We start from the raw sequence: 129,101 nt of genomic DNA on the forward strand, positions 1-129,101 counted from the left end.
GTGGAGTCCTCCCAGCAGTGCCCTGAGACAGGAGGTGTGTGTGCAGAGTCCTCCCAGCAGTGCCCAGAGACAGGAGGGTGTGTGCAGAGTCCTCCCAGCAGTGCCCTGAGACAGGAGGGGTGGGTGTGGAGTCCTCCCAGCAGTGCCCTGAGACAGGAGGGGTGGGTGTGGAGTCCTCCCAGCAGTGCCCTGAGACAGGAGGGGTGGGTGCAGAGTCCTCCCAGCAGTGCCCTGAGACAGGAGGGGTGGGTGTGGAGTCCTCCCAGCAGTGTCCAGACCCAGGAGGGGTGTGTGCAGAGTCCTCCCAGCAGTGCCCTGAGACAGGAGGGGTGGGTGCAGAGTCCTCCCAGCAGTGTCCAGACCCAGGAGGGGTGTGTGCAGAGTCCCCCCAGCAGTGTCCAGACCCAGGAGGGGTGTGTGCAGAGTCCTCCCAGCAGTGCCCAGAGACAGGAGGTGTGTGTGCAGAGTCCTCCCAACAGTGCCCTGAGACAGGAGGGGTGGGTGTGGAGTCCTCCCAGCAGTGCCCTGAGACAGGAGGGGTGGGTGCAGAGTCCTCCCAGCAGTGTCCAGACCCAGGAGGGGTGTGTGCAGAGTCCTCCCAGCAGTGCCCAGAGACAGGAGGGTGTGTGCAGAGTCCTCCCAGCAGTGCCCTGAGACAGGAGGGGTGGGTGTCCATCACTCCCAGCAGTGCCCAGACCCAGGAGGGGTGTGTGCAGAGTCCTCCCAGCAGTGTCCAGACCCAGGAGGGATGTGTGCAGAGTCCTCCCAGCAGTGCCCAGAGACAGGAGGGTGTGTGCAGAGTCCTCCCAGCAGTGTCCAGACCCAGGAGGGGTGTGTGCAGAGTCCTCCCAGCAGTGTCCAGACCCAGGAGGGGTGTGTGCAGAGTCCTCCCAGCAGTGCCCAGAGACAGGAGGGTGTGTGCAGAGTCCTCCCAGCAGTGCCCAGACACAGGAGGGGTGTAACACATGTGTGTGATGCCAGAATTACCCACATCCATACTGCCTACAAGGGAACATGTCCCCATGAACTCATGTCAACTGACTCCACACACAAGTACAGTGATCACCAAGGATGCCACGATTGTTGCAGGTGGAGACATGCCCATGCATGCATGGCCAAAGTAGAAGGGCTCCGTCACACACACAGCTCATGTAGACACAGTTCTGCGCTAAACATTGTGAACACCCTGCAGGGAAGAAACTGGGTACACAGAGGAAGGAATACACCCTGGGACATTTGAACCATGCTGTAACTGCTGACATGACCTAAGGAAGTTAGCCAACACCTTGTGATGGCACACAGATCCCAGGGTCGCCCCAAAGAGCAGAACACTACTACAAATCCCACACACCCAAAGCGTTAAACACCACCCAAAACATTTTAGCAGACCCACCAACACCAATACCACCATAGCAGGAGTGTGAGAATGACAACAAAAATAAGCTTTATTCAGCATGAGCACAATGTCCGTGGATCGCAGGCAGTTCAAATTCAACAAAGGCCATAGGGCAGTCAATGATTCCCAGCTGGATGGGGGACACTGTGGGATGTGTGTCCCCTACCTTGCCTGCACAGTCAAATGCCATCGTCTTCCATACTGGTGAGGGCATCAGGGGGGGGGGAAGCAACAGGCACCGCAGGGACATCAGGGCAAAGGGGCGGCGTTGTGGGTGCAGGGATGGAGGACTCAACCACAGGGGGTGTGTCATGGCCAAAGGCGGAGGCCAGGATGGCACTACACACCTTAGCAAGGTCCTCCAGGGAGTCCCCTGCACCCGAAGTGACCTCAGGCCCCAAGGAGGGGGGGGTCAGAGGGATGGGTTGCAGCGCCACCGGGGGAGGGTGGAGACAGGGGGGGAGACTCAACCACCCTGACCGAGGACTTCCTTGACCGCTTGCGTGGTGGCGGAACTGTGGGGCTCAGGGACAGAGCGGCCATGAAGGAGTCCTTGGGGGAGATGTGGCCAGGAGAGCTGAGGGGAGGGGATTTGGAGGGAGTGGATTGTGTGGAATGCGGACTCCCACTCTGGCTGCGTGTCACACGTTTGCCCCCCGACCCAGTGGGTGTGCCTATCTCACCCTGTGTGTGCGTGTCAGGAGGAGTGAGGTGGACCTTCCCTGCTGGTGTGGTGCCTGTGTCTGTTGTGGTGGGTGCATGCCGACGTCTGGGTGTACGTGGGACAGGCATGGAAGTGGGAAGTGTGGATGGGGCAGGGGTAGGTGGGGGGAGGTCGCGCTGCAGGAGACCCACTGCTGCAGTCAGTGTGGAGTCTATGGACCTCAGCAAGTTGCGTTGGTCAGCCTGCGAAGAATGAATGCCCTCCAAGAATGCCTCGATGTTGGTGAGGGTTTTCCCGTGGGAATGGAGGACATTAAGGATCGCAGCCTGACCAACCTGCATTTGCCGCTGGATGTCCATAGACTCAGCATTGGCGGCAGCTGTGGAGACAGGGGCAGGGGGTGCGGTGCCTGGCAGGAAGGAGACATGCGGTGACCGGGCACGCTGGGAAGGGACACGAGCAAGTGGGAGGCGGCTGATGGGAACTGAGGGGGCGGTGCCAGGTGTTGTTCCACTGTCAGCTGCTGGTGCAGCCTCCGCCAACTCGGAGACATCCTCCTCGGACCTGTCAGCCTCGTATTCTGATGTGCCAGTCGACAGGTCCTCGGCCGCACTATCCTCCGCCTCTGTCCCACTCGATGTGCCAGCCCCGATGTCACGGCTGGCACTGGTGCTCGGTCCCTCCGCCTGGTCTGTGTCCATGTCTCCCTCTGTGTCCCCCGACGATGCTGTGGGCAGGGTGGAGAGACAGAAATTAATCAGACACCTGTACACATCTGTCACATGAGTCCAATCTACATAGTCAACATTGCATAGCCTGAAGAGGAAGATCGCTAACATCTGCTAAACAAGGTACCGATGTAGGGCATGAAACACACAGTTGGTTGAGCCACCATGCCACTGAAATACCATGGAGAGTATGAGACAATAGCTAAAGACAGGAAACGGAGTCTGACATAGCACCCAGGCCCTGGGGACAATCCTGCCCAGCATCTGCACCACACAGCGTTGGTGAAAATACCGATGACCAGGGACAATAACCATGAACTTGAGACACATGCTGCATAGGTAATGCTGCAAACATGCCCAACATTACTCGGTCACTGCACCTTGCGTGTGTGTCCAGTAACATCACACACTGGCCAGACCCAGCAAGTAGAAATCAGGATTTGACACATAGGCATTGCCCGCCCCAAACAACCCCCACACGATGCAAATTGTTGAGACACAGGTGGCACCAACATCTCATAGTCTGGGTGATAAACACAGGGGCAGGCAAAAAGCAAGATTGGACGCCAAACAGCCAAGGTGCGCCTGTACAAATAATGAGGCACCAGTGCCCATCCTCAGATGAGTATAACAAGACACACAGGCACTGGCAACTGTGAGTATGAAGAAGGACAATCAGGTCAGGCTGCACAGTGGACACCTGTACATAATAGCACGTCTATATACATGGTGACAGGGGACAATGGCACAGAGCACAACCTACGCTGTAGACAGTGAGAGTGTCCACGTTGATGATGACACATACAATACTGAGGATAAGGTGCCCCAGGGGACAGTAGTGGGCACGCAACTACATGCTACAGAATGGTCATGACTGCTACACACGTCACCATCCCTGCACTATGCGTATCGCACACTCATGCACATCATGTCACAGGCCACAACATAGGACATGCGCTATGAGGCATGACACATGAGAGACCAACTCCCATGTCTGGAGTCAGCATCAGTGCCAACTGACATGGAACCCACATGCAGTGCACTTGACAGTTCACAGGCAAGGTCCCACAACCTGTTACACACCACCACCACACATGATGCTACAGTCATTGTTCTCGTGGACAAAGCGCCAGCCTACATTACCTTGTGAAGGAGTGACTACACACAGACCAGGGAACACATTGCAAGGAGGGGAAGGGTGGCAGGGGCGCAGCGCTATACTGGGGCAAACAGGATCTGCACAGCACCTTTAAACCCTGCCAGTGAATTCATGCCACAGTGCCCTTACAAATGCCGGTGACACACAACAAACGCACATGTACCTACCCCCTTCCGCCTGCTGCATCGCCTGTAAGCGCCTCTCCAGGTCTGGAAAGACCACCGGCAGCACACGCCTGTGGAGGTGGCTCAGACGGCGGCGGCCGCGGTTCTTGTGGCTCTCAGGTGAGTCCCCCAGCAGGAGCCGTGCAATCCTCCGCGTCCAGCACCGGATATCCTGCCAGCGTTTCCTCACCTGGGACAGGCTCCGCCTCCGACCATCCACACGCCTCACGGCACTGACGGCGGTCAGCCAGATCTGCTCCTTGGCAGTGGCGCCTACCTGTGAGGAAGAACAAGTGACACCACATCAATACACCAGCCACATGTCACATAGAGACATATGAGAACAAATTGGCTGGTTACAACAAGGCATGTCATGCAGCCAACGCATTGCACCTCTGTCATAGGGACATCATCCTCTGGTGAGGGAAAAGGCAGTACGTGCCATAGTGGGTACACAGGTGGAATGATGGCAATGTCACAATCAATGATCAAGGCTCACACTGTGCATCACACCCACCCCTCCTGTCTCAGGGCACTGCTGGGAGCACTCTGTACCCACCCCTCCTGTCTCAGGGCACTGCTGGGAGCACTCTGTACCCACCCCTCCTGTCTCAGGGCACTGCTGGGAGCACTCTGTACCCACCCCTCCTGTCTCAGGGCACTGCTGGGAGGACTTCGCACCCACCCCCCCCTGGTACCCCCCCGACAGTACATGGCATGTGTGTCACACCAGGACACAATGCCGGAAGTCACAGTAAGAACACAGGGACAGTCTGTGGCAGTGGCCTATGCACTCACCTGATACCCTGGTCGCCCATACAGCATGGGGTACTGTGGGAGGATCACATCCAGCAGAGCCATGTTCTCCTCCAGGGTGAATGGCTGTGACCTCTCCACAGCCCTTGACATGGTTCCAGGGAATCAGTAGCAGCAGCTTGGTCGACAAATGCAAATATGTGCAGGCAAGTACTCCCTCATGGGACCTGGCTGCCTTATATGTGCCCTTCTGCCCAGTCTCATGCACAGGAGTACAGAGTGATTGGTCACTCACATTTGCATCCTATGTTTCCACCAATCCCTTCAAACCTAGCAGTCTGTGGGTTCCCTATCAGTTTCATTCTCCTGCATGATGTAACCCCCACAAACACATTGCAACAAAGTAGAACAATTCCAACTGACTTCTGCTGTGCACCTTCCAGAACAATTTCGAAATTTGAACTTTGTCTCCATGACAACCAGCATGCATGTAGGCCTTAATACTTGTCCCCTATGTAATTTGGAGAATCACACACAGGTACGGTGCGTTTCGGGGCCCTAGGGCACCCCAAATGCATGGCAACGGCCCGTACATGCATCCTACGTTCACTATCACTATGGGTCTGCACGCGTATGTGTACACGTAGTGGTACGGACCGTACACACCCATGTACGCTCACTATCACTACGGGTCTGCACGCGTATGCGTACACGTAGTGGTACGGACCGTACACACGCATGTACGCTCACTATCACTACGGGTCTGCACGCGTATGCGTACACGTAGTGGTACGGACCGTACACACGCATGTACGCTCACTATCACTACGGGTCTGCACGCGTATGCGTACACGTAGTGGTACGGACCGTACACACGCATGTACGCTCACTATCACTACGGGTCTGCACGCGTATGCGTACACGTAGTGGTACGGACCGTACACACGCATGTACGCTCACTATCACTACGGGTCTGCACGCGTATGCGTACACGTAGTGGTACGGACCGTACACATGCATGTACGCTCAATATCACTACGTGTACGCATACGCATGCAGACCCATAGTGATAGTGAGCGTACATGCGTGTGTACGGTCCGTACCACTACGAGTACGCATACGCGAGGAGACCCATAGTGATAGTGAGCGTACATGCGTGTGTACGGTCCGTACCACTACGAGTACGCATACGCGTGCAGACCCATAGTGATAGTGAGCGTACATGCGAGTGTACGGCCCTCTCACTATGGTTCAGCACGCGTATGCGTACTCGTAGTGGTACGGACCGTACAAATGCCTGTACGTTCGCCATCACGATGGGTACACATACGGCAGCACTCCCACAGTGATTTGGAAACATACACAGGCCCTCTTAGCAGCAGTACGGCGGTTTGTACACATCACTGTGGTGATAGGCAACACACAGGTAGGAATAGGGCGGACATACATGTCCATCGATGGACATACTTGTCCAGGAATGGACATCAATGCATCGCCTGTGCATTACTACATGTGTGGGGCACAGGTGTCACAGGCTGTGATGTGGAACATGCCTCCTGAGTGGAGGAGGCACCAGATGTATGATGAGATGTGTACAGGTGTACTGTGTGAGGGTGCAATGTGTGCCAGGCATGCCCTTGACTCCTATGACATGTGTGCATGTCGTACTGCGCACTTGGGGTGAGCGTCACTGGCATGGCACGGACACCAACACACGGAAGTGTCCCATGATGCCCGGTACAGGGGTCATGACACATGACTTGTCACTAGCCACAGTGCACAATGTGACCATGTCATTTATGTGTCCGGGATTTACATCAGGTTGATGTAGTAGCACCCTCAAAAGCTGCAGCCGTTGCAGCAACCAACATGTGTCTGTGTGTAGATTGTCATTGCACACTGTTCCGCACACCATGACACATGTGTTATCGGATGTGAGGTGCACATGTATGCATGGGACACGGAGTAGCGTGACAAGGCCATGTCAGCATCCTCACAAGGAATGTGTGGTGAGTCATGACATGTGCACCTTCATGGCAAGGTGTGTGGGCAGGCCTAGTGTAATGTCATGTGACCTGTGGCTCCGGTGTTCCGCTACCAGTCTCTGCAATCGGCATCCTACTTCTGCTGATGTGTGGGTGTATGTCACTCCTGTGTTGTGTCTGGCTGTTCACTTGCACTGGGACACAGCTATTCCCATGGCGTGGCATGGGGAGGTTCTCAATCTCCGTGTGTAGCTGGGTCTTGGAAGGAGTGTCACCTTGCATCCATACGTGTCCTGGGCATGTAGCACGTATCTGACTCCCTATGTGGCATGTGTGTATTGCCAGATTTACATGTGCTCAGTAGACATGAGTTGTTGTCGTAGTGCACTCACTCTTCCTTGTCACTTCCAAATTACTGCAGAGCGCCGCCTGTTGCCCGAATAATTCCAGACTTGGCTGCCATGCAGGAGAATGACAGGATCCGGCTCTACCGCTTCACCCAACCGTTGATTCTGGAGCTGACGGCGAGACTGGCACCACACCTGCAACCGCAGCACAGGTATCCTACGGCACTGACACCCCAGCTGAAGGTAATGGCTGCCCTACATTTTCTTGCCACGGGTACCTTCCAAAATACCATAGCTCATGTTGGTGGCATGTCCCAGAGCATGTTCAGCGGTGTGCTGCATGATTTCTTGGAGGCCATGTTGATTCACCTGGATGACTTCATCAAGTTCCCAACCCCTGAACAGATGACAGAGGTCAAGCGTGGTTTCTATGCCCTGGGAGGGATGCCCCATGTCATTGGGTCCATAGATGGGACACATGTAGGTTTGGTACCACCACACGCACGGGAGGTGGCGTACCGAAATCGAAAGCACTACCACTCCATCAATGCCCTTGTGGTGTGTCTGTCCAACATGGTGATTTCACATGTCTGTGCTCGTTTTCCAGGATCAGCACACGATGCCTACATCATGAGGCGTAGCGGGATGCCTGATATGATGATGCAGCTGCGCAACGAACGGGCATGTGTTGTTGGTGGGTACAGTCTGTCTGTCCTGTATTCTGTATAGCCGAGCAGCACGACCGCTTCGCCAGTTCTAACGATATCCATGTGCTTTCCATGTAGGGGACGCTGGCTATCCCAACATGCCTTGGCTGCTGACACCTCTCCGCAACCCCATCACGCCGGCCCAGCTGCGCTACAACACCGCCCATGGCCGGACAAGGCGTGTGATAGAGAGGACGTTTGGCATGCTGAAGAGCCGATTCCGGTGCCTCCACAAGACCGGCGGCGCACTCCCATATGCCCCGGCGAAGGTTTGCAAGATCTTCATGGTCTGCTGCATGCTGCACAACATGGCAGTTGAAAGAGCTGTGCCACTCATCCTGAATCAACATGACGAGGACCATCCACCCGTGGAGGACGAAGGCCTTGGCAATGGGGCTAGTGATGTGGAGGATGTGGAGCCGCAAGAGGACATCCGGACTCGGCTCATACGCGACTTCTTTGCTTAGTGGTGAGTACCAGTGTCTGAGTGTGCACGCCTTGGTCCCCGTGTGGCATGTGTTGTGATGTGTGTGTCCACCTGCATGTATGGCACGTGAGTCAGAGGTGTGTGTGGGTGTGTCACTGGAGTGATGGTGGCAGTGATGGTAGTATTTCCCCAGTCATAATTGTGACCTAGCATGTTGTCATCCATACATGTGTCGAGTCAATGCACATGCAAGTGGCTGTGCTTTTTGTGGCTGACTTCTTGTGTGTCTCTCTTCCCCAGGTACCTGCGCATGCCATCTGCTGGTTGCATTGTTGTGGCACTGCTATTCCTCATGGACATGGCATCGTGGGCTGACTCAGCGTTACAGGCACGGACACGTTTGGAAGTCTCCATGGGGTAAGGGATGCATCTGGGGTGTATTGGGTGTGGCAGTTGTTCACGATGTGTGCACACTGCCCAGGTCGGGGTTTGGTTCCTCTGCAGTCATGTGGCATCCCCATGGGACACGACATGCAGCTGGGTACACCAGAATAGATGGGCTGCCTGGTTGTCAGTCATCAGTGATGGGATGGTGGATTGTGATGATGGCATCAATGTGTGTGACACTGCCCTCGGACACATACGGTTGACATTGGCTTGACATGGCGTGGGACTTCCACATCAGCGGATCTATGGTGTATGGCAGGCTCTCCGTGTGCAGCTGTGGGTATTTAGCTGTTAGCCGACGCTTGTGTGCCAGTACCATGGCTATCACGCATTTGTGCTGCAGAAGGGGGGTGCCAGTGTTTGAGCCACATGTTACTCCACATGATGTGTTCATGTGTACTTCAAGTTGCCTCTGCAATCCCAAAAACATGACTATTAAAGGTGTCCCTATGCCTCCAAGGTGCCTCTGCTCAGTCAATGCTGGTGTGTTGGCACGGTGCATCCTGCATGTCTGGCATGGTATTCCCAGATTGTGGCTATGTGTCAATGTGTCGAGTGGCAAGATGCAAGCTGTGTGTGTGTGCTGAGACTGTGTATTGGGCATGATGTCCATGACTGTGTGGGTAGTTTGACATGTGCCATCCCCATGCATCCAACGTTGTCCAGGCCCCCATTCTCTGCATCCACCGGACTCAAGCTTGCAGGACATGGTTCTGCCACCTGTCTACACGTACCTGGGTGCCCCCCAGGACACGGGCCAGGTTCCCTGACCTCTGCGCATGACTGTTGCTGTACTCAATGTGTCTGTCAGCACGGTTGTTCGGCCACCCCCTCAGCTGGTTCTGACCATCACGGGTGTGTATGGTGCTCCATGTCTGTCTTGCCTAATAAACTGTGACCCATGTGTCCTGTGCCAGACTCAGGCCCCAGGGTGTGGATGGTTGAAGTGAACAGATGACTCAGGCATGTTTAGACTGTACAAGACACATGTTAGGTAATAATGCTACCAGCAGGCATCTACTCTTAATAGTGTGATTTATTAGGGGGGGGGGGGACAAAGTGGGGGGCTTTCCGGGATTAGGGAATCCAAAGTTCAGTAGGGGAGTTGGTGTCCTTGCCATTGGAAATCCTCAGAGTCCATGCCACAGTCTTTGTCAACATTGGTCAGCCAGTGACCAGCAGGGCCATGTGGCAGAGAATGTCTCTTGATGCTGTGATGCTGTTGCTCCAGTGGGCCAGGTGCCAGGCCAGGTGTCCTGGGAGATGGTGATGTAGCAGCCACCCTCACGGTCCTTTCCGTGGACGACCCGGCTTCCTGCGGGGAACCTCAGCAGCACGCCGTGACGACGTCTGGGATGCTCCGTCGGATGTTTCCTCCTCCTCCTCATGATCCCTCCCTGTGGGTGGTGATGTTCTCCGCCTTCTGGCACAGGGAGGGTCGGCCATGGTGTCGGCCATCCGACGGAGTTCAGCGTGAATCCCCTGGGACGCCGTCACTTGCTCAGCCTGTCTGTCCTCCATCCTCCGTTGGTGTAGCTGTAGACAGGCTATTAGCTCCGCATGTTGCTGGGCCTGCTGGACCTTGATCCCCTCGAGGACGGACACAACCTGGGCCATGCCCGTGGTGTCCTGCCGGTATGAGTCCAGGATGTTACGGACATGTGAAAATACCGGATCCCCAGCCAACTGGTCAGGCTCGCGCCTCCGCCGTCCTCCACTCCCACCACCCCTGCCCACTTGCGTCTGGCCTGCACTTGTGGGCACATCGGGTCTCCGGGACCCCTGAGGGGTGGCATTGGCGTTGTCGCCTGCCTCCTCCTGGGTGCCCGGGACTCCGTGTCCCTCCTGGCGAGCCTGGCTGCATTGTGGTGTTGGGGCAGGGATCCTGGGTGTCTCCTGGGATGTGGCAGGAGTGGGGGTGGTGGTTGGCACGGTTGTACCTGACGCAGGTGCTGCAGGTGGTTGGACACCAGAGGGGCCAGGTCGGTCGGGGTCGTCCGCAGAGTGGTGAGAGTGGTCGCTGCCGGTGGGATCGGTCTCCTGCAGATCCGGGTCCTGTGAGTGTTCCCCCCCAGTGTTGGGGGGTGCAGCACGACGTTGACCTGTGTGTGAGAGAGAAAATGTTAATTTTGATCCATGCAACATCCATGTTTCATCCGTTACAAAGTTGGCACATTTCCTCTTGGAATTAGGATCTGTCTTGCATTCCACTCACAGTGCACTTGTGCATGTGTGTGTCCCTTGGGCACCAATTTGGCCCCTTTAACTATGTGTGGCACAGTCTTACTTGCTGCGTCAAGTGTGACTGCAGTCAGCAGTGGAGTGTGCATGTGTGCCGAGCTATGCATTTGCGCCTTCCTTGTAGCACTGTACATGTGCACATGGAGTGGATCCACACACTCATATGATGCAGGTGGCTGTCCTTGTGCTCGTGTACAGGTTGTGACATGGCCCTGCGTTTTGCCATGATGAAGAGGGGGGGTTCTGGCACTGGCCACCCTTGTCTACATGCACGCAGTCCACCTGCGGACGAGCAGACATTCCCACACACCACAGGACTGATTTGCTCTCCCTGTGTCTCCCTCCTTCTCTGTCCCCCTCTCCCTCCCTCTCTGTCCCCCTCTCCCTCCCTCTGTGTCCCCCTCTCCCTCCCTCTGTGTCCCCCTCTCCCTCCCTTTCTGTCCCCCTCTCCCTCCCTCTGTGTGTCAGCCTCCTCCCTCTGTCCGTCTCCCTCCCTCTCAGTCCCCCTCTCCCTCCCTCTGTGTCCCCCTCTCCCTCCCTCTCTGTCCCCCTCTCCCTCCCTCTGTGTGTCAGCCTCCTCCCTCTGTCCGTCTCCCTCCCTCTCAGTCCCCCTCTCCCTCCCTCTGTGTCCCCCTCTCCCTCCCTCCGTGTGTCACCCTCTGTCACCTTGGCCCAGCTTCCTGGGCACACACTGTTAGCAGATCTTTGAGTGGCCCTTGGCCTGTTGATGTGAGTTTGTTTCTGATCTCCAGGCACCCATTTTGTCTGCTGTGTGTCTGTGCGCTGCTGCTGTGGTGGTGTGTGCTGCCACTCTTTCACACTGTTGGCTGTTCATTAGCTGCTGGCATGTGCAAAACAGTGCCTTCACCCCCATGTGTTGATGCAAGGCATCCGCCATTTGCTGGCAAGTCATTTCTGTGTTGGGACACAGTGTTTGTCTGGCTGTGACCTAGGCCATATGGGCAGAGGGCATTGTTGTCTGCTTTGGAGTCGCACTATGTGATTCTTGGTGCCCAGCCTCCCGCCATCCGGGTTACCGTGTCATGTGTTGTTGTCTTCTGTGGCCTGTGACTTGACATTGTCCAGCTGGGTGCATGGGGCATGGTGGCAGCAGTGGCATGTGCCTGCTCATGGAGTGTGGTTGAGTAATGCGATGGCTTGTGGTGGTTGCGTGCCTGTTATTAATTTTGGTTGTGGTTGCAGTTCCCCCCATGTGAGGTGCGTTGTTTGTGTACTCACCCGGGTCTCGGAGTCCTTCTACTCCTTCAACTGCCTCCACCGGCAGTATGGCCATCACCCTCTCCTCCCAGGGATGGTACTGTACGGGTCTGCGGGAGGGCCCTCCTCCGGTGGCGTTGGCCTGGTCGTGTTCCTCCTGTCTCTTGGCTCTGACCCTCCTCCGCAGATCGTACCACCTGTTCTGGCAATCCTGCTTGATCCTCCTGGTGTCCGCAACAGCATTCACAGCATCGACGATGGTCTGCCACATGGCTGTTTTGGCTGCCTGGCTGGTGCTTCTGACCAATGTTCCAAAGATCTGTGGCTCGACTCTGAGGATTTGATCAACAAGGACCTCCAACTCTCGGTGACTGAACTTTGGATTCTTGGTAGTGGGCATGGTGAGGGGTGTGGGTGGGGATGGTGTGGGTGTGGGGGGTGTGTGGATGTTGGGGGGGGTGTGGATGGTTGTGTGTGTGTGTGAATGTGATGAGAGGGTGTTTGTGAGGGTGGTCGTGTGAAGGTGTGCAAGTGTAAGATGTGGTGTCGCTTGTAGTCTGGTTCTGTGGTGTCTGGCAGCAGTGGGTCTGTTGCAAAGGCTCATGGTTTGTGTGTGTGGGCCCTTTTTATTGGTCCATGGGTGGGTGTGGCAGTGTTTGAATTTTGGGTGGGTGTGTTATAAGGAGTGGTGGTGTATTGGGCCTCTGTTTGTTTTTGACAGTTGCAGGTCAGTGATTGTGTTATTTTAGTGGTTGTTGGCCATGTTTAGTGGCTGTGTGCCTTTCGAATGGTGTATTGTTGGGTTGTTTTGTTTTGTCCTTGTTGTGTACGTGCGTTTTGAGCGTGTGTACGGTGTGTACATGGGCCATTTGGTTGTACGATTTGGTCCTTGTGTGTGGCTTTGTACGACTCGTACATGCGGTTGTGATGTTGGGGCATGGGGTGCGCTCCGTACTTAGGAGGTTGTGTTGGGGGTGCGCCAGGAACGTACTGGGGTGGGGGTACGACTGGAACGTACTGGGGTGTACATAGACGGTGGTACGACACGTACAGGGGTGGGGGGGTGTACATAGACGGTGGTACGACACGTACAGGGGTGGGGGGGTGTACATTGACGGTGGTACGACACGTACTGGGGTGGGGGGGTGTACATTGACGGTGGTACGACACGTACTGGGGTGGGGGGGTGTACATTGACGGTGGTACGACACGTACTGGGGTGGGGGTACGACTGGAACGTACTGGGGTGTAGGTAGACGGGGCTATGACACGTACTGGGGTGGGGGTGTGGCTCAAACGTACTGGGGTGTAGGTACACGGGGGGTACGACACGTACTGGGGTGGGGGTACGACTGGAACGTACTGGGGTGTAGGTAGACGGGGCCATGACACGTACTGGGGTGGGGGTGTGGCTCGAACGTACTGGGGTGTAGGTACACGGGGGGTACGACACGTACTGGGGTGGGGGTACGACTGGAACGTACTGGGGTGTAGGTAGACGGGGCTATGACACGTACTGGGGTGGGGGGGTGTACATTGACGGTGGTACGACACGTACTGGGGTGGGGGTACGACTGGAACGTACTGGGGTGTACATAGACGGTGGTACGACACGTACAGGGGTGGGGGGGTGTACATTGACGGTGGTACGACACGTACAGGGGTGGGGGGATGTACATTGACGGTGGTACGACACGTACAGGGGTGGGGGGGTGTACATTGACGGTGGTACGACACGTACTGGGGTGGGGGTACGACTGGAACGTACTGGGGTGTACATAGACGGTGGTACGACACGTACAGGGGTGGGGGGGTGTACATTGACGGTGGTACGACACGTACAGGGGTGGGGGGGTGTACATTGACGGTGGTACGACACGTACAGGGGTGGGGGGGTGTACATTGACGGTGGTACGACACGTACTGGGGTGGGGGTACGACTGGAACGTACTGGGGTGTACATAGACGGTGGTACGACACGTACAGGGGTGGGGGGGTGTACATTGACGGTGGTACGACACGTACAGGGGTGGGGGGGTGTACATTGACGGTGGTACGACACGTACTGGGGTGGGGGGGTGTACATTGACGGTGGTACGACACGTACTGGGGTGGGGGTACGACTGGAACGTACTGGGGTGTAGGTAGACGGGGCTATGACACGTACTGGGGTGGGGGTGTGGCTCGAACGTACTGGGGTGTAGGTACACGGGGGGTACGACACGTACTGGGGTGGGGGTACGACTGGAACGTACTGGGGTGTAGGTAGACGGGGCCATGACACGTACTGGGGTGGGGGTGTGGCTCGAACGTACTGGGGTGTAGGTACACGGGGGGTATGACACATACTGGGGTGGGGGTACGACTGGAACGTACTGGGGTGTAGGTAGACGGGGCCATGACACGTACTGGGGTGGGGGTGTGGCTCGAACGTACTGGGGTGTAGGTACACGGGGGGTACGACACGTACTGGGGTGGGGGTACGACTGGAACGTACTGGGGTGTAGGTAGACGGGGCCATGACACGTACTGGGGTGGGGGTGTGGCTCGAACGTACTGGGGTGTAGGTACACGGGGGTACGACACGTACTGGGGTGGGGGTACGACTGGAACGTACTGGGGTGTAGGTAGACGGGGCCATGACACGTACTGGGGTGGGGGTGTGGCTCGAACGTACTGGGTTGTAGGTACACGGGGGGTACGACACGTACTGGGGTGGGGGTACGACTGGAACGTACTGGGGTGTAGGTAGACGGGGCTATGACACGTACTGGGGTGGGGGTGTGGCTCGAACGTACTGGGGTGTAGGTACACGGGGGGTACGACACGTACTGGGGTGGGGGTGCGACTGGAACGTACTGGGGTGTACATAGACGGTGGTACGACACGTACAGGGGTGGGGGGGTGTACATTGACGGTGGTACGACACGTACTGGGGTGGGGGTACGACTGGAACGTACTGGGGTGTACATAGACGGGTGGGGGTATACATATACGGGGGGTACGTGTCGGACGTATGGGGGCTGGGGGGAGTGTTGGGCGCGTATGCGGGCACATGTCTCCATGGTTGCTATAGGTGTTCGGTGCGGACGGTGTTTTTTCCATACGGTTGTAGGCTCGGACGCACGGGATGGATCGTGATTCCTCGGTCGGACTTGGATTTTTACGTTTGTAAGGTAAATCGTCCGAGGACGTGTCGGACACATTTTCCGACCCGAGGACGTGTGGGGAATGATTCCCGGTGCGGTTCGTATGGACTTTTTACCATGCGAATCGTGATTGCCAGTTCGTACGGCACTTGTACGATTCGTACGGTAAAAAGACCCGATACGAGTCGCACGGGGGAATTTTTTACCGGATCGTGATCGGCACCTCAAACTCTTGTAAATCATTTGCAGTGAAAAATGCACATAGTACAACATTAATGAAAAACATTGTGCGTAAAAAACATAAAACCACATTAGATATTTCTAACAGTTTCTTTTGTCAAAACATAGCACCTGAAAGTAGGTATTTGACAGCTTTCTCAATAATGGGGACCCAGCGTCAATTCTGTCGTTTCCCTCAAGGATTCAAGAATAGTCCAGGGTTATTCTCAGCAAGGGTAACAGAGTTACAACAAATTTATGATGATGAGGCATTGTCATATGTCGATGATATCTATATGACAGAGGATGACCTGAACAGGCACTTGAACAGGGTGAATACCATTATACTGGGCTTCACCTCTGAAGGTTATAAATTCAATTTAAAAAAATCAGGAATTGCACATCTCAACGTCCTTTTCCTAGGATATGAACTATCAAGTGAAGGCAAAAGCCTGGCAGCCAACTTTTTAGAAAAGTGTGCGCTGCTCCAACCTCCAAAAACAATGGAAAACTTACAGTTGATTCTAGGTTTCCTAAATTTTGGAAGAACATACATTCTAAACTACGCAGAGAGAGTTAAACCTCTCTACGAATTGATCAGACCTGATTTTAAAATCACATATTGGACACAGGAACACACAGATATCCTGTGTTCACTTCAAGCTGACATGTGAGCAACAAAACACTTACAAACATGTGTAAATGTACGCAACTTAGTGATCCAAATCATTCCGGGACAATGCAGATTCACCTACTTAACTTTTAACGAAGGTGAAAAAGTACCAATTGCATACAGATCACATTTGTATACGCAAGCAGAAATTAAATTTACATCGACAGAAAAAATTCTGACAGCAGAAAGAAAGAGCCCTAGCACAGGGGAAACGCATTATGGTCGTAACCCCTGTAACAGCCTTAGAGGCAGTTACAAAAGAGAGTATTCTGAATGCAAAAGCTTTACATCCAAGATGGATACAATGGGTTAATTCCCTTGCTGCAACTGATGATGAATATGTTTTTGATCCTTATTTAAAAACACAAGCATTCCTGCAATACGAACACGAATTTCCTCTGCCTAACGAAATTCTCCCTCTTGAGCAGTACAAATTTATAATTTATACTGACGGATATGCACATCCCGCTACGGGGGGGTAAGCAAGCTTATAGTGCAGCATGCGCGATCGTTAAAGGTCGTATGCTCCATGGCAAATTTAGACCAATGGTATAAAAAACGCAACCTCTAGGAGATTGCACAGCGCAGCGAGCTGAACTGCAAGCAGTTAAATTGGCACTTGAAATTACGGATCGCGAATTCCCCACACTCATAGTGTGAGATTCCTTTTATTGTGTGTAATCATACAATGAATATTTACAGAATTGGCTTCAAAATGGTTTCAAAGATGCAAAAGGTGGCACAATCAAGCATAAAACGCTTTGAGAACAAGTAGTTCAGTTGCGAAACGGACTGCAAAACACTCACGTGATACACACGCTGAGTCATCAACGTGATGGCGTTCACGTTGAAGGGAATTCATTGGCTGATAAAGCTGTGAAAGGGGCTGTGCAAACGGCTTCCGTAGCTGCAATCACTCATTCAAAAACAAAAATAGACAGTGAAATAATACTGACTGTCAATGCTTCAAGCAAAGGCAGCGGTACAGCGTTACCTAAAAGGTTTCCACTCGAATACTCATATATAATTGATGCAAAACATTTTCTGTTTGCTCGAATCCCTGGAGTGGGGGATAGGGTAATACCAAACATGGAACATAGATTAGGACTAATCCTAGCAGCACATGAAGGGATCGCCTCTGCCCATGCAGGTGTTTCTGCCACAGTATCGTTATTAAAACAGAGAAACTGGTGGCCAGGCATTAGGAAACAGACCAGGAATTTTGTTTTGGACTGCGAAATATGCCAGAAGATGAAAGTCTCTACTGTGAAACGTCTCGAGCAGACGCCCCTGTTAATTTCAGATAAACCATTAGCATGTGTTTACCTGGACCACTGCAGTCCCTTACAAAGGGAGGGTAACTATATATATATCATGGTCGCAGTGGATTCGTGTTCAAGGTTCCTTTGGATGTGGCCTCAGCGCTCGGCTGACGCTCAAACTGTTATAAAAGATTTGCGAGTATTTATCAGCACATACGCAATTGGCAGACTACATTCTGACCAGGGTCCTGCGTTTAGCTCTCTAAGCCATGGCCAGTTTGGGCGTAGCATTGCGGTATTCTTCTCCATTCCATCCTGAGGGAAATTCTGCTGTGGAAAGAAAAAAACGTGACATGAAGCAGTCTATAACAGCTAGGGTATTAGGTTCGGGTGATGGGTGGGTCAAACATCTTTATGGGGTCCAACGCTCATTAAAGAATTTGCCAATAAGTTCTCTAGGGGGTGTCACTCCACATGAAGTCCTATTTGGAACTAGAATGTTGATTCCGGACCTTGACATGAAAGGCACAGTGGTGTAAAATAAAAAGTTTGATATCAAAGATCGTTTGGCTGTTTTACAGGACTTAAATGAACTAAGATCGAAACAAAGCAACGTGTTCCCGAAGCCAACCACCACTGGGGAAAAAACAACCATCCCAGCAAGGCCTGTCTGGATCCCAAAGCTTGGTGATCTTGTCAGAGAAAAGATTGCGGACAAGAGGGGATTTGGGCCTTCTTGCAGACAACCAGTGCCTGTCCTAGCAATCCACGGATCAAGAACAGAACTACTGCCGCCCCTTGCTGGTAAAAAGGAGAAAAGATTTGTGTCCTTCGACCTGATCAAATCACACTATGTGGCCAATACTAAGCAGTAGGCCAAGTGGACTCCGACAATGTAGTAGATATACTCCGCTAGCTACAATCCAAGAGGTTCAAACTGAGAGACTCATCACCTTTGAAGATTCTACAGTGAGAAATGAAGGACTAAGCAACAAAGCTATGGAACTCGTCCCTCTTGAGACCCAAATAACAGTTTGTCCTGATACACCTGTCTACAACGAAGTAACAAGGGATCAACTGGTTCCAGCGATTTCAACGAATCCTGATGCAATTCCAAACATTGACAGAACTGCCTCTGGCTATTTCATTAACTTTGATACATTTGCTGAGGATCCCAGCAAACCTGAAACAACGCCAGCACTAAGAACTTTCAAAGAGCAAGCAACAGACCTTTTTCATTTCCTGAAAAAGACTTATCTGGTTTTAACCATGGATTGAACTATGGACTGTTTTGGGAATATTCTTCTTTCTACTTTGGTTAGCTCTGGTAATAACTTTCGGCATGCTGATAAATGGAAGATATATTCAAATGGACACAGCAAGTAGAAAGTGAATTTACTTCTCCAGCCACACAAATCATCCCATTGTGAAGCAAGAGACTTGTCAGCAGTGAACATCACAGCCATTCCTATAGCAGATGGTATAGTTTGGGACAGAACTGAATATGACATTTTTGGCCCATCGGAACATTTGAAGATTCCACACTTATTTAAAATTGCATTAAGTGACTTTATTGCCTCTAGTACCTTTTCTGATGATTGGGACTTCAAGACTGTTAATAACATGATGTCTGATCTAGAAATGTCTGCAGTATTCACAAATCATGAATATTTAGAGGGTTCATCAGACTATGAACAAATGTATTGTTATAACCACTATGGTCATCATTTATTGCATAAAACTGCATCACTTAGAAATGTATTTATGTATAACCAATGGGAACATTGTCCTACACCTCCAAAGGGTAGCTCTAAAACTTTTGCAATTATATTTCCATATTTTTCAGGGTTCAACTTATCAAAGCCAGAATCGTTTTATTTTAAAAATATGAATAAGACAGGAACGAAAAATATGTTTACCAATATGAAACAGATTTATTCTGCAGCCTTTATTGCCCAACTGTCTAGACAGGGTTTCAACTTTTGAAAAGATAATAAATGAGTTGAAGTACCACGCACACCTGTTGTACCAGGATGTACTCAATTTCAAGGAAGATAATGGCGTGCTGAAGAGGAGCGACCTCTAAACCAAGGTGGAGAAATAATGATATAGTTGCACTGCTCAAGGCTGGGCAGTGTCCCTCTTTTAGCACAGCGGTGAGTGGGTGACAAAGTCACCAAGGATCCAAAAAATGTTTCACCAAAAGGTTCAAAAAATGTTTTATTTAAGCAAGAATATCCATTCTTCGTTTATAATTCAAATGTTGAACAAATCCCAAATTGTTCTTAGAAGAAACCAAAGGAAAGTCCCCCATGCATTTCGGGTATGACCCTTTATCAGGAGGAATTCTAAACAATAAAGGGTAGGAGTAAATATCGCAGCCCCCTAATAAACTGACTCTGTATAAGTGATATCTAAATGTGTGAAAGACTTGCATGTGTAACACAGTGATATAAAATGAACGAGTGGCGAAAAAAGAAGGAAAATGCTCCGATTTATAACCACCAAGCGCAACCCATGGTGAGAGATATAAAGTAACTAAATGCATGCAACGAGAGAAGATTATGAAAAAACAGAAGTTGCCAAGGTTGTGTGGTGAACAAAAACCGAAAAATAATGGTGAAAAATGTGCAAATTAAACGTGTGGAGTACGAACAAACAAACGGTCAAAAAATGAAAAATGAACAAAGTCCCAGCCCCGAGGGTGCATCGACAGAAGTTAACTGTGAAAACATAGTAGGAAAGTTACCTTGGTTGAAACGTAAACGACCATCAAACGAGTGCTCGCGAAGACGCGGTAGAAAGCTACTGCCACGTTAGTGGGTTATAAACAGTGAGAGCGGACAACTGATTGGTGGCCATCTTAAAGAGGGTAAATACGGGATTGGCCATGTATAAAGCCACTGAGAAATGCGGTAAAAGCTATTCAAATAGTAACAGTTGAAAGAGCCGGAAAGACGTCAGAAACGAAGATAATAATGAGAAAAAAATGGGAAATATTGATGAGGATAACACCACTGTAAAAAATGTGTTGTGGAAAATGATCAAAAACGAGGGTGATGTAAATGTAGTGCGCGCTAAATAAAGTTAAAAAAAAGTTAGGAAAAAAAGTTAAGAAAAACGTTGTCTAAACGGAAGATAATCAAAACAATATACTTTTGTTGACAACGTGTGAAAGAAAAAAAATGAGATGAGATGAAAATGCTAGGACTTGACAAAATGAACAGTTAAGAGAGACGTGTCTAAAAAAATATAGGAGAAAACAGATATGAAAAGGTAAAGAGACAGAAACAAAAGTGAATAAGGAAGATATAAAAAGATGTGACACGTGTAATGAATATTAAGTGTGCAAAAGTATATAACACATATATAAAACGTATAAAAGAACACTTATACATGGGAACAGGTAACAATGTACATAGTAATTTTAAATAAACCAACTGAGTTCAATGCGATCATTGAGTCCATGAGGTACCAGGGAGTTCATTCTGTAAATCCACGCTGTCTCGTGTTGGATCAAAAACTTGCGGTTGTCGCGGCCTTCTTTGAGTGGAACAATTTCACACACCAGGAACCGTAGTTGACTGACATTGTGTTTGTGTTCATTGAAGTGTGTTGCAACAGTAGATTTTAAATTGTTGTTCCGAATGTTGCTCTTGTGTTCATTCAAGCGTGTTTTTCTTTTTCTTTCAGTTTTGCCAATGTATGGTAGGCCGCATGGACATTTCAACATGTAAACTAGGTTCTTTGAATCACAAGTAGCTGAAACAAACAATTTAATGTTGTGACCCTTTGTAGGATGTTGAACGACGTTACCCTTGATGATACTATTACAGTTTCCACAGTTATGACAAGGTATTGTACCCTTGGGTATCGAGATAGACTGTGGTGAATTAATAGGTTTCAATAACTCCATGAAATTTTTGCTCCTTTCATAAGCAAATAGTGGTTTGTCTGAAAAGATTTGATTGAAGTCAGGCTCTAGTTGTAACAAAGGCCAATGTTTGAGAACAGCTGTTTTGATGTTATGACTTTCAGTGGAGTATTTGGTAACAATGACAGCTGTTGAGGAAGACTTAGTGACTATCCGTTGTTTGTCCAGTAGGTCTTTTCTCTGTGTTTTAGAAGATTTGTCGATCGCTTTGATGAGGATCTGTGGAGGATAACCTCTGTCAGAGAAGCGACGTTCCATGGTGGACATTTGTTGCGTGAATTGTTCAGGTTCAGAAATAATCCATTTGATCCTGAGTATTTGAGAATATGGAAGGTGGCGTTTAAGTGAAGGCTGGTGGAAACTGAGAAAATGTAACAAATTATTTCTGTCGATGTCCTTCCTGTATAGAGTAGTTTGAATATGTTGATTCTTGATGTAGATGAAGACATCAAGGAAATTTATATGAGACTCGCTGATATGAACATTTTTTGGATCCTTGGTGACTTCGTCACCCACTCACCGCTGTGCTAAAAGAGGGACACTGCCCAGCCTTGAGCAGTGCAACTGTATCAACTTTTGAAAAGACACAATTGAGACAAAATCTGTCTGGGGTACAAAAGATTGGCAAGTGCAGGGGGTAGAAGCTTTGTTCAGAGCCTGTATCATCCCTGAGCAAATTATGTTTTTGAATGACACTGTCCAACAAACATCTTGCCTTTGGTTAGCCAAGATCAAAGACATGAACACACCGACCACACCTATACCTGCAAGTAATAGCACTACATGGGGGAGGGCGACGTACATAATATTTTGCATCACAACTGATCAGATCCAGAATGGAAAAAATGGTTGCTCTGGCCCACAGACATGAACAACTGTCAAGATCGATTCCTGAACAAAACACAGGGTTTCACTATAGGCCAGACCCACGCTATGTTCAAAGATAGCATCCAGGGGTAGTAACAACATACAGTGTAGGGAAACTCTGCCTTGATTGGCTACAGAAAGCTACACTGCAGGATGTAAAACACTTATCTTTACTTAAAGAAGGTGCAGACCTTAGGGAATTCTTGCTAGGACCAAGAAAACCGCTTCAAAAAAGTTTCATATATGCTGGTATCTACGCTGCTTATAATGAAATATGGAAGATTACCCAAGCAGAGACTGCAGAACGAATACAAGAAATTGATCTCATTAATTTAGAGAAATCTCTCTCTGTAGTAGACAATGGGTTAACAACTCTGTCGTCTAGGATGTATTCATTGGACAGCATTGTGTCTTCTGCCATAGATATCATGGAACAAGACTTGGTCATGTTGCAACATGGTCAGTCTCAATTACGATCTATAATGCTATTAGGCTGGGCGCTCCAAAACTTGCGTTCAGGCTATGTGCCTTGGCGTTTAATCAACACTACGTCACTGTTTTCAGAATTCAATCTCACTGATAAACAGATCAAATTGGTACAAAGGGGATCAGACTATTCAGTGCTGAGCATTGAAAAACTGGAGAAATTACCATTCACAGTGGCAGAAAAACCGGCTACTTAGTGGATCATACATGGTAAAATTACTCTGCCTGTTACAACTTTCCATTTTCAGTATTGCCTAATACATATACCAGCAGGCAAATATGAAAGGTTGGGGAAAGAATACATCAAGACATCTTGGGATTTACCTTACACACATAGGGGCAGATTTACAAGCCCCTTGCGCCACTTTTGCATCACTTTTTCCATGTTAAAAATGACGCATAAGTGGCGCAAGGGCCTTGTAAATAAGCCCCATAGATGTTGGAGTGGGGGGTGTGAAGTGTTTCTTAGCGGTACAAACTGTGAAAACGCACTAAGCGGTTCTCTTCTTTGTCAGGGTTATTAATTTACACAGGGCCTGCGATGGTTCTACTACAAACGTATTCTGTCACCTGCAAGTCTCACCAGCTGCGGTGATTAATCCAGTTTTTGGACTACTTTCAAATAGAAGTTACCTCATGTTGAATGATCACAGCTGCTGTGGCATGTTGCCAGGTATCCCATATCTAGTAACGGTTACATCCAGGGTCACTTGCTGTATGCAAGTCTTGTTTCCACAAATACAGACACTCAGGGAGTTACCTCTATGGCCTTCACTGAACATCTCTTCTATACGAATTGATACTCTAAGCAGAATGAAAGCCATTCTTTTTGAACAAACTGCCACTGACCTCAGTCAAAGAAACCTATGACCTACAAGTCGCAAGGACTTCTGCCGAGATACATGCACTTTTGAATACAAACTGCCCTATACATTTCTCTGAATTGTTAGAACGTATCTTAAACATGTCTGATACGAGCGGTATTGTACATGTATTTAAGACCGTGTGTTCAGGACTGTTAGCACCTTTTCAAGCAGTCCTCGGAATAATTCCCAACTTCGACCACTCTGTGTTTGGCGGACTGCCACTACTTTTTGGACTTGTTGCAGGGATCCTATTTTTGCTCCTACTGCTTCGATATGGCAAGCCAAATCACCGACGTCACTCCAAGCACCATAGAGAGAGCACTATTGGAGATAAGGTGTCGTGAACGCATCGTCCACATTTTAGGTTTACCTTGTCTTCGAGAATTAAATACCACATGGTTTCTGTCATTTAGACCTATCTGGCAAGATTGCATCTTACCTGTTCTACGCTGCCTGCTTTGCGTTGAAGAATGCGTGCTAGATATCTGTCTAACACTCCCATCAGTCATGCCTACGGATATCGATACTCCACTGGACCCGATAACGGCCCATGTAGTGTGTTGTCCCCAGCGGCTACCAATCCTGATGACGGCATTCATTGAGATCTCACAGATGCAAATTGCTTCTGCTGAGGTACGAGAGGAAACAACAGGCGCGCAGGTAACATCCGATACGAACATTGCTGATGCGACCTATGCTGACGGCGATGCTTCTCATCTATGTGCGGTTAGTCTTCTAAACGAGGTAATCCAACTTTCACCTACAATGGTAGACAACGTCTTGTCTACAGGATTAGAAGATTTCATGTTTTCTCCATCCTCATACACAGACTTTTGATTCAGCACACAGAGTACCGGGAAGCCTCTGAATTTGGCCTTCATTTTTCAAAACACAGACTGAACTTGGAACTTTTTCCTATGATTAATTTTTTTTCCAAATTTGAATTTTTTCTTTTTATGACACAGTAATCTGCTTTTAGTAGAACTATTCATAGAGAACAGAATTCTTTGATACACTTTCAGAGACAATATGTCACCTTGTCAATAACAATTGATTTATGTAACTTGACATGAAATGGTTTCGGCCTTTTTTCTTCTGTATTTATGAGCCATTTCATAATGTGTGTATATATATGTATGCCATTCATTTAAGCATTCAAATGTGAATATATGCTTTTAATGAAACATTGCTTTAATATGTCCACACCAATGCATTTTTATGCTCGGCAACAGTTTTTTCTGCATTTTTAAATGTATTTTTAAACCTGTTCTTAGCCATCCATATGTAGCTATATTTTAGATATGTTTAGCATGTTTAGTATTTAGTAATGTCGTTCATACAAAAGTGGAGTGGGTGTTGTGTGTTGATTTAGATACCATATATAGGTTTCCCGATTGATGTCCTTATATAGGCACAATTGCCATTGCCCATATTTAGGCATAGAAATCCTACCCTTATTTAGGCATTATCCATGCTAACCAAATACAGGCATGGCCACGTACATCCGTTCATCTATGTCACAACGAGTTCTTAGAAAACGAGACTCTTAAGCCTTTAGGACTTCCCCTTGCTTGGATATTGATTTTTCCAAGAACACATTTATTATGCATGAACATCGATTCCTTAGGGGTTCATTCATGACGTTCTTCTGCCCGATTTTTACGTCAATACTGGCATTCCTAAACACCTTCAAGGTATAAATATACCTTCACTTTCCATAGAAAACCACGGTTCGGCTGCCTACTTGCACGCCGCGGCTCGCCACGGCAAGTTCGGAAGGAAGTCAATTCCCTGCCTGACACACTGACCAGACGCTGTCATCCTCCTCGCAGAGAATCCAGCTCCAGTGTTTCTGATTACCCTTGCGGGGTGTTAGAGATCGAGACTCAGAAAGAGATTCCAACCTCACTCATTCTAAGGTATGGAGCGGAATAGAACCAGGAAGGACTTTTGGCAAATCTTGCCAACTATAGCTAAACTAGAATATACACAAACAGCACTTACTTCTTACCTCGTACTACACTTAGGTTAGGTACACTGGGGTAGAACTAGCTAGAAGCATCAGATGAGTATTAACATTTTAGCCTGTGTTATTTATGTATGTATTTTATGAATATCTGTCATAACTATAAACCATGCTATTGCAGTATTATTTTATTTTAGTGCTAACGCTGTACGTATTATACTTCGCATTCTGTCTTACGATTGTAGCAGTTCATATCGCTTGCAAGAGAAATAAGACTGTTCAATAAACCCTTTTTATTGAAACACCTGTGTATCTATTTCTGTGTAACTCTGTAGAAATGGAGCATGCACGATTGACTGAGTGAAACTGTTATCTATTGTTTCCACGATTCTGAGATTGTTCCGATTCTAAGGGAAACAAAGTTGTCATGTTTATACGGTTGTCAGAAACTAATTCCTTCTTGTTTATTCGAGAAGTTTCTAGTGACCTCTGAGTTAGCTGGCACACACAAGTAATTAAGTTTAATGTACTTGATAGAGACATACTGACCTCAGTCCTATGTCAAAACTATAGTGTATATTATTCCAATGCACAGAGCCTATCAGGGATATAGGAATTACACTACAGCTCATGCTAAAGGGAGTGCACAGGTTATCTTTGGTGTGAAAAGGGTGGTGGCTTCTGTCTGGCTTAGGTGCATACCCTAGCCAACCAGAAACCCCATTTCTAACATGTACTGTTATGCTTTGCTGTGCTATTTGAGTGCTATGGAATGTGGGTAAAGCTTCACTTCAAAATTATCCAGATAGAGGATTTTTTTCATAGGAGGGGTAATGTTTATTGCAATATAAATAAGTCTCAATTAACTGATACCACTCATGACAAAAGTAATCTGCTAGATAAGCATAGTTTACGCTTTATGTTTTGCTTTTGTCCCTCTTTTATTAGTTTCTGTAGGGGTGCATTATAATTATGAGTAGCCCGCACTCAAGTGTATAAAGGATTTATGCTCAAGATTTCTAAGTTTTTTTCCGTTTTACAATATATACCATGTGTATTAGAAGTGTAACTGACTACTTCGCACAATATATTGACACCAAGTATAATCTATCATTAAATGTGTTTCTGAAATAGTCCAACATTATCATTATAATAATAATGTAGTAGACATTGGTTATTCATGAAAATTTTGAAATAACACGCTTCACTTGTCACAGGGAAGCTGTATTGTAAGCTGTGTGCTGTTAAGTTAGCTTAATGGTAGGCCTGAATACATTTTAATTTGCTTCTACTGTGGTTTTTCTTGTACTGTGAAACGTTGCATGTATTTGTGTTCCCACTGAAGACATTGTTAGTTTAGAGAAGGGTCCATTTTTCAGTTAATATGTTAGGCATGACAAGGAATGTGATAACGAAGAAGGAATTAATTTTTGTGAGTGATGGGGATGACACAAAAGATGTGAGGGAAGTTTACCGTGTGACGCAGGAGGTGGAGAAAGGGGTCGATGAAGGTTGCTGGAACAATGGAAAGTTACTCTACTGTTTTGGGAGGTGCCTGTATTGGATGGTTGCTTTTGTACTAATTATGTTAGGGACAGCTGACACCCTTCTTGCGGGTGCTTCGAGACCTCTCTTGGTGATTGTGGCATTAGGCTACTTAACCACAGTTAGATTTTCTCTTAGGCGGGCTCTGATGACTGACACTCTTTTATGCTTCCTTTGTGTCACGGTTAAGCCTAGATATTCCCTTTATGTAGTGTAGGGACAGTTAGGGAACTTAGAGAAGATTACTTTTAGATTGTTCGATGCAATCTAACACCACATGGAAAACCCTGAATCAGCGTTTTATAGGTTGATTACCTTGTCATTTTTCTTGCTTTCCCTTTTTCCTTTCTAGTCTCTTTGTTCTAGTCTGTTTTCTCTCTCTAACTTGGTCTGTTTCTTGTCTCTGTATGTGTTGGATGCCTCAATCATCACAGGAGCACAGTACTGATGCTGGGTTAGATTATTCAACACGTACTAAGCACTGGGTTGCACATTACATTTCAGTGTCTTTTTTTTTACCTAGTTTCTGAGCACTTGCCCTCAATGCTACCTCCTCCAAAGCTTTTGACTGCTCACTCTTGCTACCCGGAGATGGCGTGTACATGCAAAGGGAACACGAGGAGATTTCAAGTAGCCCAGTGGACCTTCTCAGGGCAAACATAGCAACGCAGTAAGCACGGGGATAAGTAGGTACGATTGCACCAGTTGTTTTTTAACCTTCCATTTTGTTAGAGAGTTAATATCAAATTCTGATATTTCCAGACAACTTTAAACACAATTTTAATTAGATCCTTAGAGTTTGATCTCAGTGAACTGCTCCAAAATAAATTTGGACATTTTCACAAGACACCATTTTGTGACCCTAACCAGTTTTGCCACACCGTTCCTGTCCTATAACCTCCTTGTGAGCCCACTGTGGACCCATACATGCCAGGCCAGGGTGAGGAGAGACCTGATGATGAAGCATGCCACATGCTATTCCTAGTTAAAGGAATTTCTTTAGGCACAATACCAAGAGTAAGGATCACATGGAGAATATCTGAAAATAAACTCAGCCTTACATGAGTATTTGAGTGTCTGGTTGAAATGTAAGGACTTACGAAACATTGTACATTATTTTTAGATAGAACACCTTCTGGAAGAATGTCCTTAGGAGCACAGACAGCACTTGGCTGGCACAATTCTCTTCAGTAGCAGGTAAGTGGGTCAAAAACCAGAGAAGACTGTAGGGACAGGGCCTGTAGGCAGTGCTAACTTTGAGCCAGTGGTTTCCCATTCTTAGGACCCACACTTGTCAACAACTGTACTTACCACAGACTGCCACATGGTGGCACTGTCTATCAAATTTAGAAATCAGCACAGCAACAGTTGTTTATTAATTCAGTATACATTAAAAATAACTAATCCCTGCCTCCCGGGCCATTCGTATAGTGTTGGGCTCCTGGAATAGTGTGAATTGCCACACTTGTAGGAATGTGATGGTAGTAGTTGTATTGGTGCTGTTATTGGCAGTGCTGAGAGCATCAATGGATGGTGCAAACTACGTGTCCTCCTGACGAAGGCCCTGGCACTTAATTATTTTGACAAATTAAGCACTGCCTGTAGGGGAACAGTATGTCCATGCAGTATAATCTTAAACTTGTGCAGAATAGACATGTCAGGTCCTGGAAGGAGAAAATAAAAAGGCCTTGGACCAGAAGAATAATGAGGCATGGGTACCTGCAGCAAGCAACAGCATATCAAATGTCCCTGCCAAAAACAAACAATGGTTTAAACAAAATCCTGTAAGTAGGGGCTACCATGTGCGTCAGTGAGTGCATGATCTGCGGGGTGTATGAACATGTGTGTGAATAAATAGAGTATATGTGTATGGGTTACTGAGAGCCTTTGTTGTATGAACTTGTGGCACAGGACATACCTTTGGCCACATGTGTCACTGTTACATGTACAGCACAAACATATAACCATTTATTTTTAATGGGAGCAATTTAAACTGCAGAAAAATGTTCTGCAAAAATGTTCATTAATAATTATTTCTGCACTTTAAATTTCTCTCATTTAAAAGGAAAATGGCTGTATTTGTCAGTTATAAATATGGCACTGTGTCTACCAACCACTGGGAGCAAGATGCCTACTGTTTGTAAATAAGACTCTCTGAAATGGGAGAAAATTCAAACTGACGAGTTACCTTTATGTTTATATGCATTACATAAAACCCATCATTTTAATTTTCTCCCATTACATGGTTTATTCACAAACAGCAGTCATATTACTCCCAGTGACTGTTAGACATTGTGCCACATTCATAACAGGAAATACCAGTCATCTGTTTAATGTTAGGAATTTAAAGTGAAAGAGCATGCTTCATAATACATTAAGACTAAATTGGCTTAATTTAAAGTAGAGAAAAACATTAAGGCAAGGTTTCTTCACTTTAGATTTCTCCCATTTGAAAGAAAATGGCTGTATTTTCAGTTATAAATAGGGCACCGTGTCTACCAGCCACTGGGATCAAGATGCCTGCTATTTGTAAATGTGACACCTTTAAAAGGGACAAAATTAAAATGAAGAGTCGACTGAACCATCAAGTAAAGTCTCCATTCTTATTTTCTCTCATTAAAAGCATTCAGAAATATCATTTTGTTCTCATGCTCCAAAACTGAGTGGAGAACAACTTTTATTTAAGAGTTAAATATATCAGTGCTTCATTTCTGAACCTCTGTGACCAACTTGAGTCAGAAATCTGAGTGGAGCACTGTTCATTATCAGGCGCTGCTATCTGCAGCCTAATGATAATAAAACATAAACATAACCTTTATTTAAGTTAGAAGGAAAACTCCAAACATTTATTTATTGCAGCTCTTAGTTAAAAATGAACTCAAGTATGGGAGCTACTCGGAATGTCACTGACAGCTACTAGTAGCTTCAGATCCACCAGCTGGAGACACGAGGGCTACTGGTTAATGCAGCTTTGGGAGAGTTCTGTGTTTTGTCCAATCACTGTTTTGACTCATAGAGAGTTACCATGCTTACTTCAAAGCACACTGTGTAACACACAGATTACAGAGCATTTTATGTAGAGAGGTAAGTGGGTGACTGCTTTTCTCACTCAGATAATTTTGCTTCTTTCGTTTGATCCTTCTAATATAGCACAGCGATCAAGGAGCTGCATGCAAAGTGTAAATAGGTCCTTGTTGCTTTCTTTCAATCTGTTGTTATTTTAAGATCAAAGAAGGGCTCCTCTGTCAATTAACAAATCCCAGATAGTATAAACAACCCCAATAACTGTTACATTTTATATCCTGACTTTTTGTTCCTTCAGATTGTTCACTCTCAAGATGCCATGTCTAAAAGTATGGACAATATGTGACTCATTCACCTCATTGACCTCATGGTCTCAAGGAACATTTCCTGTGTATTGAGTTATACCCTGGTATGATTAATTGTGTCTCTGCGGTTGTATGATGGAACAACTCAGGGAAATGCTTTCCACGTCTGCACTACATTTTTTAGCCCAAATTTCTGTAAGAACGCATATGTTTTACAACCCATGCCTTTACCATGCATTATATATATAGATATAGCAGCTCCACACTTCACCTGGATATATAATCTCCTTCATCTGAGGTGTTCGACGGTGAAATAGATGCGTCCTGACCCCGCACAAAGTTTATATAATGGCTCGCCTCTGGATGGGCTGTCCTGTTGGCACTGAGCATTCTGGGACTTGTGGTCGGATGCGAATGTTACTGTTAAAACAATGCAAGCCCTCTGATGGGCCTCAACGTGTCATCGCTGCTCTAAATCCAGCCCAGCCACTCCGCAATGTGTGCTTGCAGGGAATCCTCAAACACTGCAGCCACGTTCTTATCTACGAGGTGGTGCTCCTTCTGCGGCGGGGCAGCCGCCAACATGTTCTGCTCCAAGGTGCCCAAAGGGTGAAGAAGCACTCTGTAGCCAGGAATCCAAGATAGGTATTTAATGGTAAAAGCAGCTTCAGCACATCGATAGTCATGACAGCTCACACGTCACTATACCTGACGCGTTTTGGAATCTCCTTCATCTGAGGCATTCAACGGTGAAATCGATGCGTCCTGACCCCGCCCAAAATTTATTAATGGCTCGCCTCTGGATGGGCTGTCCTATTGACACTGAGCATTCTGGGACCTGTGGTCGGATCCGAATGTTACTGTTAAAACAATGCAAGCCCTCTGATGGGCCTCAACTTGCTGTCGCTGCTCTAAATCCAACCCAGCCACTCCGCAATGTGTGCTTGCAGGGAATCCGCAAACACTGCGGCCCCCTTCTTATCTGCAAGGTGGTACTCCTTTTGTGGCAGGGCAGCCGCCAACATGTTCTGCTCCAAGGTGCCCAAAGGGTGAAGTGAGCTGTCATGACTATCGATGTGCTGAAGATGCTTTTTCCAATAAATACCTACCTTGGATTCCTGGCTACAGAGTGCTTCTTCAACCAATCAATAATCCATATAGACACTCATGTAGCTACTGACCAACACATGCAGCAGCTTACACAACAACAGACACACTGATATACACATTCAGACAGTTTAGTCACTAACCCATGCATTCAGTAAGACACATTAAATCACTCACTTATGCAGTCAGTCACGCACATACTAAATCCTCCACCCAGACACTTTACACCCACTCATTCTTCAATACACCTTTGCATATATATAAAACATATTTAAACTTTAGAGTCACTGGATGATGTAATCAGTGATGTCATCAGTGATGTCATTTGAGATGTCATCAGTGATGTCATCAGTGATGTCACTGACCATGTCATGAATGATGTAATATGTGACATCATCAGCAGTGCATTGCGGCGGCACGAGTTATATTTAGCTGAACTAACTATAACGGGGCAATTTCTATGGTTTTGTACAAGTGAAATGTCCAACTAACTATAACGTCCCTGAAACCTATGGTTTTTTCAGTTAATTTCTAAGGTTTTTTAAATGCTAATTTCTAACTATAACGTGCCTGAAACCTATGATTTTTTCAGTGAATTTCAATGGTTTTTTAAATGCTAATTTCTAACTATAACGTGCCTGAAACCTATGGTTTTTTCAGTGAATTTCAATAGTTTTTTAATGCTAATTTCTAACTATGGCTACATAGTTCGGACATGTGAAGAAAGAGGAAGAAAAGCGCAGCAAGAAGCAAGACAAATGCAGAAAGAGGCAACAGAAGTCCAGAAAGATGAAGAAAAGTGCAGGAAGAAGTAAGAGATGTGCAGAAAGAATCAACAGAGGAGCAGGAAGTCCTCCTGTACCCCCAACTTTTTAGTGAAGGTTACTGGTGGTAACTGACTCTGACTAACCAGGACCGGAGCCAGTGCTATGCTAAAAAACACTTAGACTACAGTGAAAACACGTACATACACTAAGGAACACTATGCGTTGGGGTACCCCTGTAATTAGCATGACCCCCTCTGTATTTGCCATGAGTTAGTGCCTGGGTCATTGCATGAGTACATGGGTAGTGACTGGATGATTAGAGTGCTGCAAGGACAGTGCATGGTGAGTGTTGGAAATGGCCCTTTTTGCAGGGTTATCCCTAAACTTTTTGCTTTTTCCTCCTATTTTTTCCTGACCTGTGTGTGTTGGTTTTACGACTCTGGGCACTTCACCACTGCTGATCAGTGCTAAAGTGCAAATGCTCTCTGTGTAAACTGTGTTTTGATTGGTGTTTCCATGATTGGCCTATTTGATCTATGTGTCAGTCCCTAGTAAAGTGCACTGCGAATGCCAGGGCCTATAGATCAAATGCTGTTGGTGGGCTGCAGCACTGGATTGTGCCACCCACGCAAACAGCCCGTAAAGTGTATCTCTGGCCTGCCATTGCACAGCCTGTGCTCAGCCTGGGGCTGCCATGTCGACTTGGCAAGTGCACACACTTGCAAGTCCCTAAACCTTCCCTTTCCTACATGTTAGTCACCCCTAAGGCAGGCCCAAGGTACCCCTGTGGGCAGGGTGCATTTTATGTGAACGGTAGGAAATGCCCTGGTGTGTGTGGCATGTCCTAATAGTGAATTACAGCCATTTTCGTTTTTCGCTATTGCAAGGCTACCTGTTCTCCATAGGCCAGAATGGGCAGTTGGATTATTACATCCTATAATCCTAACTAACCCAGGGAACATGGTAGAAATTCGAGTTTAGTATGCCTGAACTCAGAATGATAAAATACATCTTTTAGTGAAGTTGGCTTTAACATTCTGAGTTTGAAAATACCACTTTTAGAAAGTAGGTATGTTCTTGCCTAACCATCCAAACCTGCCTCTGCTAGGTTGTGTATTCCCTGTCTGGAGTTTCAGTGACAGGGCTGGGGAATTCCAGGAGACAGGGTGAGTCCGCCCAGTGGTGAATAGAGAGATCTGCATCTAGATGGGAGGGAGGGGTTGCACCTGGGACCTGAATAGTGCTGGCTCCCCCCCTGTGGTGCGTCTGATGTCTCTGCCCTGCACTGTGAAAGGAGAGAAGGAATCATGTCAACAGAGTGCTCCAGGGCTGTGCCTTTCCTCCACAATGCTGGCTCCACCTCCTGTGGGGCGTCTGATGTCTCTGCCCTGCACTCTGAAAGGAAAGAAGGAGTCATGTAAACAAAGTGCTCTAGGACTGACCAGAACTGGTTTGGACTAGGCAAAGCCCCCTCTGCCCTCAGAGGACAAAGGATTTTGGGGTATAAGTAGTGGGACCCTGATCCCAAGAATTTAGATTACTTCTGAACTAAGGAACCTGCCAGAAAGAAGGACCGGGAAAGCTGGAGGAGGAGTACTGCCCCTATGCTGTGTGTTGTGGGGTTAGCCTGCAGTGGTTGCTTCTGTCTTTGATAGGGAAAGGACTGGACTGTACTTTCATCATCCTGCTGTTAGAATTTTCTCCAAGGGCTCGAAGTAGAGCTTGCCTCCATTTGGAAGTCTCAGGGATAGAAAAGACTTCACAGATCTTGCTGGAATCAAGGAACCTGCCAAGACGAAGAGCTGGAAGAGCTGCCAGGAGGAGTACTGCCCCTTTGCTGTGTTGTTGCTTTGTTGGGTTGGACTGCAACTGCTGCTTCTGCCTTGGGCAGTGAAAGGACTGGACTGAACTTTCTCTACTTGTGCTGAGTATCTCCAAGGGCCTGAACTGAGCTGGCCTCCTGTTAAGAAGTCTCAGGGACTTCAAAGACTTCACCAACCTCTGGGTACCGCTCCTGGAACCGCTGCTTCAGTTGCCACAGAGAAGAGGGAACCGCGAACAACTCCGTCACCGACTCCGTCGCTGGCCTTGTGTCCTGAAGGCACCGCTGGCTGCACCGACTCACAATGCACCGCAAGCCTTGGTCTCATCGACTCTCTCACCGAGCCGCTGCCTGCACCGCATCGAGAGACACCACAACCTGCATCGCCTCACTTCACTTCGCTGGCCTGGGCTCACCAACATGGTCGCTGCTGGCTTGACACCCGTGACCGACTCGTCACGCACAGCGGTCTGGCTCTGCTAGCGCCAATTCCCGCCAACCGGCTCTGTCGCTTGCATCGCAACTTGCCAGCACCGCATCGAGCACTGTCTCACCCTGCACCATAAGCCTTGGTCTCACCGACGCCGTCTACATGATCGTCACCAAGCCGCTGCTCGCACCGCATCGAGGGACACCGCACCTTGCACCACTTCCACCTTGCACCATGACCACAACGAACGCCACAACCGGCTCTGTCACCTGCACCGGAACCTGCCACCACTGCATCGAGCACCGACTCGCCCTGCACCGCAAGCCTTGGTCTCACCAACTCCATCTGCTTGATCGTCACCGAGCCGCTGCTAGCACCACATCGAGGGACACCGCACCGTGCACCGCTTCCTCTTTGCACAGCAACCGTGACGGACGCCAAGACTGACTCGCACCGCCGTGTGGATCACACTAAGAAAGGTACTTTGAATGAGTCTGTCCCACTGTTGCTGGCCCGTACCGACGCGGTCAGCGGGAACTGCGAGACTCTGTTGCTTTCAGCATTTTTTTAGGCTCGGACCGAGCTACCGACTCCGACGAACTGTGTTTTTTAACATATTTTGCAACTTAAAGACATTTTGAGAAGTAACTATTTCTGAAGTACTGTATGGTGGATATTTATCGTATTTGGTCTTGTTTATATAAAAATATTGGATATTTTTCTAAAACTGGTGTGGTGTCCGTTTGTAGTGCTTACATTGTATGACTGTTGGTTTTGTGCAAATGCTTTACACACTGCCTCTAAGATAAGCCTGACTGGTCGTGCCAAACTACCAAGGGGTGAGCAGGGGTTATTTTAGGAGTGTAACTCCCTTGTCCTAACTAGAGAGGTGGTTTCTGCCTGGCTTGGGTGCAACCCTTAGCCAACCAGAAACCCCCTTTCTAACAGTGATTTTATAACTGCTTGGGTTTTGGCGGAGTGATTAGATAAGTACATGGTGCTCACTGGGCGATTGGAGGAGTGCATGGGTAGTGACAGGGCAATGGCTGGACTGCATGGGTACTGCTAAGGGGATTGTAGCAGTGCATTGTTAGTGCATGTGTCAGTGCATGAGTGCATGGGTAGTGACTGGAAGATTGGAGTGCTACAAGGAGAATGCATGGTGAATTTATAAGTGTTTGGGTGTTGGTGGAGTGATTGCATAAGTACACACATGTCACATCAGGCCCCACCCCCTCCCTTCACCACTGTGCAAACGCTCCCCCCTGGCAGTTTTTAATTTGGGGGATTAATTCCTCTTGAATCCTGAGGGTCCCTGGGGGCCAACCAGCCCACCATGGACCTCCAGTAAGCGCCACAGAGCTGCGTTGCAGAGAAGTGGTCCGAGGCCACGCCCCATTTTACACCTCTCCGCAAGGCAACTCTGTGGTGCTTACTGGACGTATCTGGTGGGCTCGTTGGCCCCCAGGGACCCTCAGGAATCAAGGGTACTTAATTCCCTAACTTAAAATGTGCCACAGGGTGCGTTTGCACACTTGTCACATCAGGCCACGCCCCCTCCCTTAACCACTGTGCAAACCCACCCCCTGGTACGCTGTAAATTGGGGGATTAAGTCCCCTTGAGTCCTGAGGGTCCCACCAGATACCTCCAGTAAGCGCCACGGAGCTGCGTTGCAGAGTGGTGTAAAAAGAGGGCGTGGCCTTGGACCACCTCTCTGCAAGGCAGCTCCCTGGCACTTACTAGAGGTACCTGGTGGTCTAGTTGACCCCCAGGGACCCTCAGGATTCAAGGGGACTGAATCCCCCAACTTAAAACGACCCCATCCACCGGGGCATGGCCACGTTTTGATTTCTTTTAAAATTCTTTTTAAAGGAGGGGGGCTGCGTAGCCCCCCTCCTTCGGCCTCAAGTGGCCCCGGGGACCCCATCCCCTGGGGCTATTACTCTTTTTTTTATTATTATTGTTTTTTAATCATTGATGGAGGGGGGACGCGTGGCTCCCCTCCCAGGCCACTCATGACCTCGGGGACCCCATCCCCCAGGGCTGACCCTATCTGTTGGGGACCATGGGGTGACCCCAATTCCCCCATGGCCCCACTTTGGCCTAAGGAGGGGGGCCACGTGTCCCCCTCCCAAAAAAATAGTGAAAACAAGAAGGCTGGCCAGGCCTCGGAGGATGGGGTCCCCGGGGTCATAATTGGACTCTGGAGGGGGGCCTCACGGTCTCCATCTCCAATTTATTTTTAAAAAGAACAAGGCTGCCAGCCCCAGGGGTATGGGGTCCCCTGGGCCAAAAGGGCCCAGGGAAGGGGGGCCACATGGCCCCCCTCCCAGAAAATAACAGAAATAAAAAAAGAAACTGGCAACTCGCCGGAGGCCCTGCCCCCTTCCTGCAGCACTCTGTCGCGTTCTAAGTTAGGAAATTAAGTCCCCTTGAATACTGAGGGTCCCTGGGGGGTCAACTAGCCCTCCAGGTACATCTAGGATGTGCCACACAGCTGGATTGCAGGGAGGTGGTCTAAGGCCACACCCTTTTTTACACCTCTTGGAGCACCGCTGGTGGGGCAATGAGGTCCTCTTGTGTCCTGAGAACCTCTGGACACAAGTGGACTTCATCCCCCCACCAGCAGTAGGGCTTACTAGAGGTAAGAGATAGGCTAGTTGGCCCCTAAAGGACCCCTAGCAGCAAAGGGGACTTCAATCCCCATCCAAGAGCGCACCAGGGAGCGCGTTTGCAGAGTGGTGGGCAAAGGGGGCGTGGCCTGCTATAAGAATTTAGCAATCCTGCTGTGTGGGACTAACAGCAGGTAATAGGAGGGGTAGTTGGCCCCAAGGATTTCCTTGGGGGCCAACCACCCCTCTTGTTACCTCCAGTAAGTCCCACAGAGTGAGATTGCTAAGGTGTCTTTGGAGGCCATGCCCCCCTTTCTCCACCACTCTGCAAACACACCTCCTGGCAGACTACGGGATGGGGGATGAAGTCCAATTTACTCCTGCTGGACTTTGGGGGCCTAGAAGCCCTCCTGGTACCTCCTGTAAGTCCTGCGTAGTGGAATTCCTGAGCGCTGGCCGGAGGTCCAGCACCCTCTCTCCACCAGTCTGCAAACGTGACTTCCAGTTAAAGAAGTGATTGCAATGTAATATGTTTTGCATTTGTGAGAATTAGAGCTATTGGCGTTGTAAATGCAAAAGTTTTTTACTAAGGTTTTTTGGAGTGGATGTACATTGTGTGTAGTGGAATTATGTGGTATGTTGTGCAGTGAAATTAGGAGGATAGAAAGTATGTGGTAATTAGTGTATAGGAATTATGTAGAGTGAGATTATGTGTTATGGAGAGTAAATATGTTGTATGGTAGTCTGTGTTGTCACTGAAGAACACTTGTGGACCTAGTCAGAGGTATGAGCAGGACCACTGGAATTATCTGACTGTTTAGTGCACTGACTTTCGCACAATTCTACATTTTCTGCATTAGCAACATAATTCATCATCTTCTCCCTGATCTGCAGATTTGAACAAAAAAAGCCTTGTTTCTAAGTCAAACAGCTCAAATGTTGCCAAAAATACAGCGACAAGTGTTACAGCGTGGTGGAAGGCCCTTTGCAAACCTAGAATGGTCATCTGTTACTTATTGCTAAATGTGTTTTCTTTTTCTGCACTTGTCTTGCCTCTTTCTACAAATCTCTTGTACTTTCTGCACCTCTCTTCCCTCTTTCTGCATGTCTGTTGCCTCTTTCTGCACCTCATTTGCTTCTTTCTGTACCCCTCTTGCCTCTTTCTGCACCATTCTTTCCTGTTTCTACACCTCTCTTGCCTTTTTCGGTAACCCTCTTAAGTCTTTCTGCATCCTTTTTGCCTCTTTCTGCACCTCTGTTCCTTCTTTCTGCACTTCTTTTGTTTCTTTCTTCACCTTTCTTGCTTTTTTCTGCACCTCTCTTGCCTCTCTCTACACCCCTATTCCCTCTTTCTGCACTTCTGTTTCTTCTTTCTGCACTTATCTTGCTTCTTTCTGCAGCTCACTTGCCTCTTTCTGTACCTCAATTGCCTTTTTCTGCAGTTCTCTTGCCTCCATCTGCATTTCACTTGCCTCTTTCTGTAACTATCTTGCCTCTTTCTGCTCTTCTCTTGCCTCTTTCTGCACCCCTTTTGCCTGTTTCTGTACCCCTCTTCCCTCTTTCTGCAAGGCTCTTTCCTCTTTCTATACCTCTCTTCCCTCTTTCTGCACCACTCTTGCCTCTTTCTGTACCTCTGTTCCTTCTTTCTTCACCTGTCTTGTCTCTTTCTGCACCCTTTGTGCCTCTTTCAGAACCCCTGTTTCTTCTTTCTGCACTTCTATTACCTCTTTCTACACCTTTCCTGCCTGTTTCTGCACCTCTCCTGCCTCTTTCTCTACCTCTGTTGCCTCTTTCTGTACCTCTGTTCCTTCTTTCTTCACCTGTCTTGTCTCTTTCTGCACCCTTTGTGCTTCTTTCAGCACCTCTGTTCCTTCTGTCTGTACTTCTCTTTCTTCTTTCTGTACCCCATCTGCCTCTTTCTGTACCTCTCTTGCCTCTTTGTTCATCTCTCTTACCTTTTTCTGCACCCCTCTTGCCTCTTGTCAACCCTCTGTTAGATCTTTCTGCACTGCTCTTGCTTCTTTCTGTACCTTACTTGCCTCTTTATGCACTTCTAGTGCTTCTTTCTGTACCTATGTTGCTTCTTTCTGCACTCTTCTTGCTTCTTTATGCACCCTTTGTGCCTCTTTCAGCACTTCTGTTGCTTCTTTCTGCACCCTTTCTGCCTCTTTCATCACCTCTGTTGCTTCTTTCTGCACTTCTCTTCCTTCTTTCTGCACCCCTCGTGCCTCCTTCTGCACCTCTGTTGCTTCTTTCTGAACTTCTGTTGGTTCTTTCTGCACTGCTGTTGCCTCTTTCTGCATCCCTCTTGCCTCTTTCAGCACCTCTTTTGCTTCTTTTTGCACTTCTCTCTCCCCTTTTGCACCCCTCTTACCTCTTTCTGCACCTCTGTTGCTTCTTTCTGCACCTCTATTGCCTCTTTCTGGACCTCTCTTGCTTCTTTCTGCAGCTCACTTGCCTCTTTCTGTACCTCCATTGCCTTTTTCTGCAGTTCTCTTCCCACCATCTGCACTTTACTTGCCTCTTTCTGTATCTATCTTGCCTCTTTCTGCACCTCTCTTGCCTCATTCTGCACCCCTTTTGCCGGTTTCTGCACCCCTATTCCCTCTTTCTGCAACTCTCTTTCCTCTTTCTATACCTCACTTCCCTCTTTCTGCACCACTCTTGCCTCTTTCTGTACCTCTGTTCCTTCTTTCTTCACCCGTCTTGTCTCTTTCTGCACCCTTCGTGCCTCTTTCAGAACCCCTGTTTCTTCTTTCTGCACTTCTATTGCCTGTTTCTGTACAGCTCCTGACTCTTTCTCTACCTCTGTTGCCTCTTTCTGCACTTCTCTTGCTCTTTCTGCACCCTTTGCGCTTCTTTCAGCACCTCTGTTACTTCTGTCTGCACTTCTCTTTCTTCTTTTTGCACCCCATCTACCTCTTTCTGTACCTCTCTTGCCTCTTTGTTCATCCCTCTTACCTTTTTCTGCACCCCTCTTGCCTCTTTTCGAGCCTCTGTTAGTTCTTTCTACACTGCTCTTGCTTCTTTCTGGACCTTACTTGCCTCTTTCTGCACTTCTCTTGCTTCTTTCTGTACCTAGGTTGCTTCTTTCTGCACTTCTCTTGCCTCTTTATGCACCCTTTGTGCCTCTTTCAGCACTTCTGTTGCTTCTTTCTGCACTTCTCTTGCCTCTTTCTGCACCCTTTGTGCCTCTTTCAGTACCTCTATTGCTTCTTTCTGCACTTCTCTTCCTTCTTTCTGCACCCCTCGTGCCTCCTTCTGCACCTCTGTTGCTTCTTTCTGCACTTCTGTTGGTTCTTTCTGCACTGCTCTTGCCTCTTTCTGCATCCCTCTTGCCTCTTTCAGCACCTCTTTTGCTTCTTTTTGCACTTCTCTCTCCTCTTTTTGCACCCCTCTTACCTCTTTCTGCATCTCTGTTGCTTCTTTCTGCACATCTATTCCCTCTTTCTGAACCTCTCTTGCTTCTTTCTGAAGCTCACTTCGTTCTGTCTGTACCTCTATTGCCTTTTTCTGCAGTTCTCTTGCCTCCATCTGCACTTCACTTGCCTCTTTCTGTAACTATCTTGCCTCTTTCTGTACCTCTCTTGCCTCCTTCTGCACCCCTTTTGCCTGTTTCTGCATCCCTCTTCCCTCTTTCTGCAACTCTCTTTCCTCTTTCTATACCTCTCTTCCCTCTTTCTGCACCACTCTTGCCTCTTTCTGTACCCCTGTTTCTTCTTTCTGCACTTCTATTGCCTCTTTCTGCACCTTTCCTGCCTGTTTCTGCACCTCTCCTGCCTCTTTCTCTACCTCTGTTGCCTCTTTCTGCACTTCTCTTGCTCTTTCTGCACACCCTTTGCGCTTCTTTCAGCAACTCTGTGAATTCTGTCTGCACTTCTCTTTCTTCTTTCTGCACCCCATCTGCCTCTTTCTGTACCTCTCTTGCCTCTTTGTTCATCCCTCTTACCGTTTTCTGCACCCCTCTTGCCTCTTTTTGAACCTCTGTTTGTTCTTTCTGCACTGCTCTTGCTTCTTTCTGTACCTTACTTGCCTCTTTCTGCACTTCTCTTGCTTCTTTCAGCATTTCTGTTGCTTCTTTCTGCACTTCTCTTGCCTCTTTCTGCACCCTTTGGGCCTCTTTCAGCACCTCTGTTGCTTCTTTCTGCACTTCTCTTCCTTCTTTCTGCACCCCTTGTGCCTCCTTCTGCACCTCTGTTGCTTCTTTCTGCATCCCTTTTGCCTCTTTCAGCACATCTTTTGCTTCTTTTTGCACTTCTCTCTCCTCTTTTTGCACCCCTCTTACCTCTTTCTGCACCTCTGTTGCCTCTTTCTGAACCTCTCTTGCTTCTTTCAGTACCTTACTTGCCTCTTTCTGCACCCCTCTTTTCTCTTTCTGCACCTCTCTTTCCTCTTTCTATACCTCTGTTGCCTCTTTAAGCACTCCTATTTCTCTTTCTGCACCCTTCACGCTTCTTTCTGCACCTCTATTGCTTCTTTCTGCACCTCTATTGCCTCTTTCTGAACCTCTCTTGCTTCTTTCAGTACCTCACTTGCCTCTTTCTGTACCCCTCTCTCCACTTTATGCACCTCTTTTGCCTCATGTTTGCACGTCTCCTAGTCTTTCTGCACCCCTTTCAGCACCTCTGTTGGTTCTTTTTGCACCTTACTTGCCTCTTTCTGCACTTCTCTTGCTTCTTTCTACACTTCTATTCCTTCTTTCTGCATCCCTCCTGCCTCTTTCAGTATCTCTCTTGCCTCTTTGTGCCCCTCTCGTACCTCTTTCTGCACACCTCCTGCCTCTTTCTGTACCTCTCTTGCCTCTTTCTGCACCTCTCTTGCCTCTTTATGATCTTCAATTACTTCTTTCTGTACCTCTCGTGCCTCTTTCTTCACCTCTGTTGCTTCTTTCTGCACTTCTCTTGCCTCTTTCTGCACCTCTGAGTTAAAGGTAGTTTTAATCCCTTTGCCCTATTATCTAGTAGGGCCTTACAGGGAGGTCATGCCAGTCAAAGGGGTACCCCAACCCATAGTGTACCCTCCTGTATGTAGGTCTTTTCACTGTATTCTAAGTGTCTTTCAGCATAGCACTGGCTCTGGGCCTGGTTAGTTAGAGTCAGTTACCACCAGTACCAGTCAGCAAAAAGTTGGGGGCACAGGATGACTTTGCAACAAGGCCTCTTTCAGCACCTCTGTTGGTTCTTTCTGCATATCTCTTGCTTCTGTCTGCACCTTTCTTCCTCTTGCTGCACATGTCCTATCTCTGTAGGCATAATTAGAAATTAGCATTTAAAAAAATGTTGAAATTCACTGGAAAAACCATAGGTTTCATGGACGTTATAGTAAGAAATTAGCATTTAAAAACCTTTTGAAATTCACTGAAAAAAACACAGGTTTCAGGGACGTTATAGTTAGTTGGACATTTCACTCATACAAAACTGGAGAAATTCGGCCGTTATAATTAGTTGAGCTAACTATGACTCGCGCTCCTGCAATGCACTGCTGATGACATCATATATTACATCATTCATGACATGGTCAGTGATACTATATATATGGATATAGATATAGAAATAGATATACATATATATTTGTATATACATATAAACAATGTATTTATTTTTGGGGAGAGACTCCCACACCCCTGTACTTACCTTTAAAGTATGGTGAAGTCATGCATTGTAAAGGCATTTACATTGTCAAAACATACTTCGTAAAAAATGCATGGTGAAACCACAACGTGGTAAAAACTGTGTTGTAAACGCTGTTTCCTGTCTCTATGTGGTGTAAAGATCTCTACAACCTTCACTGAGATGAGTAGCTCTATTCAAGAACTAAATTCAGATTAAATTATTAGGTGCCATTTAAACCATTATTCGTGTAATTACTCATGCACCCTGATAAATCTTGTCTTATTAACGTTCATCCACATGTCATACATGGGGTGGAGTAGGACTGAATAAAGTCTAAAACCTGCCTCCAAGACATAGGGCCTGATTCACAAAGGTAAACTGAGATGAAAGTCTGATTACGAATTTTGGTATTCACAAAGAGCATTTACAAATAGTAAATTTTTTGTCTCAGTTTAACTTAAGTTTTGTTCTTACATTTAAATGAGAGTCTAAGGACTTTTGTTCTCAGTGAAAGTTAAGGTCAAAATTAATTTTAACTGAGACTAAAGTCAAACTTTGCTACTCGTAAATGCCCTTTGTGAATATCGAAAGTCATAAAGTTACCTTTGAGAATTGGGCCCATGGTTTTTGTAAAGTATGTGTGAAGTGAACTTCCATACCATTGGGATCTAGGTGTTAGGCTCTGTTGGCTCCCAGAAAGGATGATACTTGAACAAAAGCGGGGCTGATGGCTCTTTAATTCAAGCCTTTGTTGTGTCCTGATGGCTCCCGGACAGGATGATACTTGAACAAAAGCATGGCTAAATCAGGCCTTTGTTGCAGCCTGGCTGGAACTAAAAAAAAGAAAACTCCCTCATGCCTGCAGGTTGCTGCATCAAACGAATTTCAGACAGCATGCCGGCGCTGCGGAATTGTGTCCTGGTGTCAGAAAATGACAGCATGTTTCCCTGGGTCGGCAGGATCCCAGAGCTGAAACAGAAATAACTGCCAGAACCGGGATCCAGCGCAGTCCCTATACTTTCTCGCATTAGCTGAACTTCTCATAACATGTAATGCCACGTGTATTGGGATATCGATATCCTCACTTTTAATGCTGTTCTTGCGTCTAGCACTAGACCTCATCAGGGCAACACACGTTGCAACAAACCCTATTTCACACCTCCCTTTTCACTGGCATTAGATGATGTGATGTCCATCTGATGTGGCTTGGAGACAAGGGTGCAGTGAAGCACCAGCTATATTAGCTCAATAGAGTGCTGCAGGGACAGATGAAAGGGTTTTATCACCCTCTTTAATGTTGATCGGTCACTCGTGGGTCATCACAATACAGCAGAAACTAATGAATATTGCAAGAATAATTAACATGAAACAGCTGTGCGGTGGGGGGCCAAACGATGCCTAAATAGCCAAAAAAGGTGACAGCTGAATGCGGCTTCTGGGCAGCTCCTTCCTTCACCCTAAAGCTGTGAAGCCTCTCTCCCTCGCATGAAAGCTCCCCACCTTGTGCAGTTAATGTCGCCTCACTACGTTGTGGGCCCTCGCCTGTCACGGGTACTTGGGCCTCTCACACAAGTGAGGCACCATTTTTATCGGGAGACCTGGGGAGCGCTGGGTGGTGGGAAATTTGTGTGAGCCCGGTGATGCCACAACTTTCCCACACAAAAATGTGTGAAAAAAAGTGTTTTTTTCAGCTAAAATTGAGGTTTGAAGGGGATTCTGGGTAAGGAAACGTTGAGGGATCCACGCAAGCCATACCTCCCTGGAATCCCCCGGGTGTCTAGTTTTCAGAAATGTGTGGGTTTGGTAGGTTTTCCTAGATGGCCACCGAGCACGGGGCCAAAAACCCAGGTGACCCCCCTTGCAAAAGCAGGTGGTTTTGAGATAGGCAATTTTGATGTCGCCTCACTACGTTTTGGGCCCTTGCCTGTCGCGGGTACTTGGGCATCCAACACAAGTGAGGCACCATTTTTACCTGGAGACCTGTGGGAACGCTGGGTGATGGGAAATTTGTGTGAGTCCGGTGATGCCACAACTTTCCCACACGAAAATGTGTGAAAAAAGTGATTTTTTCAGCTAAAATTGAGGTTTGCAGACGATTCTGGGCAAGGAAACGTTGGGGGATCAACACAAGCCATACCTCCCTGGTAGCCCCCGGGTGTCTAGCTTTCAGAAATGTGTGGGTTTGGTAGGTTTCCCTAGGTGCCGGCAGAGCTAGGGTTCACAAACTACGGCTAGGCACATTGCCAAAAAAGGGTCATTTTTCACTGCGAAATTGAGGTGTGACCACGTTGTGTTTTGCGTTGTTTCCTGTTTGTAGAACACGGGGTCGGTAGAAATTTGTGGATCCACGCAGATTCCAGAACTTTCCACCACAGAAATGTGGGGAAAATATGTTTTTGGGGACAATTGTTTAGGTTTGCAAGGGATTCTGGGTAACAGAACTTGGTGGGAGGCAGCTAAGTCACCCCATCCTGGATTCCCCTGGGTGTCTAGTTTTCAAAAATGTATAGGTTTGCCTAGGCGCCGGCAGAGCTAGGGTTCAAAAACTACAGCTAGGCTCTTTGCCAAAAAAGCGTAATTTTTCACTGCGAAATTGAGGTGTGACCACGTTGCGTTTTGCGCCGTTTCCTGTCACGGACACTAGGCCGACCCACACAAGTGAGGTACCATTTTTCTCGTAAGACTTTGGGGAACGCGGGGTGGGTGGAAATTTGTGGATCCACTCAGATTCCAGAACTTTCCACCACAGAAATGTGGTGAAAATGTGTTTTTTGGACAATTTTTTAGGTTTGCAAGGGATTCTGGGTAACAGACACTGGTGGGAGGCAGTCAAGTCACCCCATCCTGGATTCCCCTTGGTTGTCTAGTTTTCAAAAATGTATAGGTGTGCTAGGTTCCCCAAGGTGCCCGCAGAGCTAGCGTTCAAAAACTACAGCTAGGCACATTGCCAAAAAAGGGTCATTTTTCACTGCGAAATTGAGGTGTGACCACGTTGCGTTTTGCGCCGTTTCCTGTTGCAGGCTCTAAGCCGACCCACACAAGTGAGGTACCATTTTTCTCGTAAGACTTTGGGGAACGCGGGGTGGGTGGAAATTTGTGGATCCAAGCAGATTCCAGAACTTTCCACCACAGAAATGTGGGGAAATTGTGTTTTTTTGGACAATTGTTTAGGTTTGCGAGGGATTCTGGGTAACAGACCCTGGTGGGAGGCAGTCAAGTCACCCCATCCTGGATTCCCTTGGGTGTCTAGTTTTCAAAAATGTATAGGTTTGCTAGGTTTCCCTAGGTGCCGGCAGAGCTAGGGTTAAAAAACTACAGCTAGGCACTTTGCCAGAAAGGGTCATTTTTCACTGCGAAATTGAGGTGTGACCACATTGCGTTTTGCGCCGTTTCCTGTCACGGACACTAGGCCGACCCACACAAGTGAGGTACCATTTTTCTCGTAAGACTTTGGGGAACGCGGGGTGGGTGGAAATTTGTGGATCCACGCAGAGTCCAGAACTTTCCACCACAGAAATGTGGGGAAAATGTGTTTTTTGACAAACATTTAGGTTTGCAAGGGATTCTGGGTAACAGAACCTGATGGGAGGCAGTCAAGTCACCTCTTCCTAGATTCCCCTGGGTGTCTTGTTTTCAAAAATGTATAGATTTGCTACGTTTCCCTAGGTGCCGGCAGAGCTAGTGTTAAAAAACTACAGATAGACACTTCGCAAAAAAAGGGTACATTTTCATTGTGAAAATGTGGTGTGTTCACGTTGGGTTTTGAGCCATTTCCTGTCGTGGGCACAATGCCTACCCACACAAGTGAGGTACCATTTTTATCGGGAGACTTAGGGTAATTCAGATTTGTAAAGCAATTGTTATTACCTATTGATTTTTGATGCATTTCTGCCTTCCAAATGAAACATATTGTGTAAAAAAGAAGTCATTTTGAAAAATGACCGATAATTCTCATGAAAATGTGCAAATATGTACTAAACTCTATAATTTGTTCCCATTTAAGAAATACATAGGTGTCTTTCATACCAATTTTTCCATGTATACATTTTCCCACAATAATTGCTATATACCCGGAACAAAAAACCATTTCAAATTGCTGCTCAGTTTTTGACTCTGGGTTCTTCAGGTTCTTGGTGAACCTACAAGTCCTATATATCCCCACAACCAGGAAGGTCCAGCGGATGTAACAGTATATTGATTTCAAAGAGCTGTCATAATTAGAAGAAGTTACAGGTGAAAACGTTGACACAAAAGGCTGTTTTTTTCAACTAATTTTCAATTTTTCCTATATTTAACTGTTAGTTTCTATAAAGAAACCTTGATGGAGCTACACAAATGACCCCTTGCTGAATTCAGAATGTTATCTACTTTTCTAAAGTGTATAGCTTTCCAGGATCCATTATTGCTTTCACACCCATTTCTAACATTAACTGGAAGGAGTTTGAAAGCACAAAATATAGCAAAAATAGGCTATGTCCCAGAAAAATGCCAAAACTGTGTAAAAAAAAATGGTTTGCTGACATAAGTCTGTTATTCCCTAAAAGCCAGGAAAATGGTGATTTCAGCCCCACAAACCCTTGTTTGATACCATTTGCAGAGAAAAACCCAGACGCTTTCATTTGCAGCCCGATTTTCCCCAAAGAAACAAAATGTTGCTGTATTTTGGCTAATTTCTGGAACCCCTCCAGGAGAATCCACAAACCCTGGGTACCTTTGGAATCCCCATGATGTTGGAAGAAAAGGACGCAAATTTGGCATGGATACCTTGTGTGGTCAAAAAGTTACAGGGGTCTAAGCGCGCACTATCCAAAATAGCCCAAAAAAGGCTTAGCACATGGGGGGGAAAATGCCTAGCAGCGAAGGGGTTAATGTAGTCAATACTGTTTTAGAGAATATTTTTGATTCTGATGTTTTTGTTATCGAGGTTAGTAAAAAAAAATGATGTTTTTAAAAGCGATATTTTGGTTTTCAATATTTGTTTTTTTTATTAGTTAATTATAGGATGGTGTTATTTTTGCAAAATATATTTATTTGCTGTCATTTTTGTTAATCAATATTGAGTGCATTACTATAATGTAATTGTTCCAAATTTGGCTGCGCCTGAAAAGTGCTGCCACAACAACAAGGCATTTAGTAAATACTCTTCGGGTTTCTCAGTCCAAATAGAAAACACTCTGAATGATAATGTGTACCATAAACCTCAGACACAGGTGATAAGCCTTGTGGAAGGGGATATGGAAGTAGGCATACTTGTGATAGAGAGTCATCATGCAGTCCCTTGCTTGTATAAGTGAAATGGTGTTCCGTAAATTCCTCATATTGAAGTAGTGGAAAATAATTTAACAATTGAGCACTCTGAGACCCAAGACTGGTCACATGGTTTTGGGGATGAAAAAGTACAATGAGTATACTCTGTTTTGATTAGCTGATACTAATTCTACTATGCTTTTTACTAAAAAGACCTGCAACTTCTCCAGCATGAATTTATCATGAAACTTTATGATATTGAATGAGGTTGGATGATGAGTTGAAGGGGTAACGTGGAATTCCAGGCAACCACCTTCGGCGATGGTGGCTAGCACCAATGTTCTTGTGCTCCTATTGATGAAGGTATAACCCCTACCTACCCGTACAGGTGTTGAGTGGATGGGGCAATGACATGATGGCCAACACTTGTTCTCTACCATTACTAGGAAAACTTTATCTTGAGTGCTGCCTGGATTCTTTGCTGCTGTCCCTCCTAAGGAGGCTGAAGATGGTACAGTTGTGCTGCAGTACTAGGGCCTGTCTTTGGAGGTGGTTGAATCTGTCTTCTAAGGACAGCTATCTTTTATTGCTGATATTTCAGGACTCCGATAGCCTTTACTGCGTCTCTGTCATACGTGGCACAAATATGTGTTGGCCATTGAAAGATAGACCAATAAGGTGTTGCTGAAACTCATGTCAAAACCCCAAAGCCAGTGTTGACTTATCTTGAGGTTATGTCTGCAACATATAAAGCACATCTATTGTTGGCATTGGAAATGATTGTTCCTTCATCAATTATTTCTGTTGCCCAATTCTAAGTCTCTTCAAAATGTTGTAGGAGCTATTCAAACTCTTCCCACTTATGTCTATTACAGTGAGAGGGAAAGGCCATAGAATTGGCAATGCGCCATTGTACAGATGCCCTCTCATTCATATACTTTCTAGTATTGCCAATTTTCCTACTTTCTTTATCCAATAGTGGGGTATCTCCAGTTATGTGCAGTGCATCAGTACTCTTCACAGTGCTGTGACAATTACTAGGAAGTTATGCACCACATGCCCTTGAATAAATATGGGATGCTATTGTCTGGAGTTTACTTTTTTCCACCATTGTTATATCAGCCCTGACCTTAACAGGGTCTTTACAACTGTTACCAGTTCATCTCAACATTGATTTTAACATGGGCAGAAAACATACTCTAATTTGTTTTTCTATAGTGTTTCTGTGAGGATATGTGAGGATATCATCCTTTTTCTTTCCCACATGCCACCGGATCCTAGGATGAGCTGGCTCACTTGCTATTACCCAGTAGAACGCCAACATGTCAGCAGGGACTGAAACTCTTACGGGGTTCAGCTCAGTAACGCAAACAGTCTGCTGTTCCCCATTAGAATCTGAATGAACAAAATGAAGTAGCAAGGTCTATGGTGGTAGGGTAGGTGAGTTGGAGCCAGGCCCCCCCCATTTTTGGGGGATTGGAAAAGCCTCAGTTTCTTCAGGAAGCACCTTTACAAGTTTCTTATAAAACAGCTGTGCAGATTGTGGGTTGGGGTTGTGGGGGGTTGAAAACACTCACATTATGACCTGTGTCAGGGTTAATGCACATCCTAGGATACTGTAGATGGCACTTCGAAATGAGTCTGGCAAGGTGGAATCTGGTGACTCACAGGCCTTGTGTGGTGGACTTTCTGGGCAGAAGGTTGAAGTGCTTTTCAGTGGCGGACTGAGGTGTGCTCTTTCAAGACTGGGAGTGGTGTGGCCAGTCCTTGCCGTGGGGCCCAAAAAAATAGGTTATACGTTTGTAATGGGTTTAGGTTTCTCTGGGGCTATTGGTGTTTTTTTTAATCTCTGGACTGATGAGGAGATAAAGAAATTGAAGTTAGGTCCTCACGGGCTACTGCTATACTGGATGATCCTCCCAAATATTCCTCACAGTTGAAGTCCTTTACATCCTCAGCCCCTGCTGTGGAATATGATTAGGTAGAGTCTGGGGCTCCACTCTTGCAGCAAAACAGAGTCAAAATTGTGACTTGTTCCAGTACAGAGCAGATAATGTACCTTCACGGCACTCACCCAGCCTCAAGCTCATCCCCAAGCAGGCAGTCACTCCCCTTCCACAACAATCCACGGTTCCCACCCCTCACAGTCCCCCTAAGGGTGCCATTAATCTAGCGATGTTCTACTTATGCCTGAAACTGCAATACTGCCACAAGCAATAGCCAATACAAGCATCCAGCTTCTGCTCCACCTTGTTGCAAAAGTCTAAGGTGTCGAGGAGCCTACCTTGCATGTCCATTCTAGTCACCCTGTATATGCCCAGAGCACCAACTGAACCTCACCACTGCACTGTCTCCTCAGCAAGCACCTCCAAATTCCTCACAGGTTAGCATACGTGTTTCTGCTGACAGGAGAGGGCAACTTCAAAAGAATGATGGCACGCTATCCAGCAGTGAATTTCGAACTGAATGATCCAGCAGGGCTAGTATGGATCTCTACTGGGCACCAGGAGATTTGGCAGACATCACCAGAATACTCATGTCTGTGGCTGTTCTAGGAGCGATGGGATCCACACAGACTTCTTTAGGCTAGTGCCTCTTTTCTCTGGCTGCACCACAGACCCTTACTCAAAGTCAGGCATGCTCCTCATGTCCTAGAGGCACTTTGTTGCAATGTGGGTCCTGTCACAAATATTGCTACAGTTCATTCAAGAGTTTATCTTTAAAGGCATTGTAATACGGTTTCCTAGAGTGACCTAGTGAATTGCAAAAGAACTTCCTCAACACCTTCTCACCTGGGTCACGATTACTTACAATCCATTTTCTACTTTCGCTAGCTGTTTCTGATCCCATCTCCAAAGCTCACACTCTTTCTGCGCTCTTTCAGAATTATGTGGTTTAACAAAGGAGTCTGTAGCTCGAATTTTTTTTTAACAAGCATTTAAAATGCAATAGGCCTTGCATTTTTGAGCTATTGGAAATAACAATGTCTTTTACCCATGTGTTTTTGTGTGGAGTGAAGTGGATGTAAGTGGTGTTGAGTGGAATTATGTGAGTTGTATTAGAACTGTTAGTTGTTGAATTCTGTGCGGTGGTATTGTGGTTATATTGTGGTGTGACATTATATGGCTTGGTGTGCAGTGGAAATATGTGGATAGTAATTATGTGATACTGAGTGTGCTGGAGGTATACGAAGAGGGATTGTGTGTGATAGAATGTAATTATGTGGAATGGTATTTTGAGTTGTGGCATGGTATGTAGGGACATTTAATTATGTGCTGTGTTTAATTTTGTGTCATTTGTTGCAAACTCTGACTATCAATAACATGCGTGTTGTCAGCATCACAAGGATGTATGTCAAGCCAGTCCAGTTGGATTGCAAATATGCCACTTAAACAATCTGGACAAATTGGTACCACAATTGCAATAATCTACTATGCCACCATATCTTGATGCTTGCAGCGTTGGGCTGATCGGATCGTTTAACAAAATGAGATGGGGCCTGCAATAGTTGAGCTATGGTGCATAATTTTAGCCTGTATGTGAGAGCACAAGACCATTAAGAGAGAGAGATTCTGCCCACTTCTATAAACAAGGGCGCAGAAACAGCGTGTCACTTGCTGAATATGTACCCACGACTGATACAAAACATATGCTCCTAATTTACAGAAGCTGAATAAAAGTGCAGCAGGCACTAATAAGAGGCAATTCAATCTTGTAATAAATAGTACAGTGCTTGGTGTGGCAGCACGTCTGGAAACTACATGTATAGAGGAGGATTATGCTGTTTTTACCATGTAGGAATGCGAGGTGGACAACTGGTTGTGACGTGTTTTTTGAAATATTTGCACATGCGCCTTAACCTTACTAAGGTAGGTTGGGCAGCGCAATGTAGTGGCTGGGGGCAAGCACACCATTCCTCAGTGCGTGCCTGCAAGAAGAGAACATGCGCATTACATAAATGTATCCCTGGAAGGTAGTGGGTGTACTGGAATGTGCACAAACTTGAATGACATGCCATGTATGTGATAACTAGAACGCTGACCTGCAATAAGCAGTGTGAAGCATGACGCATGGCATAAAGTGATCACGCAACAGTGTACATTCTACCAGCATCAGAAAAGAAAAACGAGTCCCCCAAAGAACAGGTAAAGAACCATAGCGTAATGAGACAGTGGGAGGAACGGAAGAGAAAAAGTAGGGACAAAGCTGTAGAACTGACCCCTAGCAAACAAGATTTTTAAAGGACACTGACATAGACAAATAAAAAGCAAAGGCAAGTAATGGGGGGGTTGGAACTCCACAAAGCATCTACAACAGGTCACTAAGTCATAGCGCAATCGCTGTCAAGGCACGACCTTAAAATGAGCTTTTTTTGCCCTGTTGCATAGAGTGCACAGGGACATTTGAGATGTCATAAGTGATCTCATCAATTATGTCATTTAACGTAGCATGACTGATGTAATATGAGTAGTCACAAACATTCTGTGGCAAGGCCATAGCTTGTAGTTAGCTCAGTAAATCATAACTGGTGAGTTTTGTTTTTCTTTATTTTTTTAACAAGAATGTTTATATTTTATAGACTTACGTTTTTTTGACAATATTCTGGCACGTGATGTTCTTTTTGATATTTTTGCAGTTTTCATACAAAGTATATAAACTCAATATATTTGTTGGTAATATTTTTGACACAATATTACGGTACATAAGTCCCCAATATTATGTCACATTATGCCAAAAGATGAAAGTCTTCTATGAGGCATGTGTGATGGTCAGTGCTCTGCACAGCTGTAAATGTTATTTTTAAGTTTGAGGGGCCAAATTATTCCACTTTGGAGGAGAAATGCTTAACATCTTTATTTTGTCCCATGATATTTGTGAGTTGACAGTATTTTTGACTAAATATTCCTGAGCCACAATATTGTTTCTGTGCTATTTTATCGGAATACAATCATGGGGCTCGGATCGGTTTTTATTTATGCAATGTGTGTAATTTCCTTCACAGAGGTGTTCTACTGAAGTCACTCTCTTTGTGAAGTCCAGGATAGGTGGTGGTTTACAAACCTATAACATCTGCCAGAAAACACAACGACCTGGTGCCCTAACTTCCCTTAACATCACCTTGTAGGTTTTTTCAAAAATCCAGTGTCAGCTGGGTTTATGGTGTCATATGTCTATTTATTGAGCACTGTTCACTTATATAGCTCCCCAAAAAGTAACCAGAAAGTACTCTCTGTTGGTGTTAAAGGGGAGGGAAGGAGAAGAGGTTCATGTAATAGATGAACCACACATTGGTATATCGAGAAACTGGACTTCAATCCCAGCTTCCTTACTTGACCACATTGTGTGATCCTAGTCAATTCCTGTACTTCCTGTGCCATGTTCTCCTATATGAACCAATTTTAGTATGTTCGCAAATACTTCTGGATATGCCTAATCCATCTCTCCGAAAAAACAGTCCTCCAGTCCCAAGTGAATAGCTGATGCTGCTACAGAGTATAAGAGCTTTTGTGTTGATTAAGAGGGTGCAGTTTTGGGCACTTTAGAACTTTCATTTGAGGGTTTCCTGCTAGTCTACACAGCACAAGCTTCGCAATGAAAACAATTCTTAGCTACAAAGGACCCGAGTTGGTTATAAATGATGGATTGCAATATGTATGAAAAATAATATTTTACAAAGGACTTCAATGTGAATCAAAGTGTAATGGTGTAAAGTGTAAAGGTTTTTAGGAACACAAGACAATAAAATCTATAATATTTTAATAATTTTATTTCGTATACATGACTTTAGTCATCCTCTCTCTTACAGGGTGAAAACTTACATAAGGAATAACACTACATAAGGTATAATACAGTCATAGGATAAAGACACAATGTACTAGATCAAGGATTTCCTAAAACAAATCACCTGTTCTCGATGGTAAAGAACAATAGTTTAGAATAACAATTAAATAGCTTTTGATAACATTTCAACACAAGTTAATGCTTGCATAAAATGAAGCAAATATCCTTGAGGTTTATCCTATATATTTTATACAGTGCGTCAATTGATAATATCTGATACTAAATGAAGCATTATCCGTTCAAGCTAGGAAGCAGTGCAATCAGTGAGTAAGGCAGTTTCTGCTATAATACCCCAAGGAGACATTTTTATAAACTAAGAATGTTAACTCTCTTGTTGCGGTGGTGAAGACATAGGATGCAAGGAACCACAATCACAATGGTGCTGGGAACAGAGGATGGGCTTCATTTAAGACTGGATTCACTACTTTGTGGGGGGATCTGGAAATAAACAAGAACACAGTGAGTGAGGCACAAATCAATATATGTGCACTTACAACACATACTGAAAATGCCAATGCAAAACTCAGAAGCTTTTTATAGATTAGTATCTACAGAATAATTGTGGCAGGTTTCTTGAAAGGAGGCACAATTATTATATATAATCAGAGACTTTTGAAAACAGCATTCAATAATTGATTATGTATGTAGCTTTACTTAGTTTGTCACAAACTCTTAACATAAGAAAAATAAAATACCAATATACATTAAGTCCCTGATGTAGAGATTGGTGGACAGGTACTCCACCATAAACATTAAGGATATCCCATCCTCTTTATTACAAGTGTCATTAGATATAAATAAGGATCCCAGTTTTACTTTTTTATTGAATATTACATAAAAATGCGGACAGAAACGTGTATTTTCTATCTCTATTTTTGAAGTGGAAAAATTAGAATTCTTTTGAGTGACCCTACATGCTGTCATTCATGAATTTCAGATGAACACCTTTACCGATTTGCAGCATTTCCTAAATTCATGAGATAGCTCTACATAAGTTTGTGCTATTATGCTAACAATTTCATGTGTGTATTTTGATTTACTATATTTGGCTGTATAAAGTGCTAAAACCAGGAAGGCATCATAAATGAATGTGGTAATACATGAGTTACGACTTTATTGTTCACAAAATACAAAATAAATATGGATAAATGGCAATAAGATGGCCAAAAAATAAATGGATAAATACATACAGAAAGGAAAAATAAATAAACACCATATAACGTGTAACCTTAGTTATGATGCACTGGTACTAAGGAGGACAGGATATCTGTCACGTTCATGCTGTAGTGGCCTATCCACCAACCTCTAAATCAGGCAATATGCCTTTTCTTAAATATAAAAAAAAGACAGGGCGAGGTACGAGGAAAACTTGTCAGAAAGGCCTGTCCTTCTGCTGATCAGGCTCCAACAAACAAAAGAAGGTCTGTTGGTTCTGATGTGAACTAACCCTTCGAGGTTGATGAGAAAAAAACCTTTTAGTTTCCTTAGATAACCCTCACCCACCAGGGTTGCCCCTTGGTGGCATGCTTCATCATCGGGTTCTTCCTGTTCTGCTGTAGAACAGGGCATGCTGCAACCTATGAGGCACGCAGGAGCACTGAATAGTACATGATGATGATAGAAGTAAATAGCAGTGGAAGGGGTTTTGTTAAGAAGGTTAAAAATACCAGCCTAGTAGGTTGGTGAATCCTTTAACCTATCGTCTAGGCAGTATGATAAAAAAAGGAGAAAAATGGGAAGTCTAGGTGGAAATGTACTTGCCTTCATACAGGTCTGCATGTTTTAAGCCAATTCCCATGGCTTTTTATCAGGACCAAGGAATTAGCCACGTTAACACCAAAGCGGCACCTCGACGTAATAACCTAGGCGAATCCCCCTCTACCCTGGAGGTGCTGAGGGAGCTAATTCTATGGTCTCACTTGTTTGTGATTTACCTTGACTCCTTTTAGGAGCTGCCAGAGACTTCATCATGTAATTCATCTCTGATAAAAAGAAGACTAAACTACGTAAAATCTGAAGTTCTACTCTTAAATACACTTTTTTTAAACACATATTAAACAACTTAGGATTTTCTTGGAGTCCTACTAAGATAACATATTTAGGGCTGTGGTTTATGAATTTTATTAGAGATATGATTACAATCAATTTCACTGCATCATTTAACAAACTAAGATAATTTAGGGCTTCATATAGCACACTTTTTGAAAAATTGCAATCGGCCATTTGTGACCATTAAAAAGCAGTTTGAAATGTACAAGAGCCACATTGCAATTTGGAAACTTGTTACCGAATCGCAATCACGTTTTGTGATTAGATATTTGTAAGGGGCATGTTTAGGGTATCTCTTCAAAATACCAAACCACAGTGTTATGTATTGATGTTTTGTGACTGAACTATTGTTGCAAAACAATTTTTTTTCACTGACTACTCAAAGGTAGTGGTAACAATTTGCGAAGGAAAAGGGTCCCCATGGAACCCCAGCCCCTTTGATAATGATAAACTAAATATTTTTTTAAGAAGAGACAGCGGTCCCACACACCACTTTCTTTTCTAAAAAAATTAAACGTAACTGTTTTTGTTGTTGTTTTTCAAACACATTCTGTTTTCTGTTTGAGGAATACGGGAATACGGGTGCTTTAGTCAAATGAAATCACAGAAATGTTGGCCTGCTGACCGCAGCACTCCACAACCCCTGTGATGGTTATTGATTACTAATGGGTAGAAACCTTATTAACGTTTATGAGGTAGGTTGATTTGTGACCCACTAGGGATTTCTAATTTGGTAATAATCACAATTTGGAAATAGCTATTCCTTTTTTTTTTTTTTTTTTTTTAACTTTTATTGAGATCAGGACAGGAGACCGGGACAACATATAATAATTAGAGTTACAGACAATAAAACAAATTAATCAAATCAAACAGACAAATCAAAGAAGGGCATGTAAATACAGATCAGCAATCCTATCAGCTTTGTCCAAATCAACTCAGTTACATAGAAATATGTGTACATCAGTCTTTACATAGAGTTGAGGCGCCCCAAATTCTGTTAGTTTTTTGAAGAAATTTGTGACCTCTGATCTTAGCTAGAGAGGTTTCCATAGTGTGGATTTCTTTGACAAGAAGCCACCACTCCATCACGTGTGGAGGGTTACATGAGATCCATGTCCTAGCAATAGTAAGTCTGGCACAACCGATCAAAATATTGAAAAGATCAGTTTGTAAGGCTAAAGATGAGTGATTCAGCAGGGGGATGCCGAGCAATACATTAGCCAAGCTTATTGTAATTGGTTGTGAATCTGCGTGATACCCTGGCTAACTTTAGACCAGAATTCAGTAAGTCAGGGACACGTGAACATCATGTGTTCGAGATTGGCGGCTAGCAGGTCGCATTTGGGACACCTTGTCCGTTCACTACTGGAATGATTACTGGACCATTTTGAGATTTTTTCCGGAGTATAATATAACTGAAATATCGTTTTATATTGTTGTAAGCGTAAGCTGGAAGACTGGACCGAGCGGTTAAAACTACTTAGCGAAGATGATATCTGATTAGCTGAAATATTCAAACCCAAGCGGGAACTCCATTTATCCGCAATATTCCCGCAGTCGTCCAGTTTAAGCGAGGTAAAAACGTTATAGCCAAAACTAATGAGTGATCTAACCTTAACAGGATAAAAGCAGTTCCATATATCTGAATCTTCAATTTTTAGTAACTTTATTTTACGTATTAAGTAGTCATGTATCTGAATATATTTAAACTGTGCGGCTGAGGGTAGTTTAAAGATTGTTCTTAGTGTCTCGAAGGCCAATAGTCCATCATTACCGTAAAGATCCCCAAGTGTTTCAATTCCGGCAACTTTCCACTTGTAAAATATACCATCATGAAATATCTCCGGAAGACCGGGGTTAGCCCATAAAGGCAATTGAGGATGGAACAAAGACGTATTTATTGCATTTGGCCATGATAAGTTGCCATATTTTGACAGTGTCTCTAATAGTCTTAAATTTTACCCATTTAAAATAGTTTGGGTCATTAGTTTTGGCTAAAAACATATTGGAGTCCTCGCCTAAGGCAAATTGATAACAATACAGCGCTTGCGTGTTGCGGATAAACAGGCCGCGAAGACGACTCAGGAAAGCGGAGAAATAGTATTCTCTAAAATCGGGGAAGGTCAAACCGCCTTGATTAAGAGGTAGTTTGAGAAGATTAATTGACCTGCGAGCCTTCTTATATCCCCAGATATAGCTGCTAAAGATCCCATCGAGCCGTTTAAAGTATGTGTTATTGACGAGAAGAGGTATGGACCTAAATAAATATAAGAATTTAGGTAGTATATTCATTTTGATTAGATTGATCCTACCAACCATACTTAAGGGAACCTTGTGCCACTTTTTTAGAATTGTAGCAGTTTCTTTAAGAAGAGTCTCATAATTAAGTTTAATTATCTCATTAGTATCAGAAGAAATTTTAATACCAAGGTAAGTGGCTGTTCTGCAAGTACCTGCTATTTTAGTCGATGGTTTGTAGTTCAAAATAACTTGTGTTTTATGTGAGTTGAGTTTATAACCGGAAACTGAACCTAATTTGTTAGCCTCCTCAATGATTCCCAGTATAGCTGACGGTATATTGGTTGAATAAACCGCGATATCATCGGCATACGCCGTTATTTTTAGCCGTTTCTGACCGTGTATGAAAGGAGTAATATTGGGATTAGCTTGTAGGGCGACAAGAAAAGGTTCGAGCGATAATGCAAATAGCAAGGGTGATAATGGACACCCTTGCCGGGTGCCGCGAGAAATTAAGAAGCTGGCAGAGGTTAGCCCATCATAACAAAGCCTAGCTGTAGGGTGATCATATGGAGCCTGGAGCCATTTGAGAAATTGACCGTGAAAACCCATGGTGATCATTGTTGACCAGAGAAATTCCCACCCCACTCGATCGAAAGCCTTTTCAGCGTCCAAGAGGATCATACCGAGTGGGGTGGGTCCAAGCCTGGCAACGTCGAATGCAGTAATAGCCATATTGATATGAGCGGTAGTATCTCTTCCCATAACAAAACCGTGTTGGTGAGGGGATACCAAATGAGGAATAAGTGGAGCTAGTCGAGTAGCAAGTACCTTGGCAAAGATTTTAGCATCTGTATTGATAAGTGAAATGGGTCGATAAGACCCACATTGATCCGCCGGTTTACCCTTTTTTAGAAAAAAGACCATCCTGGTAGTGTTCCAGGATTTAGGAGCCTCCCCATTTATCCCAACATTACTAATCACATCAGTAAGTAATGGCAAAATTTCCTCCGAGCATTTTTGGTAGATGTCTAATGGGATAGTATCTTCTCCAGCAGCTTTACCTAAGGGTAGTGAAGCAATTGCTTTTCTAATCTCTTGCTCAGTAATATTTTCAGAGAGCAAGTCCATATTTCCAATCTGTTTGCCTTTAGTTATATTAGTATCTAAATATTCTTGAATCTTATTCAAATCAGGCTGCTCCTCTGGAGTATATAATGTACTATAAAAAGCGACGAATTGCTGGAGAATCTGTTCGGGTTGAGTATAAACCAAATTGTTTGGGCCCTTAATTTCTTTTATAAATGTTTTAGATTTATCATCGGCGATTTTATATGCTAAAATTTTGCCAATCTTATCCCCAATCTCATATTGAGATAGGTGAAATTTTTGTAAACTATTCAAATTTTTCTCCATAAGTCTAGTTTTGATATTGAGCTTAGAGGAGGCTAGCTTTTGACATATGTCGGATAAGTTTGGTACGCCCTGTATCAGAGCCTGTGACAGCTGTTTTTCGAGCATAGTTATGGTGTTACTCAGAACAGCCCAGCCACGTCTATATAGGGAATTTTGATTGAGAACAAACTGTTGTGTGAACCCACGTATGCTGGCTTTAACCGTGTCCCAAACTATGCTTGGAGAAGCAGAGTTTATATTTATTGCAGTAAATTCGCGTAAGTGTGCTTTGAGTTGTGTTATATAATCTGTGTTAGATAGTAAGTGTCTGGGAAATGTAAATGTCCTAGGTTTCCGGTTAGTCTGTGGTAGACTAAATGATAATATAATTGGGTTGTGATCCGAAGCAACTCTTGGGCACAGCTCCATGGAGCTATTCTTTATAATATTATCTGATGCCCAAGCCATATCAATTCTTGAAATAGCTATTCCTAATTGTCGTACATGTGACCTTTAATTTCTAGTTAAAACCCTCTTTCTTTGGGGTCATCTGGAATCAATAAAGATGATGTTGGTTTAATTAACGTATGCACTTTTGCGATGATACCCCTAAACTTTCTAGTTTCGTTTATTAAGAAATATAAGTCTCTGCTTGAACAATTTTCATAGAATAATAACCAAAATCACTGTTTCGGTTTCCAGTGCAGAACAGTCTAAAGATGATGAAGGGGTTCATTTTCCTGATTTTGAATTATATCATCAAGCTTTTATTTTCAAAAAATCATCTTCTTGGCACTTAGAATCTGAAAACGCTCTTCTCCCATTATATATGAACATGGGCAAAGCCTTCAAGTCTCCATTCTCCCTTAATTAATTTTTACAATTTACAAGAAACCATCTCATTTTTCATTACCTATATTTAAACTTAGGTCTAGTTTGCTTGGACCCATGGTTTTACTCACAAACAAATAGTAGATTGCTTTTCTTAACTTACCTATGTGGTATAAAAAATGAATTAAAATCAAGCAAACATATATATACTGGCCTACTTGGGGACTCAAAGGGCTACAATTGGTTTACCAACTTACGCCAGACTACTGAAATAAAACTGAGAGAAGCCCTAAACACCATCAAACATATTGAACATATTAAAGGTACTTCCAAAAAACCATATACTTAAACATATTTTAAGCTAAATTCCAGTTTAAAAAATACTCTTCTGAAAATGCCTCCTCATTTCTTCTAAAAACCATGGTAAATATTATGGGGATAAAGCGAGACATGAAAACTACTAGCTTATTATATAAAAATTAAAAGCATCCATAGAGCCAATAATAATTAATTGTAATGATTTAGAAATCTCCCAAACATTTGGATATTAATATAAACTCTTGACACTTCAGAAAATCTCCTCTACTGCGTTTCAATGAAATTGCCGATTATTTCAATCCCCTCAATAACAAATTTAACACTGATTTTTATTTCAATCCATGGAAAAAGATATTTTCTTAAATGAGACTGCCAGAACCCTTTGTTTAATTTAAAAAGGTAAAGCTCCTGGACCAGATGGTTTTTCCATTGAATGTATACATTTTTCAAACTTTTATTTGCTAAACATTTTTGTATCTCTTTTCTTATTTCTCAAATTCTAACATTATCCAAGGAACTTTTCAAGATGCCCTCATTTGTTTAATCCCTAAAGATGATTGTTGTCACCAATTCTGCAATAATTATCGACCCATATCCATAATTCATAATTTGGCAGCATTATTGCCCTCCATCTGGGACTTCCTTTAGCAAAACAAATCTGTCATGAACAGTCTATACAAAGAATGCCTTTGGGTGCATCTTCCGATTTGGTCTGTGTCACGAGTCCGATAACGGACTGCGGACTTTGTTGCCCTTTGATTCTGACCCAGTTGTTTCACCCTTTGTGCAGGAAGGACAAGAGCCCTGTAAGGGAATCTCTCAGGTGGAATCCCCGGGGGCGTGGCCCACAACGTCATACCCAAGCAGCCTATCGGAGGAGCAGCGGGCGCAAACAAGAGGGCCGTCCTTCTTTCAGGAGACGGAAGCGGGTTTCCCCGGAGCAGGAGAGGTTGTGGCGTGGACACAGAGGAACAGTAGAGGTGGAATAGCAGCAAGAAGAAGCGGAGCCGAAGAAGAGACTGAAGCAAGTACTGCTGTGGCGTGCAAAGACGACAAGCCGGGAGGCCAACGGGACTACGTTTCGCCCAGCCACCCCCCTGGAGGAGGGTGGCTTACTAAGGTACGGGCGACGCTACAGGGGCTTACGGGACACGGGAGGGGGAAGGACGTTGTATAGAGGGAGGAGCGAGGTCACATCGGGGCTCACTCGGTGCCGGTCGAAGGTGACTTCTCCCCTCACTTCCCTTCCCTGAGAGAGAAACGCCAGTTTTTCCCTGCGACTCACTCCGGTCGATTTCTTTTGTTGTTTTATTCCCATCCACCCACGCCGTTTCCATCAACGTTGGGGAGGTGACGTATCGAATATCCAACCCCAAGTCTAGGGGAAGACCTGGAGAAGACGGAACCTTTTTCAACCAGGAGTTCGGACCCCTGAAAGACCATAGACTGTGACTTAATTTTTGTGCTCTTGACAAATTGAATTTTGGAATAAAACTAAAATTCCTGAACTTTATCCCTCTCTCTTACAAACTTTCATTGGTTTGGCCAGACTCCCTCTGGGAAAGATTCCGGATTGCGACAGTCTGTTAAGCTGTCATGTTTCCACTTGACAATACATACAGTATGGGGCAATGGTTCAGCTCACTCCATGGTATGCTTTTGAAGGCTTAAATAAAGAGTGCAGAGATATTTCTATATGGTAAAGCATCAGAGGTAGATTGCTTTTGACTTAGGCGTGTTGTATGTGGAAACACATAAAAACTGTTTTGTTGATTCTTCAGTTGACTCTTTGCTGCTCTCTCATGACTTTTACGGGCAGTTGCTACTTTATGAGGTGGTGTGGTGGCAGTTGTCCAGAGGAAGAGTGTTGGGGCTTAGTTTGATGATGATGCTTTTTCACAGGCCATTATGTCTCTGGTGGACAATCCCCCATTTATCCATTGAATAGAAGGCTGTCACTTGACCCGTGCATTCAGTTACGATAGCACGCCTGGTCCTAAGATGATAGTTCACCTCTTCTGACTGAGATTTATGGCTTTGTGCTACAGCCTGGATTGGGGCTGTCACTTTACTGCTGGACAGTGTGTCCATACTTGGTGTGTCCTGTGAACCGCTGTATGTTTTAGAGACAGGATCATTGTTGTAGCAATGGGGAAGAGTGTCACATGAAGGAATGTGTAGGAAATTACTATCTTTAGAAAACTGGGTTGTTGTGTAGGATGTGAGTCCAAGTAGTAAGTCCACAAGTTTCTCCGGGTAGTGAAGAAGAGCAGTCCAAGGCATACTCAGAAAAGTGGGGTGGTCTAGATAACCTGATAAATCATTGTCCAGTCAGTGTTTTTTATAAAATCAAGAAGTACTGTTGTTACACACATTATAAAAGACTACTCATTATATTACAAAGAGGTGCAATTGGTATATTGAAATACTTTTGGTGACACCCACATAATACTTCACACCCCTAGCAAGCGATGACTTATATAATCACATTACCCCATAACTATATTAGGCACAATATCATAATATAAGGCGTCAGTATCAATAAGGTAGGCCCACTGGCTTTGTCATGGGTCCAGTATCACCAGGACAGGCCAATTTGTTTTGTCACTGTGTCGCCACTCTAGTAAAAGCGAAAAACATTATACTTCACGACTCCTATCATAAGGGGCAGTACAAATATTCAATACTTTCTATGGTAAACATAAACCTTTGCATATCAATCATCAATGTTGCCAGCACCGCATAATACAAAAGATTTGCAATTGAGCTTCATTTTTTATTAAATTGCAACTGCAGCTCCAGGACCTTCCAATAGAGGTCCCCACACCCCAGAGCCTATAAGCAAGAGCTCAAATTACAGGAGAGCTTTAAATGGCATGAAGGCCTCTCTGGTGAGTATAAATACGATTCACTGGAAGAGTTATGTTGACTTTTGTCCTGGCTACGTTTGGCAGGCTATTCCACTCTATGCAGTGCCCACAACACATTTCCAAAACTTTGGTGGAGCACCACAAGGAAGAAAGATTTCCATAGAAAGTGTCCTCGCAAAGACTTATGGGACACTTCTGGCCCTGTGGGGGTGTTTAATGAGGAGCATCCACACAATTTGTCTTCAAACTTTGTGATGCCAGCACTTTACTTTTCAGGGTTTTTTGGTAACTCAGTACCATCTGCAAAGGAGCCCTCGCTCTGGGCCAACAATGCTGATTGTCTCAAATGCATTTTATAACTTCTTGGTGTCCTCACATCTCTAATCTAGTTTTAGCAAAAGACTTATCCCAGATAAATCACCATGGCTGGTGCCATGGAGTAGCCCACTCTGGGAGTAATTGGCAAGTATTCCAGGAATTAATGATGCAGTTGCATGTTTGTCAGGAGTACCAATGTCACCCCTGGTGCAGACACGGGGGAAACTGAAATGTTACTCCACAAAATTCTGGCGCCTCGAACATTGATTTTTAGCAGAAGGCCTTTCAGCTTAGTTTGCCAGCCCACACCCAACAGCAGCACCATTTGCTGCTCCTCTGTCCTAATAAAGTCATGTTATGTTTGTCTCCTTGTCTGCCTGTCTGTTCCTATGTGAAGATGTGCATGTTCCAAGGGTCACTTTTAGCACATGTTTTGCAGATGATATTGAGTGTCACCTCAGCCAGGCTGACGTCAGCTCTTGGCTGCTCTGGTGTGCTTCTAAAGGTTAATCCAGCCTGTGTCTATTATTAGGCACAGCTAAGAGAAGGTCATACAAGCTTCTGCTCCTCCTCTACTCTGTTTAATAGAGCTAGCAGCATGGGAGTGCATTACTGTGCACACCTAAAGGTCAGCGCTGGTGTGGACTGCTGCTCCACCCCTGCCCCATTCCTGACTACTGTAGCCCGAACTCCAGATCTTGACTCACACCACAGTATTTTCTGCGGTAGAACAAGAGTGAGGCCAAATTACAGCATTTCCTCAGTTCACAGGCACTAGTGTCTCACCTTCTGGCACCATATTTCAGTTTTCCCTGCATTAGTGTCCCATCTGACGATGCCATACTGCAGCATTTTGTGTACTGGCACTAGTACTTGTTGAGGCCATACTGCAGCTTTCTTTAGCACCAATGTCTCACTTGTTGCCATACTTCAGTTTTTTCTGCATTCATTTTTCACCTGCGGATGTCAGTCTGCAGCATTTCCTGCACCAGCATCTCACCTGAGGAAAGCCGCTGTCTGTGCAGGTAACAGCGTTGGGGTGTTGGGGCCGGGTGAGGGGGATTGCGAGAGACGTTGCCATGGGAAAATTAAATAAATAATTACATTTCCCTCGTTATCGTCTGTCGACCTCTCCCCCCACATGGCCCCACACTTGCTGACATCACCCTACACTAGTGGCGCACCTACTAACATCATACAGTTGAATACCCTCACCAGTGTTGTGCATTCTGACAACATACTGCAGTGTTCCCTGCACTGGCTGCCATCATACTGCAGCATTACCTGAACTAGTGTCTCACCTGAGTATGCCATACTACAGCATTCCCTGCAGTAGTCTTACACTTGCTGACAGCATACTGCACCATTCACTGCACAAGAGTCCCACCTGCTGTCATCGTACTGCAGCATTCCCTGCAGTAGTCTTGCACTTGCTGACGGCGTACTGCATCATTCACTGCACAAGAAACCCACCTGCTGTCATCATACTGCAGCATTCCCTGCAGTAGTCTTGCACTTGCTGACAGCGTACTGCACCATTCACTGCACAAGAGTCCCACCTGCTGTCACCATACTGCAGGATTCGCTGCAGTAGTCTTGCACTTCCTGACAGCATACTGCACCATTCACTGCACAAGAGTCCCACCTACTGTCATCATACTGCAGGATTCGCTGCAGTAGTCTTGCACTTGCTGACAGCATACTGCACCATTCACTGCACAAGAGTCCCACCTACTGTCATCATACTGCAGGATTCGCTGCAGTAGTCTTGCACTTCCTGACAGCATACTGCACCATTCACTGCACAAGAGTCTCACCTGCTGTCATCATACTGCAGGATTCCCTGCAGTAGTCTTGCACTTCCTGACAGCATACTGCACCATTCACTGCACAAGAGTCCCACCTACTGTCATCATACTGCAGGATTCGCTGCAGTAGTCTTGCACTTGCTGACAGCATACTGCACCATTCACTGCACAAGAGTCCCACCTACTGTCATCATACTGCAGGATTCGCTGCAGTAGTCTTGCACTTCCTGACAGCATACTGCACCATTCACTGCACAAGAGTCCCACCTACTGTCATCATACAGCAGGATTCGCTGCAGTAGTCTTGCACTTCCTGACAGCATACTGCACCATTCACTGCACAAGAGTCTCACCTGCTGTCATCATACTGCAGGATTCCCTGCAGTAGTCTTGCACTTGCTGACAGCATACTGCAACATTCACTGCACAAGAGTCCCACCTGCGGTCATCATACTGCAGGATTCGCTGCACTGTTGTCTGTGACCAGCAGCCCAGAGACCACCTCACCAATTTCATCATTGAATGCTCCAAATCGGGAGATGATGGGAGATAATTATTTAAAGCTGAACTGAGATTCTCTTATTTGACAGGAACAAAACTCCTTCTGGTCTCCAAGCTGGTGGCCCCAGGGCATGGGTACTCTCCCTTGTCTGGTTAAGAAAGTGAAGACCCTAGGAGTAGAGCTTCACAGCAAGCTGTCCCTCGATGGTTGTATCAGTGTTAGGACCTCCTCCTCTTTACTCCTGCTTAAATCTCTAAGGGAAGTCCTTCCCTTTATTCCCAGAGTGCTACATAAAATGGTCTTTATGTTGCTCACCTCTAAAATTGACTATTGTAAAGCTCTCTCTTCACAAACAGACAGAAAAGCTTTCTTAGTCAACTCCAAATTGTACAGAATGCATCGAATCTGTCTCTCAGGCCCTAATTCACCTCCACTGGCTCCCAGTGAAGCTACACATAGATTTAATTTAAGACTCTGTGTATTAATTTTACAGCATTACACAATACAGGACCGGAATTTCTGACCCGGTGTTTTCAGGGCTATATTCCATCGCGACCTCTCCGGTCGGGCGTAAATTTCAATTTAGTTTTTCCCAAATTTACGAGATCCAACTGGGGTGGCAGGAGCTTTGTGACCTGTACCTCCAAGCTGTGAAACTCCCTGCCTCTTGAAATTAAAAAGAAATCTCATCTTCTGGTCTTCAAAAAAGACTTGTGGCTTTTTAACAATAGCTATTGTATCAGGCGCTCACTGAATGGGCTGTTTCTTTCTTTCTTGAGAGTAGTGCCTAGACACCTTTGGGTAATAGAACACTTTATACAATTTCATTTCATTTCACCAGTGTCTCATCTACTGATGTCATACTGCAGCATTCCCTGCACTAGCGTCGCTCCTGCTGACAACATATTGAAGGATTCCCTTTACTAATTTCTTACTTACTGATGTCATATTACAGCATTCCCTGAGCTTTGCATCTGCTGACTCCACAATGCAGTATTCTCTCACTAGGGCTGAACCTGCTGACATCATACTACAGCATTCCCCGCATTAGCATCACACCTGCTGACACCATACTGCAGCATTCCCTTCACTAGCCTTGCACCTACTATAGGAGAGTAGGATCTGCTTCACATGTTTACCCCCACTTTTTGCTGGTGTTTCACTGTTTTTCGACTTTAATCTGGCTGGGACCCTGCTATTCAGGGCCCCAGCCTAGCTGCTTCCTCTCTAAAATGATTCCATGTACTTTAGGTACAGTTCAGATTGGATCTGAGGTGCCCTTAGTATATGGTATACTATGTACCCAGGGCATAAGTACCCCAGAGACCTACCAGGGCCTGAAGCATGTATTATGCCACCCCTGGAAAGCCACCCAAAATGACACCACAGGTCTGCTACTGCAGCCTGGGTAAGGTGGTGCATGCACCACTTATTATGATATAGGTTACCTATGTCACTATATATATATACACACATATAAACCTATAAGTCACTCCTATGGCAGGCCTTATTAATCCTGAAGGCAGAGTGCTTGGTTCTTATGTGAGAGGGTGCTCCTGCATCAGCAGAGCCCCTCTGCAGCGTTCGGAGACCCTTCTCTGATGCTGTTTGTAGTGCAGCCTGACCATATACTCTTAAGTGCATTATAACCAAACTGTAAATGCTAACTTTGGACTGGCTGCACGGAAACATGTCGTGTTTGGTGTCAAACACCTTAGAATCATACCTCCACACCAGTAACTGGTGTGGGAGTATGATCCCACCCTTCTAGAGGGAGAGACATGACAGCACTGGTGTACCCGGTAGAAACTTAATAGAGCCCTGGCATCACAAAATGGATGCTGCAGCCACAGACACAGGTCTGGCCTCCTGCTTCTGACCGAAACTCCAGCAGGGGAGGCCTGGACAATAGGTTTCCTGTCACAGGGCGGTGTAACCACCTCCCAGACAGGCTTATGTGTACTGGGGCTGGGTGAGAGCACTCTCTGAGTGCTTTGAAGTCCTGCACTGGGGCACATTTGGTGTCCCTGTGCATAGTCCAGCTCAAACCGGTTCAGGGGCTTCCAGCCCCTGCTCCAGCACGAAACTGGACAAACGAAATGTGTGTAGCCACCCCTCTTTCCAAACCCTCCCATAGGTGGGTCCCCAGTGTATGTCCTACCCCCTACCTTAGTATAAGTATGGGACCCCAGTCCTTAGGACTTTAGATTACCCTGGACGAAACTCTGAAGCTGAATCCTGGAACTTCGACGCTCTGCTCAAGACCAGAGGACTGAAGAAATCTCCTTTGGGGTCAAGGAGTGACTCCCCTGCTTGGCAGGCACCAATGAAGCGATTTGCTGGTCTGTATCATCGAAGCTCCTGCCGGACTCTGAACTATTTGCAGCCCAGGAAGAGGATTTCCAGACATCTCAGAGTCCGACCCGAGTCCCCAGCAAAGCTGAGACCCACAGCCATTGTGAATAGCGTGGAACTGGAATTCCTGGTCACCATGCACTCTCGACGTCTCCTAAAGTCGTGCTTGTGCTGACTTATAGCCCCCTCCTCGAGCACTAAATCCACTGAAGATTGTTGGCCTGGTCATTCCGAGTGACCTGTGGGCCGCCATTTTGTGTTTTTTCTCGAGGTCCCTTCGAGATCCCTGGTCCGTTGACTGGTGGGTCCCTGAGGGGGTAACTTTGTATTTCCTTGGGCTTTCCTGGTTGCTCTAGACGTGCTCCGACTCCCTACTAAGTGGTGAGTCCCACAGACCTTGCTGGTCTGCAGCGAATCATCTTTCTCGTTTCTGCGTGGGTTGTTGTTGCCAAGGCTTGTTGTGTCCAATCTGGGCACCAACGCTGCAGCACTCAACATCCTTTGTGGGACAGCTCGAATCCAGCTCCTGGTTTTCCTCGACACCTCTTGGTCCTCGTGGCTGAAGAGTCAAGCTTCACCTGTTTCACCTGAAATCACCCGACATCGGTGGGCATCTGCTCATCGCCTTCCTGGTCACTGGCTAGTGACCCAGACGCTGTCCCCTCTGCTTTCAGGTTCTTCTCATCTTCGATCCAGGCTTGGATCTCTTCGGACACTTCGCATCTTCATGGCAGCTGCACTTCTTCTCCAGCTCCCATTGAAATCGACGATGCGACCCAACACCAAAAGACACCTATGCACCCGGCTTCCCTGGGTGAGGTAACACGAGTACCCCGGTGCTCCCGTGGGTGCTAGTCCTAGAACTTCCTAAGTCCAAAAGGGTTTGGTCCTGACTCATTTCTAAGTGTCCCTAATCTTTAAAAATCTAACCGCGACTTTCCCCATAGAAGCTAATGGGAGCTCGCGGCTGCGTTCACACACTGCACACGGCCCCTGTGGGTCCCCTGTGTCACTACCTTGGTTGGTTCCTTGGGGGGTCCCAGCGATTCTACAGGCTCTAGGCCTTGTGTCTAGTTAAGTCGTGGTTCTTATACAACTATTTTAGTATATGGTTTGGCTCGCCCCTAGGGCCTGACGCGTATTTGTGCTATTTTACTGTGATTATTTAAGTGTAACTTATGTGTTTTGACTGCTAATCTCATAAAGAGACTAGGAGGGTGTGTTTAGTAATAAATACATATATTTTATATATATGCCTGGTGTGGATATCTTTCATTTAGTGACTCAAGAGATTATAGACTGGTAAAACAAGCTGCTTTACATTCCTTCAGGACTTAGCCTGAGGGCTGCTCTCCATAGCTACCACTAGGATAGCTTTCAATAAAGGTTGTCTTTATCCTATAACCAATAAGGGGTTGTTTGGACTGATACAAGGTGCCCATTAGAACTAGTGGACAGCATATATCAGGCCAACTTCTCACACCTACTGAAGTAATACTGCAACATTAACTGCACGTGCATCTCACCACTAATGCCATACCGCAGCAGTTCCTGCACTAGTGCCACACCTGCTGACATCATACTACAGCATTCCCTGCATTAGCATCACACCTGCTGGCATCATATTACAGCATTCCCTGCACTAGCGTTTCACCTGCTGACATCATATTGCAGCATCCCCTGCACTCACTTCGCACCTGCTGACATAATACTGCAGCAGTCCATACACTCCCTTTGCACCAACTGACATCATACTGCAGCATTCCCTGCACTAGCTGTGCACCTGCTGACATCATACTACAGCCTATCCTGCACTAGCAGTGAACCTGCTGACTCCATATTGCAGCATTCTCTCCACTAGTGTTGCACCTGCTGACATCATACTTCAGCAGTCCCTGTACCCGCTTCCCACCTGCTGACATTTAACTACAGCAGTCTCTGCACTTGCTTCGCACCTGCTGACATCATACTACAGCAGTCCCTGCACCAGTGATCTCACCGGCCACCAAACACATGCAGCCGCTGGATCCTGTTACTCCAGATTTCTTTTTACATTGCTCAGCATGGCACCACACATGGTATTTGGAGATGGACATTGCAGTAAACAGAAAGACTGGAGGTGAGAGGGTAAGTGAACAACACAAGTGATCCACACCCCTTTTGCATTATTCACAACACCTATTGAAAAGATGCTGCCACATACCCGTCCTGAAGAGATGATGTTGTGCACCATGGGCTCACTAGTGATCTGGCACTCCAGCAGCATCTGTTTTGCAATTATGCATGAAATGTCCTGTGGTTGGGATAGATGTATTGCTCTTTACTACCTCTGCAAACACATGCTCCTCTGACCCAGCATACCTCCATGGTACTCTAACTCCTTCTTACCGCCTCTCTGGTCAGTATGTAGCAGGAGGCATGAGGAATGGACTGCAGCAGTAGATTTGGGCACCAAGGAGGAGAGTTTGTGCACCATGCTGGGAGGAAGATCAAGATGGAAGAGATATGGGGCTGAGGCTGTAATGTGCGGCCCTCCAGGGATGTCAAGAGTCCTTGCCGAGGAGCAGACATTGCAGGAGGGTGAGAACACTTGAGTCGCCCGTGACCTGTAAGGCAGAGACTCTGCTAGGCCACTGAGCACCTACTTTCTCCTATCATTGGGCAGTCCAATGCCCTTCTTCAGCAGGGTTGAGTATCTGTCTCTCCAGGGGCACAGGCTGCAGTGAGTGATTGTGCAGAAAATGGAGAGAAGCAGATGCTTTACTTCACTTTCCATGAAGCGGAAATGGTGTGATGGGTGTAAAGGTGGGGGAGCACCAGGTCTGTGGCATTCAGGACTGTGATGCAAGTTGTACCCTCTGGAGCAAGCATCATTGTCCCCTGCTGTGAGGCTGGTTAAAGAACAGGCAACGGCCTTGAGACAACTCTGATGTGTCAGGTCAGTTTTGCTGTATACATCCACCAGGTACCACATTTTCTCTGAGCTTACAATCACTGTGCACATAGATCAGTGAAATGGCTGTGAGTGTTAGGCCACCATATCTTGGGGGCTGCTGGGATGGGCTTCCTGGAAGCACACGCTCCTTCTCTTGTATGACAGTCACCGGTGGGTCTTCAGGTCCTTATCACCGCTGTGGAGTCCCAGGTGAAGCAGGACTCTCAGCGTCAAGAACAAGGACTCTGAGTAGTTGGTGGATTTGAAATGAAGGCCGGTGCACCCAACTCCCTTTTATTAGCAGGGTCAGCTGACTGATGGACATTACAATCCTAGGCCAGTGTCAGTCATCTCGGCAGAGGCCATCTTTATGTACAAGGCTCATCCTGTATTGAGTGCTCTTCCCACCTCCTGTTTTCCTCTTTCTATATGTGTAGCAGAATGCAGCACACATAAAAAGAGGAAAAAAAGTAGGAGAAATAAGGATAGTTCTTTTTCTTGCACATCCTTAACGCCACCCCTGGGGTTGCATAAGAATCTAGAGCATTCCCAGGTTTAAGATTCCTTGTAAATCTGGAATTGCTTCAGATTGCATGGGAACACCACAGCAACACCCTAATTCTGGGATTGCTTCAGATTGCATGGGAACACCACAGCAACACCCTTGGAACGTCCGTTTCACGCAGCGTCCTGATAGCAGGGATGAAAGTAGTAAGCTGTTGATGCAAGGTCGACCTGAACTCTGGATAGGATCAGCTTTTTCTTCGTTATGAATCTTGTTTCATTGCAACCTTTTGTGTCCCCGTCAGCCTGCAGCGCTAGAAGAGGCTCAACTTTGGAATTTCTAGAGCTGCCAAAGTGTTTTAGTATTGTTTACGTGGTGCCCATTCAGGTATACAGAACGTCATCAATGTTGGTGATGGCATCCTTGTATGTGCCAAAATGACTGATGAACAGAAGACGTAGGCCCTTATTTATGGGAATTTTATGTAGGGCAGTGAAGTAAGTCATCTACGCCAAAGTAAAAGGGCAGGAATGCACCATATTTATGCAGTTCAGTGCATTCCTGTGCTTTCTCCTTGCGCTATCGCCGTATCGGCTGCCTAATGCTAACCCAGGCACCATTGCACCATGGTGCAAGGGTGCCTGTGTTGTTGTCAGATTCACCGTCCTGCACAGAAGCAATCCTAAGAGGCATTTCCCTCTTTCTTTATGTTCTGCAGAATGCAGCACACAGAGAAAGAGGAAATAACAAGAAGAAGTAAAGACATTTCTCCTTGTTACGCCTCATCTCTGGAGGTGTAATGATTTGGCGCTTCGCCAGGTTTACATGACCTTGTAAATCTGGGGCAGCGTCAAAATCCATAGGTGTTGAGTGGAAAAACCCACTGCGATACCCACGGAACGCCTCCTGAGTGCGGAGTAAAGCAGAGCATTGAGCTGGCTTGCCTCACTCAATATCTATGAGGCCATCCAAAGCCACACTTAGGGGCAGATTTATGTTGCACTTGCGCCACTTTTGCGCCGCCGTTGCGTCACTTTTGTGACGCAGCAGCGGCGCAAATCCTGCGCCATGGTGCGGGGTATTTACAACGTGACGCATCTGGGAGATGCGTCACGTTGTAAAGCCCTGCGCCACATGTAGGCGTTCTAGGGCAGGTGGGGGCGTTCCGGTGCAGGAACGCCTCCTAAAAGTGGCTGAGTGAAATCTACAAGATTTCCTTCAGTCACTTTTAGGCCCATGTTGCGTCAAAACCCTGCGCCTGCTTGAAGCAGGCGTCAGGATTGACGCAGCATTGTAACGATAGGGCACCCCAGAGCCTTGCTGGAGCTGCGTCGCGCTTGCGACGCAACTCCAGCAATGCGCCACTTTTACGGCACAGATGCATCACGCATCTGTGCCGTTTTTGGCCCATGGTGCGCCGCATTATAAATGCGGCGCATCCATGGTGGCGCAGCTGTGGCGCATAATAACTGGCGCATCCCTGCTGATATGCAGGGATGCGCCAGTTATTATAAATCTGCCCCAAGGTGCTTTCGCTTGCGCTCATAGATATGATTTTGTAATCTGCACTGCTGGAGTGTCACTAAAAGCGAGGGTCCGGCAGCACCGGTAGGTCGTAAATAAGCCCCTGATTGCCAATCTGCAATTTTAAGCTGCCATGGAACAGAAAGAAATGTGAATTTCTGAATTTAGGCATCCAATTTGTTTCTGAAAGCACTTCTTCTTGAAAGGTGTAGCCCCAGACCCTGTCACACTGGCTGACATGAAGTGAGCCCCCCACCAACATTAACCCCAGAAGTCCAGAGCTCCCTGGGGGATAGAGAATAGTTGATCTGTCAAGAACCTTAACGAGATCCGATAACATCCAGCATTGCTCGGGAGGTGTCTGTGGAGCATCAGCAGTGCTCCTAACCCCGTAGACTACCTATAGACGGAGGAGACTCAATCGGCAAGGAGATGGAATAGTACATCGCAAACCTCAAGCCAATGTCTCAATTCCTGCACGTGCGGTGCAGGAATAGAGAGGGTAATTGAGACGATTGCGGAAGTAGTCGCCGCGCTAAGTGGCAAAAGGCTGGAAATTAATCGAGCCGCTGAATAATCGCTGCTCGCATCCCACCCAGCATCCCACCCAGCGCCCGACGGCTTTAAAGATTTGAACGTCAGCGAAAATTATTTTACAACAAGATACATGCTTCGGCAATGGCGGTTATTTACACCACGACCCGGTATTGAATAAATGAAATGGCTTCACATCACATATCCCTGTAGAAACTTCCATCATTGGTGAGAGTCAAATTGTGTCTTTGGTCCTGAAGAGTACCCCGGAAATACGTGGGTTCGAAACGCGTAGACCCTTGTTCTTCTTTTTTCACCAAACAATTGTCTGTTTAAATTAGGATGGTCATGTTGTGCACTTGTAAATTATTTTTTTGATGGAACTGGGAATTTGTTGAGAGTAGATGTTGTGCACAACCAAGGAGGATATCAAATATTGCTTTGTTTGGTTTTAACACCTTGGTCCACCAGTTTAAGATTTAAATCCAGGGACCCAGAGGAGCGGGCATACGATTTTGTGTAGGTTGTTAGTTGTGGGTGAATGAGGATTGTAGCATGAACGATTGAGTGTAACTGGGAGTGAAATGTGTTTGGGATTGCGTCGTAAATTTTTCATTGTTCTAAAATTCTTCTTTCTTCTGTATTTTCTATCGTGGTGATTTTAAAAAAAAAATTTGTACATGAAGTACTATTGTTCTTTTTAAAAAAAAAAGAGAAATATAAAAGAACAGGTGCTATTGAAATAAATGCTAATGAGTAGTGGAAGGTTGCATTGATTTATTGATCTTGCGCCAGGTTAACTAAGATCCATAAATGTTCATCAGTACTGGCAGTTGGTTTGTTTTCATAAGGAAATATATTCAACATACAGGGGCTGGCAGACGACCCCCAGCAGCCAGTGTGAGCTTTGGGCAGTGGAGGCCCAGTATAGACATTGTTCTGCTAAATACTGTGCGGATGCACCTGTAGTGAAGCCACTAAGGGGATTGTGGGAGTAAAACCACCCATAGCCAGGAGGGGAGCAGCCAAGAGCCACTCCTGCAAAGTACTGGATTAAAGGAACCAAGACCATCCACAGGAGAGGGGACAGACCTGGCCTTACTGGCGACCGCCCATTGGTGACAGCTCATTTCACTGACTATCACCACCAGACCCAGTTCACTCAGTCTGAGTGATGCATCCGTGAACTGCACTGAATGTGGAAGGGTAATGGGGAAACAAACCAGTACAAAGGGTTAAAAGAACAAGTTGTACACAGTGCAGTGATGGACGTGTGACATTCAGGTGTTAGAAATGCACATTCATGTGGAATGTGCCCACCTGGCTCTGTCAGTGTGGTTCGCACTTTCATGACTACATCACCAGGAAAGGATGGACACATCTGGGCTTCTCGCTGTGCCAGGAATGATCTCTGGTGAAGTGACCAGATTAGGAAGTCACGCAGACTGGAACGATTCAAATCACAGGCCTCAGATGGAAACATCTCCTGGTCTCCTCTCCGAATTTACTTCAAGCAGTCTTAGGAGAAATAAAACAGCCACACTCTACGCACACCTGCCAGAAAAGAATTGTTTGCTTTCCGTATTTCTTTAAATAAAAACTCTTTGCCTCGGATAACAAAAACGATTCTCTTCACTTGAGTCAGTAAAATACTTTTGTTTAGTAACTGCTGTCTGCCTACTCTGTGTTGTGCTCCCTCTGTTGTCAATGCAACTGCTGACATTAGATAATCCTTACAAATGGCTGCGACTATGTCATTCGATGTTTCCATCCCTGGGGTAATATCGGTCTTCATCAGTTACAACTGGAAACCTGAAATCCTCTCTATAATGAAGGATTCAGATTACCCATGAACTACTGGAAAAATGAAGTATTATGAATACCTCTTTAAGCAACAGTGGATAACACTGGGAGGTCCCCACACTTCTCACGGCCCAGGAGAGGCGCTTCATGAGGGCTTCATGGTCCACCCGCGATCTCAGGCCCACAGCACACTTTGTTGATAACTTTCTGTTACTTGAGGTTCCTTTCTGGACCAAGACATTGGGACCTGGCAATGCTGCGTAGCTGGCCTGCAACAGTATCAATAGTCCACAAACGCCACATTCTGATTGGCTGGTCAGCTCCCAACGTCCTGCCCAGGATGCTCATACTAGTTCAATAACAATTGACAATTTGTCAAGTCATTTGCCCAATTGCGGGGCCTTTCAACCTCAGTAGGAGTTTATTTTACTGCAGGAACAGGGCGCAGACAGGGACCCCTGGCCTGTTTATTTACGAGCATTTCGTAATATTAGAGGAACCTTTACTGTGTGCTGCTTGGAGCAATGCAGATGCCCCTGCTCATGGTGCAAGAGTGTCTGGGTTACAAGCAAGATAGTTTTTGTAGAAGAAGGAACACCTTCCTGCCCAAAACCAATCCTAAGAGGCAAGGTTCTCTTTCTTTGTGTGCTGCAGAATCCTCCACACAGCGAAAGAGGAAGTGAGGCGGATAAATAAAGATAGTCCTTCAGACCATTTTGCCACAATTGTTGTTTACTGCGGTTAGTGAATCTTGGCTTGTCTCAAATACCATGGATGGATGCACAGGAACACTCATGCTCCACCCAGGGAGAGGCTACCCAACACAATGTAATGCAACAAAGCACAATCTGCTGCATTGTGTTACAATTCAACACAAAGTAAAGCGAGGCAGCCCGCACTGCCGCTTCCGTGTCTTTTTAATCCCATTTAAGGATTTGTGTTGCCTTGTGATGACTTGCATGCAAGTAAACTCCTTAGTGAATCTGTCCCAAGGTATCTGGAATGAACTCAAAGTTTCACAGTCTGTCTACTTTCTAATCTGGAGATCATCCACTTACAACATATTGTTAGGACTTTTTTAAACTAAATAGGACTTTTTCAGTGTTGTTTGAACTACAAATGGCATAGAAGAAACATGTTGTAGGTGGCGTTTGACTATTTGGAGATATAACTCAGACAGCCATTCTGGCATTAAAGTACACTGATTTATATTTCCAGTTAATCTGTATACTGTACCACAGGGTATGCATTCACTGAGAGGATGGACGTAGGCTAATTTGGGTAGTTTCAGATAGAATTGTTTGTGGAGGGTGATGGCTTAGTAATGGCATCAACGTTTTGGCAAATTTGATTTTCATACAGAACATTTCAAAGCAGCTCTTAAACTCAAATGCATTCAGTTTATATTTAAATGGAATTGTAGTTCACAATATCATATACAGAAAGAATTTCTGATATCAATATTGTGCCAGCATGCTGCCCCACTGGTGGCAGATTTTCTATTATCACCTCCAATAGAGGGATATTTTTGCAAATGATATTTAGAGCAAGATATTTATGTCAGACAATATTCTGACAAGAGCATTCTGATCCCACACCATGAAGGATGTGCCAAAGTCACAAAGTGATTAAACTTGCTCTTAAGGTGTATTTGAGAATGACGTGGACATACACATGAATTCATTAAAAACACGGCTAAAGGTCAGTTATGTTTCAACAAGGAGGAAAACATAACAGATGTTGTGAGGTGTGGTATGCATTATGTGTACTGCAAAATCTCAGGGGTTTTACTGGATTTTATTTGCTGAGACAGAACTAACCTTGAACTGTTATTTTCTCATTTTTTTTTATTTATGTTTCTTCATGCTCTTCAAACACCTGCCATCTAGCCATTTTGTGCTGCACAGAACCTTTGGCCAAGTGCAATTTTCCCGAAAATAGTGTTATTTTCACTAAATTGTGTCTTCCCCCAATAGTAAATGGCGGCTTGGTTATTTCTTGCTGTTCTTCTAAATCACAGCAGCTCACCCAAAGGATTACAGGATACTGTTTTTGAAAAAGAAGGAAGGGAGCTTAATATTTGTCTCCTGACCTCAAGAAAGTAGGATTCCGAGAATACCTTACCTTTCACAACCTTCCTACATTTCAACCCGCACATGTGACAGCACTTCTGAGTCAGTGGGCAGTCTCGGTCACTCTGGCATTCAGGCTTAGCCAGTGGACTCAGGCACCGGAACAATATGTTGGGGCACGTGCCCGGATGTGGTGCATCTGTAATACATCATCAGCATTGTTAACATTCTGAATTAGAAACACAGCCCTCCTGGGGTAACAGCACTACTATCAACAGGCTTTACAGACTCCTTCATTCTGAATTAGAAACACAGCCCTCCTGGGGTAACAGCACTACTATCAACAGGCTTTACAGACTCCTTCATTCTGAATTAGAAACACAGCCCTCCTGGGGTAACAGCACTACTATCAACAGGCTTTACAGACTCCTTCATTCTAAATTAGAAACACAGCCCTCCCGGGGTAACAGCACTACTATCAACAGGCTTTACAGACTCCTTCATTCTGAATTAGAAACACAGCCCTCCTGGGGTAACAGCACTACTATCAACAGGCTTTACAGACTCCTTCATTCTGAATTAGAAACACAGCCCTCCTGGGGTAACAGCACTACTATCAACAGGCTTTACAGACTCCTTCATTCTGAATTAGAAACACAGCCCTCCTGGGGTAACAGCACTACTATCAACAGGCTTTACAGACTCCTTCATTCTGAATTATCCCCATAGCTGGTTTGAGTCCTTTGAGATAAAGGGGAATGCAAAGGTGCCCAACATAACCAGGAGAGCTGCATCCGACTGTAGCTTTCTCAAACTACAAGCCTGGAAGGCACCTTTTAATGTGTCCCACATGGCACCTCCTCCCCCTGTCATCCTCCCCTTCTCTTTCTTCTACTATTCTTATGTTTCCTCTTCCACACAATTCTCTCTCTTACTCCTCACTCCATCTTCTTCAACCTACAGCTCTTCTCTGCCACTCCTCATTTTACTTTTTTTTACGCTAAACCCTCCTCTCTCACACCACTCTCCACTCACCTCTCTTCACTCCACCACTCTTCATTCTACCACTCTACTGCTCCACCAGTCTATCACTCTTCTTTCCATTGCTTTTCTCTCTGCTATTCTTCACACTATCACTTTTCCCTGTAATACTCTTCTTTCTAACAATGTCCAACCCACTGCTCTATTTGCCTTCTCTCTAACTCTCTTAACTCTACAACTCTCCACTACCAGTCACTCTACCAGTTATCAGTCTACAGTCTAATGCTCCTTTCTCCAATACTCCTCACTTTACCAGTCATTATTCTATCACTCCTCAGTCTATTGCTCCCCTATCTGCTACTCCCCACTCTACCAGTTATCAGTCTACAATCTAATGTTCCTTTCTCTGCTACTCCTCACTCTACCAGTCATCACCCTACAGTCTAATGTTCTTATCTCTACTACTCCTCACTCTACCAGTCATCACTCTGTCACTGCACAGTCTACTGCTCCCCTATCTACTACTACCCACTCTACCAGTCATCACTCTACAGTCTAATGCTCCTTTCTCCACTACTCCTCACTTTACCAGTCATTATTCTATCACTCCTCAGTCTATTGCTCCCCTATCTGCTACTCCCCACTCTACCAGTTATCAGTCTACAATCTAATGTTCCTTTCTCTGCTACTCCTCACTCTACCAGTCATCACCCTACAGTCTAATGTTCTTATCTCTACTACTCCTCACTCTACCAGTCATCACTCTGTCACTGCACAGTCTACTGCTCCCCTATCTACTACTACCCACTCTACCAGTCATCACTCTACAGTCTAATCCTCCTCTCTCTACTACTCCTCACTTTACCAGTCATTATTCTATCACTCCTCAGTCTATTGCTCCCCTATCTGCTACTCCCCACTCTACCAGTTATCAGTCTACAATCTAATGTTCCTTTCTCTGCTACTCCTCACTCTACCAGTCATCACTCTACAGTCTAACGCTCCTCTCTCTACTACTACTCACTCTGCCAGTCATCACTCTGTCACTGCACAGTCTACTGCTCCCCTATCTACTACTGGTCACTCTGCCAGTCATCATTCTATCACTCCTCAGTCTATTGCTTCTCTCTCTAATACTCCTCACTCTACCAGTCACCACTCTACAGTCTACTGCTCCTCTCTCCTCTACTCCACACTTTACTAGTCATCACTCTATCACTTCACTCTCTACTGCTCCTCTCTACTACTCCTCATTCTAAGGCTTCACTCTATTGTCCTTTACTGTACCACTATTCCCTATCATTCTACTCTCTGTGCTGCTTCTCTCTACCACTCTTCTTTCTATAAGTCCTCATTCTACTTCTTTTCTTTGTGCCCTCATCTCTGTATTGCTATTAGCTCCGCTGCTCTTCACTCTGCCCTATTATTTCTATTTTAGTTCTTGCTATTCCTCTGTATGTTACTGTCCTCCCCTCTATGAATATTTCCTCTACTGTTCCCTACCACTCTGTTTTCTAACACTCCTCATCACCTGTTCTTCACTATACCATTCATGACTCCACCACTCTTCTCTACCGCTCCTCACTCTCCAGAATTTTAGCTACAGCTCTCTAGTCCACCTCTCCTCTCTTTACCATGTTCCACACGGACTACAGGTCCACAGTCTACCATTCCTCGCTCCCTTCTCTTTTCTTAACTGCTTCTCTCTTCTCCTCCCCACTCCTGACTCTACTGCTCTTCTCTATACCACTCATGACCCTACTGCTCTTTTCTGTGCCACTCCTGACTCTACTGCTCTTCTGTATAACATTCCTGACTCCACTGCTCTTTTCTATACCATTCCTAACTCTACGTCTTTTCTCTTTAACACTCATAACTCTACTGCTCTTCTCTATACCACTCCTGGCTCTACTGCTCTACTGTATAACATTCCTGACTCTACTGCTCTTTTCTATACCATTCCTAACTCTACGTCTTTTCTCTTTATCACTCTTAACTCTACTGCTCTTCTCTGTACCACTCCTGACTCTACTGCTCTTCTCTTTACCACTCCTAGCTCTACTGTTCTTCTCTATACCACTCCTGACTCTACTGCTCTACTCTTTACCACTCCTGACTCTACTGCTCTACTCTTTACCACTCCTGACTCTTATACTATTCTCTTTACCACCTCTGACTGTACTGCTCTTTTCTTTATCACTCTTGACTCTACTGCTCTTCTCTATACCACTCCTGACACGACTTCTCTTCTTTTTACCACTCCTGACCCTACTGGTCTTATCTACCCCACTCCTGGCTCTACTGCTCTTCTCTTTACCACTCCTGGCTCTACTGCTCTTCTGTTTACCACTCCTGACTCTACTGCTCTTCCCTATCCCACTCCTGGCTCTACTGCTCTCCTCTATCCCACTCCTAACTCTACTTCTCTTCTCTATCCCACTCTTCTCTATGCTGCTCTTCTCCCTACTACTCATAACTCTTCATATCTTTATCTCTTCACTCAACTGCTCCTCACTCCACCCATCGTTCCTTGTGATCTTCTGCATCACACTTCATGTTGATGCTCTTCACTTGATGTCCCTCCTTATTGTGTCTCCCCACTCTCCTTTACTGCACCCCCCTCTTCTTCCTCTCTACTACTGATATGCAGAACATAATCAAAAGAGATTAATAATTGACTCCTGTCCAGAAAAAGTAGAGACCCTAATGATACTCTACTTATCAGAGCATTTACACATTTTATCCCACACTGGTCGCAGCACGTCTGATTCTTCAGGCACTCATTGTCACTCTGGCATGTTGGAGGAGGCAATGGAGACAGGCTATCGAGAAATATGTTGGGGCAAGTACGAATGAAACACATCATGAGGCTTGTTAACATTCTGAAAGAGAGTTACAGCTCTCTGGCATTAACAGCAACACTACTGTCACAGGCTCCTAAGAAACTGTTAGAAATACTCATTTGGAAAAAGGGGAATGAAATGCCATTAAGCTGCTTCAAGTGGAATAACCAGCAGTGTAGTTTTATGACACTTCAAGCACTTCTGAGGAACCTGTCTCACATAATACCTCTATCTTCGCCTCAGCTGACCTCCTCTCTCATCTTCTCACCTTAATTGTCTTTACCTCCATTCATTCCACACTGTTCTCTTCACACTTTACCACCCTCTGCCATAGCGCTCATCTCTCTTCCGCTTATCGCTCCAGTGTTATTCACTGTTCCGCTATTCACTCTACAGCTTTCCAGGTTATTTGTCTTCGACCTATGGCTCTTCTCTGTGTAACGTTCACTTCTCTCTTCCATTCTTCATCATACTGATCATCACTCCACTTCTCTTCATTTATTGTTACTTATTCTCTGTTCCTTGCTCTTCACTGAAGTGCTTCAAACTTTACTACTTTTCTCTCTACCACTCTTCCCTCCACTGCTCTTTCTGTGGCTCTCTTCACTATCCACTCCTTACCCTAACACTCATCACTCTATGCCCTTCCTTCTACTGCTGTCCAATAATCACTGCTGTCTCTACCACTCATCACGCTATGCCCTTCACTCTAGTGCTGTCTACTAATGACTGCTGTCTCTGCCACTCTACACTCTTTTCTTTCCAAGGCTCTTCACTGTCCCTCTAGTCTCTTGGCCTCTCCTCACTCTACTGCTATTTCCTGTAAAGCTCTTTTCTCTTCTGCTCTCTACTCACTTCAGCTTTAACTTAGTTTGCTTGCCTGCATCAGCTAAAGCGCCGAGATATTCCTGTGGGTATGATTCACAGCGCCATAACATGACATAACTTGCTCTTTGCCCTACTGCTGATCACTTTGCTTCTCTTCTTGCTTTGCTGCTTTACTACCTTCACTTATTGCTCTTTAATCTACAACTGTTATCTCTTCTGCTTTGCACTCTTATGCTCTTTCTATGGCTTTCCACAGTGCTTGTTCTGTTTCTACCACCCTTATATCTACCACTCTTCGCCCTATCACTCATCACTGTACTTCTCATTAGTCTAATTCTTCTCTTCCTACAATTCTAGTACCAAAACGCCTATGGGCATTAACTTTTTACATTTTATTTCATTGTCAATTAATTCCTCTGGTAAATAATGTGAGAAGTTGGCCTGATATGTAGTGCTCACTATTCTAGTGATCACTGTGTATCATTCCAAACAACCCTTATTGATGATTGGTTGCAAGTCAACCTTATAGACCAGCTATCCTAGTAGCGTGGATACGAGCAGTCTTAGGCTAAACTCTAGAGGGCGTGTTAAGCCAGCTGTTTACCATCACATATACCCCTTGAACACCAAGTGAAAGGACACCACACAAGTTGTTATGAAAATAAAGGATATTTATTTATAACAAGACTACCCTGGCTCTTTATGAGTCAGGGAGCTCAGCACAATACAAAACTCTTAGGAAAATACTTCTGGTTGCACAATTTACACAAATGCCCGAGGGCACGAAACCATTACACTGCAAGTGGAAGGGGAGAGGTTAGAAAGTCTAAAGTTACTGATTCCGGAGTGATCCGATCAGGGGGACTTAAACGAAAAAGGAACTGGACACTTGTAAAGCGAACCTGCGATGGAGCACCGAAATGCTCGTGTTACCTAGCCCAGAGGCTGCGGCTGTGGAAGGTTCGGCAAGATGTCGGAAGTCCTCGTTGTAGTCTCAGGAGCCTGAAAGAAGAGTTGCTGGCAGGCGACCAGTGTCGATATTCAGCGAGATCCAAGCCTGGATCGGTGATGAAGGAAACCTGAAAGCAGAGGGGACTCAGTTCTCAACCGCTAGCCAGCGATCGTGTGGGTACCAGGAGGGTACCGGCTGAAGTCACCTCGACCAGGTGAGTGGATGACGTCGGACTCGGCTGTTCCTCGGTCTAGGAGGCGCGGCGGCGACCAGGATGGAGGGCGAGCTGTCCCACGAAGGTGTCTGCTGTCGATGATGCTGGGCCCAGGAATGGGGCAGCGGATCTTGGCAGTGGCAATCCCACGTGGTGGAGTCAAGATGGCGTCTGGAGTGGACTAGGAGAGTCCGTGGTACTCCTCTGTTGGAGGGGAGCAAGAGCCAGTCTGGAGCAACCAGACTAGTGATGAAACAATTGTGGTGCGTCGTGAAGAGGGCCACAAGCCGGTCGGCAAGTGGTCGAACAACGCGGTGAACAGCAAGGAGCGGAAGGGCCCCCACGCAGATCTCGGGGATGCTGGGGAGGCAGACTTCGATGCTGGAGCTGCTCAGGGTTAGGGCTTCTCAAACCCTAGGTGCACTCACTCGAGGGTCCCTCGGTGGGCGTGCTAGATAAGCGTCGTGCAGGTTCTGAAGATGGCCGGTCCCGCAGGTCTCGTCACACCTACGACTCTCAGCTGGGCTGATGAGGTAGGTAAAAGGTCAGAGATGGCAGGGACTCGGGTCTCGTCAAGCTGGGCAGTCTTGATCCGTAGGAGAGACTTACAGCAAACCGCAAGCGCTTAGGTGGTGCCTGCTGGTGCAGGGTGGCTACTCCTTAGCCACAAGGGAGAGTCTTCAGAAATAGTCAAGAGTTCCTTTCGCGGAAAGTAGTTCAAGATTCAGAGTTATCCGATTATCTGATTATCCAATTTGGGAAGGGGACTCGCTCCTACCTTTATTCTAAGAAAAGGGGTTGGCCCGTGACTAGGTTCTACCTATGGGTGGAGCCAGGAGGGGGGTGGTTACACCCCTATCCTTTGTCCGGCTTCGCGCCAGCTCAGGGGCTGGTGTGCCCCCGAAACTGGTTTGAGCCGGGCTATGCACAGTGAGCACCGGGGTGCCACTTGCAATCACCTTCCTTTCAGCCCTGCCTACCTGGGATACACAAACCCTGTCTGGGATGGTGCTAACACCGCCCTCGACAGGAAACCCTTTGTCCAAACTCCCTTCGCTGGAAGGTCTCCCAGCAGCAGGAGGTCAGACTTGTGTCTGGTGGCAGCATCCATTTTGTGATGCTGAGGCTTGAGTCAACTTTAACCGGGGTTCAAGGTTACTTCCATGTCGTGCCCCTCTAGAAGGGGGGAATGCTAACCCCGTCGCCAGAACTAGCGAGGGGTTCGTATTCCAATTCGTATGACACCTTACTCGACATGTGTAGGTGATGCGATGCCAAAGTTAGCAAATAACCGCAAGGATTATAATGCATTTAAAATAGTTGGCCCGCGTCACCATGGAACGGCTATTAGGACTTGGTTCCGCAAGCCGTCGACGGGCTCAGCTCGCGCCAGAGCACCATCCCACATGACTCCCTGCACTCTGCCTTCAGGATTGATAAGGCCTGCCATAGGAGTGACTGATAGGAATCCATGTGTCCATTTTAGGGTTAGGTGTAGGAATACTACACCTACAGCAACGGGTGATTACACCACGTGGCCCCAGCTGTCGTGCAGCCAGTTGTGTCAGATTTGGGCGGCCAGTCCAGGGGTGGCATAATACATGCTGCTGCCCCTGGTAGGCCCTGGGTACACCGATGCCCTGGATACCTGTGGTATGCTGAGACAGGGACTGACAAGGCGGCCCAGTTCCAATTAGTGGATGCACCTAATGTACATGTGTGTTAATTTCGAGAGAGAACAGCTAGGCTGGGGGTCTGATTGGCAGGCCCCCAGCCGGAGGAAGTCGTAAACCAATGAAGCAAAAGCAAAAAATCTGGGTGATCATAGGATTGCAGACCCTACTCTCCTACATGACCCCCCCCCCCAAACTTTGGGACAATAAGCTAACCTTGACCAGGTGAGTCTTCTTGCTCTAAGTGGAAATACCTGGAGAGCCCATCTGCATTGCCATGATCAGTGCCAGGTCTATGCTCCACTGTGAAGTCCATCCCCTGTAGGGAAATGGACCACCTAAGTAGTTTGGGGTTTTCACCCTTCATTTGATTTAGCCACAAGAGGGGCTTATGGTCGGTCTGAATCTTGAAGTGAGTGCCAAACAAGTATGGCCTCAACTTCTTCAGGGCCCAAACCACAGCAAAGGCCTCCCTCTCAATAGCTGACCACTTCTTCTCTCTGGGGGTCAGCCTCCTGCTAATAAAAGCTATGGGCTGGTCATGACCATCAAAATTCAGTTGAGATAGAACAGCTCCCACACCCAGTTCTGAAGCGTCTGTTTGGACAATGAATGGTTTGGAGTAGTCTGGACTCTTTAGGATAGGTGCTGTGCACATGGCCTGCTTTAGGTCATCGAATGCCTTCTGACAGCTTGCTGTCCACTGAACATTTTTTGGCATCTTTTTACTTGTCAGGTCGTTTAGCGGGGTCACAATGGATCCATAATTTCTGACAAATTTCCGGTAATAACCAGTCAGGCCCAAGAAAGCTCGAACCTGAGTCTGGGTGGTTGGAGGAGCCCAGTCCTGGATGGCCTGTATTTTGCTCTCCAATGATTGGACCTGACCCCCTCCTACAAGGTGGCCCAGGTATACAACCTGTGTCTGCCCTATCTGGCACTTAGTGGCCTTGATAGTGAGGCCTGCCCTTTGCAGGGCCTCTAACACTTTCCTCAGGTGGACCAGGTGATCCTCCCAGGTGGAGCTAAAGACAGCGATATCGTCCAGATACGCCGCGCAGAAGTCGTCCAACCCAGTGAGAACTCGATTCACCAGCCTTTGGAAGGTGGCAGGTGCATTTTTCAAACCAAAGGGCATTACCACGAACTGATAATGCCCACCCGGGGTAGAAAATGCTATTTTGGGCTTGGCCTCCTCAGCTAACCTGATTTGCCAATACCCAGCTGTCAGGTCAAACGTACTTAAGTAGCTGGCCGAAGCCAACCGGTCGATAAGTTCGTCTGCCCTTGGTATTGGGTGGGCGTCAGTCGTAGTGACTGCATTGAGACCTCTGTAGTCCACGCAAAACCTCATCTCCTTCTTACCGTCCTGGGTGTGAGGTTTCGGCACGAGAACTACGGGACTAGCCCAGGGGCTGTCCGAGGGTTCAATGACTCCCAGCTCCAACATTTTCTGCACCTCCGTCTTGATGCAGTCTCTGACGTGATCAGGTTGCCGATAGATTTTACTCTTTACGGGTAGACTGTCCCCAGTGTCGACCTCATGGGTACACCAATTGGTCTGACTGGGTGTCAGAGAGAACATATGTCGAAAGGATTGAAGAACCTGTTTACAATCCTTTTGTTGATGTCCAGAGAGGCTGCCACAAAAGACAACACCATCTACTGACCCATCGTCAGGGTTCTGAGAGAGCAGGTCCGGGAGAGGGTCACTCTCCTCCTCCTGTCCCTCATCTGTGGCCATGAGCAAGCCCATGCCCTCCCTGTCGACATATGCCTTGAGCCTGTTTACATGGAGCACCCTGTGGGGGCTCCGGGGAGTTCCCAGGTCTACCAGGTAGGTGACCTCTCCCTTTTGCTCTATGATTGTGTGGGGCCCAGACCATTTGTCTTTGAGTGCTGCCGGGGCCACTGGCTCCAGCACCCACACCTTCTGTCCAGGCTGGTACACAGTCAGGACAGCCTTTTGGTCGTGCCAAGCTTTCTGTAATTCTTGGCTCGCCTCAAGGTTTTTAGACGCCTTTTCCATGTACTCCGCCATCCGCGAGCGGAGACCGAGTACATAGTCCACAATGTTCGATGCCGGCTTTCTGAGAGGTCTCTCCCATCCTTCCTTTACCAAACAAAGGGGTCCCCTTACAGGATGTCCGAACAGAAGCTCAAAAGGGCTGTAGCCAACCCCCTTCTGCGGGACCTCTCTGTAGGCGAACAAGAGGCAGGGTATCAGGACATCCCATCTCCGCCGAAGCTTTTCAGGTAGTCCGTGAATCATCCCTTTTAGGGTCCTGTTGAATCTCTCAACAAGCCCATTGCATTGTGGGTGATAGGGTGTAGTGAACTTGTAGTTGACACCACACTCCTTCCACATTGCAGTCAGATATCCCGACAGGAAGTTTGCACCTCTGTCTGAGACGACCTCCTTAGGGAAGCCCACTCTGGAGAACACTCCAAGTAGGGCCCGTGCCACCACAGGTGCTGTAGTGGTCCTAAGTGGAATAGCTTCAGGATACCTAGTGGCGTGGTCCACCACCACCAGTATAAACTTGTGCCCTGATGCTGTCTGGGGTTCCATTGGTCCGACAATGTCGATCCCCACTCGTTCAAAGGGTACCCCCACCACCGGTAGTGGTATGAGGGGGGCCTTTGTCATGCCACCTGACTTACCACTGGCTTGGCAAGTGACACAGGAGCGGCAAAACTCCTTCGTATCCTCGGACATGTGGGGCCAGTGAAAGTGTGGAACAATTCTGTCCCAAGTCTTATTCTGGCCTAAGTGACCTGCAAGGGGAATCTCGTGGGCCAAGGTGAGAAGGAAACCTCTCAGAGACAAGGGGATGACCAGCCTCCTGGTCGCACCAGGTTTGGGGTCTCTTGCCTCGGAGTACAGGAGTCCATCGTCCCAGTACACTTTGTGGGTACCTGTGGCGTTCCCTGCAGCCTCAGCAGCAGCCTGCTGTCTGAGGGGTTCAAGGGAGGGGCAGTCTAACTGTGCCTTCCCCAGGTCTTCCCTGGAGGGTCCCCCTGAGCCCAGAAACTCAACCTGACCAGGTTCAAGCTCTTTCGGCTCAGTTTCCCTCAGTTCTTTAAGGTCAGCCTCCTCGGAGACTTGATCCACGACCTGGGGCAAGGGGGAAGGCGAAGCCTTACCCTTACTGCTCCTCTTCTTGGAAGGTGTCTGGTCCGTTCTTCCAGGATCCAGCACCTGTTCAGCGGGGCATCTTTTGGCCTGTGACCTGGTCACAGCAAGGACATGTGCTGGCAAGCCTAACATTTCCATGTGAGTCCTCTGCTCCACTTCTGACCATTGTGACGTTTCCAAATCATTGCCCAACAGACATTCTACGGGGAGGTCTGAACTAACCACAACCTTTTTCGGGCCACTTACCCCTCCCCAGGAGAAATCAACAACTGCCATACTGTGATTGGTAGTGACGTTGCTGGCATTGGTCACTAGGTAACTGGTACCTAGCATGATCTGTCCAGGGTCCACAAAGTTAGGCGTCACCATGGTGACACTAGCACAAGTGTCCCTGTAGGCCTGAGCCACTTTTCCATTGATCAAAGGTGTCTGTCTGTATTTGCCCAAAGTATTGGGACTGGCATCAGGGGACATATCCATATCCCCTGTACAGACAAGGACGGCCTGAGTGAGCGTGCCGACTAAGTCGTCACTCCCCTCGGTTCCCAAGGTTAACCCAACTAATGCCTTGGGAGGCGCACTACCACTGCTGACTGTACTAGGGGGTGCAGGTGCCTTAGGGGCTGCAGTGGTAGGAGTTTGCCCTCCTTTCTTGGTGCACTCACTAAACCAGTGAGTCTTACTTTTACAGTATTGGCACCACCTTTTTGACTGGCCTTCTTGAGTCTTCTTCTTCTGTGAAGCCTGACCCCCACCCTCTTTGGTTTGTTGGGGACCTGTCGAAGACTTCTGGTCATTTTGTTCGTTCTTGTTACCCTTTTGGTCTGCTTTCTTCTGACCACCCTGGTTCTGGTTCTGGTTCTGCTTGACCCTTGTTCTGACCCATCTGTCTGCCTTCTTTCCCAATTCTTGGGGAGAGGTCAGATCCGAGTCGACAAGGTGCTGATGCAACAATTGGTTCTGACAGTTGTTTAAAATCTGTTCTCGCATGATAAGATTGTACAATCCTGTGTAATCAGTAACCTTGCTACCCAGTAACCAGCCTTCCAAAGCCTTAGTGGCACAATCAACAAAGTCAGTCCAATCCTGAGACTGAATTTTCTGGGTGTCCCGGAACAGCACCCGGTACTGTTCCGTGGTTAAGCCGAACCCATCAATCAGTGTGTTCTTCAGGACTTGGTAGTTGTTAGCATCCTCAGCTCTAGTAGTGAGGAGCTTGTCCCTTCCTTTACCTTCAAAGGAAAGCCACAGTATAGCTGCCCACTGACTTGGGGGGACGCACTGGACAGTGCAGGCCCTCTCCAAGGCAGTTATCCACTTGTGGATGTCGTCCCCTTGTTTAAAGGGGGGCACTATTTTACTCAGGTGTCTAGTGTCTATACCCCTGTCTTTCTCTCTATTGAGAATGCTGCCACCAGTGGGATCTAACCCACTTAATTTCTGCTCTCGGGCCAGGGCAAGTCTTTCTTTGGCGAGGGCAAGTTCTTCCCGCTCGATCCTCAGATTGACTTCCCTCATCTTCGCTTCATGCTCCCTTCTCTGAGGGGACGTCATTCCTCTCTGAGAAGATGCCTGAGAGACATGTGTATGAACCGATCTGCCAGAGCCTCCGGAGAGAGACCTAGCTCGTCCGTTCCCAAGGTTAGGCCTGCTCGAGCGTGGGCCCGGGGCTCCCCCAGTTCCATTCTCATGCCTGCTTAAGTTGGTCCTCGTAAGCCTGCCGACTACCACTGGACCTTTGTCTGCCTCGTCTCCTGATAACTCCCCCTCGTCCTCCTCCTCTGTGTGGAGGTCGAGGTCGGGGTCACCGAGGGTTCCCTCTAAGGGAGGCATGTTCCCATCTGCACTGGGGGGACCTGTGTTAGAGGACCTCCTAGCATCGTACGCCTCTAAGAGACCTATCAGAATTGCGATGGTAGGGTTAGAACCCTGGTTTAGCTTCCTGGAGGCACACAGTTGTCTCATCTCCTTGAAGCTAAGAGTTGCATATCGTGACACGACCTGTGGAGGGTCACTGACCACTAAGGGAGTCTGCGAGGACTCTCCGTGGACCGACATGCTTGTCTAGTGAGGTGTAAGTGATGCACCTACCTACACTATGTGTTTACCTACTGATCCCTTGCTAAGAGTTGTAGTCAGGGTGTGCTAAGCCCTGTTACACTACAACAGCCGGTTCAGTAGAACTCGGAGTATTCTAAGTTAAGTTATATGTACCTGGGTACTTATGTGATCTTTCACTGCGATATTCTTAGGATACGTGTGTGGTAAAACAACAGCAAGCTCAAATCCCACCGCTGCCACCAATGTGAGAAGTTAGCCTGATATGTAGTGCTCACTATTCTAGTGATCACTGTGTATCATTCCAAACGACCCTTATTGATGATTGGTTGCAAGTCAACCTTATAGACCAGCTATCCTAGTAGCGTGGATACGAGCAGTCTTAGGCTAAACTCTAGAGGGCGTGTTAAGCCAGCTGTTTACCATCACATATACCCCTTGAACACCAAGTGAAAGGACACCACACAAGTTGTTATGAAAATAAAGGATATTTATTTATAACAAGACTACCCTGGCTCTTTATGAGTCAGGGAGCTCAGCACAATACAAAACTCTTAGGAAAATACTTCTGGTTGCACAATTTACACAAATGCCCGAGGGCACGAAACCATTACACTGCAAGTGGAAGGGGAGAGGTTAGAAAGTCTAAAGTTACTGATTCCGGAGTGATCCGATCAGGGGGACTTAAACGAAAAAGGAACTGGACACTTGTAAAGCGAACCTGCGATGGAGCACCGAAATGCTCGTGTTACCTAGCCCAGAGGCTGCGGCTGTGGAAGGTTCGGCAAGATGTCGGAAGTCCTAGTTGTAGTCTCAGGAGCCTGAAAGAAGAGTTGCTGGCAGGCGACCAGTGTCGATATTCAGCGAGATCCAAGCCTGGATCGGTGATGAAGGAAACCTAAAAGCAGAGGGGACTCAGTTCTCAACCGCTAGCCAGCGATCGTGTGGGTACCAGGAGGGTACCGGCTGAAGTCACCTCGACCAGGTGAGTGGATGACGTCGGACTCGGCTGTTCCTCGGTCTAGGAGGCGCGGCGGCGACCAGGATGGAGGGCGAGCTGTCCCACGAAGGTGTCTGCTGTCGATGATGCTGGGCCCAGGAATGGGGCAGCGGATCTTGGCAGTGGAAAGCCCACGTGGTGGAGTCAAGATGGCGTCTGGAGTGGACTAGGAGAGTCCGTGGTACTCCTCTGTTGGAGGGGAGCAAGAGCCAGTCTGGAGCAACCAGACTGGTGATGAAACAATCGTGGTGCGTCGTGAAGAGGGCCACAAGCCGGTCGGCAAGTGGTCGAACAACGCGGTGAACAGCAAGGAGCGGAAGGGCCCCCACGCAGATCTCGGGGATGCTGGGGAGGCAGACTTCGATGCTGGAGCTGCTCAGGGTTAGGGCTTCTCAAACCCTAGGTGCACTCACTCGAGGGTCCCTCGGTGGGCGTGCTAGATAAGCGTCGTGCAGGTTCTGAAGATGGCCGGTCCCGCAGGTCTCGTCACACCTACGACTCTCAGCTGGGCTGATGAGGTAGGTAAAAGGTCAGAGATGGCAGGGACTCGGGTCTCGTCAAGCTGGGCAGTCTTGATCCGTAGGAGAGACTTACAGCAAACCGCAAGCGCTTAGGTGGTGCCTGCTGGTGCAGGGTGGCTACTCCTTAGCCACAAGGGAGAGTCTTCAGAAATAGTCAAGAGTTCCTTTCGCGGAAAGTAGTTCAAGATTCAGAGTTATCCGATTATCTGATTATCCAATTTGGGAAGGGGACTCGCTCCTACCTTTATTCTAAGAAAAGGGGTTGGCCCGTGACTAGGTTCTACCTATGGGTGGAGCCAGGAGGGGGGTGGTTACACCCCTATCCTTTGTCCGGCTTCGCGCCAGCTCTGGGGCTGGTGTGCCCCCGAAACTGGTTTGAGCCGGGCTATGCACAGTGAGCACCGGGGTGCCACTTGCAATCACCTTCCTTTCAGCCCTGCCTACCTGGGATACACAAACCCTGTCTGGGATGGTGCTAACACCGCCCTCGACAGGAAACCCTTTGTCCAAACTCCCTTCGCTGGAAGGTCTCCCAGCAGCAGGAGGTCAGACTTGTGTCTGGTGGCAGCATCCATTTTGTGATGCTGAGGCTTGAGTCAACTTTAACCGGGGTTCAAGGTTACTTCCATGTCGTGCCCCTCTAGAAGGGGGGAATGCTAACCCCGTCGCCAGAACTAGCGAGGGGTTCGTATTCCAATTCGTATGACACCTTACTCGACATGTGTAGGTGATGCGATGCCAAAGTTAGCAAATAACCGCAAGGATTATAATGCATTTAAAATAGTTGGCCCGCGTCACCATGGAACGGCTATTAGGACTTGGTTCCGCAAGCCGTCGACGGGCTCAGCTCGCGCCAGAGCACCATCCTACATGACTCCCTGCACTCTGCCTTCAGGATTGATAAGGCCTGCCATAGGAGTGACTGATAGGAATCCATGTGTCCATTTTAGGGTTAGGTGTAGGAATACTACACCTACAGCAACGGGTGATTACACCACGTGGCCCCAGCTGTCGTGCAGACAGTTGTGTCAGATTTGGGCGGCCAGTCCAGGGGTGGCATAATACATGCTGCAGCCCCTGGTAGGCCCTGGGTACACCGATGCTCTGGATACCTGTGGTATGCTGAGACAGGGACTGACAAGGCGGCCCAGTTCCAATTAGTGGATGCACCTAATGTACATGTGTGTTAATTTCGAGAGAGAACAGCTAGGCTGGGGGTCTGATTGGCAGGCCCCCAGCCGGAGGAAGTCGTAAACCAATGAAGCAAAAGCAAAAAATCTGGGTGATCATAGGATTGCAGACCCTACTCTCCTACAAATAAGATGCTGGCTCATTGCTGTACCTCTCCTTTCTCCACCGCTCTTCACTCTACATCCCTTTCTTTACTGCTGCTCTCTCTGCCATTCTCTAATCCAACATTAATTGTCTGTTTCATCTCTGATTGCTTATGTTCCTCCCTTTATTTGTAATGAGCAACACGCATTTGGTCATCTTGGGAGCTGTGTGCAGCCCTGCTGTCACGTCTTAGCCAGGCATGCCTCCCAAGGCATGGTATTTAGCCCAGGATACTTTTAAAAAGCAGAAGACAGAACAGCAAGTGAGACAACCCATGTAAATAAGCATGATGGAATATGAAAATGATGGACATTGAAAGGAAAGCTAAATGATGTGTGCCTTGAGAATCTGTCATTAGAATCGTTACTGTGGAGAGTTCCATCGTGGAATAGCATTGTATATTCTTCAATCTTGTGTCAACAGTACTGGGTAAAAATATCTTTCAATGCCTCACAAAACAGCTAATATTCCTACTCATACAAAAGGGGCAAAAGGTTAAATGGAGTACGAGCAAAACTGAAGCTAAGAAACTTCTTTGTTTTTCCGATGGATAGATACAATTGCAGATTCCACACCTTTAAAATAGATACCACAGTGGTAACTTCCAAAGGTGGAGGCTTTAAGAAGTAAACTCAGATAGGAAAGTCTTGCAGTACTGAGAGGGAAAAATGGCCCTCCTCAAATCTGACTATCTAGGCAGTAGTACTCCATGAGTGTTTGCACCAACACCCACATCCGCAGATGTCTTGAACCGCCAAAGCCCCCAGGTAGATGCTGAGATAGGACCTTGGCCATGGTGAAATGAGCCTTCAGGGAGTTATTATGTTGCTAGTGAATAGCTGATTTCAAAGCAGAGGACAGTGTATGGCATCTCGTGAGGTCAGTGTTCTTTTAGCATCCAGTCAATGGTGCCTCTTCTCCTCTCTTGAGGACTGTTGTGAAGCAAAACATGCTCTATGGTGATCTACTTGACTGACATGAAAGCACTGTACCGTCTTTTGCAGAAAGGTATCCCAAGTCCTCCCAATAATGTTTTGGGAAATAAAGTAGTGTAGGGGGGATATAAGGACTGTTAGGAGCAGATTTAAATCACATTGAGGCATGACATATGACTTGGAGGAATATGGAAGTAAGTCATACTTGTCAGAAAACGCAACACAACAATTATTTAAAGAGAGTTGATCCGCCAAACATAAAAATACCAAAAGGGCTGTCAAGTAATTCCTAAATGAGCCCGTGTAAGGCATTGCTGAGCGAATGGCAAAATAAACAGTTTGGCATGCACAGGGTTGATGTCTTGCACCCCACACGTGGCCACAAACTTCTACCCATGCCCAGTGTGGACGGATTTCATGAACAGGATGTGAGAAGTTGGCCTGGTATATGCTGTCCACTAGTTATAGCACCAGTCCAAACAACCCCTTATTGATGATAGGTTAAAGACAACCTTTATTGAAAGCTATCCTAGTGGTAGCTATGGAGAGCAGCCTTCAGGCTAAGTCTTGAAGGAATGTAAGCAGCTTGTTTTACCAATCTATAATCTCTTGAGTGGCTAAATGAAAGGAGACCACACCAGGTATATCTATAAAATATATGTATTTATTTCTAAACACACCCTACTAGTCTCTTTATGAGGCTAGAGATAAAAGCACATAAGTTACACTTCAAATATTACAGTAAAGTAGCTGGTAGCCCCTGAACTGGTTTGAGCTGAACTATGCACAGGGACACCAAATGTGCCCCCAGTGCAGGTCTTCAAAGCACTCTCAGAGTGCACCCACCCAGCCCCAATACACTAAAGGCTGTCTGGCAGGTGGTCACACCTCCCTGTGACAGGAAACTTTCGGTCAGCAGCAGGAGGCCTGACTCATGTCTGTGGCTGCAGCATCCATTTTGTGATGCCAGGGCTCTTTTAAGCTGGTCCCGGGTATACCGGTGCTGTCATGTTTCTCCCTCTGGAAGGGTGGGATCATACTCCCACACCAGTTATTGGTGTGAGGGTATGATTCCAAGGTGTTTGACACCAAACACGACATGTTTCTGTGCAGCCAGTCAAAAGTAAGCATTTACCGTTGGGTTATAATGCACTTAAGAGTTTATGGTCAGGCTGCATTACAGACACCCCCGGAGAATAGATCCCGAAGGCTGCAGAGGGGCTCTGCTCATGCATGGGCACCCTCTCACACAAAACCAAGCACCCTGCCTTCAGGATTGATAAGGCCTGCCATAGGGGTGACTGATAGGTTTCTATGTGCAGTGATAGGTGAGATATAGTGAACCTATATCTCCGTAAGGGTTGCATGCACCACCTTACCCAGGCTGCAGTAGCAGACCTGTGGTGTCATTTTGGAGGGCTTCCGTGGCATAATACATGCTTCAATCCCTGGTAGGCCTCCGGGGCACCTATGCCCTGGGTGCATAGTATACCATATACTAGGGACTTATAAGGGCACCTCAGAATCCAATCTGTTATGTACCTAAGGTACATGGAATCATTTTACGAGAGAAAGCAGATAGGCTGGGGGCCTGAATAATAGGTTCCCAGCCAAACTAAGTCACAAACCATCAAAACACCAGAAAAAAAGTGGGGGCAACCATGTAGTCAGATTCCACCTTCCTACACAGGACTCTGGCTGTAAACATGTCAACAACTACTTCTGGTGTCATGTCAAAAGAATTCAACTGTTCCCCTCGACTCCATGCATGGAGGTGTAGGATGGGGAGATACATGAGTCTTCATCTTGAAAGGATAGCCAGATGGGAGGAAAAATGCTCAGGCTAGGAAGTTCTGCATACCACACTCTCCATGCCAGTTTGGGGTTATTAAGATGACCTGGCTCAGGTCTGTCCTTATTTTCTTCAGACCTCAAAGCAGGAGAGGTAGTGTTAGGAACATGTACAGAAGTCCTGAGTCCTATCGCAAATTGAATGCATTTTTAAATTAGTTTTTGGGGCGGAAACTTCAATACTCAGTAGCATTGAAAATGTGCGCTTTCAAATGTGAAGAACAAATCGAGACACAACATTCACCACTGATCAAAGATGCTATGTGCCACCTAAGGATGAAGATGCTTCTTATGGTCCACCTGTGGATGTCTGTTCACTTCAGCTGCATTGGCCTTCGGGTGTCCCACAAGGTGGTTGACTACCAGAAGACCTTTGCTTGTCCACCCACCTCCAGAGGCATAGTGCCTGTTGACCTATTTTTTGTTTTTTTTGTTTTTTTGCCAAAAATTTTTTATTGCATATTTTCAGTTACTATTACCTTTCATTAATTACCCTCATGCTGATGGACATATCCGACTTCTGTAAATCAATGTGTTATATGATCTAATTCGCTGTCATCCAGATATTCTGTACCCATCGTGCCTGTTGACCTATGATCTAGAACCTCATAATGCCTAGCTTTTGCAATACCAAATGACAGTTGTGATGCTATTTAGGCCCTATACCTGCCTTCCCCTGATGGTGGATAGGAAGGTTTTCAGAGTCAGGAGATCACCCGAAGCCCCAAAAGGTGGATGTAGAGCTGGCCTTCTGCTGTAGAAAAGAGACCTTTATCATCCCCAAACGGCCTAGCCTATGTATAAGGCATCTCTATTGCAACTGTGACATCCATGATGGGATGAGGTACTGAACCATCTTTTGCAAGATCTTGACAGTCAGAGAGGTTACCCTGGTGCTAGGTCCACTGAAACCTTTGGTTTCACTGCAGGGTATGCATGTGCCATCTAACATACATGTTGAGGAAGATGCATGAAGCCAGGAGCCAAAGAAGCTTACGGACTATTCTCACCATGACTCACAAATGGGGCTAAAATGTCAGGATCACACCCAGAATGTCCCATAGTTACTGCAGTGGTGGAAGAGCCTTGAATGCTACTATATTCAAGATCACCTTTTGGAAGGGAATAGTCTGGATTGAATGGAGATGGAACACCACCTGTACCCTCCAGTCTTGTAACTTCCATCTTACAGCTACCCACCCCAAATCAGTATTGCCAGACAAGAGACAGCACCTGTCTCCTACTCCATGTCCCCAAACACCATTCTATCTTCACACACCTAAACAATGTGTACTGGCTACCGATCACCAAGAGGACTTAATTTAAGGTTCCCTGTATCACCTACCGTGCCCTGACCTGAACAGGATACAGGATACCAGTGCATCAAACATCTGGTTAATTTCTACACACCGCCCCCACCCTCTGCTCTAGTAACCTCCAGGTTGGAGCTGCCTCCCCAGTCAGGCTGACCGAATAAACAGGCTGTTTCTTCCGATATAATGCCCCTAAACTCTGAAACAGCCTTCCTTTGCACATTCAACAATGTCCATCAGAGGATGTGTTTAAAAAATAACTAAAAACCTGGCATTTCGAGCTTCATATCTTTGCCTTCTCAGGATGGAATCACAGCTCCAAGACACATTGTTCAGGGACAGCTACAAACTTTATAAATCCTAACTAAAACCATAAACATAAACTTTGGCTCATTGATGGAAAACCCCAAGGAGATCGAGAGCTCGGCCATTGTCTGCAGATGGTCTGTTACCTACTATGGTGAGCAGCCTACTCTGAGCATCCGGTCATCAAAGTACAGGAATGCATGTATCACAGACCTGCAACCACGACATGAGGTGCTACTTCAAGGCTGATAGGTAGCATGGCAAATTGAAAGTCTTTTGACCTCCTTTGAAAAGTGGGCACCTTGTTTCAATCACGGTTTCACAAGAAGGTGGCAACTTGAACAGTGTTTAGCGAAGAGCACTGATCCCTCTGAGTACTGTCAAGATTTTCTCTATTGTAACAATATAAGTAGCAGAATAATTAAGCTTATTTCTTTCCTCCCATTAGAAGAACCTTTTATAGGGTTCATCGACATTAACTGTCTACTACTTTTACTTCTGAGAATGGTCTTGCCTATTGTACAATAGGAGACCAAAACTGTAATATACATTTCACTACCTGCACATAGAGTTATCATCATAGGGACATTTCCTACACCACAAGAGTATACTCTGCAGGAATGTTCATTGATTAAGATTAGATGGCACGCTTCTATCTTAGAAATATTACATGAAAAACGGTACAACTAATGTGTTGTATGGATGTGTATATTTTGTTGTTAAAAGAACCCCTTGAAACCTCTTGAACACATTTTTAGCAACGGATTGTCATTACATATGTGTAATAGTGTATATTATATCTGTATAAATCCATTGAAGGGGCTTGTCCATGAGGAATGCTTGGAAAGCCCCTAAAAACCCTATTGATTGAATCCAGTTGTGCTTTCTAAACACTACACTGTTGTCAATAGCACAACCTATTCAGTTGGTGGTGTCCAAGGGCACATGTCACAAGTACTTTGCTGCATAATACCCATCTTGCTGTCCATATCCCATAAAGCATAGGTTTGCCTGCTCAGAAGACACACTGAATTCAAAGATTGTAAAGCTAGTTTACTCGAGGAAAACTTTTACTTGACAACGGCTTTGATACACATCAACTCCCTTTTCAAGTGATGGAGGTCGATTGATGTTATTTGTTGATGGTGTTATCCAAGGCTTTCAGAGGTTGACTGCTTCAGCAAATGGGCAAAGCCACCAGGGACTGGTCTGTACTGTCTTGCCATTGGTCAACTGACTAGAGGAGCCAAGCACGACTTAAACCAAGTGACCATGAGAGTGTTCATGACAGCCTCATTAAACGGTAACAGATTTAGTTATATGGACACGGTTGAATAATTTGAGTCATTAAATTGCTTTTGGTTCATGTGTAGGCAATTGCAAATTCAGCACTTCTGTTGCTCTTGAAACTGCTAGAGCAGGGTTGTACATCCAACGTTGACTCTGGGGGTGTATCTAATTTATTGGCATTTTCCATGCCTATGTACAGCCCTCAGAGTAGTGAGGGGGGAACACATTGTCAGCCTTTTTGTCATCATCAATGTTGTGAAGAACATTTGATAAGCCCACAACCACAGCAGAATCGGAGCCAAATATGGCCATCAGCATCTGGCAATACTGCCATTGAGGAAGGACATTTGATTTGCTGTGGACCACATCAGAGTCTGAGCCAAATAGGGCCTCCCACCTCTTGCAAAACTGGAGTCAAGAAAGAGAATGAGGATCCAATTGCTTGATCACTGGCTGTGTCTTAGGGTTTTCATAGTGTGACACAGGCCTGTTGCAGGCTAATGTGAGTTTCAGGCCAAAACTAGACAATGGGACAGGTACCAGTGGAGTCCTTATTGGCTAAGAAGTAATTCATGTGGACTTGGGCAGGGGAGGATATCTGCACCAGCAACAATATGGGTTGAGTATGGGTCCCAAGTGGACAGACAGTGTCGGGGAGAGCCTAGTAGTGGGAGACCAACTGGAGGGCCTTGTGTCTTTGAGGAAGCCACAGATGTGCCAGATGCATCTGGCAGTGTCTGGAAAATTTTCTGTGGCTCAATGACAGCCTGTGAAGGTCAGTTGCTATACCATTTTGCAGTCAGTAGACTCTGGCACTGAAGGACCCTTTGAATGCTGCCCTTGCAACTTTTTGCCAGACTTTGAGTGTCGGTGTTAGAATAGAAACTGTTTATGCTTATGCAGTGCTCCATGTAAGTTAGCGTTCGCTGCGCCATTTTCTTTTCAGGAGCCCCTTTGGGCTGTTCGAAACTCATCTTGTCCAATTACGATAAATGCCCCCTCTGAGTTTTGTTTATTCATTTAGGTTTTGTTTCAATAATGAGTGCACTGTTCATATTAGCGCATACCTTTCCCACTAGATAAAGGCTCTCTCCCACTATTCTGTGGCAGGCCCAGGATAGAACAACCTTGGATCATGTTAGTTTGTGTCAGATACGAGAAGTTGAAACCTTATTTTTGTATTTCACTGTTTAGCTGCATCTGTCTGGAAAATTCCACTGCGGGCTTGTTTTTGCTTGACTACGAAATTTACACTCTATGCTTGTTGATTTCAGTTCCCTTTGTAGCACTCCTAGCTACTGGGAAGATGAGGCTCCACTCTGAATGTATATGAATAAACCGTTTTTAGTTTGTATTCTCTACTGTCTGACCAACTCTTCATTTGGTACAGAAGGCTGGAGGTGGTCCTTAGTGATCCGGGTGGTCCTTAATGGGTCACTTCCTTCAGTTGGTGCCCGAGCAGGGACTCCTTTGGGTGATTGATTCATCCCCTTAACGCAGATGGGGGAGGCCGAGGACATCATCGGGTCGAACTGACGGCTCAGGGATCCCTGCAAGAAGAGTGTCTGTTAATCACAGCTGCTCCTTCTGTTCTGCCGGTCGGTGCCTCACCCAGTGGTCATCCCGAATGGAGTACTGAACTGCCAAACCCTTGAAACTGACCATTTGGTCTGATGAGTCAGCAGTGGAGAACCGGTTTGTTTGTACTTCTGATATCAGGTGAGTTTGTTTCGGTTCTATGTGGATATGGTACCATTGTGGATTGAGTTTGTAACGGTCTAAGGACTGTCTTGGTAAAAAAGGCCTGGCTTAAGTAAGTTTTGGAATTTGTGTTGTCGTTGTTGTTCTGCAGATCCTCGATTGGAAGAATCTTAGCCTGCGCCTCCTGAAGGCCGCCCTAATTTTGATATGTATGTGAAACATGGTCTTGGCCCTATTATGTTTAGTACATTATGGCACAAATATACGAGGGACAATGCCGAGTTACAGTGGACTTTGACACGCTCTTTTGATGAACAAATGATTGTTTTTTTACAAGTACAGTTGTTTAAGAGATGAAGAAGACAGTCGATGTTTGACTCTCTTTGAACTTGGCAGATGGAGGCTAAACAAAGGGGGTCAAAAATGGAGAAAGATGCACGGAAAAGCAGGATGCAGACTCTTATACAGAAAGCTGTGGCGCATCATAGAGAAAAGGAGGAAGCAGGAATCGAATGTGAAGATATGAGATTTCAGTTGCAAATTGATAAGTCTTATGTGGCAAAAGAGGATGATGATACCTTTGAAGAGGATTTGTTAGATACTCGACCCCCACCAGCTTATACCCTTCAGAGGATATACCCCATTGTCCCTTTGCAGACACAGCAGCAAGTCTCTTCTGCTAAGGTTGTCCATGTATCTACGACTGTCATACCTACAGCTCCAGTTACCATGCCTTCTTCTCTTTTTCTCTCTTCGCCATCTTTGATGACTGTGACCTCTAATAAATCCACCGCCCCAACTCTAGTGCCCTCTGTTCTTTTTCCTCAGCTGCAACAGTTGACTACAGTTCTGCCTACTACTCCCATCACCCCTCCTCCTGCAGATATACATCCCTGATGTTTTTGGATTCTGATACTACTGTACATGGGTTTGACAACAGGGATTTGGTGAAATTTCGGAAACGCATGGGTCCATTGAAGCGGTCTGAAATAGGGGAGGAAGAGAAGAGGACAATAGCCAGTCAGGCCATGCAGTGGGCTCGTAATGCAGTTTATGGTGTAGAAAATATTTAGCTAGTTGTACGCGATTCTGAGCCCTTTATACAACAGCTTGCTCTTCAACATATGTCTGCTACATTGATTGATCTGTGGCATGAACACATTGGGTCAGAAGCTCCCCAAATACTATTTGATATTAGAGATCGCGTTTATGTTACTGACTTGGAACCGAGACAAGTTTTCAGTGATGTTACTACTATAGTATCTTATATAGGTCAGTTGTATGATTGGAGTCCTACTCAAATAACTCAGTTTCCTATGTGTAAAGTCCACCCAATTTATCATCCAGAAATTCCTGAGTTGACGGAGCCGACCGGAGCGGTCACCAGACCAGCCGTAGCTGCCCGCTTTAAGGAACAATGGGTTTCTACTCCATGGTAAAGAAGTGAGGTTTTAGCCCTTAAGACTACTTTGCCCGATCTTAGGGAAAATCCCATTGCCTATTATAAGGAATTAACAGAGGCTGCTTCTTCTACTGTAATGACTCTTGCTGATGTTGAAATGTTTTTTCCTCTTCTTGTTCTAGTTGATATTTGGAGACAGGTGCATACTCAAGATCATGTTGCAGAATTTGGCGGTACGTGGGATGTGATTAAAGCATGGGATCAGGGAAGGAAGCAAGGAGATAAACCCTGAGCTGAGATACTTGCTTTGACTGGTCGTACTATTTCATATATGCACACAGTTATTCCACCTAAGCAGGTAAGTTGGGACAGATTGACGGCTTGTCGACAAAAGAAGGATGAGAGTGTGTCAGATTTCTTTACTCGGTTTGAAGACACGTTTTTGGATTATAGATGACAGGATATGTCCACGGAGGGAGGAGCTTTTTTGTTTGTTGACAGGTTTGTTACTAATCTTCTTCCTGAAATAATGGCTCATTTGCAGGCGTCTGAAAGTACTTGGTCTCCATCTTTTCCCTCTGGTATTTTCAATATGGCCCAATATTATTAACATCAGGTTCTGGAGGAAAAAGATAAAACTGACAAGAAACATAACGATCTAAAGACAAAGGTGTTGTTGAAGCAAGCATTTAGGGGAAATAATAGGGGACGAGGAGGTCCTCCTCGAGAACTGCCACATACTAGGTAGCCTTCATCGACACCTTTGGGGCAGAATCAGTGTGCGTATTGAAAGGAGGAAGGACATTGGCATAGCCAGTGCCCTGTACTTTTCCCGAAGGTTGCATCCCCCAGAGGACAAGGTTCTGGTGTTAGGGGCCGTGGGACGGATAGGAATCAGAATGGTGCGCTCCGGTGGGCCGTTCTGATAATAATTATTTTGATGACCCAAGAGGTGAACAGTATTATCATGAAGATTATAATATGGATGATGTGACAGGTATGTCTTACAGTTAGGACAGCCAGGGACAGGATGAGGGACCATTTCAGATACCTGTGGATCAGCGTGGTCCTTATGTCACAGCGGATTTGTAAGGCTCGACTAATTCAAAGAACTTTATTCGGTTACTATGAAAAAGATAACCATAAAAGCACAGTTCATAAATCACACAAAAGATCCACAAATTTGATAAAAGTTATATGCACAGTCTAAAAACATATAAAGATCATATCACAATTGATGTTCGGGATTAAATTTTTTTTTTTTTTAAAGCAATGACAGAGGCAATAGTGAATACATTATCCAGACATTGCAATGCCAAAAATGCGGGGCCACATCGTCTCAGTCCCAATCTTTTTAAGACAGAAACGATCCATCTTTTTCTAGGTATAGAATAAAATGTGCAAAAAAGCAATATATGTATAGACGACTGGGCTGACACGTCGTCGCATGGGCAGTTACAGAGTGTTCTCGACCAGTCTTTTACGTCAGGGAAGCTTAAAGATCTGTGCAATATATTCAGTCTGAAACGCGTTAGCAAAAATCAGTCGTAATCTCTAGTGATTAACAAAATGTATGGTTGTGTAGTTACAGAGGTCAGAGTAAGAGGGTGCGCTATGACCGTAGTCTTGCTCATTTCGTTCATGATTCTGGTTTCACTCAGAAATAGCATGCATCTACTTTTAAGATCCTTCCTGGGTACTTCACACATAGTGAGGGGGTCATTATAATATTCTGCGTGGCCAATTTGAGATAAAAATATTTTAAGGTATTCTAGCCATCTTATGTTTTTGACCCCATCGGTTTCCAGTGCATCCTTTAAAATATGACGATTAAACGCAGACTCATCAGTGGTCCAGACCCTGTGCCACAAGAGAACAGCGGTATCTTAATCAGATCCTCTAGGTATGGCAAACCCAGTTCTGTATGACAGATGAATGTTGACGTGCTGTCCAGTACTGCCAAGAGATACCTGAGAAAAATATTTTCTGCTATCTGAAGTGAATTAACATTAGCATGTCCCCAGATACCTGCTCCATAAGTGGGAATTGCTATACATTTTGCCCTGCATATGTGTAGCAATTCCCCAGGAGAACCTCTGCCTAATTTTCAGCTGAAGTTTGTTAATGCCATCAACGATTCACTAAATAGCAGCCTTCTGGCTTTAATTGCCCTACTCCATGAGCCTGATTGATCAAATAAGATCCCTAGATAGGAAAAAGTGTTAGTATTCTCTATTGCCTTAGTGTTAATAAAAATAGTATTTTTCTTTTTATTTGACCCAATCCCGCAGTTCATTGAGAACGTTTTTGAACAATTAATTGTAATACCCAAATTAGTCATAAAATTTGTAAAGGAAGTTACTACCCTTTGGAGACCAAGGGGCGTCCGGGCCATCAGGACCGCATCATCTGCGTAAAGGAGTGCAGGGATAGGGCGGGTTGCTGCCAATGGTAAGTCCCTGCACTCCTAGATCAAGGTGGATTCTAAGTCATTTATATATAGCATGAAAAGGAGTGGGGCAAGGACACAGCCTTGCCTCACTCCTCTTGATGCTCTGAAATTCTTGGTGCATTCTCCACCCTGTCCAAAACAGACCCTCGCCCTTGCCCCTGAATAGAGCTGCCTTAGGAAGGAAAATATAGAGTTCTCTACGCCCAGCCCCTCTAAAATTGCTCAAAGCTTTTTGTGGGCGACACAGTCAAATGCTGACGTTAAGTCAACAAAAGTTAAAAACAACCTTTCCCTTTTTGCTTCAGTGTATTTATCTAGTAGAATTTGTAGGTTTAGGGCCTGGTCAATTGTGCCCAGGCCCTTGCGAAAGCAGTAATGTAAATTACTCAAAATTGAATGTTCCTCTGCCCACGTCGGTAATCTAACTAGAATCACATGCCCTATTATCTTGACTGTGGAATCCAGTAATGAAATTGGGCAATAGCATGCTGGATTCGCCCTATCGCCCTTTTTAAAAATGGGAACAATTGTAGATTCATACCAAGACAATAAAAACCCCCTGGAGCAGCATGCATTAAAAAGTTGCTTTTAAATTGGTCCCCACAGTGCTATATTAGTTTTAAAGAGGTCAACCGGGATACCATCCGGTCCCGGGGCCTTGCCACCCAAGCTATCCGTTATGGCCACATTAACCTCACTCAGAGTAAAATCCAATATATATTTTTGAAAAGTGGGGGATGACTCAAAGATATCCTCAGGCTCCAAGGTTCCCTGATCAACTAATGTTTAATTAGTGTAAAGCTTTGAGTAATGCGATACCCACTCTGATTCTGATATGGCGATCTCTATGGTAGCTTTATCTTTTTCAGCGAAAAAGGTGCACTAACCGCCTTCCAAAATGCATTCCAGGCTTCCTCTTTTAACTTTTTCTTCCTTACATTTAATGTGCTCTTATAATGTCTTCTGGCTTCCCTAATAAGATCCTGATCCTTTTCTCTGGCCTTTAAAGCATATTTAAGTTTAGTATAGGCCTTAGTGCATTTGGAGTCGAACCACCCTTCGCTATGATTATCGTTCCTTTTTACATTTACCCACAGCGTTTCTTTAATTTGCTTTGAAATGGCTCAGAAGCTCTCTATAATTAACAAATGAGAAGAATTTTCATCAAAGCAGGCATGGAACATATTTTTACACCTCGTCATTAATTTAGTATCAAATTCCTTTGGATCCAGTTTTGCCCACTTCAGTGCATACCCATTTTGCCTACTCAAAGTAATATTCTTCAGGAACTTCGTCGATCTATATTTTGTATTAAAATCTTGTTTATACACCATGACATCGATACTTAATGAGAAATGATCGCTTAAGGCGACATCGTGGGGAGTAAAATTCTTAACTCGGGAGGAATATCTGCTAGACATCAAAATAAAGTCTGTTGTAGAAAAGGTACCTCGTCTGTTAAAAGTCGGGCTAAACTGGACCACGGGTGAACATAAGTTATTAGCAAACCCCATGTCACATGAAAACATGATGTTGTTCTGAAAATCTCGGTATAATGTGTGCGAAAAGTGAGGGAAACTGGTGTCTTTTTCGTAAGTCATTCCACAGACCCCCTTATCACCATATTGACATAGAGAGCAGTTGAAATCTCCACCCAATATAACAAAAACATCTTTAGTTGGATAGGTTTGCGAAATATTCACATCTCTATTTAAATTTCTCAATATTCCCTCCAGCATTTCCGAAGATGCATTGTTATAAAACTAACAACTAATTCAACTTTCCTCGTTTTTAGGTGGTTGGGAATATAGGTGCAAAGACCCCCTTTTGCTCTGCCATGGATCGATCTTACTGCTGGGGTGTGAAATGTTTTATATCCACACAAATGGATTGGCTCCTCAACCCATGTTTCCTGCAAACGAAATATCTCATAATTACAAACATATTCAATCCATACTTTGTTGGTCACTTTTGATTTTAAACCAGCCACATTCCAAAACATAATCTGGCAATTAACTTTCCTGGTTTTACAACCAGTCCCTCCCCCTCCTCCCTCCGCCTGCGAAGGTATAAGTCCAGTTTGGGACGTGAAGGTTTGTGTCAAGGCAACCTCCATATCTAAGGTTGTAATGTTGAGTGCCTCTGTGGTTTCCGGTATTGCTTGGACTGATAGTTTGACTATTGCGACACTTGATCTGGATATTGGTGGTCCCATATAACAAGAAACATCCAGGCCACTGAGTTTTACAGCTTGAGTGGAGTCCTCTAATCTCAGTCAATCAAACACTTCGAGATTGTTAAGTCTATCAAAGCGGTTTCGAATGGGAATATTTAATTGTCTCCTATAATGCAGAGTAGGATTTTCCCAGTTGGTCCTGGCATTATTACTGTATATAGGTTGATAAAAATAGCCTAAAGGAACAACACTAATGCATGGCCCGCTCACGAGATAATTTCCAATTCTACCTAGTATTGATCTCACTAAATAGGGGGTTTTGAATGATAGCACTACACAGTCCACTGGGAGTTTTTTTGGCCCTCTGCCTAACCATCCCACTCTCCTTGCCATCTCAAACTCGTCGAATAATTTCTCAGTTAGACCCGTCCTAGAGCCGAGCCACTGTAAGGACTTGTTCCTTAAAATCTCCCAGGGTTCAATCACCTCATCTGCTAGTGTGGGAATATTGACTAACACCACCACATAAGGCAACAGCTGGTGGTAAGTCCAAATGTGTGGTCTGTCGTACCCTCTGATTCACATGCGCATAATTTAGATTTGTTGGTGATGGAGTAGATGTGGGCATGTTCACGGCTGGTGTGATAGTGGGTGGGTGGGCCTCAGTGTTAGCAAGAGAAGTTAGTTGAGTTATATTAGATGGCGCATGTCTTAATGCATTATGGGTAACTGTGGCAGAGCTAGTGTTGTTTGGCTGTGTGCTGTTAATTTGATGGTCGCGATTGCTCGTTTGGGCAGGCAAACGTATACCCTCAAGCACTGGGGGCTGAATTTTGTCCAAGCATTTAGCTAAAGTTAGCTCCATGGTGCCTATTCTAGTTGTCAAACTGCTTAGGCTCTCTCTAATTAGCGAATCCAGAGCATCCAGTTTTACTTTTAACTTCCCAACCTCACTCTGTGTGCGCATATTAGAGCTAATTAATGATTTTTCCCAATTTTCTGTTTTGTTGACGGTGTGGACTTTACCATTTTAGGGTCCCTTTTGCGGACTCTAGGGGAAAACCTCTCAATTAAAGGGCCTGGGTCCTCTGAAGTACTAGGGCAGTTATCAGGATTCCTAACGCGCTTATTTGGAGGTTGTTGTTGCGCATCGTACTCCTGCTTGCTACCTTACAAATGGTCTACGATGTTCACCACGCAGCCATTTATGCCCGATATATTTCTCGGAGCCACAGGTTGTTTAAAACTTGCTTCCGCTAAAACACCCTCGTTCGCTCCAGATTTTAAAGCCTCTTCCACCGTTGTGATCGGCCGTTCTATGGCACCTACAGCTCCAGTTAAATAATTACGTAGGGACTGACGAGAATGCTCCCCTGATTTAGCCAACTTTTTGTTCTGAATGCTCGTCATTTTTCTCTTCCCCATTCTGTCTATGTCACAATCAAATCACATATACCAAGAATAAGATACAGCGCCAAAACTTTTACAAAAACGAGGGATAAAAATATCTGTTATCAGCACTTCTTAGAGCGCTTTATACCCCACGTAAATTTCCTTACAAATAAGTAACCTCAGATCACAGTCAGACTCAATTCAAAGTCAATGTCAAGTATTTACAATAGACTTATCAAATTTCTTCTTCGTCAAGGTTATCACCGTGTCACAGTACCTTAGTGTGTGGATGTAAGGGCTATGGCCCAGCCGGGCCTCTGTCGGACTATGACTGGCCAAGATGGGTCCGTATTGGCCCGGTCTTCACCCGGGCATGCCCCGCATGCGTCCTGTGCTGCGGGAATGCCGCAGAGATTATCAAAGCCCCTCTAGGGACCGGGACTAAAGTGCTGCATGCGTAGATGGGCCAGGGGCAGTGTCAAGGTTTACTCGCTCTGTTTGCAGTCTCCCAGGCTGTGGGACCGCCGCCGAGATTATCAAAGCCCCTCCAGGGACCGGGGCTAAAGTGCTGCATGCGTCGATGGGCCAGGGACAGTGTCAAGGTTTCCTCACTCTGTTTGCGGTCTCCTGCGCTGCGGGACCGCCACCGAGATTATCAAAGCCCCTCCTGGGACCGGGGCTAAAGTGGTGCATACGTCGATGGGCCAGGGGCAGTGTCAATGTTTCCTCGCTCTGTTTGCGGTCTGAGTGTGAGAGTGTGTCTGATTTCTTTACTCGGTTTGAAGACACGTTTTTGGATTATAGTGGACAGGATATGTCCACTGAGGGAGGAGTTTTTTTGTTTGTTGACAGATTTGTTACTAATCTTCTTCCTGAAATAATGACTCATTTGCAGACGTCTGAAAGTACTTTGTCTCCATCTTTTCCCACTGTTATTTTTAATATGGCCCAATATTATTAACATTGAGATCTGGAGGAAAAAGATAAAACTGACAAGAAACATAAGGATCTAAAGACAAAGATGTTGTTGCAGCAAGCATTTAGGGTAAATAATAGGGACGAGGAGGTCCTCCTCGACAACTGCCACATACTAGGCAGCCTTCAACGACACCTTTGGGGCAGAATCAGTGTGCATATTGAAAGGAGGAAGGACATTGGCATAGCCAGTGCCCTGTACTTTTCCAGAAGGTTGCATCCCCCAGAGGACAAGGTTATGGTGTTAGGGGCTGTGGGACGGATAGGAATCCGAATGTTGAGGCTCCGGTAGGCCATTCTGAAAAGCAATATTTTGATGGCCCGAGAGATGGACAGTATTATCATGAAGATTATAATATGGATGATGTGACAGGTATATCTTACAGTTAGGACAGCCAGGGACAGGGTGAGGGACCAGTTCAGACGCCTGTGGATCAGCGTGGTCCTTATGTCACCGCGGATTTGTAAGGCTCAACTAAGGAATTTTTGGTGGGCACAGGTTTGACAAAGAGTTCTGTTTCTCAACATATGGTCCCCGGGGCAGCTCTGTTTGGCCACAATAATGTCTCGGTAGGTTTTCCAGGTGTACAGGTTGTAAGCCCCATTTCACAACCCCTTGCATTGACTGTTTGTCTGTTCACTGTGGAATTTCCGTTTTTGTTAACATATAATTGTGGTGAAAATCTGATGGGTTTGGATCTGTTGAAGAAATTGCATGCTATTATTTATTCCTCCCCTGCAGGTGTTCATATTGCTATGAGTTCGGATGTGAGTATTAGGCAGTGTTTGTCTCAGGATGCACCCCATCTAGCTGAATTTGCTCTGGTACCACCCACGCTATGGGCCACTGGTAATACAGATGTGGGTCTGTTGCATGTACCACCAGTTTCTATACAAGTTAAAGATAATGCTGTTCTACCCTGCATTCCTCAGTATAAGATACCGCAGGCAGGAGAACAGGCTCTTCTTCATAATATTCAGGATTTGATACGAAAGGGAGTAGTTGAAGAAATATCTGCCAACATTTGTAATAGTCCCATTCTTCCGGTCCTTAAGAGGACACCTTCGGGTTCCCCTGATGCTGTTGATGATGTTTACTGCTTTGTAATTGATTTGCGAGAGGTTAATAAAATTGTAGTTCCCCAGTTTCCGGTGGTTCCTGATATCACTACCCTTTTAATGATGATTCCATCTACTGCTAAGTTCTTTACTGTCATTGATCTGAAAAATGCATTTTTTAGTATTCCTATCCACCCAGACAGTAGGTATGTGTTTGGATCTATACTAGCTGGCAGCTTTAAATTCTGTTGCGCTCCTCAAGGCTATACGGAGAATCCTATTATTTATAGTCAGGCATTAAAAAGTCAGTAGGATTCACTATCACTTTCTCCAGGTAATGTATTAGTGCAGTATGTCGATGACTTGTTAATTGATTCTGATACTCATGGGAGAGGTGTGGCACAGCGGCCAGGGCAGCTGACTCCGGAGCAGGGGGCTCATGATTTGATCGCCAGTGGCAGCTCAGTCCAGCACCATGTGACTCTGGGCAATAGCTCACTTAATCTTCCTGATAGCCCCCAGTCCCTTGAAAAATTTAGGGGTGATTTGTTTGCACTTTACAAATACCGGGTTAAATATATAGCAGGGTTGCAAAAACAGTACAGTAACATTGCTGCTGCATTCATCATGTCATGGACATAAGGATTCTCTTTTGAAATTTAAATATTGTCGACAGGAGGTCACCTATCTCGGTCCCCTACTATCAAAGGAGGGTAGGAGGTTGACCCCTGCGCGTTTCAGTACTATTGTTAAAATACCCATTCCAAAAACTCAGAAAGATGTACTGTTTTATAGGTATTACTTCCTACTGTCACCAGTGGATCCCAAACTACTTGTTACTAATCAAACCTTTGCTTGTATTAACAACGAAAGCAGTGCATGAGCCTTTGCCTTGGACGCCCGAATGCCAGCAGTCTTTTGAGCAATTAAAAACTTCTCTTGGTTCGGCTCCGGTGCTTGGCACACCGAATTATAACAAACTGTTTGCGCTCTAAGGTCATAAAATGGCTGGGTGGGCACTTTCTGTCTTAACACAAACGTTTGGGGACAAACAAAGGCCTTGCACTTACTTTTCCACTGTGCTTGTCCCTGTCGCAAGAGCCTTCCTGAGTTGTCTGAGAGCTGTCACGGCTGTGGCCACTTTAATTAGACAGTCGGCTGGACTCGTACTTGATACTAACCTCACAGTTATGGTACCCCATGCTGTGGATACACTTTTGAATAAGACAAAGACACAGCACCTCACCAGTGCACATCTTACTGGCTATGAATTGAGATTGTTTGATAAGCATATTACAATCAAAAGATGTGCCGCTCTGAACCCAGCCACGTTACTACCCATCCCTTCTGAGAATGATGCAGTTGACAAACATGAATGTATTTTCCGGCTGGAAGAAGAGACGAAAGGACGGTTAGACCTGACTGATATTCCCTTATCTGCCTCTCAAGGGGAAATATATGTCGATGGCTCTTGTTTTAAATTACCACATCGCACCACTACCGCACTTTATGCTATCTCTACATTGCGGACAGTGGTAGAGCCCTCACGGGTCCCCTATCACTCGGCTCAAGCTGCTGAGCTTGCTGCCCTTATCCAAGCTTGTGAATTAGGTGAGGGACTGGTTGTCAATATTTTTACTGATAGCCAGTACGAATTCGGGGTCGCGCATAATTTTGTGCGACTCTGGCATAGCGAGGATTTCTTACCCCTCATGGTACTAAGATTCAACATGGGCACCTTATATTGGATCTTTTGTCTGCTTTAACGCTCCAAAGAAATTGGCAATAATCAAGTGCAGTGCACATAGAAAGGTTATTGATGATGTGGGTAGAGGAAATGCTTTTGCAGATCAGGTAGCTAAGAAAACGTCCCGAAGTAAAATGAAGCATATGTTTGTCGCGGGTCCAGCTAGATGGGTTCCCGAGGTTGTTATGTTTGAAAATACCCTTGACAGTGTAAAGGAGATACCAGGTGAAGCCACAATGGAAGAATTAGTGAAATGGCAGGAGAGTACAGCACAGTTGAATGAGGAAGGGTATTGGATTGATAAATCTGGAGAACAGAAATGAATGTTGCAGGATGCATACGTTCTTCCTGTGGTTACTATGGCACATGGTCCAGATCATATTAGTGCAAAGTGCATTTGTAAATTGTTAGCCCCTGTATGGCATAATGATAACATCTCCAAGACAGCTGAGCATTTGGTGAAATACTGCATGGTATGTATGATGCATAATCGAGAAAAGGGTACTCCTACACTACCTGGTAATTTTGCACCACCTACTTTACCTTTTGAAATCCTCCAAATGGACTCTATTGAATTAGAGAGATGTAATAATCTTAAGTACGTTTTGGTGGATGTATGTGCGTTCAGTAAATGGGTTGAGGCCTATCCCACTAAAGATGATACAGCCATTACGACTGTGAAGGTACTCCTTAAAGAGTACTTCCCTCGTTTTGGCTTGCCCCGAATTATCTGGCATGACAATGAAAGTCATTTTAAGAGAAAGTGATTACATTGATTTGTGAAGGTTTGCATGTTTAACAGAAATGTCATGCTGCTAATTATCCACAGTCAGCGGGTTTGGTTGAGAAGTACAATGGTACTCTCAAACTGAAATGAGAAAAATTCCAGGAGACCACAGGGTTGAAATGGCCAGATGCTCTACCGTTAGCTCTTCTTTCAACAAGAACACAGCCCATTCTAGAACAGGATTGTCACCTTATGAGTTTGTGATGGAACGCCTGGCGAATGTATGGGGCGTCCCACATCCTCGTAAATACTCAGATATTGAATATCCTGTGATGCTTGATTATCTTGGCCAGTTAACAGGAAGTTTACATTCTATTCACCAACAGGTGCAGGAGTCCCTACCTTCTGTACCAAAGGGGCACCCCGGCCAGGACATTCAGCCTGGAGATTTTATTCTAGTAAGGAACTTTCAGTGGAAGAAAAGTATGGAGCTGCGCTGGAAAGGGCCTGAACAGATTCTGTAGGTGACACGGACAGCTGTATAGGCTGCTGGTCGAAAGAACTGGGTGCCTGTCACCCACTGCCAGAGGATTGCTTTGCCATTATCATATGACCAGTGGGTCAAAGAGGGCATTGGCGACACCAAGTGTTAGCAGGTGCCCAGGTTTATTCCTTTTAGTGACACTCATTTGATCTGGACACAGACAGATAAGGAGAATGATGATGTTTTGAATGAGGCTGTCCCTTGAGTAATATGTGCTATTCAGGAGCCTTTGTTTATTGATCACACGGTGCCTGGGGCTACCAGGCACAATTTGCACCCTTGGGTGAGGAGAAGAAAGATTAGGGATGGATTGTGCAAGATAGGTAGTACTGAGTCACAGTACCAACGGAATTAACTAAAAATAGTGGAAATTTTGTGCTCACTTTGTCTTGATTGTTTGAACATTAGCTAAGAAGAGCAGAAGTATACCTTGAAGGTATACCATCTTTATCGACATGGGATAGATTAAAAGAGCTTAGGACAGAACAAGCTCCACCGCCTTTTCTCAAGAGCGCCAACTTATTGATGGAAAATAGGAGCCTGTACTAGTGAGGCTCTGACGCACACTGGGAGCTTGTATATTATCCTACATTTTATTTTTTTTGTTTTGATGTTTTATGCGTCCCTTTGGGAGGAAGGTTGGTGAAGAGGAACAGCCGATGGTTCTTGTTGCACAGCATAATATGGTGTAGACACGGAAACGCAGAATAATATGTGTTGTTCTTTAGGTCTTGCTGATAATAATACTGTGTGGGGTGTCATGGATTTTGGAAAATGATCAAAGTGTGCCTTTGCGCAGCAAGGGTAAGGTTATCTCTCCGAAAAGAAATAAAATATCAGCCTTGAGTAATATATATTTAGAAACACATGAGAGGTTCTTCGGGGAGGGGACAGCTTGTTACCCCACCCAATCTGTCACTAGTTTATGGACTACATATCCATTGTCACTTGTAAATTATACTTATACTCGGCCTCCTCAGTTCACAGATGTGAAAGGAGTGTTTGGTTTTGGTTATCTGGGGCCATGTCTATATCATAGAAAGACACTGGGAATGGGTTATCCAGGTTGTGATAACAATACATATTGTGGCAATTTTTATATGGAAAACTGAATGTCACATTGGTGGTTGGCATTACAAGGAATTGATAGTTGCTCCACGGCCGGTTATTATCCTGCATGCAGCCCCATCGTGAATAGCACTGATACTTATATATAAAATGCTCTGGAATAATGTTGTATAAAGAAACGATCGCCTTGGTAAATGACGAGGATCCAAGTACTTTCGGAATGAACTCCAAGTATGCAACAGTGGATTATGGGGACCGAGTTATGCACACCCAGGGTTTTTCTTTGTGTCTAATGGGATGTATTCTAATGTTCATAATGGTACAGATGATATAGCTCTTGTAATGATATTGCCCTTGGGTGTACCTTGTAAATATGCCAAGCCTAACATATGATGGGTTAAAAGGACTCTGACGAAAGAATTCGTTGAGGGAGTGACCAATGTAGAGGTCAATAATTATAGTAATGGGATCACTTTTGGATATATCCTTTCTTCTATTTTCACCTTGGGTGGTACCTCTATGACCAGGGGTGAGCAAGCTAGAGAATACTTTGGATGCAAGCTTGAAATGTTATCTAATACCACAATAGCAGCTTTGCGTGACATCACCGCTCAGTTGGAGAGTATGCGAATATATTCAACCAGATATGCAGTTGATTTTATTCTAGCTAAGAGTGGTGGTGTCTGCATGGTAGTGGGCAATCAGTGTGTGGTCTGGATTAAGAATATGGAAATGAATATTACCAAACACATTTTAGATATCCTTGAAAATGTCAAAGGAATGGAAAGTGGGAATTGGATTTGGTCTCTTTTTGGTAGCTGGGGCTGGATTCTTGAAAAAGTGATTTATCCGATTGTGATATTGGTGCTTTGCTGTGCTCTTATTTAGTGTCTTCCCTTCTGCTGCTCATACTGTGCCACTATTCTCACATCTAAACAGAAGATATCAATTCATGACACAAACGCCGCTATAATGATTCAAAAGGATATTGAGGATCTTATGAATATCTATGAGGAAATATTAGAGAATACCTCCCTCCTTGCTGTTTCACTTTCTGATGCTGATGGCATGGAGTGCTCATAACTGTTTATTAATGTGGTTTATTATTATTGTTCGTAGTTTTGTTTCCTTTTGTTGCCGTTGGAAAATATTTTAGCTCATGCTAAAAGGAGGGTCTGTTAGAATAGAAACTGTTTATGCTTACGAAGTGCTCCATGTAAGTTAGCATTCGGTGCACCATTTTCTTTTCAGGCGCCGTTTTAGGCTGTTCGAAACCGATCTCATCCAATTCCGATAAATGCCCTCCTCTGAGTTTCGCTTCTTCATTTAGGTTTGGATTCTGTAATGAGTGTACTGTTCATATTAGTGCATACCTTTCCCACTAGATAGAGACCCTCTCCCACTAGTCCATGGCGGGCCCAGGATGGAACGGCCTTGGATTATGTTAGTTTGTGTCAAATAGGAGAAGTTGAAACCTTTTTTTTGTATTTCCCTGTTTAGCTGCATCTCTCTAGAAAATTCCACTGTGGGCGTGGTTTTGCTTGACTAAGAAACATACATAATGTATCTTTATGCTTGTTGATTTCAGTTCCCTTGGTAGCACTCCTTGCAACTGGTTTTTGGTTTGTATTCTCTACTGTCTGACCGACTCTTCATTTTGTACAGAAGGCTGAGAGGTGGTCATTAGTGACCCGGGTGGCCCTAAACGGGTCACTTCCTTCAGCGGGATGACGCAAAGTCCTGCATGGCATTCTTGCACTAATGGTGCATTATAATTGTTAAGTTACCTGAAGACTTCAAGTGGGAACAGGACTTTTTGCAGGACCAACACTGTGATTGGGATCTAAAATGGCCTTGCAACTTGGAGCAGAGTCTCTGTTTTGAACATGACCTCTTCTTATACTCATCAACATGGAGCTTTGCTTCCTGCTCTGTATTTGCCTTCAGATGCATGACTCTATATATTGCACAATATTGATTTGTGACCAGTCTGTGTACATCACATTGAAAGTCTATACATCTATGGTGCTACAGTAATAAAATTATGTATTTTGTCAAGCATTATCTAAAAGATAATAAGTATTGAAATAAAAAAAAGATTTAAAAAATATATATTTCTGTGACCGGAGCTCAAGCACCACAGGCACATGTTGTACAGGTTTGTGAGCAACGGCTGCTTCCTGCTGCATTTGCACAGCTTGAATCCATAATGGCTTCTGGGAATATTCTAAATGTGAGGCATCTGTGGTTAGAAATATCCATTGGGGGAAACAGCATTTACAACACTGCTATTACCACGCAGGTAGGTAACAACGCAGTTATTACAACGATGCGATGTAATGCCACGCGTGGTATCAACATGATCGTTGTAACGACTGCATTGTTACCTACTGCGTGGTAATAGCATGCATTGTAACGTGCTATATTCATCCATTGGTAATGAATTTTTGTAATAGGTTGTTTTGTGTATCTTATAGAAGAAACAAAATGGCACAAGGATTCTGTGCAACTGTCTGCAACTGGAGAGACTACTATAGGAGACATCAGCACTTCCCTCGTGTTTGAAATCAGGATAAAACACCAGGCTGGGCACAGCTTGAACACTTGCCTGTGCTGCCAAGTTTAGAGATCAACACTGGCCCAGCGGTGAGCTCTGTAGTTTGACAGGACCGGCTGTCATTGAAATTCCTGTCAAGACACAAACGTTTTTGGGATGGCCACCATCGGTTTTGAGGGCTGTCCACCGAACTTTTAACCCTTATTGAAAACCAAAAAGCTAATAACCCCACACCCTGGGAGTTTTTACTCCCAGGGTTTTGGGCCATTTCTTTTCTCCAAATCTTGAAGTACAAAAGAAAAACAAAATCAGACCATTCAAACTAGAGGTGTTCGTGATTTGGCTTTAACCTGATGGTACCTTTCTCAAAGGTAGCTTCCATTGATGGAACAAAGGGAAGTGCACTTCAATGCCATCGCTTGACCTCTGCCAATTCGATCACGGTACCTAAATACTGGAGCGCAAGATCGGGAGGACAGGCTTTTTCTGTGGTTACAGCATAGGCATGGAACAAACTGTCGCCTTGGTTACACCTAGAGCTAAAAATTTTAAAACATGTCACTGGGCTCTAAAAACCCATTTATTTACATAGTTTTTGCACAGAGCCATTGGGTATGCAACGTATTGTAAAGAGTGTTTAAGTTTGCTAGTGCCAGGACACCGCTGGGTAAGTTCACGCTAAATAAGAAGAATAAATAAATAAATACACACAACAATACTTTACTATGCAAATTATTTTTTTCTTTCAATGTTTCATTCTTTTTTATTATTTTTTCATCATATTTTTTATATTTAAAATATTTCTTCAGCTTATAGTAATTAAAACACCATAGTCCCTTTTCTTTGCCCCAAAAGGAGTAATTTTTTCCTAAGATGTGCATTAAAATTTAAAAAGAATTCAAAAATGGCTTCTATAGCTGCTCTAAGCAAATATGCAAGCTAAGTGCACATACTGTGCTGTTAAAAATATAGGTGATGTTTATTATTTTTTTGATGTAGGTTCATTATTACAAGACTACAGCAATCACAATGAAGTGGTGGTATATTTTTGTTGCAAATATGTTTTGTGACTTAATAATAAATAATGAATCTTGAAACAAGCTATTGGCTTTGTCAATGCTTGTTATGAAGAGGTGGCAAGGTATTTCTTTACGTGTACTTAGGATTAATTCTATCAATAAACATTCTTTTAACTGGGGGGACAAGAAGGTGGTCCAATCTTTATTATCTTGTTTTATAATGGTGATGGTCATTGGATTTTCGAGCTTGATTCATGTAGGTCATGATTGTTTCTGGTACAGGCATATAGCCACCTATGTTATCCAACATGTGTGTTTCGGAGGGACCTACTCTCCAAACAGGAGTGTGCTTTTAAATAATTATACCAGCAGGTTTGGCTATATGTGCTGGTGGAGATTTTGCATCCAATTTACACACCATTGCCTCCAAGAACTGTTTTGTTTTCATGCTTCTTGACAAGTCTTCTTGACAAGTTAATAGCACCATGGTTTCCTGCATAGTATTTAACATAAGAAGGGAGGAAGGATGGACACTGAAGCCCCCTTCCTCCACATCTAGAAGTGCATCAGAGGAGACAGTGAATGGACACTCAGCAACAAACTACAGGGTCAAATCCAGATATAGCACCTTCCTCCACCCCTAGCAGTGCATCAGAGGAGACAGTGAATGGGCATGCAACAATAACTATAGGGTCACACTCAGAGATAGCACCTTCCTCCACACCTAGAAGTGCATCAGAGGAGAAAGTGAATGGACATGCAACAATGAATACAGGGTCTAATCCAGAGATAACACCTTCCTCCACACATAGCTGTGCATCAGAGGAGATAGTTAATAGGAATGTAGCAATAACTCCAGTGTCAAATCCAGAGATAGCACCTTCCTCCACACCTGGAAGTGCATCAGAGGAGACAGTGAATGGACATGCAACAATGAATACAGGGTCAAATCCAGAGATAGCACCTTCCTCCACACCTACCAGTGCGTCAGAGGAGACAGTGAATAGGCATGCAACAATAACTACAGGTTCACACTCAGAGATAGCACTTTCCTCCACACCTAGCAGTGCGTCGGAGCAGACAGTGAATGGGCATGCAACAATAACTACATGGTCACACTCAGATGTAGCACCTTCCCTCACACATCGCAGTGCATCAGAGGAGACAGTGAATGGACATGCAGCAACAAACTACAGGGTCAAATCCAGATATAGCACCTTCCTCCACACCAAGCAGTGCATCAGAGGAGACAGTGAATGGGCATGCAGCAATAATTACAAGGTCACATTCAGAGATAGCACCTTCCTCCACACCTACAGTGTGTCAGAGAAGTCATTGAATGGACATGCAACCATTACAATAACTTCAGGGTCACACTCAGAGTGAATGGACATCCAACAATAATTACTGGTCATACTCAGAGATAGCACCTTCCTCCACACCAAGAAGTGCGTCAGAGGATACATTGAATGGACATGCAACAAAAACTGCAGGTTCAACCTCACAGTCTAAACATGTGCTTATTTTAGACATTTTTACATGTCTAATAGAACTGAGGTGGCTGAACAGAGTCTGATATTTGGGTGCCTCATATTTTGATGGTGTAATTTGTACAGTTTTCATCAGCAAATATTAGCTGGAGCAGTTTGCATGCATGCAGCACAGCACAGATAAGCTACACTTGGCCATCAGCATGTTTACAACGTCATGTCCCACCATCATAGTCCATGCGCTTGCATCTGTCAGAGCATACTGCATTTATCCAAGTACTGCAGTATCCAGCAGCACTCACCACCAGGAAACACTTTGTTCCCCCCAAGAAACACCACATACACTTCATCAGTAGATATGTCTGTCAGCCTAGAAGATGCATGACCCTCAAATCACAAAAATATACACACATTGTAACACAACATTTAATTTTGAATCAGACTCTGGTACCCTTTGGCATCCCCAGGACCAGCTGGAAAGTCCCTAGACAGATGAAGCGCTCTCAGAACATACCAGGAACAGACCGAGGGCTGTTAACCTAAAAATCCACCAGCCTCAGCCAGTCATTAATAGGGTCACATTTTATGAGGGTTTTCCTACCTTGCACTTTAAGGCATTGCTTTAAATTAGTTACAATAGCAATTTTCAACCCTGTAAAAGGCACTGTACATCAAGTGTGTCTATTGGACTTTCCGACACATGATGGGCTGCTGTGGAGAAATAATGCTCCTGGGTAGTGTGCTAGATCCTGAAGTATTAGAATAATTTGGAACATTCGTTTCAGAACAGCCCCCAAAACATGTGGCTTTTAGACCAAATGCATTTGAAAATACAGTGCTGTAAAATGGAACATTTAGCCCCATTTGCTAATACACTATTCACACAGACATTTCTCCCAGAAGCTCAGATCTTCTCTAAGGAGCATTGCTCCCTTGACGTGCTTGCTTGAATGCCCCACTTCCCTTGGATCTGATAAGGGTCACAACAAGTAGCTGGGTCCTTTTATTTTGTCCCGTTTAGTGACAAATTGTCAATGTACCTGAAAAAGAAGAGTCAGTCTTCCATTTCCCCAAAAGTCCATATACAGAGTTTTCAAGGTTTCCAGGTCCATTGCAAATAGCTCATCCTTTTAAATTTGGGTTTGGCTTTGCATTCTGGGATTTGTAGTGTAGCCCTTATTTTCTAAAGGAACAAACAGGAAATAAAGTCTCAGAATGCAAATAAAGAATCCAGACTAGATGAGCTGCTTGGGCAAGAGGCTGCAAAACTTTACAAGTGAGATTGAACTTTTGAAAGCCCATTTTCATCCTTGACTTCCTGGAACCTGTATCCAGTGCCTTTTGACAGTCATGGATAAACTGTTCATTTCAAGTGCATGAGGCAGATCCTGAACATTGACACTGTACCTTACACATGACATCCTCAAGAGCCCTGGATGCTGTACTGGGCTTTCCCACTCTCACAACTCAAATGCCTCCAACTCAATGCAGATTCGCCTGCCTTTATCACAACACAAGACTATTCACTTCATTATGCAGTGATTCTCCAGAAAGAGACACAACTTTGATCCCTCAGGTGAAGTTTTCATCTAGAAACGGAAAGGCCTGAAAATCTGATTCCTGAGCACTCACCTGCAGGAGCGTCCTCTCCCTCCACAGCAGGCATCATGCAGAGCCCAAGGAGGGCGGCCAGGAGCAAGATGGCGGCTGCAGTCCTCATCATGGCATGGACAGTGATATCTGAGCCCCCGCTGCTCCTGTGAGTGGGATTTATAGGATAGCACAGAGGAGTAGGAGGGAGGGAGGGATGATGCAGGCAAGGACAGACTGGACACCTGCCAAGGATGGTTTAAAACCATCCCAGTCACAAGCTGCAGCATTAGAGACACTCCCAGAAAAACTGGTTTCCTTCACTGTTTCCTCATTTCATTAGAGACAGAACAAATGTTTGAGAACAGTGACTAACTTTGGAAATGCCTCAAGGGATGAGCATGTGAATTAAATGTCAGTGATTACATAAACAACATTTAAGGGTATTTATGAATATAATCCTGATGAAAATAAGACCTTTATACAGTTGCTAAATGGAGTCCTCCATCAGAGCCCAGTACTCCTGTGAGGGGGGACATATTAAGGGGGTCAGGACTGTTGAAATGATGATTAAGACCGCAGAGGATTAATGCACCAGGACCTCCAGCCACACAGCATGAAGCTGACACTTCTTGCTCTGGCCCTGCTTTTTGGACCTCTGCCAAATGGGTCAAGAAAAGAAGGTCAGCAGTATTTTAATGAGCCCTGTTTACTTTGTACAGCTTCCACTGGAACCAGGACTGGACGCTGTTCAATAATTAATAAAATCAGCAGGGCCATGGCACTCCTGTGATTAAATAAATAATTGAAATAAAACACATGCACATATTTAAAAAAATAATAATTGTTGCCATCTTTCATTATCATAATTACAGGAAAAGTTACCAGCTTGAACAAAACCTTCACCTTCGTGCTCTACACAAGTGAAGGTACCTTATAAAGAACATACATCAAAAGGAATAGTGGCGGCTCCTTCACTAAAGCAGAGGGGTGTCGCCCCACTGCTCAAGAGTAAAAATAAAATGATAATAGCATATTGTTATCATCATTTTAGTTTTCTTCTTATAGTCAGTGGCTTTAGGGGTAGGGCAGGGCTGGCCAGAGCAGGGGAAGGAATGGTTTGTACTCCCTAAGTGAGCAAGATTGCTTGCCCATCCTTCTTGGGCAGGCAAACATTCCTGCACACTTTGCATCATCCCCAACCGGCTGTAATTCAGCTTGCTGAGAAACATGCCTAGCTTCCCATTCCCTGTCTGAGCCCTGAACCACGGCCCTCAGACCAATCACAACGCTGCTTGCAGCATTGTGATTGGCTCAGGGGAGCCTGGGTGCTTCCTTTTGCTGGGACCAGTGATAGATGAAAGAGGCTGGAGGATTGGTACTGGTGGGACGGCCATAGTGAGGTAAGTGTTTTTTTTCTTTTTTCAACCCTCACCACCCAGGTTGGTAGCAGCCGCTACTGAAAAAGAATCAACAATTAGGACTAGTTTAGCCAAAAGGGGGACCGAATCGGGCTCATTCACAAAAAAGTAGTAAAACTACCTTAAGATTTTTAAATCCTAGTGTAGTTTTTCAACTTTTTGAAATTAAAAAATTCCTATTTGCAAACTGAATGCAAAGTTGCATCGCACACATATTTCAATATGGATTCATTAGGAAATCACATAATTTCAAAGTTTGTAATCCATTTTGATGTACGCAGTTCTCAATGAAGAGCTCCACGCAATGGAAATGGATTCCGCCGTGCAAATGCATACATTTTTTTTTGTCTGCTATGAAATTACTTTTCCCCTTGGACAAATCTCTTCGACTACTCTCCTGGTGGTGATCCATTCCTGTCCCTACCCTGGGAAGGGATTTATGCCACCACTTTGCCAGAGTGAAAATACAACTCTTTCCAGGCTGGAAAGAGAAATTATGGCAGTTTTTGAATGTTCACAAACCTACTATTTTTTGGGAGTTCACAAACTTTCAAGACAGTTCAAGCTTTGGAGCACCCAGGAACACCAATATACTTACCGTCTAAGTGTGATTTATGGATCCAGAGAACTCCATACAATTGGTTAGATCTCAGTCTCCGGAGAAGGTTTTCCACTTGATAAGAATCCCTTTGTGAATTCCTGAAAGACATAGGTGAGGGATATTTTTCCAGCGGGAGACCATACAGGGGATGGGGGCCAAACTGGCTTGAACCCCCTACCAGGGCCAGAGGGTAAGAGTATGCCTATCCTGGCCCCTTGTGTGTTTTTGTTTTTCAGGACTCAGGGACGAGTTCCAGAGCCCTAAAATGGCAAGGGCAACATTTTAATTCATGTTGCGTCTTGCCAATCATGTTGTGCAGTGCTCCTGGTATCCCACAATGTTAGAAATGGGGGTCTCTAGTTGGCAAGGGTTTGCACCTTTGTCCAAATAGGGACCCTTCTTCCTAGTCAGGGTAAGGGAGTTACACTCCTAAAAACACCCCATTGGTAGCTTGGCACGAACATTCAGGCTTACCTTAGAGGCAGTGTGTAAAGCATTTGCACATAACTAACAGTAGTACAGTGTAAGCACTACAAAAGGACACCACACCAGTTTAGAAAAATATCCAATATTTTCATAAACTTAAGACAAGACAAAAATGATAAAAATTAACAATACAGTACTTAAAAATCTTCAGTTGTCAAAATATCCTTGAAAAACATTTCCTTGATGTCGATAGCTCCGTCCGGGGCTATCACGGCGTCGTGAGCAAACAAATCCAAACAGTTCTGGCTGACAGCGGCGTCGCGGGCCAGCTAAGATGTCGGGAAGACCCGCAAACTGTACCTTTCAGAAATGCAGGGCGTTGATGAACTCTTGTTGAGCTTCCAAAAACAAGGCGTCCGCAGGCGTCGGTTCCGGAGGTCGGTGTAGGAGTCGTCAGGGCCCTCGAAGTCACAAGCTTTGCAGATCGAACTCCTCTTTGTTGAAGTCAGGAGCGCTGGCGTCGGCAGGCATCGCGTGCTGCTGTGCCAACTGCAGTGGTGCGGCATGTGGTGCCCTCAGGTTGCGGTGCGAGCAGCGGCTCGGTGGCGGCGTCAGATGGCGTTGTCGGTGAGACCAGAGTTGCGGTGTGAGATGAAGGCGGTGCTCGTCACGGTGCTGGCAGGTCACGGTGCAAGCACTACCTCAAGCCCTCAGAGAAACGCACAAAAGTAGTTTGCAGAAAGTTCAGTCCAGTCTTTTCACTGCGCAAGACGGAAGCAGCCACTGCAGGCCAACACAGCAAAGTGGTAGTTCCTCCTCACAGCTTCTCCAGGTCTTCTTCTTGGCAGTCTTCTTGATCCAAAAGAGTTCTTTGAAGTCTTTTCTATCCCTGAGACTTCCAACAGGAGGCAACCTCTACTTCAAGCCCTTGGAGAAAACTCTAACAGCAGGATGATGAAAGCACCGTCCAGTCCTTTACCTACCCAAGACAGAAGCAACCACTGCAGGCCAATCCCTCAACACGCAGCATAGAGGCGGTACTCCTCCTCCAGCTTTCCCGGTCCTTCTTCCTGGCAGGTTCCTTAGTTCAGAAGTAATCTAAAGTTCTGGGGTCTGGGCCCCAATATTTATACCATCAAATCCTTTGTCCTCTGAAGGCAGAGGGTCCTGTACCTAGTTCAAACCTTCTGGGTGCATTCTGCCAGTGTGCACCTTCTTCCTTTGTCAATGTGGGCCAGGGTCATCAGACTCACCACAGGAGGTGGAGCCGGCATTGTGGAAGGCAGGCACAATCCTATTCAGACCCAGGTGTGACTCCTCCCACCCATCTGCATGCAGATAGGTCTATTCAGCCCTGTGCTGACTCAACCTGTCTCCTGGAGTCTCCCCCAGCCCCTGTCATTCAAAAACCAGACAGACAATACAAAAGCTAGCAGAGGCAGGCTGGAAGGTTAGGTAAGAAAATACCTACCTTCTAAAAGTGGTATTTTCAAACACAGAATGTTAAAAACATCTTCCCTAAAAGATGTATTTTATCTTTTATCATTCTGAGTTCAGGCATACTAAACTCGAATTTCTACCATGTTCGCTGGGTCAGTTAGGATTAGAGGATGTTATAATCATACTGCCCATTCTGGCCTATGGGGAACAAGTAGCCTTGCAATAGTGAAAAACGAAGTAGGCTGCAATTCACTATCAGGACATTCCACACACACCAGGACATGTCCTACCTTTCACACACAATACACCCTGCCCACAGGGGTACCTTGGGCCTACCTTAGGGGTGACTAACATGTAAAAAAGGGAAGTTTTGGGGAATGGCAAGGGTGTGCACTTGCCAAGTCGACATGGCAGCCCCAGGCTGCACACAGGCTCTGCAATGGCAGGCCAGAGTTACACTTTATGGGCTGTTTGCGTGGGTGGCACAATCCAGTGCTGCAGCCCACCAACAGCATTTGATTTATGGGCCCTGGCACTCGCAGTGCACTTTACTAGGGCCTGACAGATAAATCAAATAGGCCAATCATGGAAACACCAATCCATAACACACTTTACACAGAGAGCATATGCACTTTAGCACTGATTAGCAGTGCTAAAGTGCCCAGAGTCCAACACACACCGGTCAGGAAAAAATCATAGGAAAAAGCAAAATGTTTAGGGCTAACCCTGCAAAAAGGGCGATTTCCAACACAGGATCAACCAATTATGCATTTTGATGTTTTTCTTCTGGGTCTCCTGTAATAGTTCCATGGGGTTCTGCAACAACAGATAACTATGCATTTTCAACCTTAATTTATGTCAAACGGGGGAACAGCATGTTTAGCCTACTATTGGTATTTTAAAATTTTTCCAGATCTATCAAGTGGGCATTTAAAGGAGAGTGATGTTTATTTTCTAAAATCTTTCGGGTGAATTTTAGTATGACTTTAACGAAACTATCGGCATGTTAATCAACTAATTAATTTATTATCGTCAGAAAATTGCCTTACAATATTAAAATACCAATACAAATGAAATGATTGATCAAACTAGACAATACAGAACAACACATCAACATAAAATCACATTATATAAATCAATAGCATATCATAAACCTTTCCACATCACATAACTTGGAATTGATATTCATAACAGTTGAGTTGCATACAATACCCAATGCCTATATCATAGAAAGCGTCTCAAGGGGTTAAGGTAATCTATTTAACATCTAGAAGGACACATTTGAAACATCAACATCTCAACCTGTAATGAGTAATAATACATAAATCACAAGGTTTTTGCAGGGAAAACCCTACACTTGATCCAACATGACAATGTTGGATCAGTTTCTCTGAAACTACTTTGTTGACACATCCAGCTTCGCACAACATTATCACAATGCCTTGAACACCATGTACCAGGCCTCTATACATATAAAAGTAGTCCTATTTTCATCCAGGAGGCGATAGCGCTATCTACATATCCATTGCATCACTAATCTAATGTGCACATTGCGAAGGCTGCTTTCTATTATAAAAAATAGTCCTCCCAATAGATTGGGAGAGGAGGCACTTCTGCTGATATTGAAGGTTTATGCATCCTGTGAAATCACAATCACATTCTGGTAGGGGTGTCCAACTCAAGACCAAGACAGGGTCCTTCACTCTTTCCTATCAGGTAATGGGGTTGGATCGTCCCTTGGGGGGATTTTTGGCTCTACACCCATATACACTCTAGGTACACTCTGAGTAGGGTCCGCAACAATAGAAGTACATCAGATTAAGGTATTTTGCATATATACCTGCACATATTCATTGTTTCAACACCATGGTAGAAATGTATCTACTGTTCAGTCTTTTGGTGCTTGTAATCACGTTTATCTGCTTCTGTCTAATATCATTACAGCACAAGTATTTTATACAAGAATAACGTTGGTTCTATATGTTGAAACGTCCCACTGTGTATTCTATATACTTCTATGAGAGAAAGTAAGCAGGAGTGGTGCCTGAGTGATCAGGGTTGTCATGTTCAGTGGTTGCCAGAGTCTATTCGCTCCCTCGCAAGGTTAGGGGGGCTTATGGTGGCTCTGTGAGTTAGCTGGTCTATAGGCCAACAAATTCTGCTGGTGTGTCCAGAATCAGTCTTGACACCAAGCCCTTAGTTTCTGTTGTTCAAACAATGCACAGATCCTACGTATTAGTGGGAACTACACAACATGATGGCAACAATTGCATATAAATTGTTTAAGCAAATGAACATTTTATAAAATACATATTTAATAATTTATAACACAACCTGGTGCCTGATTTTCGGCCACGGTGACCATAACTAAGAGAACACTGTGGTAATAAACAATTGATCACCTGCCCTTAAACAGAGTGACAAAGCCTTGGCTATGGTTCGACCACCAATTAGCTTCAATAGAGGAAGTAGCCTTCATTTACCTGTCTGAGTAACCTTTGTGCATAACAGTTTCTGCTCCACCAGCAGAACAATCTCAATTATCATTCTCCTTTGGAAGCATACCACACCAGACTACATACTCCTCTGATGGGAAAGTCCACAGCCTAAGTCTTCTATATAAGGAGCATTCCAGTTCTTGATATAGGGCGTGATTTAATTCTTGGCGGAGAAGGAACTCCATTGCAACAGTTTAAATACAGGTAGATCATAGTTTGACAACAGAAGAGACTACTCCTTACCTGCTACTCCCATACTTCTGCTTAGCCGTGCCATATGCCTGGCCCCCTCCCTGGAACTACATAATCGTGACCCCAGCATGAACCAGCCATTAAGCAGGTGCCCAGGCCTTGACTTACCTGGCCCAGTTTACCCACTAGTCAAGTCAGTTGCTGACCCAACTCCTGTGCCTTAGGGCACCTGCCTCATTGTCCACACTCCTCTCACTCTCTTCTTACACTCTCTCTCATCTCTCTCTCTCCCTATTTTTTATCACTCTTTATGCCTCTTTTGAGCCTCTTGACTCTTGTGCCTCTTGATTCTCTCTCTGTTTCACTCTTTGTTCCTCTATTTAGCCTCTTGGCACTTGTGCCTCTTGATTCTCTCTCTCTCAATCATCCTTGGGTCTCTATTAACTTGCTTTCTGTCCATTTGTGGTCTCTGTTTCTCAGTCATTTGCCTGTTTGTGCATCTCTTGTTGCCTTTTCTTCTCCTCTTCCTTTCTAACCTTTTGCTTTGTGTGCCGTAGTCCCCTTCTCACCTCCTGCCACCCGCGCCCTCTCCTGTCTCTCCCCTGCTCATTACTTGCTTCTCCCATGTTTCCTCTCCTCCCCTCTTGTCCCCTCCTGCTCTCCCACTAAGCTCCGCTCACCTCCTAGAACCTACCTAATGGCAGCCCCAGCGCAGTTGCACAATTAACGTGTGCAGCAGGCATGCTGCTGGCGTGTCAAATGCACACTAAATGCAAACCTGTATGCACCCAGGCTCCCCATAGGTACTCTGCTGCACTCCTGCATTTGCTCAATCCCTGCTGCTCATCCCCCCACTGCTGCTTCACCGCATCACACATGGAGCCTTTTCAAGCAAGACTTGCCAATTCACATACAACACTTGGCCCACAACACAAGCACCACCTACATTCACTCCGGCCACCCACAGCATGCCCACCCCCAAACAGCAAACCAGCACCCTCAAAATCACTCTCACACATTTTTCAATCCTCGCTCACTCTGCAAATACTTGGTTAGCAATGTCACCCTAGACTTCCTATTCAGGATAGAAACCTGGTAGACCCTCTTGTCTGTCCTGGACATCAACCCCTCAGAAATAAGTAAGGCTACTGAAATCACAATTTTTATCGAGTTGTAATCAAAGGTAAAAGTGTAGCAAAGTGCAATACTTTGTAAAATTGTGCTCACCCACAATGAATTGTGGCATGCTTCATCATAGGGCTGCTGCGATGCCTCAGCGCAGACAAACGCTTGAGGCAGAGCAATAGGGTGGGGAAGACAATACAAATACATAGATAAGGAAAAGGTTCCAAGA

At 45.6% G+C, this 129,101-nt stretch overlaps 1 protein-coding gene across 1 annotated transcript; it reads right to left on the minus strand.

Annotated features, from left to right (window-relative positions):
- Positions 1–53,882: 53,882 nt before the first annotated feature.
- On the minus strand, positions 53,883–121,419 carry LOC146822209 (antileukoproteinase-like). Its single transcript, XM_085609436.1, has 3 exons — positions 121,212–121,419; positions 78,084–78,230; positions 53,883–54,412 (listed from the first exon to the last, which is right to left on the minus strand). Exons 1-3 carry the CDS (start codon positions 121,300–121,302, stop codon positions 54,396–54,398), a joined length of 255 nt encoding a protein of 84 aa, XP_085465562.1. The 5' UTR covers positions 121,303–121,419; the 3' UTR covers positions 53,883–54,395.
- Between the last annotated feature and the right edge of the window lie 7,682 nt (positions 121,420–129,101).

The sequence above is a fragment of the Triturus cristatus genome, chromosome 6 (assembly GCF_964204655.1).
Source record: "Triturus cristatus chromosome 6, aTriCri1.1, whole genome shotgun sequence".
Taxonomy (NCBI): domain Eukaryota; kingdom Metazoa; phylum Chordata; class Amphibia; order Caudata; family Salamandridae; genus Triturus; species Triturus cristatus.

What these genes read in the sequence shown, in the direction of transcription:
- LOC146822209 (XM_085609436.1), bottom strand. Translation starts at nt 121,302, where the DNA reads ATGATGAGGACTGCAGCCGCCATCTTGCTCCTGGCCGCCCTCCTTGGG. An exon ending in GGGAGAGGACGCTCCTGCAG is followed by an intron (nt 78,231 to 121,211) that starts GTGAGTGCTCAG and finishes GATGTATTACAG; the next exon opens with ATGCACCACATCCGGGCACG.